Below are 144179 nucleotides of genomic sequence, written 5' to 3'. Positions count from 1 at the left end.
TCACATCTGAGAAAGATGTATTGGTTTTAATGCTAGAAGACATCACTCTGAGCTGACCACCTGCATAATTCAGAACCTCGACATCCCTGTATACCCTCATGTTTCAGGATCAAGGCAAGTACTTGTGACAGAGGCTGTCAGTTAGCAAGAAAAAAAATAAACTGCTCTTGATTAAGAAAGATCCACATAGTCCAAGACAATCTTTCTTAAGTTATTCAAATGTTGTCCAAGAAAAACGTCTTACACCTCTCACATGCTTGCTAACACCCATCTGATATATTTCCTCTAGCGTAAGACTCTGAGCCCATTACACATCCAATTAGGTTATAAGCACTCCAGGAGCGAGGCGGCTTCCCTGTCTGCACATGCATTGCCCGTGCACAGAATTCAAATATTGGTAAACAAAATATACATGTTTCATAACCGTAATTGCTCTTGTCACAAACTCAGCCTCAGATCATTTTGAATAATTTATTCCTGAAGCTGCTCACACAGGCTGGGAAGGGAAAAGGCAGATAGGTTTTCCAGTATACTGCTATGCAGAGAATGTGCTTCCATCTTTGAATAATATTCCTGGTCTGTATTGTTTATTTACATACAAGAGTTTAGTTCTCTGTGAGAGCTTCTTTTAAATGAAAATATATGATGTTGAAGTGGAAACCAGAGATGTATATGGGATAGAAACCTCTGATGAAATAAGAGGAGGTGGAATTTGTCCGTAATTAAACCAAAATGAAGGTATTCTGTCAGCCTTGGTTTTACTTTGTTGCTTTTTTAGCCGAGCCCGGAGTTGTCTATGTGCTTGCAGGGAAATCAATCTGTGCCTCGGGCAGCAGGATCTCTCCCTGGCCAGGGGAGACTGATTGATTGTTTCACATATTGAGACCATAGGTTTGATGGGAACTGTATAGGAATGGTGACAGTAGTGGAGATTTGAGGGTTTTGGGTTCTTTGCTAAAATATATACCGTACAACATATGCTCCTTTTTCAGATAAAAAGAAAAAGCCCTCTCTCTGCTGTGCAGTTCTCTCCTTCCTCTCCAAGCATTTCAGTATGGCTGGCTTTAAGCACAAAACACATTAATAAGTCATGCAAGATTACCACTATGGAAAAGCTTTTCCATATAGGCATATTTAGTGGCTTCGTAATGATTCAGAGATTTGATTATACTGGTATTAGGGTGGGGTTTTTTGTGGGGTTTTTTTCCTTTCTGTAGCACTGTTTCTCATGAAAAGACCAACCAAAGCCCCAGGACAAAATTTTCGTATGAAATGATCAAGAGTGAGTGTTGAATTTACTAAACCCAAGGACAAATGTTGCATTAGAATCAACGAGACCAAGATTATTCTTGTCCAGGTGCCTAAAATTTGTTCAGCAGTAAGCCAGGTTAGGCCTCTGAAAAATATGCTCCCCCGTCAGGTACTGCATGCTTCAAAATATGACTGATCTGTGCTCCCCCATTCTCTCTTCACGGAGAAAAGGCAGCAAGCTTCTTATCTTACTGTCTCTGATTAATAAATGATTATCAACAACAAAGTTATATAGCATGTCCCATGCTGTCCCTGCATCTGTGTAAATCAGCATGAAAAATAAAAGTTTAAATTGCTATCTTTAAGAAGATGTTCCTAACCCAGTTATTACCTGAATGAAAATAAATAATCTTATGCTACTGCATGGCCTTTCCTGCTCTATCATTACTGTGCTCGCGCTGTTTCTGTAGGGTACAAGATGTCCTCAAAGGTTTGGCTGTGTGTTTACTCACTCCTGTATGGATAAACACTAGCCTGGATTCACATGGGAGAAAAAGAGAGCCGTGTCACTAGAGCATCACTGTGCAATTACCCTGCTCAGGTTCCCCCCAGCTCCAAATAGTGTTCAGCTAATATGTAATAGACTTACAGCCACTGCATCGTTATTAACAATTACCAGGTGAAAGCATTTTTCCATTGTGGCCATTAAGCAGTATCATTACTTAACAGGAAAGGCAATCGCCATCCTTTGCTTAGGAAGAGTACTACAGCTCTGCAGTGCAGGCTGTGAAGAGACATTAAACAAGGGAGATGGTTTTTAAAGCAAAATTCAACTGCAGTTTCATGGAAGAGGCCGTTTTCATTAAAAGAAAAAAAAAAGGAGTTGGACACAGAGATTTATAGTAGCAGATCTTGAGAAAGAAGGAGGCAAAATACTTTTGTTGTGGCTTTGCTAGCAGTAAGTGATTAAATTGGTCACCCCACCTTGAAGAATTACAGCCTCAGAAGCAGGTTAGCTCTCTGTTTAAGTTGTATATCTGGTCTGACCCAAAACTCAGTGATCTAGCCTCAAATGGCTCTGTCTTGCCCACTAGAACATTTTTGATGGCGAGGAAGCCACATGCTGGAGATGGATGACAGTGTATTTTCTTCTCTGTGCTTCAGCCATCCCTAAAGGCAGGAGCTCCAAGGTGTAAAAGCAATTATACCAATGCCCAGAGGAGCTAGCAGGGACTTCAGAGGCCCATCTACATCAACAACTGTGGGCAGATTCTTCTGCTTGAGTGATGGTGCTGGTCTCTTCTCACAGGTAATTAACGACAGAACAAGAGGGAACTGCTTCAAGCTCCAACAGGGTAGGTTTAGACTGAAAATTAGGAAGGAATTTTTCACAGAAAGAGTGGTCAGGCATTGGAACAGGCTGCCCAGGGAGGTGGTTGAGTCACCATCTCTGGATATGTTTAAGGGACGTTTAGATGCGGTACTGAGGGATATGGTGTAGGGGAGGACTATGTAGAGTAGGGTAGATGGTTGGACTCGATGATCCCAAGGGTCTCTTCCAACCTGAATGATTCTATGATTCTATGGAGACCCAGCTTGATTTGAGAGGTCATGCAGCCCTATTATCACAGACAGAGCTGGGTGAGGTTCCATGCCGGGCTTTGGGATCAGAGCCCTGCAGTGTTCCCCTCTGCCACCCCCTGAACACAGCCCCAGGAGACCAAAGAAGTGGGGATGAATTGTCTGCCAGTCCAGGTGAGCCAAGCCCCAGGAGACCAAAGAAGTGGGGATGAAGTGTCTGCCAGTCCAGGTGAGCCGTTTCCGTACGACAGCGAGATGCAGGCATAGCAGCAGCAGACTGGGATTTAATCTTTCTGAGATAAATGAGATTCCCTAGGGCTCTTATGATGAAAAATACATGTGCGCATGAATACCTGCAGGATGGATGCCTAAGTGATCACAACAGGCAAAAAAAATAATCCTCCTCTCACATTTCCATGCCCCGCAGCCGTGGTACTACCCGGCTGGCACAGGCACCCTTTGAAGTCACTGTCATCCCCCCACAGCCAGCTGTGGGGAGATTAAAGATGCCACCGTCCCCTACTCAGCAGCAGCACGGAGAGACTGCAGAAAGTGCAATCTCCTGGAAACAAACCCAGCCGTGAGTCCGAAAGGTAATCCAGCATCAGAGGAGCAGAGGGACGGGCTCGCTGGTGAAGCTGGAGAGCACAGCTGTAGAAAGCAGAGCCAGGGAGAGCAGCCACAGAGCAGATCAAGAAAGGCGTAAGGTCACACTTGATAACGTTGGGAAGGCAAGTGAGGTTTCTGCTCCGATAACCTGAGAGTCCTGCTTCGAGCTGGGATGTGCCCCCCGTTATTATCAAGAATCCCAAAGGCATGTGTTCGACCCAAGGAGAGAGCAATCACCTGCCCTCCCCTGCCCATAACTTTGCTGTGTTTCCACCATTCCGGCAGACATTTTGCGTGCTGGGGGCCTGCCTCGGGCAGGCTGGTGGTGCTGCTGGAAATTTCAGCCTGTGTGATTCCTAACCTGCCTGAGAAGGCAGGCGGGGGATAGCAAGGTTGGTTTGTTTGTGCTAAAAAAGCCTGATAGGCTTCAGGCGATGTTCCAGCCCCTGCTCTTTGAACCCAGGGCTTCAAACTGGGGTGGTAGCAGCTGTCTGGGATGCCCTGCTTCTCCTTTCTCATGAAAATGCACCCACTTTGTCTCATTTCAAATGAAAAAAAAAAAAAAAAAAGGTTTTTAAAGCATAAGGTCAGTAGGCATGTGCTGTACCCCCACAGGTCTCTAAGGCTGATGTCCATGCCAATGAGGTTGCGGTGGAGATGTGCAGGGCTTGCCCTGCCGCCCAGGCTGTCATCTACTGCTGCAGGCTGCTGGGGCTGAGGGAGAATGAGGTGCAGGGAAGGAAACCTTGGATAGAGTTAACCTGTCACTGTCTCAAGCCCTTAGCTCTTCAGCAACCTAACTTGTTGTGCTAGTGACCCTCCCTGCTCCACTCTAGAGCATGTCCAAATTTAGCAGGCAAGTGAGTCATCGCCAAGGGGTCATGAAGATGCTGATTTGACCTGGAGGGGCCACTTTCAGGCATTGTTAAAACTTCAAACACAACACAGGAGAAAAGAGCGATGTGACCAGGTGTGCTCAGGTGGGGTGGGGCCAATGTGGACTCAGATGGCTCCTCTCTTCACGGTGATCTGCTCCTGAGCCAGCGCTTACTGAGCATTGCGTGACCCTGACCTTCAGCTATTCCTTGGAAAGGGTTAGACATACTGGCATGTGCTGTACCCCCACAGGTCTCTAAGGCTGATGTCCATGCCAATGAGGTTGCGGTGGAGATGTGCAGGGCTTGCCCTGCCGCCCAGGCTGTCATCTACTGCTGCAGGCTGCTGGGGCTGAGGGAGAATGAGGTGCAGGGAAGGAAACCTTGGATAGAGTTAACCTGTCACTGTCTCAAGCCCTTAGCTCTTCAGCAACCTAACTTGTTGTGCTAGTGACCCTCCCTGCTCCACTCTAGAGCATGTCCAAATTTAGCAGGCAAGTGAGTCATCGCCAAGGGGTCATGAAGATGCTGATTTGACCTGGAGGGGCCACTTTCAGGCATTGTTAAAACTTCAAACACAACACAGGAGAAAAGAGCGATGTGACCAGGTGTGCTCAGGTGGGGTGGGGCCAATGTGGACTCAGATGGCTCCTCTCTTCACGGTGATCTGCTCCTGAGCCAGCGCTTACTGAGCATTGCGTGACCCTGACCTTCAGCTATTCCTTGGAAAGGGTTAGACATACTACCCACTTCCAGCAAAGCAGAGAAATTCTGTTTCACCAGTTTCACCCCATTCCCTCTTCTGGCCATGCTCTCCCACCACCTTCTTACTTGGCCCTGACTCTTGGAAACCACCTGCCTGAGCCATCACAGCTCACCAGTCTTGAAGATAACTAACCCAGCAAAGATAAACTGGGTCTGCTGTTCCAGCAAACTGAATTGGCTCCAAAAAGTACTAGAGCCTGTGCTGGTCAGAGAGGGGAGAAAGAGGCAGCAGGGGGCAGAGAGACTTCCCCATCTGCCCCCTACCAAATTGTTAAGTTTAAGATTTTTAACACTTTACATTTACTGATCTTTGAGTAGTTGCAGCCTGATTGTTGGATAGGGTTTTTTATGTTGGTTTTTTTTTAATTTTTTTTAAAGAGTATGCATGCATTCTGGATGTGAATAATAAAACAGGGGAATGAAAACAAGTCAAAAATAGCTCAGAAATAAGATTCCAGGAAAAAAAGTTTTGAAGCATAAAAAGAGGGGTCCCGAGAGACAGCAGTAAAAGAGAGAATGATTCAAGTGAAATCAGGCTGTGGTAAAAAGAGATGTTGTAATGAACTACAGTCCCTCTCCATCTCCCTTCCTACTAGACCTGACTTCAAGGTTTATCCTAAAAATATACTGGAAGCAGTGGAAGAGAAAAAGGAGTAAGGTTTCTTCTTGCATCCCTCTGCGGAAAGGAAGCAGCCATGATCAGATAACGTTGGTAAACTGATCTGCTTCTCACTGTGCTTATCATGAGAGCAATAAGGTTAATTCTGTAGTGAGGGCAGCCAAGTATTGTCAGGCAGTGAAGGGAAGAAGATGGACAGACCAACAGACACCATTTCTTATCTGATAGAGTCAGTCAGGAGCTGTAAAAAAACATCAGCAGTAGCCAAGCAAAGGGGAAAACAAAGAAAGGCTGTATTTTAAGCTGTTTTCTATGGAAAATATAAACACTAATATTTATTAATAACATGGACCAAAGTAATGGTGCAACTAGTTGAGGTGCAATGGACGAAATGTGTCACAAACCATGCATTGAGGCCAATGAGACTCATAGCCTGCAAAAAATAAACTTCCCCTAAAGAAAGGTGTTTGTCCTGGGACTTGGGGCTGGTCCTGTCACTATCAGAAGGACCCCAGAACAATGAAAGAAATAGTATGAAACTCAAAATATTTTTGAAAGAACAGACTGATGACTTAAATGTTCTTCCTTCTGTTTGGAAGGAAAACACGACTCCTGCAGTTTTCTTGGAACGGGCTGCAGAAAATAATCTGAAGTGCCAAGTGCCTCCGTCCTAAAGCTAGTGACCAGGGCAACATGGCTGGGAGATTTTGTAAAATCCTCATTAACAGAATAAAATAATTTTCTGGGTGTTGGGAACACTGTTCAATGCTGCCATGTTCTTGATCAAATGGGTCGGTTCAGTGGGTCATTAAAATCTTCCTGGTGCTTCTTTGCAAAAGTTGAAGTGTCATCTCTGGCCATCCCCGGCCAATTTCCAACTTATCTATTTGCCTACTAAGTTAGTAAGCTGATGGCAGGTCTCAGTATTTTATCACACGTCTTGTTACATTTGCTGGGTTTTTACCTTGAAAACCCAGCTTTAGGAGTCCTTTGACTATATAAGCATTTAATCTACACTATATTCAAAAACATTATTGTGTTGAAATGCTTGAAAACATGAAGTTTAATAAAGGAAGAAGGAAAGAGACCAAGATCAATCTTTTTGACTTGATTTTTTGTGCTTTGAATTTCAGAATACACTTGAATGGTCATTACCAGGAGATGCTATCATCTCTTACATTTCAATGAATACAACACAGTTCTCTCAACAGCTACTGTGATGAGATGTAAAAGCAGAGGTGTCTCTCTGCTATACAGGAATCTCACTGTACTAATTTTAGGCAAAATGCATAATAATAATAAAGGAACTCAGACTCTTAAAAAATAAATGATGCTTTGGGGCTGAGATTTGTCCCCCAGTTTTGTTCAGATCAGTTAAGCCACCACGCACTACTCGAACTACCACTTTAGGTTTTAAATACCACTGGGCTTAAAACCACTACATGTAAAATCAGGGATCACTGGGGAAACAAGGTCACTTGTGTGGTCACCAAACACGCAGCAAGCCTCAGAACTGTCTAAAAAAATCAACTGGAATCTCAGGGATCACTGGGGAAACAAGGTCACTTGAGTGGTCACTAAACACGCAGCAAGCCGCAGAACTGTCAAAAAAAATCAACTGGAATTTACCTGCTTACCCCCAAAAATGCACACACAGTCCTGCAGGCTCTGAAGACAACGCTGGCTGGCAGTAGGCTCAGCGATCAGGACTTCTCCAGCTCCAGCAAGCTCCTTGCCTGGCTCCTGCCCATTGTCTCTCAAGGTCAGGCTCGGAGTGGCTTTCTGTTGGATTACTCCCAAATTTCTGGCTCAGCACGCAGGCTTGCAAGACCATAGCCCAGCCCCATGCTGGGGAAGTGGCGAAACCCGCCAGCTCCATCCTGTTACACTGCTGTGGGCATCCCTCCAATTAGCGGTCCTCGTTACGCTAAGGGGCATGACGGGGTTTTACATGGTGCGTGAAAGGGACTCTGCTCACCCCTCCTCATCCCGAAGCTGCCTGGGGAACAGTCTTGCTGACGATGTTAATTAGCATCTTTCAACAAAGTTTCGACACCAAGACTTTGCCGTTGTCACCTGTGGGGATGAAACACATTTGGGTGAATTTCACTGAATTTCACTGAATTTTTAGAGTTGGAAGGGACCATAGAGATCATCTAGTCCAACTCCCCTGCTAACGCAGGACCCCCCAGAGCTTGTCAGAGCATGTTACTCAGGACTGCATCCAGGCGGGTCTTGAAAATCTCCAAAGAAGGGGACTGATGGTGCCATTAGGGCAGACTTGCTTACCTAGAGCCCTTGGGGATACTGTGCAGCCTTGTCGGCAGAGACCTCCTAGCAGAGGCAAACCTAGCCCTAAGACAAGCCCTAAACTCCTCCGTGCTGGAGGAAGGGATGTTTTAAAGAGGGTGACATCACTGCTGAGAAAACCCAGGGAAACACCGCGGTACCCATTGTACCCACAGCAGCTGTGTTTTCACATGGCAAATCACAGAAAAATGTCAATTAACATAGATACTCATTTGAAGGTAAATGCTTCCAACAATGATGCAGTAGTTGCTGGCTTAACAGAAAAAAAAAATGCACCATACTACAACCCCAGGGCAACACTGCCTTAGTCCTTAAGACAACTTGGAACAGAAATAAAGATTGCTACTGGGAAAATACCAGTCACCTTTTGCCACTGCCTTTGAAAAGAAGTGGAGTTATATTTTTACACAACTTTTTTTCTAGATGTCAAAAACTTCTGTCACTTGAACTGAGAAAGTGACCTCTTCAGGGAAGATGCTGCACTCAGTTTAACCCTGAGCATTATATTCTTCTGTCAATCACTTCTTCCACCGCTAGAGCAATTATTTTCTACAATAACCTTGCACTTGAGTCAATCCATTCTGTGGGCTTCACCAGATAGCATTTCATCTCAGCAGTTTCTTGAGTCATCCTGATATATTTGGTACCTGTAGGAGGTTTTGTGCTTTGTATTCCCTTGCCCCTGAGGTACAAAGTACCTGAAGTTCTGCAGAGCCCCAGCTCCCACGCAAGGCTTGTTACAAACCCACCTGCTGAACAAAACACACTTTGCCATTACCAGTACAGGGGTGGACTGTAAATAGTCACAAGTTACTGCCCTGGTTTTCTAAATTATCTACATCATGGCTGTCTGATGTAGCCTTACATATGTACTCTTTGCTTCTGTCCCTGCTAGCTGTATTTCACAACAAGCTATCCCAAAAACCTCAGGTGGTTTTAGCCAAGAGGCTGTCAGTGTTAAGGCTCATGAAAGGGCACATTGATTCTAAAGAACTGGCGTTTGCTCCAACACACGGCGTTTAGGACTGCTGACACTTCAAACGTGGAGCTACAAGGAAAATAACACTCAAAAGCAGTGACAGAAAGGACGGATTTTGGCTCCCAGTTTCATGGGAGCTGAGCTGGGACACCAGTCTGCTATGGGAGTGCTTCCACCACAGAAGTCTGGAAGGTGCTGCTCCCTCCTGCCCTGCCCCACTGAAGCTGTGGCTGCTGCAGAGAGCAAGGGGTGTTTGGGCTGGAGCGACTGCAGCGCTTTTGCATCCTCTTGTCCCTGCCACTTCAACCGGGATGAGCAGAGGGGTCTCAGCATTAGCTTGAGGGTTCTGGGGGGGAAGGGAGGTGGGGGAAAGGCTTTGGATGCAGCTCCAAGTACTTTTTTTCACAAGGGGAGAGATGCGTGGGGCAATCGAGGTGGGGACATCCCCTGAAGCAACAATTCAGGCTGGGGAACCGCTGAGGGAGCAGCCCTGGCTGGTGCTGCTTCTGTGTTTTACAGCAAGAGGTAAAGCCAGCCACAGGGGCTTGTCCCACCCCTACAATGAGCTCTGCCTGAAATAGCATTGACGAGCTCCACATCTCATCTCAGGGAGCTGCCACACCACTGCACAGCTCCCTCACCACACACATGTGTGTGTATGTCTATATACACATATGTATTCAATAGACATATTTATACACAATTGCGATCTATGCAGTATACACAGTGTGTGTGTGTATATATTCAAGTTTCAGCTGCAACCATTCTGGAAACAATCCTTGGATCAGGGAGCCGAGGGCCCAGCCGCTTGCCAGGCTTCTCACCAGTAGGTTACAGAGCAAGCCCAGTTCTCCCTCACTCCCCCGAAGTCCCCCCATGCTCCTGGCCGTGCCCTGGCACAGCTCTGGCAGGAGGTGAGACACCCACAGCACTCTCCCGAGTGCCATAGCTCTCTGCTGAGAGGGAAGAGGGAGGTTTGTGTCCCAGGATGGGCAAAGATTTCACCCGGCTTCGCTTGGGGTGCTCCTGGCATTTGCAGGGGAAGGAGCTAAGAGAAGCTGCATTCACTGAGGGGACCTGAAGCTGAATTAGGAAAAGGCGGCGTAAGTTTAGGCACCATTACAGCTGTGATCCTGCTGAGCAAGGATTTTTAATTTGTGAGTTTGGCTTTTGGTCCCTCTGCTCTTACTATGAGCTAAACCTGTCTAAAAGTAGGAAAAGTAATCCAAATTATTTTTTAATGCCGATCAGTTTAAACACATTACGGTTTCCTGTGGACTCGGGGGGTGGGAGGAAGGGAGAGAGAAAAAAACCCCTGAACTAAGTCATCTTTAGTTGATTCCGATTTGCTTTTTCCACCAAGGCAATCTCTCCATTTCCATCTGCTGTTACAGGCAACAGACAAACTGGCTTTATAGGTAGAGAAATCTTAAATGACAGTCTACAGTTGTTTTATTTTTTAATTGCCCTGTAAGAAAAGCCCGTCTGAGTTGCTGAAAGGTCTTTGGTGCATTTGATTATGTGTAACCATTAGGAAAAAAAAAAGAAGAAGAAAAAAAAAAAAGAGCTGGGACCTGCCCCACTGTGCCACGCCAAACACGGGGGTGGACGCCTTGTCCTGCCGACAAAGCGCCTCAATCCACGTTCAAGCCCACGGAAGCCCACGGAAGGCTGCTCCCAGACCTGCCCTCGCTCCCCGGGCGCCTCCCCGCCCCTCACCGCGGCATCGGGCCGGAGCGGGGCGCGGCGTGGGGCGGGCGTTCGCTCCCCTTCCCTCCGCTCCGGCTCCGGCTCCGTCTTTATCTCCATCCTCTCCGTCTCCTCCTGCCCAGGTGGGTCTCCGTGCCGTCGCCATGCCGCCGCCGTGTCCCCGCGGGGCCCTGCCCGGCGCCGCCTTCCTCCTCCTCCTCCTCCTCCTCCTCCTCCCGCTGCTCTGCGCGGCCCCCGGTGAGTGAGCGACCGCGACCGGGACAGGGGACAGGGTGCGGGGAGGGAAAACCTCACCCCGAGGAGCGGGAAAAAGCCTTTCCCTGGCATCACGCGTGGCCGCGGACAGATCTTTCCCTTGGCATCCCGCGTGGGGGAACGTTTTTGGTCACTTGTGCAAGTTGAGCATCTTTCTTTTCTTTTGGAATGGGCTGCCCAGGGAGGTGGTTGAGGCACCATCCCTGGAGGTGTTCAAAAGACAGGTTGATGTAGTGCTGGGAGGTATGGTTTAGTGATGGTGATGCTTCTTGTTTGTTGTGCGGGTGTCTATTTTTGTCAGTTAGGTTGACGGTTGGACAAGATGATCTTTAAGGTCCCTTCCAACCTAGAAGATTCTGTGATTCTTAAAAAGTTTGCTTTCCAGCAAATAAAGCATTTTGGAATAGCCAAGCACTTGCAGGTCTCCTGTTGTGCTGCTCAGCCATGGGCTGAAGCCTTGGATCCCTTCTGGGAATGGGCTTCAGCAGGAGGACAGCCTCGACAGGCTTTGGGACGGGCTGGAGGATAAAACTGGAAGCAGTTGGTTGTTAACATGCCCCTCACTCAGGGTTTTCCAGGGTTATTGTGCCACCCTGGCTGCTGTGTCACAGGACTGGCACCAGCTGCAGTCTTCTGCTGCAAAATATTATAATTTAATTAGCAAAGGCGGCCAGTTTTGGGGTTCCCTTGCCAAGGAGGGCTGGGGAGAGGATGCTGGAGTGTCAAAAGTTTCCCTGCGGTGTGTGTTGCACTGGAGTGTGGAAACAGGAGCAAAGGGAGAAGGGGGGCACCGGTAGAAACTCGCTGCAGAGTTTGGCCTGGTGTTCCTGGAGCTCTGACAAAAGTCCTTTCAGTATTTTTCAAGATACGGTGGGGTTTTTGCTGTGGTTATTTTCTTCTTAGTAAACGCAGATATTTTATTTTTGCTTCTCTAGATGTCTCAAGGGGAAATAAGCTTAAACTCATGCTTCAGAAACGAGAAGGTAAGTAGAGAGACAGCAGAGTGCCTTCCCCTTGTTGTTTTTTTCCTTGGAGTCAGCCAAAGCTGCCGATGTGCTGTCCCTGTGTCTCCAGCCCAGCAGTGCAGCAGCACCCTGCCCAAAGCTGGTACCGACAGCCGCTCTCACTCCATACCCTACCAAAACCTCCTGTGCATACGGACCTTGCATCTCCACGTCCAGTTGGGACTTGGTACTGGCAAGGCTGGAGGTTCTCCTTGTCACAGCCCCCTCTACAAGCCAGGGTTCCCAGCCTCAGGCCATACCCTGCGTTTTGCCGCGAGCAGCCTAGAGCACCTACCTTTCCCAGTGCACACATGGCTAGACGTGGCATTTATCTGGTTTATTCTGGGAAGTCACAAGCTTTTCCAAGGGGTTATAACGCAGGGAAATACTGCTGGCTCAGGTGCAGAGGAGAAAAATGTGCAAACTGGGCTCGCTCGCAATGCCTTGACTTGTTCCCTTTGTCCTCTTGGCCCTCTGTGTGCTTCCTCCTTGGAAGACTGCTCTGTCTCCACGGGAGAGGTGATGGCTGAGGGCCCAGCAGGCAGATGCACAGACCGGCTCGCTGGTTGAGGGAAGGGGATGGAAATGGAGTTGGCCAGGGACAAGCAGCACTGCAGCGGATGAGGGGCAGGCTGAAACACCCCAGAAGTTTTGGTTGCCTCCCCTCAGCCTGCTCTGTGGCTGAGGGAAAGAATTTTACACCCTTCCCAGAGGGGACTCCCTCTTTCTGCAAGCCTGACTGATTTCTCACTGGGTTTTTCCTGCCATCACCCACCACCTCTCACCTGCCCTAAAATGTGGGGTCCATTCACAGCTGTTTGCCTTGTGTATGGATTCCCTACCTCACTGTTCTGCAGTGCTTGCACACACATAGGACTGACAGCCATCCTCCCAGGGCCACAGCAGCGGTTGGCTGGTTTGTTGAGGTCCCCTGATGAGAGGGACCACCCCAGGGGAGGCTTCTTGGGCGTGCAGACAACGTGGCTGAGCCCATAACTGTAGAGCCTTGAATCAATGATGCAGGGAATAGGCATCCCCTTAATTCCAGCCTCGATCCTGCACTGAAGTGAGCAGGCTGAGTACACAGCACTGATTCCCTCGCTGGCAGTGTCCCTTGTGCCAGGCTCATTCACGTGACACTTGCTCAGCTGTCCCACTTCCCAGTGATAACACCCATCCCAAGCACACAGTGAGTTATCACCTTCCAGCGCATCCCCACAGGGCACCCTGCTGTTTCCCACTCTTCCTGTGACAACTCAGCTTTTTTTTTTACCTCTCGAATCTCCTTCCCACCGCAGTCCTTTGCCTCCTCCTGAGACTCTGTCCAGCTCTTGCTTCGATGGCTTTCATACCTCCACCTGACTCCCTCTTCTGCCCCAGCCTCTTCCCTTGCATCCTCTGAAAATCCCCATCCACGCCCATATCCCTGGTCTCTCCCTCATTGCTATGGACCCTCTGAAGCCAAGACGTTCCTCCTACTCCCACACACGCTTCTTGTTTCACGGGAAGACCATACATCATACCACACTTTATCATTTCTGTGTGTGACATGGGGCGAGCCCTCATCCTTTGGGAGGGACGTCAGCTCCTGCAGCAGCCACAGCAAACTGCCTGCCCTGGGGCCATGGGGCAAGCCAGGTGGTGTGTCTGGGCTGGGGGCATTCCCACATGGTCTGCTACGAAACCCTTATTTTCAGGCATACAGGACATTTAGTAGCACTCATTATTTAAAAGTTACAGTTTTACACAACAGATTTTAAAAAAAAAAAGTGTGAGACCCCACCTGGAGTACTGTGTCCAGCTTTGGAGTCCTCAACACAGAAAGGACATGGATCTGCTGGAACAGGTGCCGCAGAGGGCCATGAAGATGATCAGAGGGATGGAGCACCTCTCCTATGAAGACAGGCTGGGGGAGCTGGGATTGTTCAGCCTGGAGAAGAGAAGGCTCCAGGGAGACCTTATAGCGGCCTTTTAATATCTGAAGGGAGCCTACAGGAGAGATGGAGAGGGACTCTTTGCCAGGAAGGGTAATGATAGGACAAGGGGGAACGGTTTTAAACTGGAAGAAAAAAGATTCAGATTAGATCTCAGGAAGGAATTTTTTACTATGAGGGTGGTGAGACACTGGAACAGGTTGCCCAGGGAAGTTGTGGGTGCCCCATCCCTGGAAGTGTTCAAGGCCAGGCTGGATGGGGCTTTGAGCAACCTGCTCTAGTGGGAGGTGTCCCTGCCCATGGCAGGGGGGTTGGAACTCCATGATCCTTGAGGTCCCTTCCAACCCAAACCATTCTGTGATTCTATGATTCTATGTGTGCCCCCCTTCACTCTAATAAGTTCACAGTGTTTCTCCAGCTTCTCCGGGCTCTTTAACTTCACCTCTCATCCTCTTTCTCATTACTGTAACAGCAACACGCAGAGGCCAGTCTCCTGCTCTCTCCTCAAAGCGCATCACAGCGTTTGCTCTCTCAGTTTGGGTTTGCTTATTTAAATTCCTTACTTAACTCGCGTCTTTGAGCTCAGAACAGCTTTTATCAAAGCCAGGAGAATGAGGGTGGCTGAGAAATCCTATTACATTGATGATTTCTGGGTTTATTACTGTTACTGCTGCGACAGGCATCGTGCCGCCCAGCACAAAGGTGATGGCACGATGCAAGAAGCCTTTTCTTAATGTGCTGCGAGCAGCACGCTTTCGGGCTGACTAAAAATTTCCTGGCATGCCTTTTTGGGGGCGGGGTGGGAATTAATTTCAGCCCCTGTTGCCACGAAGCCTGAGGTGTCGGTGAGAGAAGCGGCGGCCAAGGAGTTCCTAAGCAGCCTGAGACGGCAGAGGCGCCAGCTGTGGGACCGAAGCCAGCCCGACGTGCAGCAGTGGTACCAGCAGTTCCTCTACCTGGGATTCGATGAGGCGGTGAGTGCCAGGCTTTTGGGGGTGGGTAGGGCTTCAGAGGGGGGGATGCACACCCACAGGGGCACCCAGGGGGAAGCTGCCCCCCTTTCTGTCCAAAGACGCTGTGATTTTATTTCTTTTTTTTTTTAAATTTGCAAATATTGCACAGAAACACAAGCTCCATATTTGTTAGAGATTGCCACATTATTTTGTTAGTAGAGAAAAATGACATTAAAATCTGGCATGGAGTTCTTGCCCGCTACTGAACTTAAGCTGAACAAATTGCAACCGGGCAAAGTTGGCTTTGAGAAAAAGGTGGCCAGACCCTAAGGAATCAATTGTATTTTCAGGAAATTAAATTGGCAGCCTCAACCTAATCAATTTGCTTTTTTTCACGCTGAGAAATCCACACCAAGCTGGGCGTGACTGCCATTCCTCAATGAAATCTCACCAACATTACGTGCCCAACGCCTGCGTGTGCCTCCGTGGTGCAGGCGGCTCCTGTGCCCCAACTCCAAGTGTGAAAGGAAAACTGATAATGTGCAGCCAACTCCCCCTTCAAATACATTTTTTTGTATACATGGATACATAAAGTCTACATTACTTTTTAAAAAAACAGTTAATTTGCAGAAACACTGGGAGTGGAATCAAGAGTTCTGATTCCACAGTCAGAATTGTGGCTCCGCACAAAGCTCTGTATCTATAGGTGCTGAGAGAGGGTGAAAAATGTGCATTTAGTTGCAGTCCCACATGTAGAGTACTTTCTACTTTAATAAGAGGTAAAAATAGTTATAGATGTTGAATTCTTGGCTTCTGTCAGCTGCATGAATATGTTTAATGAGACTGCATTGGCACCGGCGAGCTGGAGCACATTTTGGACCCTCACGCTATGTGAATTGCTTAGAAGATGAATGCACTCATTTTCAAAGCTGGAACAATTAGAAAAATAATCCTTTGCTTGGACTGGAATAGTGAAGGATACTTTTTTTTTTTTATCCTCCTGGACATTATGCAGATAAAAGTGATTTTTTAACAGCATGGCTATATATACCCCTACCCCAATAGAAACAGGAAAAATAGGGTTTATGCATCAGAAACTGAAGACTGGGGTAAATATCAAGAAGTAAGTAATAAGGACAAACCATGCAGATAAGAAGAATTCTCCTCTGAGTTCCTGTGTGCATTTCAAAAATTGAAATGAGGACTGTTGTGGGATACAATGCATCCACTAAGTAGGTTTTCTTGAGTATTAAGACACAGTTTTAACAATGAAATAACTGTTTGCTCCAGCAAAGGACTTGGGCCATACTTACCCATTGTGTATTTTGCAAAACTTTTTTTTCAAATCTCAGCCAAAAATATTTCCAAAGAGTCATTCAGATGGAAAGGCTTTGGCTTGGCAAGTATTTGATATCCTTGCACACTGTTTTTCCCCTGCTGCTGTGAGCAGAATTGAACTGCTTATTGCATTTCCATAGCTAGAAGGCTGCACTGTACATTCATTTTCACCCAGGCAAAATGGGAGTGAAAGATCACCGGCATAAAGCGAAAGCCTGTTGCACCCACTTCGCAGTCAGGAACATTGTGACTAAAGGCACGGGGCATCAGAGAACCAAACCTTCAGATTTTTAAGTGGAAAACATTAAAATGCTTTTATAATCCACCACTGAAGAGGTAATATAAATATGAAAGGTGCTTGGTGCAGGTTGCAGTTGAAGGCGCCCTCAGTTAAAGCACTTTACGGAGTGGGCAGAGGGTGTGGGAGTCAGTCCCAGGTGGGGTTGGGCAGGACAAGTCCTGCACTTGGGACCCTGGCTAATCCCATAGAGAAGGTAGGTACAAGTCACAAAAGATCTAGAGATTGAGTTTTTATAAATGCGCAAAGGATGTTTTTATAAATGCGAAAAGAATTCCTGAAAGAGACAAAAAGGAACCTCTTGCATCACTTCTGTTTCACTCCCTTCATTGTAAAGCTTCAGGCTTAGAAAGCAAATGTTTTGTTGTTGTTTTTTTTTTTTGGCAGAAATTTGAAGACGACATGTCCTACTGGACAAACTTAGGGCGTGCTCGAAATGAATACTATGGTGGATACTACCAACACCACTACGATGAAGATGCACCAATCGGCCCACGAAACCCACACACCTTCAGGCATGGGGCAAGTGTCAACTACGACGATTACTAATGCCATGTGTCCTACTGGAGCTGATGCCTATAGGGATGCACCGGCTGAGGCAGAGTCCTCCCCAGTCAGAATGACCCCGCTTTCCTCCTATTCATGTATAACAGGAAGAGTAAAGTAACTGCCAGACTTCAAAGAAAGCAACGTGACTTTTTTTTTTTTAGCTATCATTACTTAGTAGTACATTACATATAAAGTGTTATAGAAATAAAGCTTTTTTGATAAAATAAACAGGTTGCCATTATTTAGTAACGCAACTGCAAGTTTCATTCCAATCGTATTACTCCAGATTCCTTTTTAAAAGGGCTTTTTCATTTGCTTTCCTGCAGTCAATTGCAAAATTACATTGTATCATCCAGTTTGGCATATAGAATGCATACTATAAGCCAATACATTTCAGATGTGCCCGCTCATTCAGATTTGTGTCAACAAATAACTCCAGTTATTCTCGAGGGGGAAGAAAAAAAAACATTCTGCTCAACTGAAGTGTTTCCTTGCTGCCTCCTCTGCTGTTTCCATACCTACCGTGCACAGCCCTCCCAACTCGCCTGACACGGCACCTTCAACAGCTCCTTCTGGAGCAAGGGCACGGATGATTCACAAAAGCTACATTCAGCCCAGAGGAGCTCGCCTACCTGTGAAAGGAAAGGATTCTCCAGGGAAAGAGCTCAAAGCTGGAACCTGACTTCAGAAGTAATTGCTGAGATGCAGAACATCTAACCCGAGCGGCCCCAGCCCCTCCCAGGCACAATAACCCAAAGGTTACCTTTGATGAGTACTCCCCTTTGAGTCCTTTCCACTTAGCTGCAAGCTTTCGGTCTAGCTTGAAACAGGGAAGAAAATAACAAAGTAAGCCATTTAGAAAGAAATTAGCATCACGTAGCATCCAACACAGTCCCCAGACATCATCTCCTACCGTGAAGTTGCGTCGTGCCTAGACACACGAGCATCAAAATTTATTGGAGACTGGGCATTTGTTAATGAAGCATAATGGGTTAAAGGGGGGTTGCTTAGTGGGGTTGTGTGTGTTAAGAACCTAGAAATACGACCAATATTGCTACCACAACATCAGCTACGTGACTGCTTCTCTCTTGCTACCGTAGAGAAAGTCCTGATGCAGACAGAAGCCTAGGAGATTTCAGCTGTCAGGGGCTTCAGGAGGAGCCTGGTTGGGGGAAAGCGCTGCTGGAGCTTGACAAGCGTAGAGGATTGGGAAGGGGCAGGTGAGGAAGGCTGGCTGTCTCCATGACTTCAGGAGCTGAAGAATCAGGATAAAGAGAGATGAAACGTGTGCTGCAAACTGTAGCAGTCAGAGAAGACAGCACGGATGCTTTAGCTGTCTGTCACCCACAGCTTACAACAAATTTCCAAAGCATGGATCAGGGTAACACCATTTTTTACACTTCACTTACACGCAGAGTTAAGAAAGAAGTATTTCCTAATCTCTCACTTCAAGCCCGCCGTTGCGTGAGGGCCTGGTGCCCAGGAGAGGCAGCTGAGGACTATCCCGCTCCCTGCAGGAACGCTTCCAGGGACACAGCTTTTTGCTGAGGGAGCCAAATCCAACAAACATCTTAGTCACCTCTCCTCTGCACGCACAGTTACACGCTGGCCTAGTAGGCTCCAAAAACTCAGCTTTCCCCTAGGCTTTGGAGCGCTCGCTCTTCAAATCCTTGCCAGTTTAATTGGTTTAAACTGGTGTGTTTCCTCATTAGAAGACCCTTTATTCCCCAAGCGGAATAATCATATTCTGAGTCAAGCACACACTCTTTGCACAGTTGGAAAACACCTATTCCTAGAAGAATACTTCCATTTTGCGTCCTATCAAAAACGTGCTCAGAATTTGGCAACATTTGAACCGCGCTGATAATTTCCATCATTTCCCAGAATTTACAACAACTGGGAATTCAGACCTGCTGAATAAGGAAGAATTAAAAAAAAGTGCTGTAAATAAATACCATCCCTCCCTGGGCCTTTGTGAGCCATGTCCATTCCTGCAGGCTGACTCAGCCCAGCAGCAATCTGTGCCTTGCAGGCTCACAACAAAGTCTACGCTCTCTCTCTTGTGGATTCTCTAAGATAAAAATAATTTAAAAAAACCCAACAAATTAAATCTTTTCTGTTATACTGTGCTGCATGCTGAAGTTTTCCATCGTGTACTGGGGGCTGGCTGGGATAGAGTTAATTTTCTTCATAACAACAAGTATGGTGCTGTGCTTTAGATTTGTGACTAAAACAGTGTCCATAACATCCCCGTGTCTTCACTGTCGCAGAACAGTGCTTGCACATCATCAAGGGCTTCTCTGTTGTTGCCCACACTACCCCAACAGCAGGTAGGCTGGGGGCAGGCAAGAACTTGGGAGGGGACACAGGTGGGACAGCTCACCTCAACTTACCAATATTCCATACCGTATAACGACTGGCTTAGCAATAAAAGCTGAGAGGAACAAGGGGGTGAGGGTTTTGTCTCCCAGGGTAGCCATTGCTCAGCAACTGGTGGGGCATCAGTCTTGCTTAGGGGAGACAGTGAGTAGCCTTTGCATCTCCTGGGGCTTTTTCCTTCACTTTTTAAAGTGCTCTTACCTCGGCCCTCAAGGTTTGCTCATTTTTACTTCTCTTATTCTCTGCCCTGTGTTGTTGGGGCAGGGGGAGTGAATGGCTGTGAGGGTACTTAGCTGCCAGCTGGGGCCAACCCCACCACAAGGCATTGGAATGGGCTGCCCAGGGAAGTGGTGGAATTGCCATCCCTGGATATATTTGAAAGACAGGTAGACGTGGGTGCTGAGGGACATGGCTTAATGGTGGTTTTGGCAGTGTTGGGTTAATGGTTGGACTAGATGAGCTTAAAGGTCCCTTCAAACCTAGATGATTCTGTGATTCTAAGGCAATAGCTCTAAGGGGAGGGCACCCTCCTTCTTGCAGAGAGGTCCCCCTGACTTGAAGTGCAACAGTTGCAAGAATGCAAAAATACAAGCAAGAAGGTACAAACCAAGCAGATATGAACCATCACACATTTGGACAAAAGGAAGACAACTATTAGAAAAAAATAGTTGGTCAAATATGCACAGAGTTAGTTAAACTTCAAGCCAACTACATTAACAAAGCTAATTTCCTTTGACTACTTTTGTCCCAAAACAGACAAAACTGTGCACACACCCCACCACCCCCACCCCCCAAAGCCCTTCCATTCTGCTGCGCAGACAGCACAGAGCGCTTCACATCATCATCATCATCCCCAGCCACCCCGGCATTGACATCATGTAACCTCTCCACCAAGAGAGAAGAGCAGCCATTGTTCATTGTGGCTCCCTGCAGAACAGCAACAGCTTGGCCGTGGTCCAGCACTTCATCTTTCGAGACCCGATGCTGCCACAAACAGCCCCTGGCTCGCGGGTGTCAGCCAGGCCAGTCCGTCGCTGAGAATACCTCTTGGGGTGGGATGAAGCCCAGATTGTGGTACTTAAGGCCACCCCACAGATCCCTGTGGCTTCATGTTTTGGACCTTCCAGCTGCTTCAGCCACAGCATTCAGAGGATCCCCCTCCTTGCTGAAGAGTGTGTCAGAAACTTGGCAAAATATTGCAAGAATGAACCGGTTGCTGTTTGTTCCAGGCTGTCCACCAACAAGGTGGACAAAAAGTTGTTGCCACATTCACTGTCAAAGAGTAAGCGAGTGAAGGAAATGGTCTGGTTTTTTTGCAAGAAATATAAATTGCTATTTTAGAAAAACACCTCCCTGTTGATACGGAATCGCGTTCAGGAACGTTCTGCCATATAGAAGGAGCCCTCCCTTTCTCCAGAGCTATCACTGCTGTTCCTGGCTGCTCCGGGGAGTCAGAGCTGCAAAGAAGGCATTCCTGTCTCCTACAGCTTGTGATCCAAGCACAGGGACACATTCACAACTACGGATTCGTGGTGGCCACATTGCCACCGATTTCAGGGGGAGGACATATGGATGTTAGGGCTAGCAATGTTGAGTACAGACTTCCCTTGCTATTAACAAAAGCATTTTCTTTCTGTGGACAGGTCCTCTCTGATTAACCTCTAGCAACCTTCAAGGACCTTCTTGGCCTCCAGTTGCATTAAACTCAATACTAATAAAAGCCTGGGGACTGGCTCAATCCATCACACTAATCAAAGCTCTGTTTTGCCCTCTGTAGCCTGTTCTCCAAGGCTAATGAATTTATGCAATTGTGTTTGTCTTCCTCCTCCTCCCTTGCCTCTTTCTCTCAACTTTGAAACTGAATTCCAGCCCCACCTGACAGAAGTGAAAGCTTTTTTTTCAAACACATTACATTTCTAAAAGTTTCTTGAAAAGAAAGAGATGACAAAGCCATTCACAAATGCCCAGAGGGTGAAGAGCTCACTGGCTACTGAATCTGCCAGAGTCTATCTAGGTTAAGAAAAGCTGCAAACACTGTAGACACAGGAAGGCTGTCAGATCATAATTTCCCCACGTTGCAAAAAACCTAACCTAAAGATAGACATGAACTTAAAATAAATCAGGTCTGTGAGTCTCTCTGTAGCTCGTCTGTAGATCAGCAATGTGGTTTACAAAGCTTCTGAACAGCCTACATACAGAAATAAAGCAAAAATACATAACGTTTAGAAAATAATAATAAATGCAACTGTGGACCTCACACTGTGACAACTTCCAGCAGCAAGAGTGGTCCTCCTTGTGAGGTTCAAGGAATCCACAGCAATGGATGCCCTGCACACCTCTCCTTCTAGAAAGCTGACCTCACTCTCCTGTACCAAGACGACCAGTTCCCCACAGCCAGCCTTCTGCCACGTTGCATATTCCCTACTGAGAGAGGAGGACTTGCACCTAGTGCTGGCTGAGCTGCCCATTTGTGCAGATCACTGGGACTAAACAGCAAAGGTCATGTCGGTTTTACCTTGTCTGCCTGACCAGGTGACAGGAGAAAACCCCAATTCTTAAATTTCCTAAAAAAAAGAATAATTAAAAATTAATACAATATGTTGTGTTTGGGCATGGAAAGGAGAACATTGCTTGGCTTCATTTACTCCAGAGTCCTACATTTCCAAGCTTTAAGTGATGTATTCCACCACTCACCATCAAAAGTGGCTCTCCTGGAGAGGCAGCAGATGTTTCTCACCTGTGGTTCCCCTCAAACTTGATGCCTTCTTTCACCTTCTGAGATGTGTAACCCCAGCTGGGGTGTAACACGCAAACCCTCATCTGCTCTCTTGAAGTCTCAGTTCAGTCCAGACCAAACTGGAAATTATCCTCGACTTTCAGTCTTAAACACCAGCAGACTGTTTTAACACCCATGACCCATGCCTTTCCAATCAGCTGGAAGGCCATTCAGCGGCTTCAAACACAAAAGGGCACAATAGCTGCCTCAGCTGCTGTTTCTGGAAGACACTATTTAGAAAGAATATGGGGACTGAACGAGGAACCTCTGAAACAAAACCAGTCCAAGGAAAGCAGCAAATCAATGCAGTCTGTCACTCAGGCCCAGCGGGAGGCCTGCCACACACTCGCAGATGGGCTGTATTGGTACCAGGCATTTGCCCTCTCTCCTGCTTGCTCCTTTCATGAAGGAGATCAGGCTGTGGAGTAACCTGAAAAGCCTTTAAATTCACATCTGTAGCACCCAAATGTTCAAACTTCCTGAGGGATTTTTCTTTTTTGGAAAATGCACTTTTTATGCCTGTCTCCAGAGGCGTGCTTCTTCCGGTACAGTTTACGTATTTTGCACTGAGGTAATTGGATTAAATGAAAACCAGTCCTGGAAGGAACAGCTGGTACCCACAGCTCCCATTTATTCTCAATGGCCACAGAGCTGAACTGGGGTTGCATCCTCATGTACCACCTCTTCATACGCGCTTTGGCATCCAATAAGCACAATTTGAATGAGAAGGAAATATAAGGAGAAAGAACACCTTCCCCCAAATATAATCTAGAGTTTAAGGATTAAGAACACCCTGCTGGGAGCTGATTAGCAGTTCTTGCCACAAGACTATTGAAGAAGTGGGCACTACCTTCACATACATCCAGCTGTGGTTTTGAGTAGGGGGAGAGGCTGTGCTTTGTGAGTGTATCAGTGATGACAGGTTACAGGCACATTTGGAGCACGCACAGCACGGTGTACTTTTCAGGCAGCTTAATGCAGAATAAATGTCCAGACCAAGTACCTAGAAAAAGGCTTCAAACAAAAAGCAGACCTCGAGATGCTCAGCTGTGAAAAGATGGAAGCAACATGTAATACCTCTGAGTCCAGACAGGAAAATCATAGAATCATTGAATCACAGAATGTTCCCTGGCTCGGTTGAGTGGCAGATTTCCACTGGAAGAAAATCTGCAGACATCAGCAGAAAAGAAACTGTTTTGTTTTAAAAGGTTCGTTGCAAACCTGGTCCAGACTGGCCACGCAAAGGAGCACGAGAGCCCCATCACTGCTGGAGTCCTAGGGTTCTTGGCCAGACAGAGTGGATGGGACCCCAAGCCTCGCAGGCACTGGGAGACTCTGATGGAGGGGGACTAAAAACCACACTGTTCCCAGAGTCCTCCCTGGATCCGGGTGTCAAGTCATGGCTACAGGTAACTCCCACTTTGACCATTAACCTAAAGATGAAAGCTAATGAAACTTCAAGCTTTAATGAGATCAAGTCAAGTCACTTTGCTTGAGGACACTTAGGATTTTCAATTTTGAGTGGCACTAGGCCAAAAATACCTTTTGAAAACTCCCTGCCAATCTTCCCTCCCCAGGTATCCAGTCTTAGGTACTGAAAATAAAGGGGAACTATTAAAAATAAGGGGAATTGGATTTTTTTTTTGTTTGCTTGGTTGGTTTTTATTTGTTAAGATGACAGGCATAGTTATCAAAGTTGAAAGCATTTACTGGCAATTCAATAATTGCTTAAAATAGAAACATTTCCTCAGTTAGGGAGGCTAAAGTTAGACTCTACAGTTTAAAGAAAATCTTATACTCCTGCATCACTATCAACTACCTGGAAAAAAATCATGATGTTTTTGTCTGATCTATTTCAACAGACAACCTGCAGCCTTCCTGTGTATCTGTTAAGAGATAACCAATGAAAAACCAACGTTATTAAATTTGAGCTAATTATTTACAGACTGTTACTTTCTAATTCATATACAATAAATGCACAGATGTCTAATGCCAGAGAAGTGCCCACAGTGAAACCCTGAAACTAGTCAATAGAAGTTTCAATATTTTATTAAAATAGCATATTCAACCACTGTAACCAATAATACATTAACTTTATTCCCAGAGTACGCACAACACAGTAGTGATTCAAAATATCCTTATCCATGGTAATCAATGAAAATATCTCAAATTCAAGTGTACAACTAAAACTAAACCTTTGAAAAAATCTCTCCTTTAAAGAATACATAAAGCTCTCATACACAATTCTTTAAAACTCCTTTAGACTTGACGTCAGTGTCTCTCACCTGACAATACCACTAGCTTTTTTCTTATGCATAGTAGAACATCTCATATTTTATAGTACCCATTTTATAAATAAATTGGCATTTTCCATCCCGTTTGTGTTTATCGTCAGCTTCACAAAGAAACCAGTAAATAAAACTGTCAAGGACAGTCACAACAAAATGATCTCACAGCAAGATATAAAACTTGAAGATACTAAAAGATGCTTCTACTCTATTTTACATAAAAAGACAGATTTAAAAAGTGCAAGGCAAGATTTGCAGGGGAAGGGGAATATTTGTTATTTTTTTAGGCACATCCACTTCTTTAAAGCAAGCTTCAGAATGAAATTCCAGTTTGTTCTTCATGATACCTGTTTCAAAGTCTCTCTCTCTCAAAAAAAAAAAAAAAAAAACCCAAGAAGAAAAAAAAATTACATCCGCCAAATGTCAAGCAGGGAATTTCCTGTCCAACCAACAGTCTTCAGTTATGTCTTGTTCTTCCTTTTTTCATCCTTGCGGGTTTTGGCTTGGGAATATACTGATTGTTCGCCTGATACTCAAGTTCTTTACGGAAGTAATGAATTGCTTTATTCAAACCTTCTTCCAATGGGACCTGTTCCCAAAAGTGAGGAAAGAATCATATCACTCTGAGTTCACATCAGCTCTTTTCACAACGGCATCTTTTTTAATACAGCTATCAAAAGACTGCTAGGAAGTCTCATTCTCAGCCAATATAAGCATTAACAGCACCACATGCTGGTTACATCTCCGTACTGCTAATGCATGTTAGCTTTTAAACATCAGATATATTTTCTGATGCAGCAAGTCAAAAAACCCAACAAATTTAAATCATATCAGATGGTTACGATTGGTCTGTTTAGTGTCAGAACAGCCTTACATAATTCTACTTTCAATTCATAATACATGGAAAGAGATAAGCACACAGAAATTTAAGCCCCTTCTGTTTTTAGTGATTAAAGATCCTCTTTCGCAGATTCTCACAAAATGGTATACACCACAGAAAGGTAGAAAGGTGGTGGCTTTTTTTTTTTTAGTTTTTATTTCTTCAGTGCTCCATTGATAGACAGAAAAAGGGATACCAGTGATGATCCAGTATCTCATTTGATAGTCTCAGATCCCATAGAAATAATTGTAATTCTTCATATTCTAGGCTTGCATTTAAACACTATGAACTGTAGACAAGAACAACAGAAACACTACCCACTTTTCTCAGGAGCCATATGCTCTGACATACTTGCTGATACTATCATTAATATAGGAGGATAAAATAGTGGCACAAAACCTACTTGCTTTGATGTACCAACACTGTACTGCTACTTCAGAGTAAGGTTTGGTACCAACTGTGCCAAATGCAGAGGGTTATAGGAGTATAAAAGTTAACTGTTTTAAACTTTTTGTGATTGTAACGCTTGCCATTGTCCTTGTGCTTTCAGGCATAGTCTATTAATATCTGGTGCCTCTGTGAATCCTTTCAGAAGGTTTGGAGATTTTTTTGACTGCAAATCCACAAAAGCCTACAAACCACTGTGCCAGCTACAATGGGGAGCTGGCTAAGAAAGTCACACCCTTTCTGGGGAATAAGTAGACCTTACCTCCCCAAACAAGCCAGCTCTTCTCATCAGCTATGCCTGGTTATACACTTGCACAGTTAAATTCACCAAAAAGGTTGAAAAAGGACAAAAAGCAGCAACCATGGGGATTTTGAGTTTCTTGCATATTAGCTGTGCAGAACAACCACAGCCTCAGATGGCTGGTAACTAAGCTTTAGAGGTGGACAGGCATTACTGTGGGTGGTGACATGTTTGACTAACCCTGAGCATGTTTCAAATTTACAAACACACAAAACAAGCCCAACATCTCATAGTCTAAAATGAGAGCTGCTTATTATGCCTTACTTCAGTCTACCAGAATAAAAAAAAAACCACAAACATGTCACCTCTCTCCAGCTAGCTTCTGTTTTGTACAAGTTTCACATATTTCCCTTTAAACAAACTAAAACCCAGAATGTTTTTCTGGTGCTCACATTTCTCCCTATTAATGTAACCAAACTTTTTGGTTACAATGATGTTACAGATAATCTTGAAAATAGCATTACTCCAAAGATTTTATAAAAATATTTTAATTAAATAAAGGCAATTTTTGTCCTTCCGTAATGCATGTTACCACAGCAAAACAGGAATGAGGATTGCAAACTGATTAGTTCCCTTAACTATGTACCATGTATTTCAAAGGATTCATTGGGCTTACAGAAAGGTAGGTAGACACTTCATAATATGCATGTGAAAAAGTTAAAATGCTTATCCTAAAAATGTTTTTTTTTTCTACTTAAGTCTATTACAATGTTAATGATAATGTGCTCTTCTGCATGGCACAGGCCATATAGTCTTTCCCAGAAGTTCTTGAATCATGAGCTAGGGCAACATAGAAGACAACCTTTTAAACAACTCTCCTGGAGATTGCGTTAAGCAGATATCCTGGTAACTGAAATTATCATGTGGTCCTCTCCCACCCACCTCTGCCTCCCTGTGTTTTTGCACACAACCACCATAATAAGGCTGTACGTACCACGGGTTCCCAGCCAAGCAATAACTTGGCTTTTCTGATGTCAGGTTTTCGCTTCTGAGGGTCATCCTGTGCTTCTGAAAGAAACTGGATTTCACTCCCACTGCCTGTTAAACAAGAGACCGTGCATTACCATCTGCAATTCACTATGCTTTGCATTTACATCTTTCCTACCTATTGAAGCATCAGGTCTTTCTGCAGTTTTCTGCTTCATAATTCTACCACTGAAACGCTTTCCGCAGACACAGCTGCACTGCACGCAACAGCTGGGTGAACCAGCTGTCCCACAGCAACACGGATTCACAAAGCTTTCAGCATGAATTCACAAAAAGGAAGTTATGCTGTCCCACAGCAACACGGATTCACAAAGCATTTCACAAAGCTTTCAGCATGGATTCACAAAAAGGAAGTTACGCTTGACCAGCCTAATAATCTTCTACAATGAAATGACTGCTTCAGTAGCCAAGGTCAGAGCACTTGATGTCATCTACCTTTACTTCAGTGAGGCTTTTGACACTGTCTCCCGTAACATCCTTATTCAGGGCTGAATGAACAGTAAGGTAGGTTGAAAATCGGCTGCATTGCTGGGCCTGAGGCTGGTGACCAGTGGCACAAAGTCTAGTTGGAGACCGGTAGCTAATGGTGTAACCCCAGGGGTCAATACTGGGTCAATACCGATACATCAGAAGGTTGTGCTGCCATACAGAGGGACCTCAAGAAAGGAGACTGGAGAAAAGGGCTGATGGGAACCTCATGAAGTTCAACAAGGAGAAGTGCAAAGTCCTGCACCTGAGGAGGAATAACCCCAAGGCACTAGTAGAGGCTCGGGACCAACCAGCTGTAAAGGTGCTTGGCAGGAAAGGACCTGGGGATCCTGGTGGACACCAAGTTGAATATGAGCCAACAATGTACCCTTGCCACAAAGAAGGCAAATAGTATCCTGGAGAGCGTGGGGATCCTGGTGGACACCAAGTTGAATATAAGCCAACAATGCACCCTTGCCACGAAGAAGGCAAATAGTACCTTGGACTGCTGTAGGAGGAGTGCTGCCAGCAGGTCAAAGGAGATGATCTTCCCCCTCTACTCAGCACTGATGAGATAGATCTGGAGAGCTGGGTCCAGTTCTGGGCTCCCCAGTAAAAGAGAGGCATGGACATACGGGAGACAGTGCAGCAAGTAGCTAGGCTCCCCAGTAAAAGAGAGGCATGGACATATGGGAGACAGCACAGCGAGTAGCTACTAAGACAATGGAGGGACTGGAGCATCTCTCCTATGAAGACAGGCTGAGAGAGCTAGGACTGTTGAGCCTGGAGAAGAGAAGGCTCAGGTGGAGAGAGAGCTAGGACTGTTGAGCCTGGAGAAGGCTCAGGTGATTTTTATCCATGTGTATAAAATACCTGATGGGGGAAGTAAAGAATATGGACACAGGCTCTTTTCCAGTGGAGCCCAGAGGCAGTGGGAACAAACTGAAACACAGGAGGCTCCCTCTGAACATCGGAAAATGCTATTTTACTGTGAGGGTGACCCAGCACTGGCACGGGTTGCCCAGTGAGGCTATGGAGTCTTCCATTCTTGGAGATACTAAAAAGCTCTCTGGGCATGTTCCTGAGCCACTGTTGGCTGTAGGTGGCTCTACCTGAGCAGAAGGATTGGACCAAATGGCCTCCAGAGGTGCATGCCAACCTAGACTATCCTGTGATTCTCTTAGAACTTTTGCATTGCAGAAGGACTTCACTTCCTCCTTGCCCATACTCTCCAGTCTGATTTAAATAGCCAATACAGTATTTGCCTTTCCTCATGCCAACAGACAGAAACAGGACAGCTTCTCAAACCAAATCTAGCAAATAGTTTACATGCCACGTTACTGTGGCATTTTATGGATATAGAACTAAACCACCTCTCTAGACAGACCGAAACACATCAAGTTGTTTGTGATGATACAGAAAAATGGAAGTAACAATTATTCTATGTGCCTGATGGGTTTGGTGCTCTGATTTTCAGTTTCCTTCCCTAATCTGTGGATTCATAGATGTTTTCCAGAGGGGAGAGTCCTCTATTAGATACATCACACGCATTGGCTTCTGCACTGTGTGTTTGAACTTGTCTTTTTCAGATCCCTCAGAAGCTCTGCTGGAATCTACAGACTACAAACCCTTGGCTAATGGCATCAGTACGTTTCATCTCATTAGGAAGCCGCACTAGAAGCCCAAGTGCAGCTCTTCGCTTCCATTCTTGAGGGGTCTGATTTGCTACAGGTATCAGAGGAGGAATGCAGAGAAAGCCACAGTGTTTCCTTCCCAGCCACACACAAGGGAGGCACTGACAGCCCTCGCAAGAGTCACTGGTAGATGAGTGAAAAGCAGAGAGACTGTCACCGCAGCATGAGGTTTTTAATGGCAGTTGAAGGAGCCTGTGTAATTACAGCCTGTGTAATTGTGAAGAACCACCTTGCTGAAGTATCTGTATTTCAGCTAAGCTGTTATGCTAGACATTTGCATTCATGTATTTTCCATTTCATTTATGAATTGTCCTGGTGCCAGAACAAAACTAAACAAATGCATAAACATTATCCAAAATAATTGGTATAGATTACACACATAAATAATGCATTCATTCTACTGGTTCATGCAATATTTTACATAGAACTGAGAAGATTTGGATTATCTTATTAATATTTAATTATATGATCAGGATACAATTAAATTCTTTGATAAAGTTATTAAGAAATCCAAAGACCAATTAAATTATCTGTATATTACACACACTAATCAAGTAATAATCATCTAACAACAATAAGTACTTCATTAGCTTTTCTAAGAATTACTTATCATACTCACCAACAAGTTTTTTAATTAACTGGGCAAATTCTAGGATAGTGTGCTCTTCTGGGTTTCCCTAGAAATAGAAAGGATATTCATTACAATAACAATTAAACACATTACAACATGTTAGGTTTCTGACATGAGACAATTCTAACAAGGTCATGTTAAACTCTGAAAAAGCTAAACATTATGCCTTACTCCTACTCTGATGGAAAAGATGTAACTTTGAGAAGCTCCACACTCATTAGAAAAGCTGCCCTCCATTACCTTTACCTTGGTAATTCAATGTACGCCCAAAATGGGCAAACGCACCTAAATCATATAAAAGCATGTGCCACTCAGCAGCCCACACAACCACATCACCAGTTTGAAATGTGGATTCAAGGACTTGGCTGAGTTGAAGACACATGATACAATGAAGCAGTATGCTAAATTCTCAGTTCATCCGAGGTTAGCAAGCTAACTAATTTAGCTGCAAACAATTGCTTCCACATTTACTACAGCTTACGTATCAACATGTGTAAGGGCTGCTTGGTTTCCTACACAATATTCCTTTTCTTAACTATTTTCTTTTTTTACCCAACTTGCATATGGACCCCGATCCAGATTTCAGAACAAAATGCTGAAAGCTTCCTGTTAGCATTAGCTCACTTTCACCAGTCTCAGTTCCCTCCATCCCCAGCTCTCCTTGTTGCAAAACTCTTCTTCAATACATCTTGTTTGACCTAAAGCTGAATGTTTAGGTATATATAGATTTAAACACTGAGTTTTCTGGAGGCAAAACATGTGATGTGGGTTTAAAAACACCAGCATTTGGCTAGAAACACAGACATGAATTCACGGCCACAGTAAAAAAGGAAAATCTAGTGAACAACTACCCTCCAGAGTTGAATGTATGATTTGGCAAAAGTCGGCATACACAGAAATGACCTGGCATATGCATCCTTCTTTTATTTTTACAGCCACTGCTGAGAATAAAGTGACAGCAACTGGCACAGAACAAAAATTTTATTAGAAAAGTTAAGTTCTAAGCAGCTTTAATCAATATCAGAAAATTATACAATCAAATGCTATCCAATTTCCCTCTAATCAAGGCTAGTATGAAGTGATTTCTAATTTTTTAGGGCTAAATATTCCTTCAGTGGTTTTTTTTTTTTCATTAAAACCAGACTGCAATCATTTCCTTGATGTATTTTGCACTCACCATTCATATTTCGTTCGGGCTTTTTTTCATATTCTAATTACATAAATCTTTTTGCTAAAACAAATGAAGAACTCTAGCAAATTTATGCTGTTCTTAGAACTGTAAGACCTCAACACCTATGGGCTTAATCTTCTTATTTATGAAGAGAATATGTGAATGAATACATTACTCATAATGGAAATAGCTTTTTTTGAAATTGAAAAAGCTCCATTTATTTCTTCTCAAAATCAACATCAGAGACAAGGAAGGAAACAGAAGTGATGTGGGCCACTGGACATTAAACACAGTAGAGTGGAGCTCTCATACTCACCAAGTTGACAGGACTGCTGACATTGCTGTTCATCAACGCCACCAACCCATTCACAAGATCACTATAACAAGGGAAGAACAGATTGAGGTAATTTTCACTTCCCTATAAATAATATTATTGTCCAAAAAGAGAGCTGCACCCTCAGTAAAGCAGATCAGGCAGCTGAGTGAGGAATGCTGAAATGAGATTTACAGTGTACACACTTCAACGGGTGCATGTTTTCTTGGCTGTTTGTTCCAGAATCCCTCTTGTACCATATACTGAGCTGGAGGTTAGTTTGAAAGGGTGATTATCTTTGGGATACACTGGCTATGGTTCACCTGAGCATATGAAAGAATATGTAACCATATCAAGTTACTAAAAAAACATTAATACTTCCTCTTCTTTCCAGTAGTCAAGCATATTTAGAGGCCCATTTCCAACACATTTTAAACAGAATAGAGTAAGTTGTAAGACAGAGGCACATGACACCACCACTTGCTTTGCAGTTTGTTGTTTGAATTGTCTTCAGTCTTTCAGAAATTCTTAAACCAAGTTTGCTAAAAACAGTATTTTGGTGTTACCTTCCCCCAGCAAAATAACTGAAAGTTATTTTGGGTTATCTGCAAGAAACTTATCCACTCATCACTGAACATACGAATCCAGATCTCTTTCATTATGACTTGTAATCAGGAAAGGAGTGGCTACTTTGAACTGATGGGGTTTTCGTAATGTCTATCTCTGCTACTCTTTAGTCTGGAGAAGAGAAGGCTGAGGGGAGACCTTATCAATGCCTACAAGTATCTCAAGGGTGGGCTGAGGGAGGAGGGAACCAGACTCTTTTCAGTAGTTGCCAGTGAGAGGACAAGGGGCAATGGGCACAAGTTGGAACATAAAGGGTTCCACTTGAATATGAGGAAGAACTTTTTCACGGTGAGGGTGACGGAGCCCTGGGACAGGCTGCCCAGGGAGGGTGTGAAGTCCCCTTCCTTGGAGATTTTCAAGACCTGCCTGGATGCTCCTGAATAACATGCTCTGACAAGCTCTGGGTGGTCCTGCTTCAGCAGGGGAGTTGGACTAGATGATCTCTATGGTCCCTTCCAACTCTAAAAATTCAGTGAAAATTCAGTGAAATACTATTACTTTCAGCAGAGGGAAAGAACATTTCCAAGCGGAGAATGACTAAAACAACCCAGAAGCCTGGCAGGGAAGTTCAGCTAGCACAACAGAACAAAAGATTCTGAGGAACAGATTCACTTTTTCATAATGAAAGTACATTCTGGCCTTGCTTACACTGCAAATATTAGCTACACGAATACCCCCTCAACTGGTTGCTTTCCCCAGGAGGGGAGATCTCCATGTGCAGCACACACGCTGACCACAGCACCCTCGAGGACACAAGGTGGCACTATTGCATTACGACGGAAGGACTCACAAATTAATCAGACTTCCAGCAGCACTGAAAACTTTCCTACCCGGCTACTTGCTGTCCCTTGAAGGGAGGAACACATTAATATTTTAATTCAAATTGCTAAACCCACTAACGTTTTGTTTCTTGGTATTTTCAAAAACTTCACTGGCTCCCTTCTGAAAGGAAAGCTCGCCTAAGAATGAACATAATTTTTTTGACTAAAATGCACATGCATACGAAGCTCGCCTAAGAATGAACATAATTTTTTTTGACTAAAATGCATGTGCATACAAAGCTGGCCAAGCTCAAAGAACCACTAAGGAAAGTAAATATCAGAAAGCACAAACAAGGCTTACCTGACATACTGGAAAGCTCTCGTCTGAGTTCCAGGTCCATAGACCTAAAACCACATGAAAATTAGAAAAGTTACATAAATGTGGAAGTCCTCTCTAGCCCAATTATCTTTTCCTCACCATTCTAGAAAAACATCGCAAGGAGAAACACCTAAAACACAAGCTCAATGTTGAAGGAATGGAAAAAAGATGTGCTTGCAGAACCTTTGGCAAAGAATCAGTTCTTTGAAGGCCTTTTTCCTCCTGGATGTGTCTCCATTAAACACACCCTTAAGCATTTTGTTAACCAGAACTCTGGATGTAGGAAACATTCTCAGGGATATAGGACAGAGTGATGCTTTGTCCTCTCCTGGATCACTGAAAGAGGCTGCAGCATGCACCCAGCCAGAAAAGAGCACCAAATATTTAAAGCAAGCCTCAGAATACCAAGATGACATGCAATTTTTATTTGCTCATTAACAACAGATAACATCAAAGAGACCACCAAATGTTAACGGTCTCTAAAGAAAATTGTCAAGAAAAATCGCACTGTAAATGTTTAAAGGAATCGGAACCAAAAAAAATTATCATATGACTCTTTAAATATTACTATTTGGGGAAACGGGAAGTAGAATAATTTCTAATGGCTAGAACTCTTGAACAAGCAAGTTATTTTAAGTTCAAAATAGATAATATTCCTACAGTGTACATAATGATATCAGATCCAAAAACATCCATTTTTTTCTCACAGTTTAAATGTGTGCAGTACTTAAAATCCCTAAAACACAAATACTTAAATTCTGAAAGTTATCAGCATATTTTAAGTGGAGAAGACACTTAACTGGAGAGATACATATCTTACCACCAACCTGCTACAACAGAAAAGCTTTTTGGAAGAACAGAATAGAAAGCATGTTTGTTTTCCTAGGAGATGAGAAAAACAATACAATTGGTACACACAGAATTATAGAATAGTTTGGGTTGGAAGGCACCTTTAAAGGCCACCTAGTCCAACCCCCCTGCAATGATCAGGGGCATCTTCAACAAGATCAGGTTGCTCAGAGCCCTGTCCAACCTGACTTTGTTCCCAGGGATGGGGCATCTGTCACCTCTTTGGGCAACCTGTCCCAGTTTTTCACCACTGTTATTGTAAAAAATTTCTTCCATAAATCTAGTCTGAATCTACCCCGTTTTGGTTTAAAACCATTAACCCTTGTTCTATTGCCACAGGCCCTACATGACATCATCTGTGATTTGGTAAGCCTGTTGCAGATTCAGAATCAAAAGAGTTCCTGTGATTTGGTAAGCCTGTTGCAGATTCAGATTCAGAATCAAAAGAGTTCACATTTCAGTAAGCATTGGGTAAGATCAGGGGTTTAAGAGTTTAAACTGAACCTGAGAGAAATGCGCCAGGAGAGCAGAGTGACAGCCTGATAGCCTCTCAAAGCAAACAGGAAGATAATTTTATGTATGTATTTATGTAAGCTTCCTGCTTGTCATCTGTTAGTTATGTAAAACTTATCCCACAAGCTAAGTCATTTGTGCATTCCTTGGTCTTGACTATTCAGTGTTCTGTCCAGTTTCAGATTTTGCTCTGCAAGAATCACAGCATTGCAAGTTGCCACAAAACTTTCACCTTTTTCCTCCTTGGGTTATATGCTCCCTCCTAGAGGAATTCCTGTCTCAACTCTTTTTACAGTCTCCAGTAGAAGGAACACTGTCTCTATCTCAAGATACCTGCTCCATGAAGGTACGTAGCAACATATTTACTAATTTAGCAGAAGCCTTTGAGTGATTTCCTGGCACTTCACTCTTCTAATCTAGGCAATATTTTCAAATATTTATACGAAATGTCTGTTGTATGTCACAAAAACTGTAAATGTTTCCATGAGCTCACAACTGATCTCAGATTTCAAACTACCTCCCCCTGTTTCAGGATGTCTCATTTATTTTACATATCCTCATTATTTTATAACTGTAAACAGGATCAGGGCACAGGTCAGGCACTGTCTGTGTTGCTAAATTACCAGCAGCATCTTTGGCAGAGTATTGGCCCGTGCCAACTTTTACTCTCAAATGTTGTGACACTACTTAAGCATTATCAAGAGCCAATGACCATTCGTAGCAGTCTGGATGTGGCAATTTGTTTTGGCAGGAAAATTTAGCTGCATAGATGTAGGTTACGCCACACCAGTTTGTCAATGGTAACAAAAAACAGTTCTTACCCACTTTATTTACTAACACATGATGTGTTAGTAAATAAAGGCCTGAAGACCTTTATTAGTTAGTTAAAGGTCTTTAACTTTATATTATACAAGGAAAATTTAGGCTGCTGTCCAAGCTTGCAAGAAGGCATTTATGTGTCTAACATCCAAAAAGGGCTCGGAGAAAGTTCTTCAACAGGAAGAAGTACCAAAATATGATTCCATAAACCTTGTCATGCCATGTTCCCATAGAAGGGTCGTGACAGAGATTCAGGTTCAGGATTACTAAAACACTTTCACAGATTGCAACCAGTAGCCTTGTTTCTCTCTGGCAGAACACCACCAATACCACCACAAGAGCTCATCTTTGCACACATAATTCTATACACTTGAGCTTGATACACTGGGAGACTTGATTCTGGGAGGGGGGAGAGGAAACTCAATGTTTCTAAAATCTAGCCTTTTTCATATCACGAGGCTAGGATATAAAGAAAAATGACTCTTTGCATCACTGAGGTCATTACTTACTGTTAGTGGTTCTCCCTGGAGAGCTTGTAGGATAAAATTACTGACAACTCTACCATCGTTCATATGCATTCGAGGACCAAAGGTGTTAAATATTCTGGCAACCCTCACTTCAACTCCTTCCTGTAGGCAAAGAAAAGAAGAATTGTTACTACCTTAGTAAGAGTGGTTTTCTTCCTAAAAATGCAAATTAACTCTCCCGTGTACAAAAGCTTTCTTAAGAATCCTTCTTACAGCTTTAACAAGCATTGCTTTCTCACCATGTAGTGCACAGGGCAAGGGAATTTATACTAGTTCTCAGTATTTGTAATGCAAACAGCTGATGATTTCAGCACATGTATTTTCTTCAAACAAGAACTTTTAAGATTTTCCAATAGTACCCTTCCAATAACTTATATCACCTGGGACTTACGTAAATTTTTTGCACGTAAGTGAAGTCTTACAATCACCAGATACAGTACCAAGATAGCATTTCCAAAGATTAGAAAAGTTGAACACTTCAGATAAGTATCTTTACCAATGTTACAAAGTAAGTTTCTTAGCTCTCTGCTACTTAATTAGGCTGTGTAAATGCATGCATTACAATCCAAGTCTCTTCAATGGCTTAGGTTTTTTTCCAAGAAATGTTTCTATCATTCCCAGAAGTCCTTTCTAGAGGATATTTTGCAAATCTTCAAAGCAAAATGCAACAAATGCGTGAAATTTGAAACTGTCTGGACAAGCTGACTGGGAGACTGCAGAACTGAAGTAATCTTTTTTCAGGTATCTTGGCACTTAGTTATGCAGACAAGCCAAATTTCATGATAAAGCCTACAAGAAGGACTTCAGAGCAGCGTGGTACACTAAAAACCTACGCTACCATGTGAGAGTGATAGCCACAAGGCAAGGAGGAAGGTATCAACTTCAGCCCAGGCCTATGCACCTTCCTCATACTCCCTGACCCTCACCCCTTGCAGATTAAAGCCGTTCCTGTATCCATCATAGGAAGCACTTTTGGTCTGAAGCTAACTATGTGCTCCTGATTCAACTGAAGTCACAAGGCACAATGTTCTGGAGTTGCAAACATTCAGTTATTCCTTCAGAGGATGCATAAAACATCTTGCATTTTCAATGCTTTTCACTAAGGCTTAGACCAATGCTTGCCACGTTCTTAGAAGACAAGAGTATGTGTGGAATAAATGTATTGTTGGAACATCTGTGGCTGAAGGCCTAGAAACACATTTTTCTTGGAAATAAATGTAACTTCAAGTACAAGTGAAACCTACAGGATAATCTCATCATCTCTCTCGAGTCTCCAAGGGATCCATAAACAAATGAATCCTCAAAGAAGTTTTAGGAAAGCAACACATTAGCTTTTTACTAAGAGAGAGAGGGGCAAAAGGCACATTTAATACCAGCTATTACTTTGTGTCGAGAAATAGGAAACACTCAGTGTTATAGGTAAAGCCCAATGCTTCGTGGTATGGAGAAGGCCAAACAACATCCAGTTCCATGTAACTGTAGGTAAGGTTTCAGTCACCATGATCAAACGTTTATATTGGCAACTAATTGTAAGCTAACAGTAACCAGGGAGGTAACTATTATGCCACAGGAAAAGCTACAGTCTTGGGTCTTCATTCCACAACAAGCTTGCATTCACAACAAAGCCAAAAAAATAACCTCACGACAGCCACTTGGCCTGCTGAGAGACCTTGGAAGGAGCAGAAGTCCCTTTCCATGCAAAATGCACCAGTTGAGAACACATTCTTCAATTCCTGTTAGCTAAAAAAACACGGCAGTGGAACATGTCAAGCATACACTTTCTGCAGCATATTACAGAGCCATTCTCAATGCCTTTACTGTATCTGGAAATACATACTCTATGACAGAAATTCTCATTCTTTCATTTTGCCCAGAACTCTACCTTAAAAAGGACACTGACTCCTTCAAGGAGGGATTATATTTCATGTGGGCTTTCCAGAGATTGCCATTAATAACAAGTACAGAAAATGAGGCACTTGGAAGCTCTTACTCCACGTAAAAATAACTCATTAAACAATGCTGACCAAAAAGCCTCTCTTGTACTGCACAAACTACAGCAGCAGCCTTGTTTTCCAGTATTGGTTGGAAACTAGCACGAGATCTAGAAAAGGAAAACAACACATTCTCTGTAGGCACTTACTCATAGCCATAGTGAATCCAGTATTTCTTCTCCTTTCTATTTATTCCCCTCCTCCCACTGTAATGTTGTCTTTTAAAATGAGTAACTTTTTATTAATAGTGTCATCTAGCAAAGCTTTTCTCTGCAGCCTACTGCTTTGAAAAATGTTTTCTGTGCAGCTGAATTTTCATTTGTGCCTCTATAACAGAAATTTATCTTCTCAAATGAAAACTTCCACAGACAAAGAGATTTTTGAGCCAGTAACTTAAAAATTGTGCTAAGTTTCCTTTCATCATTTCATTAACATCTCCTTTGAAGAGATCCTTTTTGAATGTTGAGTAACTCTGCTCCTTTCTGTATTAACTGCCTACAAATACTTATGGCACACTCTTACTTATGTCCTGTTGCTCTGAATATCAACAATAACATGTTAATTATGAGGACTACCTTCACCGTATTCCCACTAGCAAAGTAAATTACTTCCCCAGATTTGTGCCAGCAAGTCATGTACAGTATTTTATTATAAACTTCAGAGAGCAGAAAAACTTCTTCAGCCCACTTTTATCCTGCTAACAAAAGAGAGTTTGAGACTAATCCCTGACGCCAAGATCAGACGTGACCGACTGGCTTCTGTCCTCACGCTTTACCTATAGCAGATTAATCAGAAAGTTCCTTGAGCAATAAAAAGAGCCCGGGAGCAAGCTAATAAAATGCAGCATTGTGGGCTATCAAAACACGTCAGCTCACACTATTATTTACCAGCATGGACATGTTCACAGAGACCGTGCCTGTACAGAAAGAGAGGGAAGACAGAAAAGATGCAAGAAGATTGTTATGGCTTACAGAGGTACCTCCTCTGAATAAATACTACTATTCTGTAGCTGTCAGTCAAAAAATAGTGTTCGTTATCCAGTCTCCCCTGCAAAACAAACTTGTCCATGGTCTTCAGCATGAGTCTTTGCCACTTAGTTCTAAAGATCCCTAATCCAGAAGTATCAAAGTATCAAGGATGCTAAGATACCATCTTAATTTAAAAAGAAATATTTTAATTTTATAAGCCTTTTAAGAGAAGATACCTTCTTGTGTTGACTGTCTCAGAAAATAGATCAATACAGAATACAACTCAAATGTGAAGAGGTTCTTTTAACTGAAACAGCTTGAACATATGCTGTGGCCGTAATTCATACAGATATCAGGCAAGCTTCTCTTACTCATTAACACTGCTTCTTTCTTTTTAAAGTCTGTGTATCTATCTGAACAGTGAGCATGAATTAGACTTCCCTGCATACAAAATCAGGAAAGGGAAAGCTGCGACTGTCTGCTCTTCAGCAGACAACTGGATTAAAAAAATCTGCCAGGGAAAGCCCAGACAGTTGCATGGATATTACTGTGAACTGATACAAGTCTTTAACAATGTTTCCACTAAAATTACTAACATTGTTGCCTGCATCCCTTGCTTTATTAGTCACTTTCTTACAGATTCACATTTTTTCCCACGTGTTTCAGGGATCATTAACTAACTCTCAAAATTCTTCCCAAAACCCTGAACTGTAATCACAGCAGAATTACTAGCACAGTGTTCACCAGGATTCATCCGTGACATATTTAAGCTACAATACACTGATGATTGGTCCAAAAGTATTTTATATATATATTTTGCCTATTGTATAAGCAAAATGAGATTAATTCCTAGTTATTAATAGATTTTTAAAACTCTTTTGTAAAATTAGTGATGCTGAGATTCCCAAAGAAAGTTTACAGTTTCATGACTTCAAAATTCAATCTGTGCATCAATACCAAAACCAAAGAACTGAGTTCTCCAGTTATCTGCAGGAAATCAGAAGATGGGATGTCTTAGAGCACAGCAAGGAACTAAAAAACCCAAAACTAGAGCACAGAAACTACGGAAAGTATTCAGACTTTTCTTGGGAAACTGCCTGTATTTTTGTAGTCCACGACTTTGATAATCAAGGTTATTTTGCAGTTGTTAACAGCACAGACCATGTAGAAATAGTAAAGATACTAGAGCATTAGTGAAACCATTACGTCTAAATATGGGCCAGAAGCCCTGGCAGTTTTTTCCTCCTTTATTTTTATATAATTTGGAAAAAGTGTTGCTCCACTGACAGAAAAAAGCCTCCTATTATATCCACCCTATGTTTATATCAGGACGTTCTGACAACTCAGATAAAACAACACAATTTAGAAACAGTTATTTAAATAATGAAAGTCTCCACTTACAAAGCAGCTCCTGTTACTCATGTCTTGGTGAAACAACAGGTTGCGTTTTCATAACGCTGCCTCAGTTACTGCAGTGCTCTCCTCCCCTTTTCACCTCACTTCCTCTAACTGAATGTCAGCAACAGAGAGCTTTGGACAACTACATGCCACTTCTGCATTTGTATAAGACAAAACACAATGTTTTGGTACATGTGCAGAGCTCCTACACAGAAAAAATAACAACTACAGACAGCTCTAACAAGTCATTAGAAAACGTGCAGATCCATTAATAAAGTAGTGCAGAGAATACGTACCAGCAGGTTTTAGAAAATGGCAGGACTATCAAGACTGCACGAGGGTACCTGGCACAAGCCAGTTTCAAAAGCTTAGCATTATTTAATCTCTAAATTATTACAATCTGCAGGACTTAACTTTATTTAACTATGGGGCTGGATCTTTATCTGTGGTTTCTCTTTTCCCAAGTATAAAAGCCTGTTTGTGAACCACGCAGTTACAGCGGTTGAAAGCAGCACTGTTTCTTCTTTCAAAGTGGAGCCAGTAAACCAAGAAGATAAAAGCGACTGACAACAAACAGCACTTGAACTTTTCAACCCAACTGCCACACTATTGAGAATATCAATATAATTGTGAATGTGTGACCTCTCAGACTTTGCAGAGGAAAGGAACTGCAGATGATGTTTTTCTTTTCTTTCTGAATTCCACTGACTTGGTATGTAATAACTCAGATGGGACTCCAGTTGCTTTGTTGACACCTGCACTTGAGGGGTGCCCTCTTGGTCAGCAGGGAGAGGGCCTGCAGCATCTCAACTACTTTACAGCCAGTGCTCCAGATGGCTGTAGCATCTTACAACTGCCCCCTCGAACCTTTGCTTCACTAATATTCCTGGATGTAAAACTTCTCTGCATGCACGGCTTCTAAAAAGCTGAAGTGATCCATGATAGCTCTTATCACTACAATTTAGCTTTAGCCTGGTATACATCCAACCATCTGTGTCCATTTGACTATTGCCCTGAAGAAGTGCAGGACTTCCTCTTCTTCCCCTGTGCTGTCAGAACCACAAACAATTCAATTCCATTCTTCTCCAAAAAGCATCAACTCTGCTTCTTTTCTTCAGAAACTGCTAGCAAACTGCATGTGACAACACCAAAAAAGAATGCTGCATGTTTAATCTATATTGAATATCAAGGAAAGAAAATAATGAGCAATGATTAGAGAGTACAGGATAAGCTCCCAAAAGATATTAAAGCAAACTGCTTTATTTCAACACAGCTATTTGTTTTTTATCTAATTATTCAATAACCTGGTTATTCACTATTCAATGCCTTTTCAGTTGCAATTCAATCAACAGTTTTCATCAGCCCTACATTTTGCATCAAGACTTTTTATGATTACTGAAGCCAACTTAATTTGTGAATTAAAGATCAGGGGGAAAGTACAGCTCAATATAAAACAGAAAATCAGCCTTGCGTTGCAATTGCAATGCAATTCTATATTTAACTGATTTCAACATCAGTTTGCACATGTTATTCTCTCACATTAATATAATAAAATTCACCTCTAACATGTCTTTCCTCCTTCTGTTACCAATTAAATTTTTTTGGTACCTTGAGTCTTCACAGTTCTGGTTATAGAATATTCTGCGTTGCATAGCATAACACTTGTCTACTTAAGGTTATACTTAATATTTTATTAAGGTAACTCAATTCACTCCTATATGCTTAGAAAGGCATCCAATGGAATTCTTAAGTGGAAGATCTAAGCTATTCTACGTCAACTTGAAAACTATCACACCACATCATGTACAACTAAAACCTATTTGCTACCACTAGAGCTTGCAGAGTCACACAGCTGGTATGAAAAAAAGGATGAAGAATGTCGAAGGAGATGTAAAATTTCCCTGCAACATTCTACAGTGACCTGAAGTGAAGTGTTGCTTCAGCTCTGGAGAATTTCCTTACAGATCAATGGTACAAAAGGAGAAATTAAATCTAGTTCACAAAATACCCTGAATATGCTAAGCATTTAAAATGCTGTGTACTTGTATTTACAACATGCAAACATCACAAATTCCTGCCATGAAGGTAGTGTCAGATTCTGACTAGTATTTAAATTCAGCCAGAATTGGATTGTATACGAACATCTGGATTTCCAGGTAGCTCTGTAATTACAACTGCAATTTTTTAAAAAGTTAAATGCATACTGAAGGGCAACTCCTGAACAAAGCAAAAAATTCACATTGCAGTACTATGTGCTGAATTTCTCCTCCCACCTCTTTATACCCTCTGCCTATGTATGTCCAGGAAGACCTTACTTGCATTTGGAAAACGCGTTCATGGCTATAGCAAGTCCCACACCTGTATATGAAGTTTATGCAAAAAAGCACTTAGGAAGGACAGGAAGGATAGGCAGAATAGTGACAAAGAAAAAGAGTACAGAATGGAGAAAGCAAACAGATCAACAAACTGTTACTATAAGAGGGTTTCAAAACTCTGTCTTTCTTCTTGTTAAGGCAATCGAGTGAACTGAGAAAGGATTTCCAGGAGGGAGCAAACACTGAAAAAGAGCTGAAGAGGAGGCAATTCTGAAGAAGCCTAAATCAGAGAATGCAACTTAGTTCCCCGGCGACCAAGGCAAGGAACTCATAATTTATGGAGGGAGAGCTGCTCCCAGAAGCCTATGGCAAATACCCTCTCAAACCACACATTCGGGTGCCTCACATAGGATGAGATGAACTTGTGAACGTGCTTTGAATTTGTGAGCTCTGCATTTCTCCGGCAAATATTTCACTCCCCACCTCTTCTTTCAAGCAGATGCTTATATATTATGGAATGCTGCTGCTGCCCTTGGACCAGGACAGCAGTTGTAAAGAGGAGATAAAGTCAAGAAATGCTTAATTCATAGGACCAAAATAAATGAACAAAACAATGTTGCGAGCAGAAAATACTGCACCAAAAAGGTCTTGGTTCAGAGACAGGCTGCTGAGGAACTCTGACAACAGTGAATAAAATCATCTTTGACTAGATTCAAGAATTGTTCTGATTCAGACACCCTACCTGGAAGAATAATGTAACATTTATTTTTATATTTTTTGGAAACATGATTAGGTATTTAAGGTACCTAACAATGTGCATGATTACGGAAATGACAGGAAAAAAATGCAGAAAGAAGTTTGCTTGTTTCTTCTTTTTATTGCAGCTGAGAAGATTCTGGAAATACTTTAGCCTGAAATCCTGTAAATCCTAATGTTCTGGGCTAGGTCACTCCCATCTGAAAATGCTCTTAAAAGCACAATACTTATTTTCAGAGCAGAAGCCAGACCTTTCCACTAACAAAAGATAATGTTTCCTCCACTAAAAATAGCTTATCATCTCAACGCTGAAAAAAACCCACAGCTCAACAGTGTTTCAGAATATATGTCAACGTGGGACAAGCTTGGAGAGACTTCACTAGCCCACAATAAAGTACAATGAATATGTACTTTAAAGCACAGAGCTGCCCCTAGGACAGAGAATTCATTAGCATCATGAGTTTTCACTTAACGTATGCGTGCACCAGAGTTCCACCTTACAAACCTTTACTATCCTCTGTAAATCTTGCATAAAATTTATGGGATAGTATCATGACTCATCCTGTAGCTCTAAGATACAGCCCATGATTTTCAAAATTACCTACATTCTTGCCCTTCTAAAAGAATACTGCAGTGTGTACCACAAACTTGCAAAAAATTCAATACCCTACAGCACAAGAATTTCTCATCAAACCCACAATTTTCAACTGTGAATGGATTTCTAGACCCACAAGGAATATTTTGCTACAATGAAGTATAGAAGACATTATCCTGAACAAGAGCACTATCACCATATTGGACCTTAAATGACTTCAAAAAAGAACAAAGGAGACACAAACCTCAGCCTTCTCTGTCTGGCAGAAGAGATAAGAGAAAATTACTACAATTTCTGTAGTAAGTTTAATTCTGTTTTCAAGGTTTTTAAAATCACTTAGCATTTTATCATTTCAAGGTTTAAAATTCTACAGAATATATATCTGATTTGTATCTTTGTATATTAAGGCTGCAAACACCAACAAATAGTGATACAGTTTTCTTTAGTGTGCCATATTTTCTAATTAAATGGTTTCCCAGAGACCAGCTGAACAGCAATTAAATAAGATAAGATTGGCACACAGGTACAGAGTTGACAATGGGTTAGTTAATGATGAGTTTCTACTTGTTGATTATAAAACCCCCAGAAACTGGAATGTATCATTTCACAAACATATTTTTTTAAATTGCATTTTTGTCCTCCAGTTATTGTATGTGTCTGAAAAAGTGCATTACATAGCTGAGTCTTCATATCTTTCAATAAGGGCTGCATTTAAGACATTTCTGAAGTGATTTAAAATATATTGCTCATATATGGGTACTCATTGAACAACTTCCTCATTTTTACCTGTATATTCTGATTTCAGTTATGATCATTAAACTTTCCACATTTATCAGTAATGGCTCTATTCAGAAAAGCACTTCTCAGCACAATACCAACTTTAAACAACCCTTATCTGGCTCCCAAATTAGTAAGGTCATCTCAGTTTAATTTGTCTAAAAAAACTTATTTACACGAAAGATACAATATGTCTATCAAGAAGAATAAAGGACATTTTCTTGAAGAACACTGCTCATCTGAAAATCTCAACTGATGGGAGCAATAAAACTTTTGCATTAAGGAAAACAGATTTTGCAGCTATTGTATGTATGCTCCTACTCAAGGAGCATCTTTTGCCCTCCTACCCCAAAATTCACGTATTCCAGTTTTTACATACATTTGGCTTTCATAATAACAGAAAATGCATTGAATCTGATACAAATTTAATACCTGCTTCATGTATGCATAGCACATGGTCTCTGCAACCCGTTTTCCTTCATCATAGCAGGCTCTTGGACCTATTGGATTCACATGGCCCCAGTAATCCTCATTTTGAGGGTGAACTTCAGGATCTATGGGGAAAAAAAAACATCTTAAATTATCTTCTATCAAAAAGGTGAGTATATATAGCCAATCTTTCAGTAGACCGCTGGTTTAACAGCTTCTCTCTGAACTATATATTTACAAAATATTAAGTTTCAACACCTTTCCTTATATTCAACAGAGCCATGAAAATGACAGGTATGGAAGATATGAGAACCAAGTAAGATGAGTACAAGCAAAAACCAGCCATCATCTGCTTTCACCTAAAAGAGTGTGCAAACTGGGGGCTAAATTCAACTCTACTCTGCAAAGAGAGGCTACCTCAAGGGCACAAAAAAAGACTCTTACCTAAAGTAATTCAGAGGAAATATTATAGGTTATGTAGGCAGCACTTTTTAGCGTATTTGGAAAAAAAAAAAAGGAAAGCAAGGCATCTTTAAGTTTTATAAAATAAGAAACAAGGAAAGAATAATGGACAAAATGGAGAAGTACTGCGTTTCTTAAGAGTGATGTAGCACAATGTACTTGCTATGTTTCTTCTCTTTTATCCTAAGCACTTTTCTTAGCTATCACTAGGCACAGACAATTAGGTAAGACAAACCATTGATTTGATCCAGTACAGAAGTTCTTGATTACAGAAAAAACAACCAGTGCAAAATCTCCTGGGAAGCTCTGTGTGCGTGTGCTTTATATGCTTTAAACAATACTTTGTTAAACAATCACTTGGTTACATTTCCCCACTTCGCTATCTCTGCTGCCCTTCTGAGTTTGAAGTTTGCATAAGTTACTACTAAACTTTCAAGAGTTACAGGCTAATTTTTGAAACAACTTTCACAGTCAGTTCTGATTAACCCTTTTGGTTTTTACGCTGCTCACAGACATGATTACAGATTAATTCCTGCCATACGAGAGCCACAGAGCAATGGTAAATGCAGAGAGGCTTTACATTATTATAAAAGCCTGTAATATTCTTAAAAGCGCCCCAGAAGGTTCTGTGATCTGGAAGGTCACTCGGTTTCTGTCTCCTTTCTGGCAGAGGAAGCCCTATGAAGCACTTGGAAACTCTCGATACAACACTGCATTGAGAACTCCTGTGTAAACAGCTAACAGATATTTTCTGTCCTCTATTTTTCAGCAAAATGACTTTGTCTAGTCAGAGTATGACGTGAATAGATTCTCTCCACTGGCTTTAGTGACACAGCAAAGCCTGATAATAGGAGTTTCAAGTTTTCCACTTCAGCAGGCAGGCTGCAGCAGACCAAGGAGGCTCCAAAACTTGGGGTTTTTTTGCTTGTTGGTCTCCTGTTCCAGAAGGGAGTTTTTTTTTCTAATACAGAACAGTCCTTGGGGCTACCATTTCTTCTCTGAGGAGTCTGTACATGGATAATTAAAGGCCAGAGACACTCAAGTTGCTTATTTTGTTGCCTGATCATCTTAGTGGATGTCTGTCTTGGGTATTTAAGTCTTCTTAACTGAAGTCGTTCCACCAAAAGTGTACTCCTTGAGGTATGTTCTTTGTCCTTCCTCACTTTTCCCTCACAAAGCTTTGTAACTTATTATGGAGATGAGTATTTTTTGTTTGTTTTTTAAAGCCTAGACTCTCGCGACTACTACTGGTGAGCAGGTGACTGTGCCTGCATAACTCCATTAACTTTGCAACACTGTTATTATAAATTAGGCAAGAGTTTGCAACAGCAGGAAGTTTCTCTAGCAGGCTCATGGTCTGTCACACATCCCAAGGAAGTACTGAAGATTCTTGTTCTATCAGTCGTTCTCTCGCTACCTCACTTCTTAGTAACAGCAAAAGGAAGGAGGAAAGATATGGCACCATTGCTCAATATTACATTTTAAGAGACACCGCAATGGTGTGCATGCACAATCACTATTTTCTTAAGTTGGAGGTTATGTCCTTGTCTGTGTTACATGCATGAGGGTGATTGCTAAATTGTAACAATACAATTCATAAATACACTGGGAAGACAGAAGCAGATTTGCTACTGAAATGACTTTTCTTCACAGGATTTCATTATGACATCTGGATTTTCAGAGTTCAATACTCAAAACTCCCCCACAAGCCCTTTTGAAAAAAGGCCATTAAAGTAAGACATAGGAAAGTTATAAAGTCTGAGCCTCCTTCTACCACTCTGACTAGAGATTTAAAGCAACTACTAATGCCAACATTTTAAGCTATGAGAAGTGCATCTGATAAAGAAATCAGGCTATGACAGCAATGAAAAATCTATCCATCATCCAACAAAAAGTTTGTAAATAACTTTTTACACAGTCACATCTCAAGAGCTCTAAACACTGTTTTATCCTTCTTACCTCCATATACCTCTGATGTAGAGGCCAGCAGCAGCCGTGCTCCAACACGCTTGGCTAACCCTAAATTTTGGGCAGGGAAAGAATATCATAATTAGATCAAGGTCACGGATCTTTCAGTTACATTAACTGCTTTAGAGTGATGCAATTTTACATGTTTTTAAGAAGAATTATATTTCTCTCACTAGATAAACCTATCTGTAAATCACATCCATAGCTCCCACTCACACAAGCTAGAAGACTTGAGAAACAACAGAGTAGCACCTACATGTATGATATGTTTGCTTCTGGGATTAAAAGTTAAACTGAACCAAGAACTTCATATATTACACCCTAAATAAAGGCCAAGTAAGCATAAACCATTCCAGTTATGAAATCAGGATACTGAAGCAACACACCATATTATGATTACCAAAAGTTAAAGATAAGCTACATAAAGAAACTGATAAAGAATAACTTGTTATAGGACAAAATCAATCATTTTCCCTTTATTATGGCCCTTTAAGCAGTCTGCACTATCCTATCCATCACTCGAGATTATTCTGCCATTTCAGTGACTTTCTGGCATTCAAGTTGGCATGGTCAATCACAGAAATCTCTCATCTGTCCTGTACAACTGTCTGGTACCTCAATAGCTCCTGAATAACTTAATTCTCTGAATTGCACCCACTAGAGTATCACTCAAATGAGAAACTCAGCTGAACTAACGACCAGCAGGGCTTTTTTTGCCTCTTGATAACACTTAGGATCACTGACACCCAGTTCAAGATGAGGCATATGCCAAACTGATCAAAGATGGGAGGAAAAAAGCAGTGAAGGCTTGAGGCCTTCTTTTCATAGGCTCAATCCTAGCATCAAAACCAACAGACAAAGCTGAAAATGTTGCCTTGCAATTATCTACCATGAAGCTAGACATTAAATGTTGTTGCAGAATTTGCCAGCCAAGGCACGCACAAGAGGGTGTAGTTCTCTTGATATTCGGGGTTTGTAAACCAATGCAGTTCCACCCAGTTCAATGGTTGCTGTGGTGGAAAGGAAGAATCGCTCATGGCAAATGTGGGAATGTCCCACAGTCACCAAGGTGAGAAGTGCAGTCACGGACACAACTTTGCTATAAAAATTCCATGCTCTTAATTGTTCCTATGTCTTCTATAATTACCGCTCTGTTACTACTCCATAGCTAAGTTCTTGTGCTCTGATAGCTGAGCTTGAATCTTGTCAGCATTCATCTGCAAACATACTTAAAGCAAAAGTACAAAAAACTTTAAAGAGGGGAAAAAAAACCCCTTATTCTTCTCACAGAACCAACTTTTAAAAATTTTCAACTCATCTGTTCCTTCCTCTTCTCCCTCCATTAACTCTGTCCAGGTTATAGTGTATCTAACAGTCAAGTAGGAAAAAAAATTTCCACTTACCCAGCATGTTTAATGTCCCAATAGTGTTGGTCTTTAATGTTTTTATAGGATTGTACATGTAATTTGGAGGAGAAGCCGGAGATGCCAGATGATAGATCTGGTCCACTACAGAAAACCAGAGGGGAGGGGAAAGAAAGCATTATTATTTTCCTATGTAACATTAGTGTCAATAAACAAGTATTTCTTTCTGCATTTCCTCACTCTGGAACTCAGCACTTCTTGTATTGCTACCTACAGATAATATATACGTATGCAAACCTGCTGTAACCCAAAGGAAGACTTTTTAGTAAAACAACAACTAAAGCACAGTATTTATCAACACTACTGACACAGATACAGAAGTCTGTCTGGGTGATGACATTTTTCACTTGTAAAAATTTTAATTATGAGTACTTCAGAGATGTTCAGAAGCTGCAAAGGTATATGCATCATTCTATTATCCTCAAGTTTTAAAGTGACCATCAGCTTCAGAATATTTTTCTCAAAGTGGATCTCAAGCAAAGATGGCAGAAACATTTTTTTAATACCCGGAGGAACATTTTTTGAAAAATAAATATTGTATTTTTATTTGTAAGACACTTATCAATGAAATATTAATTGGGTTATTATCAAATTTATATTTTAAGTATATATGCCAAGATACGGGCATGCAACTTCTGTCCTTCTATGCTTTTGCTGCACTAGTGCTCTATGCTGCACTTCGGATAATGCAGCACTTTACCTTTATAAAGTAAACACACCAACCCTTCCCAATACAGAGATTCCAGTCTCCCCAGCTATGAAATATAATTAACCAACACACTAGACCATAACTTGCCACCAGTGAAGGTATACTGATGCCTAACCTAACTTAAAAGAAGGTAGTTTGCACACTGGCAACAGATTGTCCATGTAGTGCAAGTTTGAATTCTAATTAATTAAATTTACTGTATTTCTGTGATTGCAGTGCAAACAAACCTAAATGTATTGTGCTTTGCTGTCTATTCATCCTGTAGTCAGGCATTAATCTGTTTATTTTCAACTTTTTACCCATTTTCATAAAATGCTCTACTTCTAGAACAAGCATAGCAGTCATTTCTATCAAGGTAGTTCAGGAGACACATATAAGTATGATAAATGGTATTTGATACAAGGAAAACAAGCTCAACTTTGATTTCGTAACAGGCTATCAGGAAAATTGCTGTCTCAGTACTTCAAAACTTCACAGAGCTCAGCTCACCGCAGCAAATGCAAGGAATTGAAAAAAAAACTCAATAAGCTGTGCAGAACACCAAAATTAGTCTTAAATATGAACCCTCAAAGAATCCCAAGATATTATTTGTTTAATAATGGTAATCATGAATAGCTTAGGCAAATTTTAATTTGAGACCAGCTTCAGCATATCAGGGAAAAAAGATCTTTGTTAAATTAGAATTAAAAAAAAAACCAATAAAACCTGGACTCATTTTCACAAGCAGTATCAAATATTCAACAAAGCTTAACCTGCAAGCCTTTCATAACACATCTACTGTAAATATAAAAGGTCTTTCTGTCTTCTATGTAACACAGTTAGCCAGAACTACTTACAAGAACATGGATAAGCTGATGCCAAAAAAAATTTAAACTAAGATCAAATGAGAGATAGAGGTGCTGAAGAAAGAAGAAAGAAAAATTGCCTACCAAGGTCATCCAAGGAAAGTAGTCAAAAGATGATGTAAGAATTAGAATGGCAGGATGGAAGAAGGGAAAGTAATTCCTTCATTGTATTAAAAAAGGAAAGTTTTAGAAAGACTCAGCACTGAAACCTGAAAGAACCGGGAGAAGTCAAGGCTAGCTGCTATTCTGGCAGAAGACAATATTATTGCATGGTATAAGGCCATCTTGCCCTAGAACAGAACACTATTAGTCAAATGGTACACTCAAACATTGTTCTTTCAACTGCTTTCTCAGATGTTTTATAATTAACAAGCAGCAGCAAGTAACAGCAATATAAAATAAAGCTGTATTTGGACAATGTATTGATTACCGTTAGCCGTCTGTTGGGTTTAATTTTCACAGTATCTGTGACACAATGAATTTTTTTCTCCAGTTTTAAATTAATTCTACTGAAACCAGGGCAGAAGTGATTACCGTTAGCCGTCTGTTGGGTTTAATTTTCACAGTATCTGTGACACAATGAATTTTTTTCTCCAGTTTTAAATTAATTCTACTGAAACCAGGGAAGAAGCATCTTTGATTTTCAAATGAAAAAAAAAATAACTAAAAACTCCGAACTTGCCCCAGTTTTCCTTTTTCTCCATTTGAATATAACTATCTTTGCTTAAACAGCACAAGCTATATATAAGGTACAACTAGTAGGAAAAAAATATGATATATGAAGTTATCACTGACTCTCAACTAGCTGAGAATGCTCAAATGTTAGAGGAATGTGTTTCCTGTTGAAGACTTCCATTCTTCTCTGATTCCCAAACTTCATTTGATACAGAAAGCACACAATCCTTTGTTTCCTGACCTCTCTCTAATGCAGAAAAGCAGAGTGGTTAGGGTGACAGTGTATGTTAAGTGGCTTGATTTATCCATGTGGAATGTACCTATTACTTTTCAACAATCCTTCTAGCAATGAAAAACTTAAAAGTAGTTAAACGTCTTCAGAACACAAGCATATCTTCATATTAAAACATTACATCCTTTTTAAGGTAAGCACATATTCCGATAATAAAGCTTTAAAAATACTGGCAAAATTGTCAAGGTTAAATATTTAACCTGTTTTCTTTCCAAATCCTCAGTGAAATGTGCTTGCACATATACTCTATATTAACTGTTGTTTTAAAGTTAACTGGTCAAGCTCATAGCTCCTGTGAGTGCTTACTGGCTCAGCTGTAGGAGGCATGTCAAAGTTTACCCTGTGCTACATCTTTGCATTATAGCCCCAACACAAGAAAGCCTGCAAAATAATTCATGATTAAATTTTTAAGCTTGCAATGTCAATAGTGACCAAAATAAGGAGAAAATTATTTCACGTCAAACCTCATCACACAGAATAATTAACCATCAGCACAAACGCAACATCAGCTTCTAAGGCAATCTGCATGACTCCATCAGCTTCAAGTTTTACCGTCTTGACAGAGTAATGGTATTTGACAGTTAGTATGCTCAAGCAGATGCCACAATCCTCTTCTTACATCTTGCCATGGTTTCTTTGGTCTACAGCTCTTAATCTCTAGAGCAGAGATGTCCAGCTGCCTACAAGATGTCAAAACAACCTAGAAAGCTAGAGAGATACAATTTAGGCAGAAGTGTCGCATTGGTAAGGACTTACATGAAAAAACTGCAGAGAAATAGAGTTTCATTTAGCACACTGCTCTGCTATTTGCTCTCCTATCAACAGAAATTGATATTTTTATTCACTGTCTACTCAAGTGCAGAATCAAAAGAGAGCCTTTCACAGATGGCAACCTATAGATCCAAAGACATCCTGAATCAAGCCTGAGCTGGAAGAAATGAGCTCCCAGCTTAGGCTTGATTCAAAGCCCTGCCTGCATTGCTAATGCAACTGAAAACTTGTAGGATTCTGTCTGCAACATGAAAATAGTTAATTGTTCCATGTGATGAAGCACAACGTGGAATAATTTCTCCTTATTTTGGTCACTGTTGACATTGTAAGCTTCGGCAGTCAATAAAATCCTAACAAATTTCTTGCGCTGGGGCATTAATGCAAAGAAGTAGCACGAGGTAAGGTTTGATTGGTCTGTTGAACTGTGGCATGCCTCCTGCAGACGAGCCATGAATATCAATTAAATATATGACTGCCTCAAGTTATGCCTCTAAGCACCTCCTTCTCACAGTATGGTGCTGTGGTGAAACCACAGAGAAGGGGCAGACTGGAAGCTGGCGAAAGAAACGCTCAGAGAAGCCGCTGGCTGCTGCAGGGAATTTAAGTGCAGTGGCTCCGAAAAATGAACAAAGCAATAGCTAAAGCCAGCTGCAGCCAACGCAGACTTGAACTCTGACCCAAATTCCGTGCTGTTTCTTGCTACCTATTCTATCAAAACCCTTTCTAAATCAAGTTTTCAACTGGCTGCAGTGGAATTCTTGCAGAGTGAAAACATCACTTCAAAAGCACTGTGGTCAGTCAATAACTTACTGCCCAATCCCTGTCTGTCTAAGCAGAACCGACCGGTTTCCTGCCTCCCTACCTCCAGACACTTCATTTTTGTTATTTTTTAAATACCTGCTGAATTTCTGACACACAGCAGCTCCTATAGGAACAGTTCCTTCGAAAGCACGTGGCAATTCAGATGAACAAGGCCAAAGACAACTTTTCCTTTTGCTGCACCAGGGCACAGCTAACTCTGTGATTATCAAAGTGGCCATATAATTATTAGGTATATATAAATGCAAACCAAATACAAGATCCCAAAGGTTCCTTATAATCTTCAAATTTATTTACAAGAAGCTAAGTATAATGGACAGTGCTCAAAGAAAAAAAATAAAAAAAAAAAAGAGAAAGCACTCTTCTTCTTCTGGTCCTTCTTCCCCTCGCTTTCCCCCCACCCGCCCCGCCACAAACTGGCACTTGCTTTAAATGTGACAAAGAGAAGGAGCTGGGAGACAAACAAGGTTCTCCTTGCCAGAGACATGGTCTTGCCTGTCTGGGCAGTTTTTGCCTCAGCAGAGTATTGCCTCAGCGTACTTTCTCCCATATGCATAAAGGCAAAATATAACCCTGTGATGAAAAGGTTCATCAAGAGCAGAAGTAGCAGACGGACGGAAGATGGTGCATTTGGCAAGTGTCAGATAACCATCTTCTAGATCAAAGGGACAGGCAGTCAGGCAGCTCGAGGACCTTTTTCCCTTCCCTAGGAAGAAATCTTCAGAGTACTGAGCTTTAGACCAAATCAAAACATCGCTTGTTTTCCTAAACATTTAGAGAGCGTTGGACATTTCAGAAGAGTGGAAAGGCAAGTTTCCTCCCCAAACTGGTCACATTTGAGACATCAAGCTGAGGATCTTCAGACAAGTACAGCTGTTTCTCTTTCCACCTTCTCTCTTTTAACTGTCAGGTCTAAAAAACACATACTTTTTTGTCTTGGAAATCCATCAGGTCAGCCAGATATGCCAAAGCCATCTATCTGGTTTGGCTGGCATACAACCTCACGTGCTCCAGCATAAAGCTGGCAGTTATTTAACACAGCAGGCAATTTAAAATCTCCTCAAGCAAGAACTATGGAAAGCCATCCTAGAGGACTAACTGTTTGGGTGACTGGGACAACATCTACTGGAAGACAGGAACAAATGCATCTTGCAATTGACCTCCATGCCTCTTCCTTTTGTATGAGGTAAAGAATAAAAGTTTTCCATTTAATTTTGCCTGGCATGAAACCTTCAGCCAGCTTTGCAATTAGGCCATAGTGCAATTAATTAAAACTGTGTGAAAGATTGTGCAAAGCTTTATGTAGATAGGTAAAGATCACAAAAGAAGAACAAATGATAATAATAAAATTCTCCAAGTCTTGGATGTAACTCGTATCAGGGGACAGAATTCCGTAAACTACTGTGAATACAGCAGCAAGAAGTAGTTTACCAAGCACAGTATGGTAGACCAGTAATAAAACAAAGAAACATTAATCAAATTTCTCATGTTACAATTTTGCTGAGAAAAAAGCAAAAAAAAAATCCCTTTTAAAATAGCTCAGACATAGAAGCTGGCATACACATTCAAGCCATCAGGTATCAGTGACAAATATAGAAATCTATGATCAACATAAATAAAGTTTTAGTGACATATTGCAAGGTCAACAGCAACTAAAATTTGTCAGTTGTGCCCTTTTCTATGTGAAAAGCTCAAAAAACCCCTCTCGTTAAGCACACATGGACTCTGTAATACCGAAATCCAGGCACAAATGTTCAGCCTTGTTCTCCTTAATGCTAAACAAGTATGATCAATAGACCCACTCACTTTTACAAAATACTGCAATAAAACTACCTTCCTTCATATCATCTATCTTTATTTTCCAGTTATATCACTGCGTTCTCCACACTTCCTATGTGAATAATAAGGGTGGAATCTACTACCTTTCCTATGATAGGAAATGACATTTCTTCCTATGAAGAAGTGACTTTTACTTCAATTTCTGCCTTCAACATGTGTCATGGTGCTAGAAAGGACACAACGGGTCACTAACTCCACTGAGCACCTGCATTCATCGCTGTACTTGCTAGTCAGGAAGTACTAAGCAGAAAAGCTTTGATCAGAGGCATACAAACAAGTTCCTACAGCTTAAACATATGGACTGTTCTTGTAAAGAACAGCTATGCCAATTCCATTACTGTAGGTCAGGCCAGAGAAGCTGACACAGTGAAGCAAGACACTTCTATTGCATTCAACTAAAAAGGACTACAAATACAAATTTGTTTTCCTAATGTTAAAAATGTTGCTTGTAACTTAAGAAAAATTAGAATAACCTTTTAAAGGTTTACCACCATATTGCTTGTACTGAAGGAATTTTGGCAAGCTTCACCAGAGACCCAGGCACCACTGCACTTGACAAACAAAGAAGCATATGTTATCTTCTGCCTTGTCATTACTTTTCATAATCGTACAATTTAAAACCATCAAGTTGAATGTGTTAAGTATCTGGCAGAGGGAATGAATACTAAGGGGAGAAAAATGTGGAATGGAAGTGCTGAAGCAAAAAAAAAAGAAAGAAGCAAGGTACTGAAGGCACTCACATAAAAAATTAGAAGCTGTATTTGTATGTGTCTTAAATTACCTGTGAAATGATTTGGAGATAGAACAATTCTGGGAATCTGTAGAACAGCATTTAGTAAAATGTTATCATCTTAACTTCTAGAAGGCTGTTATTCACAAGAAGGCTACAGCCTATTCTTTTGACCATCTTATGACACCATCTTGAAAATGGCTTATATTTTTGTGTGTGTGTTTTGGCGGGGTTTTAGTAGGGTGTATGGTTTGGGTGTGTTTTAGGGTTTGTTTTAGGGAGTTGGTTTTTTGGTGCCTTTTAAATTTATTTTTTATTTTCTTTAACACACATTCAAGTGTAACAATAATTCACAGGACAAATGCAGACTTTGTTAGCTTAAAAGTGTTTAAAAACTTTTCTTTTTCTCCCTACAACCACACAGTCAACTGTAATGCAAAGGTCAGTATAAACAAGACAGCACAAATCCTACACAAACCAAGTACATTAGTTCTGTCCTACATTCATTTAATCTAAAAATTCTAAATTTGGTAGTTTTTAATGCAATTCTATTACAATGAAGTAGGGTAGATTCCGGTAACACCAGATCAAGCATTCATTCTCATTTGTTCTCCAACTAATAACTGTGTCTTTACACTAAGGTTTGCAGAAACACGAACCACAGTGCTCTCAAGTGACCACCTTAGAGCGCTTGCAATCTTAAAGAATGTAGAGAATGAGAGGCAGAAAATAAGCAAAGGTGGATTTCTATACTTTTTTACTGATAATACAGAAAGGAACAACAATAGATTCTTTTATTTATTCGCTACCCTACAGAAAACTGTTTTCCTGTACCAAGAAAAAAACCCATTTAATAGTGGATTAAAACTCAACATAAGCGTTAGGCTGAAATGAAAATATCTTTTAAAAATCACAAGTGTGTTAAGAACACAGAACTCAATCACAATAAAAAAATATATGCGAAGTTAGGAAAAATTTCTTTTCAGACTATTTTCTGTCTTTCAAGATTCCTAAACTACTTTCATTTCACTAAAGAATTCAGGGCCTTTGCTTTTCTGCTTGAAAGAAAGCAAAGGAAATCCTAGTGGAAGAGAAGAAAGTCATTCAGGACTATAAATAACTAATATAAATTAATAATAAATTATTATAAAATGAGAAATAAAATGTGTGTTTAGGTTTACTGCTGTTTCTGGCCAATCCAGATCAAGACGGAAGAATGCTGAGTGCCACTTTATGTTATGGATCAAAGATAATAACTCAGACAAGGCAGATTTTAGCTTCACAGTGATGCGCACACACACACACACACAAAACCCATCAAGAGATTTAGTGAAAGCTACACATCTTGAGACTAAACTCTTTCCATATCAAAAGCACAAACATTGTTCTTTCCAGATGAGAAATGAGGTCGTCTTCAGAAATAAAGTACTGATTACTCTCTCTGGAATTGGAGCATCAAACGTCCTTATACGACCTCGTTTAAAGAGGACAGCAAATAAACAGGTATTCTTTAGATACAAACCTTCTTTTGTCATGACTTCACAGTCATTCCAATTTCTATTTACAAGTAAAAAGGAGAAACTGGGACTAAGAAAAGAAGCATTGATTGAATATGTATTGAATATGCCAACTTGTTAATCTGCTACAATAACTATCCTTCATTGCCTCATCTTCTCTCCCACTCCTTTCCTATGTTGAAATATAAACTCTGCACTGAAATGGAATTTTCACGGTCATATACCAGTATATCAAAATTAATTTTATTTTAGCATTTTGCCATAACAGCTTTAATTTATGCTGCTGGAGGATGAGAAGACATTCAATGAACGGCCCACTGAATAACATGTTGTCAGTACGAAATGGGGAATTGGTGACTTAATTACATAGAATACAGGAGAGGTAGCTGAAGGATCTCAGAATTCTCATTCATTAGTGCCTAGTAACTGGGCAACAGTATTAGCAACAATGATAATTCTCTTAGAAGGTCTCAAGTGTAACCAGTCAGAAATAAGGTTCCAGCATCTGGAATCAATGAATAAGATCCTAGTCACATCATCCTGCCAGTGGAAGCAGAATTTTGAAGTAAAATAACAGGCAGGAATTGAATGAGCGTATTGTCAGAGCAGAGAAGCAGAATGTGTTTGCAGGACAGTTTCAGTAGCGTTGTCAGGAATTAAATCAGAAGCAATAATACAAGAGATGCAATTGCTAGAAATTTTCCCTGCGAAATTCCATCCATTAGAATTCAGCAAGAATAAAAAAATACAACCTTACATTCATTTTTTTTGTTTAAAAAAATTAAACAACTAAATTGTTACGAAGTTTTAAAGGGATGGAGCAAACCCACCAGAACTGCAGTGTAATTTGAGTAACATTTTTATTGATTCACTGTATGCTTACACTCTCTCAAAGATGTTCCACTTCAAAGCAGAATAGTTGTTTGTTTCTTTCTTTGTTTCAGGGTTCGGTTTTTTTGGTTTTTATACAAAAACTTGGGAAATTTGGTGCTGCCGTTTTCCTATTCTATGGGCCATGGAATACTTGTGCCTAAAGTAGGAGCAATGTTTTCCACAGATGACACATAAGGCAATTAGGGAAAGTGAGCTGACTTGCCCTCTGAAAGAGCTTATTCTCCTCTCAGCTGACCATACATAGTTGCAGGATGTATGCCATCCAGTGTAACTGCAGCCCTGAATGAAACTTCTCAGCTCATGACATATGGAGACCACAGACTCAGTGTGCATGCTAAGCCTGTGGAGACACACAGGGACGTGACACATCAGATGGGACAGACAGACTGACCCACTGCCACCTCGCCTTCTCACAACATCAGTCACAGTAGGAAGTTTTTATGATTTCCTTCCTCCTGCCCACCCAGAAAGGAAGAACTGATTTCAAAGACAAAAGTTCTCTGAACTTCTCAGTTCACCCCGGTCACAGAAATCAGACTAATAATAAACAAAGCATACGGGTATTAGACCAATCCAGATTTCGGTGCATAAATTTCATTTCTTTACAGACATACATACTTCAGAGAGTAAAGCACAACCAAGTACAGATGCCAAAGCAGAGACTACTCACCTTCAATGTACAGGGGCTCAACGACATCATGATTTATCAGTTCGAAGTTCTCATGACCAATCCAGTGCTCCACATTTCTTTTCCTGCCCGTAAAGAAGTTGTCCACAACTGTAACCTCATGGCCATCCATCATTAGTTTGTCAGTAAGATGAGAACCCACAAACCCTGCTCCTCCAGTTATCTGCGTTAGGACAGTTGGTATAAATTTCTTTTTCTTTTTACAGAAACACCAGACAAAGTCTACAAACATGAAGACAGAAGAACAGTAGCTTTCAGGTCTTTGCTTACCCCAGGGGAAACAACTCCATTTCCATGCTTAATTTTTTTTATCCAATATTTACAGCATTTAAAAATTCAAGAGAGATGCTTGACACGTTTCATCACGGTTAGGCTAGAAGTTCACCTAACCATCCTCATCAACAAAATCTCATATCAGAATTTTTTTCCTTTTTTCCTTTAAATTGGATTGTGCCCTTTTATGCGACTGCAAAGCCTAAAAAAACCCGAAAAGGTAAGAGGAGAATTCTCTGTGATTCCCATTTCTCAAAAAAGAGATGACAGAATGTCAGGTTATATTTGTGGAAGCCTTATAATATCAGAAATGTCAAATCCAGCGTTTGTCTGATTTAAATGGAAGACAGGTGTCCTGAGTAAGCACTACAAATTCTTTCACCCTTCATAGAAGGAAGGAAGCATATTCTTAGACGAAAGCAAGTCTTTGAGGATCTCTCATTTGAAATATCTGCTAAACCCAAGATTATTCCTTTTGTGTTTTAATGCATCCATAGCCCACATCCTATCGTTCTGTTTTCAGCCTCTCATACCATTAGCTCCGACATCCAGCATTTGCCTGTCTTGGAACTTTATGTTGTTTTACTGCAAAGAAATAAGCAGAAATAAAATATTTAAAAACTTGTACTGTTGTTCCATTGCAGATGTAGAAGCAAGGAAGTTCTTCATTTTTTTCCCTTTCTGCACCTCAGTCTTTTAACAGTAAACAAACAAACAGGAAAAAAAAAATATCACTAACTCAGTATTGAAGCAGTCAACACAGAAAGAAGTAGAACTGCAAGTTGTATGACACCTCCAGAGACATATCTACGGAAGCCATTATTTTCTCTGCGCTTCATAAGCTGTTTTCAAGAATACACAAAAACATGACAGATCACCACTCTCAAAGAACCAAGGGACTTGTAAAATCCCCATGTAGCAACAGCTATATTATATGACTGCATGATCAAATTCACATTTTGAAAGTGATTTAGCTGTTGATCTCAATTCTTCAGCTGCAGTGACAACTAACAAAACAACAAAAGGATGTGGTGAAATTGTCAAGCAGGCATCTAATGAATGGGTGATGTGCCCCAGTGACAAAGTGCTGTGTGGAGAACGATGTGGATACCTGAAGTTCTTTCCCTTTGGGCTATTCAAAGCCTAAACTTTTATCCTGCCCACTCCATCCCCATCCACTATTGAAACAAGCCAGACTAGCAAAAATGTTTTCTTTTTTTTTTAAAAAACAACCAACAAACAAAAAAACCCCGAAACCAGGAAAGACACAAAGGCAAATAGAAAGCTATCAAAAATTGAAAAGGAAAGAAGATAACTACATCTGGTCTCTTCTGTAAAAACTCGAATGTCCACTTCTTGTAGTTTCACACTTGTTTCTCTTCTTAAAAATTCAGGGCCATCAGTGTGTCAAAGACATTGTACCAGTTAATAAAATAATCATTTAGTTGGTCTATCAAGTATTCTTTTGAGTTTATCAGGGATTCCTCGTAGCAGATTCAATATGTGATTCAGTTCCTTGACAAAGCTGAAGAAGAAAGAGGATTTAGGAGAAGCCCTCTTTCCCAGAGGAGGGAAGAACAGGTCTCTGGCAGAATGCCGTGAACTAGGAAAGAATGGTAGTAACCAAGGGAGAACAGTGCTCTACCCGGTGCCACCACTTACCAAGAGAAAAATAATATGCACAGAAAACCTACTGTCATAAGTTTTTAACTTGGAAGTCAGCTGCAGCTGTGCTGAATGTTCCAAGGGTTCTGCTTTCTGTGGTGACCAGGACAAAAATTTTCTGCAGATGACCTGAACCTATTCATTCAACTTAGGTCCAAGGAAATTGCCTGCTGCTACTTCTATTTTCAGGATTCCAGAGGAGACAAACTAGATGCTCGCAATATGTCTTTGGTGCAGTAAAAGAAGGTGTCATCTTCCCCGTCTTCCTTTTGGAAAAAAACTGTAAACCAACCAAGCACTGCTTACAGCACTCTACTATGCTATATGCAAGCAAAAAAAAAAAAAGGAAAAAAAAAAGCACAAACCAATTTTGTCTGGAAAGAAGTCTCCAATTACTTTAAATCGGTAAGTAGTTTTTATGACAAAACTATGTTAGCTTTATTAACATATCACTTCCACAGCTATTAGATAAAGAACTACTTGGAAAAGGAGCTGAATTTCCCCTGGAAAAGTAAACAACTGTATAAATTTTTATCATTACTAGAGGCTATATTAAAAAAAGAAAAGAGGATTTATCACTGAAGCTCTCTGTATAACCTTCCTGTAATCACTCATAAAAGCAAGGTCAATATAATTCATTTCTAAATATGACTTCCTGCAAATCACAATGACACATTAATCTACAAAATTATATACTGCATGTGAATAATTTCCGTATCAGAAATGAAGCACCAGCCCCATGGGCTTAAATAGACATTCTTTAATAAGACATCATTAATAAAAACATTTAATTACTGAGTAGTGCCAATATGCTCAGTAACTTCAGCATCTACTAGAAAGCACAAATATTACTGATAATTTCTCGACTAGAGGCACTTAAGTTTTGTGTATTTGCTAGATAGGTTCATTTCTGCTGTCTGCAGGCAGATTCAAAACATCTATTGTCCCACATGGAAACTATATTTTTTTTTTCAGTTTTATGCTTTAATTGGTCTACCACATTTAATTGAGAAAAGAAACCACACAACAGACACAACAGGACGAAGACTTGAGCTCTTTTGAATGGAAATGCCAGAGTATCTAGTCTCAGCTGAAATACCACCCCTACTAGCAATCATCTCCAAATAGATGCAGCATAATACAAAAGTAACTGCTAGAACTCTTGTCTGATCAGGTCAGCACTGTGGAGACTGCATTCAGAGAAAAATCAGAATTTAGAATGGATTCCAGGAAAAGATGCAGCATCAACAAAATACGAATCAAATCATCTACCAAAAGTTCACTTGGCTCGCCGATTTTTATGTTTACTCCTGAGAAACTTCCAAGTGTCGTGTAAGGTCTACATGAGTTCTCAAGAAGCTGACTTCAGCTACTCAAATGAACACTTTTCCCTGTAGGAGTGTGACAGCAACATTCTAACAGAACAAAACTGCCCACGTGGGCAGGAGGCTTGTGAAATCCCTTCTGAGTTGCCACTGAACTAGTTCCCAACCACGAGAGAGAAGAAATGACTGAACAAGTCCCTGACCCTTTCAGCCAGCTTTCTATTTATTAATTTAAACACTACAAAATAGGTGGACACCAAAAAACTATTCACCTCCGACCCACCAGAAAACACTCCTATTCCAACTAGTTGCCATCACCATTGAAGCAAGAGACTTCATAAAAATATCCAATATCTTTAAGAGGCAAAGTTTACAAATTAACATTAAGAGCTCCATAGCCTAACAGCCTGCACTAATATTTTTCTTCAAGTACCTTCTTGCTTACACAAAAAACCCATGTCATTAAGTAACTTTATTATACTTGGACACATGAGCATGTGATTTAAGAATTTTCAGGATTAAGCCTCTGATGTTTTCCTCAATGTACCTTCCATATTCAACAAGGGAACAAGGAGCCTAAAGATCTATCTCCTTCAGACTGTCATAAAGACAGAGCAACACTGAAGAACTAAACTAATTCAGTAACACTTATTCTTTATGAAGTTTTGCAATAGCAGTGAGGACTGTAAAGCAGTAAAAACAAAAATTGTTTTTATTTATATCTTAGTGTTTTTCTTCAAAATTTTTAAGGATCAAAGCAAAGAAGAACTCCAGATAAGTCAGGCACCTTACCAGGGATTTGTCCCAGACACTGCTCTCTACTACAGAGGCAGACATTCATATTTCTATATTTATACATCTTAAGTAACTATAATTTCTCTGACTTTCTGTGGGGACATTTTTTTCCCCAGGACAGACAGAAACAAGAGAAAAAAAAACAGGATACAGCTAACTTCAAAAGTGTTTGTAGACAGAACAGGAAAGCTGATGTTGCAGCACATTTTATTAAGTTTAAGAATGCTTTGGATGACTACTTGTCCTGACTTAACCTGCCTTCCTCTTCCACCCTAAAACACCTGTGATGCTTCAAAATATCAGAAATAACACAGAAGGCAACAGAGAACAGTATTCCCTCAGTCTAATTAACTGGTCCTTCTTAACAGTGCTGCAGTGCAGCTACTTCTCGAGCCTAAAGACTAGAATTTGTCCAATTCAGTCACACAAGCTTTCTGTCAACATGTGCCTAAGAAGTTTCCCAGTCTCTGCAAGTTTAAGCCATCTGGGAGCACAAGATGAAAGACCCTTTGGCAATGCAGTCCTGAGATGTTACAAGCAGAAAACAACAGCTTAATTGGCAAGTCAAATCTCCAAACCAGAGCCCAAGTGTATTATCCATATGCTGAGTTTGAGAGCATCAACACAGAATACATGAAGTACTACTCTAAACCCTGTACATATGACATAAGAGGTAGTTTACTTTATCATTGCTCATGTCTTTGCATTCCACAGATTTATTTATTTATTTCCCCAAAACAACCCTTGAGTAAATAACAACTTACCAGGATTCTTTTACGATCCTTTTCTGATAAAAATTTCACCGGAGGATATTTCTGAGTGAAACTACAAAATATTTCAAAATAAAGAAGAAAAACTATGTAAGTTTCAGCCTTGCTTATTCTTTCACATATCAGCCTCTGAAATATGAAAAACTGCTCTGACAACCTCCCATTCTTAAAGTTCTGCTATGGATATGTTTAGTCCTTTTTTCTAAAGAAGGATCTAGGCCCACATGAGAAAATGCCTATGCTTTGTAAAAGTACCGGGAGAAACATCAAAATTGAACTGCAAAAAGTCCTTTTAATATTTCTGCTTATCTGATGTTCTAGAATTAATCACTTCTACCTTTTGAGAGCAGAACTGGTGCCAAGCATGACATCACAAGAGAATAAAACAATAGAACAAGAGTAGCGATTGGACTTTTTTTTCCTTTAATTTTTAAAAAGCAAACAACCTTCTTAAAAGTTCCAGAAAAACAAGCAAGCTGTTTTGACTTACCACAGTGACTACAAGCATTTCTTCCTCAAGTTTCAATGTGAAGTTTATATTACAAAGTTTTAATTCTCCCTAAAGTTTCACAGTAATCAATATATAGTTTACCATCAGTACATCGATGAAACTCTGTTTCAGATACTTCAATAATTTTTGTCAGAAAGCTAATCCTAATTTTCTTCTCAGAAATAGCTACCATTGCTTTGATAATCTTCAAGCTACTTTAATTTTTTTGCACCACCTCCTTTACAGGAACTTAATCAAAACTAAAATATCCTAAAAATAAAATTATGTGATGTATGACTCTTAGATGCTCTCTCAAGCTTAAAACTGACGGTCAGAACCTTGGACAACTTCATGGACATGCAACTGTATCACTTCTTTCTCCCCCTATTGGTGTTCATTCTGCATACAGCAACAAACTCCTCCAAAGGAAGGTGTGAGTTTTATTTTATTTATTTCAGTAATTAGCACTGTAGTCTCAGCAGTATTTTAATAGCGCTGGGTTTCCTTAACTGAGTATCAGTGGGATGCTGGAAAAAAATCAAAGTATGGTAACTCTTCTCCTCTGGTAAGTCCACATGCTAGAGATGCAATTGGATGTGGCACGCAGCAGGTGTACAGACACAAATAGACTGACTGAACTGACCCTACACCTCTGATCTGAAACACCTCCTTTGCTTCTAACCTGCAGTACTGGCTCAACAGGAATTCTTCAGCAGCGAAGCAAAGATGCTTCTGTACTTGTATCAACTTTTCATCCCAGAGCGAGAGCGATTTTCAGCTTCCTGGATAGGGGGAACATGGCAATGGAATCTTCCAATATTACTCATACAGGAAGACTGAAATAAGAAGTAACCTACACTTGCTTTGTATCACCACATGGGTCACTAATGGTAACCTTATTTCTTTGATTTAAGCTGAGAAGCAATGAGAAACAGCAATGTGTAAGTATAATGCGGACTTGTAAAACACAGCCCTCCTGTGACAGAAAGGCAAACGCACCAATAACAAGAAGGGGCTTATGGAGTTTAAAAAAAAGCATAGTGCCAAATAACTTGATGCAAGGTAAAAGACTGCCATTTTTAAGGTCACAGTAATCTAGCATGGAATAATACTGCTGCCAAAGGGACCCTCCCCACCACTGTTGCTCCTTCCATCACACCAGTACTGGGCTCACAGGCAGGCGGCAGGAATCTGGAACTGATCCAGTTGAATGTTTATCTTTAGCAACAATGTTCAGTTTATCTTGACCTAATACTTGGTTTGATGACTACACAGCAATGCTTTTGCTGTGCAAATTATTAATAAAAACGGTCCAACTTTAATGTCAGTTAAACAATCTCTTGTCATGAGACTAGCATTAAGGAATTCTTGTCTTTCCTGTTTCCCAAAAGCATGACGACGGTTTGACTTCAGGCTTTATAAGCTTATGAGGTAAAAAAACATTTACACTAGAGAGCAAGCTTTGCAAACAGGATCCGCCTTTAGGCACCTGACAGTGATTACTGTGTCACTTTACATAGATATAAAATTCAAAAATTAATTGCAAAAACCCACATGCAGCTAAACCAGCAGCGGTAAATGGCTACACTATTTGAAGAACCCAAAATAAGAACCCATATTTTGATATGGGCCATAAAAGACCCCAAGCCCACACTTTGTGAAAGTCTAATTCCCAGATTGGCTCATACAGAGGTAAAAAAATATATTTTGATTCTTTCTCCTCATTGTTAGACATTTGAAACAGGTCTCGTCAATACACTACAAACACTACTCAAGAAGAAAAGAGCATTTAGATGGCTCCTGGGAGAAGTTTTAAATTCATGGTTTCACCCAGCAACTCATCGCTCATTTGGAAAAATATAACAATTATTAAAAAAAAGAGCAATCAGGATACACTCCTACAAAGGTCCTCAGTGAATGGCAGAAGGAAATATCCAAATTGCCAACCGCTGAAACTGAAGATATACTGGGTTACCAATAAAGATTAAGTAAGTCATTTGAACAGAGGCAGGACATCAAAAATTTCTTCTGAACATAAAATCTCTATTATTTGACCATTATAATCGGTATGGTAGTATCACAGGCAACTACTACAGGTGACACAGTCTGCTATTTGTTTCATGTTGCGAATACATCACCTAGTTCAACCCGTGAAGTTCATGTGCATGTTAAGAGATGAGCAATCAGATCAGTATTCTCACTGAAATAAATTGCACATGGCAGGTCACTGAATCTTTCAAATCATTGTAAATTCATTGTAAAAAACAGAACTGACAACATTTTTTTAACAGACTAGGAGGGTTGGGAGGAGGAGGGTAACTGCTCATTGGCAAGACAAAACTCAAGACACTGCAGGTGCCAAGCATAGCACTGGCCAAGAGCAATGGGATTGTGTCCCCCTCTCCAGAGGAACAGCACACAACCACCGGTATGCCACACGTAACCATCCAGGCTCACTGGCACTGCTTGGGTAAGTCCGGACTTGGCCCTTTGTAACGCAGCATTCTCAGCTAGCTGTTTGCTTGGGACATCAAACAGTGCCACCCACCTATGAAACTACCAAAAGCAGCAGTGTCTTCGTTAGCACTGACAATTCCCACCCCTGTTCCAGACTCTAGTTTGTGATGAAAAGCACCTGCCCATGAGGACACCCAGGTGGAAGAACTGATGTGGCAGAAAGGCAATCAGGTTGGGGAGAGAGAGAGTTATTTGCAAAGGGAGACTGAAATGCCTGGTTTCCCCATCCAGCTTACTATCAGCACCCATCCAGCACTAATCATCAGTGCTTCTGCTGGCATTAAAGCGAGGAAACGATGTTGCAGGGTGGACACCAGCAGCCAGGGAGAAATGGATCAGGCTTGGATTATTTATTTCTTTTTTCAAACAACTATGTCAATTTATGGTGCTTGCAGAACTGCAGCACAAATTAAATATCTGCAGCTCATCAAAAAGCTTGTTTTTCCTCAATCACATGATGCAGTTTAATCCAAGATAACCACATTGCCTTGCAAATCCTGAGAGAAGTGAGTCAGTTGGGCTCACCCAAAACATGTGCACAGGCTAAGATTCACAAGCAAATTGCTGAACCATGGCAACTGATCATAAGCGTGGGAAATGTGTGGTCAAACCTCTTTTCATTTTCCTGAAGTTGAAACCAATATGCTTTAGCACACACCTAGGCTGGACTTACTAACCCATGGTAATCCATTCTAGATCCAGCTAGACTCAAACTAGCAAATTCCTCCACAGGATTTGGCCTTCACAGAAATTCAGCACTCCCAGTTTACGTAGTGGAATTAATTAAAAACATGAATACCTTAATCATTAATGTCTTCCAGCATTCGAGGCCCCATCCTCACTTATATATGATAAAAATCCAAAGATACTGAGGGTATATGCAAAACATTTCTCAAGCCTGCAACTACAGAATTGACTGCTACAGAACAGAAACTGTGCTTTCTAACTGCTTCCCAAATTTAGCAGACAAGGCTTACCTTTTTTCTAGATCTTTGATTTTCTCCCGTAGAGGTGCAATAGCCTAAAATAAAGGAATATTTAATATTTGAAGAATAGAACAAGATTCATATCACAAAACATAACATATAGGTTGTTACTTTAGAGTAAAAATTATGGCAAATACTCTCCTATGAAGACACTCCAAGAAACTTACATCTTAAAGCATCCTTCATGTCAAAAAATCTTTGAATCTCTTTCACCAAAAATCAAATCACCAAGTACAATGTGAAAACCCTTATCTTATCACTGAAAACAAAACACCTCAAGGCCAGGAGTGCCATAGCCTTGTTGATAAGAACGTCCAATGTTATGATTCCTATTTGGCAAAGTGAAGTCACAAGTGACTTGTCTGAGGTTGTTAAAGGCAATCTATATCGAGCAACAGCACAACAGAACAGTCGGTAAAACCTCAATTATTTAAATGGACAGCAGATACACATACTTAAAGAGTACACAGACACAGCAACAGGAGCATTGGCTCCAGTGCAAAGGCTATATACAATTCTCTCAGAAGACGGTATGTGGATTCAAAAAAACTTCATGTTTAAATACCTAAGACAGGTTTGACGCTATGATTCAAAGGTATATCTAGGCTTTTAAAAAATATTAAAAGGAAATTTGTCAGAAAACACAGTTCACCTATCAAGACTTCTGTTTGCATTTTCACCGCTTTGAAAGTGAGAATCAATTAAGTCAGCATTAGTTTCAGGTCCTTTATCACGTGACTCAAATTTCTAAGAGTCTTGCCAAATTACAAGTCCCTGAACTCATTTTTAAGTTTACTAAAACCTTGTCAAAAAAATTTACCATCTAAGGCCACATGTAAGTTGAAAGCTATCAGAGACTTATCACTTGAAATGGTACTATATAGCAATGGCATATATATAGGCACCAATGACTATTGATTAGGTTTATACAAATATTGATGGTTAGAGCTAGACAATTCAGGAACTTCATAAACTGGAATAAGCTGCATATTCATGTTAAGAGAAAATACAGTATTGTCATTTACATTCATTAAATATCTAGCTCCGTGGAACAACAAATAGTTCTTGAAACAGATGTACTTATATTGATGGTTCAAGATTCTGTATAATTAAAGCTTTAAAAACAAGATCCAGAAATGCTCAATTTATCAGATCTTGTAGTAACTATAATTTACCCATTGCATTTCAATCATTTAACCATTGTTAAACAACTGGGATTTTTAGAATCCTTCTTGCAATGTTTACCAGAAATTAAAAACAAAAAGAGAGAGGAATGCAAAAGACAAACTAATAACCTATTTTTCCATTGATTTTAAGCAAATTTAATGGGCTTCTCAGTGTGTCAAGAGGAACAACAGCTATATAAAGCTGTTGGAACACAAGACACCAGGCAGACCCACACAAGGGGTAGGGGATATTGACTTAAAAGACTTTTGTATTTATGAAATTATTTATTTTATTCTTATTAGATTGGAAGTCTAAAAACATCAGAGAAAGATCTGTTGCACGCATTCTTAACATTTCACAACATAGGTAGAAATGGAAATTCAGAGGTATTGGTACAGCAGTTCAGAACCACCGATGTGTTCAATACCCACTTCTATGCCAGAAATTGCCAGGACTTGTGCTTAAAGCATTGGTACCGCACACCATCCCTGGCCACAAACAACGCTCCCTTCGTTCAATAGTTAAGAACAAAACAAAGCATTTTTGGGAGGGCTTGAATCTCTAATCAAACATATATATATATATATTTAAAATTTTGTAGTAGTGGCAGAGGAAAGACTTTGTGTTTATCCTTCATTCAATAACAAAAAACAGTTCTCAGGAGCACTCTACCACAGTCTGCAGCAAATGAGACATAGAGCTATTACTTCAAGAAAGGTTTAGAGGGGGAAAAAAAAACCAACAACCAACCACAGATGAGTGTCGCGGATCTATGTTAGAAACTCCGCTACAGTGAAGAACAGTTCAAAAACTTACGTACAGACACAAATCCAATGGTTTAAATGGTTTTAGTTTCAATATGAAATGAGTCAAATGAACAAAACAGACTACAAATATTAGCAAACTAACCTCCTCTATTTTACTTTCCACCTTCTGATCCCCATTTTCTTGAAGAGACCTGTTGGCAAGAAAAGAAAAAAACATAATCCATATCTAAAGCCATAGTTGCTCCACTGCACTTGCATATACTTTTCCTATTAAAAGAGTATCTTCAAAGTACCCCTTCAAAGTTAGTATTATTTTAAAGACATACTCAGAGCAAATGAAAGAAGATGGTCCAATTCCCACTGAAATCAGCCAGTCCTGTCACCAAGTTTGGAAGAAACTGAACCAACCCCACAGAAAAACATAACAACAATAGATTACATTAATTTTACAGAGATAGTTAACTTCATTGTAGAAAACTGTCTAATCACTGCACTAAAGTAGGGTAAGCAGAAATATTTTTGAGTGTCGCTTTAGTACGCAAAAGCCTAAGATTTTTTTTGAGGGTCTGTTTACTGTATGCTGTATGCTAACAAAACATTTTCCTTTAAAGCCACAACTGTAACTGTAATTTCAATCAAAAAGAGAGAAGGGCAAATGTGTCTAGCTTTGACTTTGAACTTCTACAAAAACCAGGAAAAAAAAAAAACTATACCAAAACTTGTGTTAAGTGACCATATAACGGTCAATACTGACTTAGCACACAAATGTTACTTGTTCAAAATTAAGCCAAGCTTATATACTAAAGGAAGTCAAGGCAACTTGTGAAAACAAGAGTACTGTCAAGAAGTTGGTGTCTTGCACAAATATGTGTGGTCTTATTTAGTTTCTAATTGTGTAAAGTATCTCAATTAGTTGTGTTCATTCTTTGAGTAAACTTCTACAAGTGTAGAATATGTATTTTTAAATTTTACCTCTTGCATCTAGTCTATGTGATTTTCCTTATATTTGCAAAAATTTTTTTTTCAATTAAACCTTCTGAAAGGGGAATTATTTATCTTATAGTAGTAAATTTTTGCATACTAGAGGATTCGTGGGTATCCAACATAAAATGGAGTTCTTTCAAATAAAACAGAGCTCCTTTACTTGGGACCTGAAGTCATTACACCTACAGAAACAGAAGATCCTTTGTTAAGCAGATGTACATATGCCACACTCTTAGAAGTCAGAGCAATGATTCCCTTCATATCCCTCTGTAAAACTCTGTTACTAAAAAGTCTATTCGGTCTATTAATGAAGCAAAAACCTTATTGACCAGATTGGTTGTGTCATATCAGTAGACTAAATTCCTAGACTAAGACACACAGACCCTGAACCACCTTTTCAAAACAAATTGCAATTTATTGTAATTGTGGCAAATAAAAATTCTCCAGTTAACATAATATGAATTTACTATAAGGAATCAATATTAAGTAATTCCTGTGAATTTTTCAAACGTTTTCCCAAATTACATAATTCTACAAAAAGCTATACGAACAATCTGTGAAATACATAGCCTTTCCTCTCTGCTAAATGAGCAAGGAAAATTTGGGAAACCTTTCAGGTAGTAAAAAAAAAAATAAAAAAATCCCTCAAAAATAGTTCCTACTATTGTTTATTCACAAATCCTGGAACTCAAAGACTGGCACTCTGCAGTTTAGTTTTTAATCAGCTCTTCCTCCTAAGAAAGCCAATCTTATCGGCTGAGGACCAACATCAAACCTTCAGAAAAAGTTTCCCCCTTGATAGCTCTATAATGAACACCTCAAGTAAGAAGTCAGATGCAGCTAAGGGCAGAATTTGTAAGGACAGCTTATCAGGGAATGAGCACGCTGGATCCCACGCCCACGTGCCCTCCTCAAACCCCTCTCTGAGGTTCTTGTCCTTCCTCTGGAAATGCTCAGCTGCCGGTGTAACAGCTGCTAAACTGCCATAGTTTGCTGGTCACGATAACACTCTAATCTAAATGTCATCTCCATCTGCAAGCCGCAGCAGCTGTTTGCCTAACAGCTGAACACTTCATAGCCAGGGTGGGAAACTCCCAGAGAAGTGAAGTGCACGGCTTCAGACAGGAACAGATCCCACGGGAAGCTGTCCTGGGTCAATCAAAGCCCACAGGAAATTCATTAATTTTCTTACTTTGCCTCAAACTTTCTTCACTCTGTGCCGCTAAGCATGGCAACAGGGTACCAAAACACTTTACTGGCAAAACAACATGCTGAAATAGTTTTGCCCTCCAAGCACAAAGGCTTTGTTGTAGGGAACAGACTGTCCCCATATTCTCTTCACCTTTTTCTTCAGTTGTGTCTTCCTGGTGAATTTTCCCAGAGGACAAAGACGCACAGGCAAGCAGAAATGCTGTGAAAATCTGTGTGTTTTGCAGGCGTATGCTGTGCTTTTCTTTTTCTAAGGGCAAAGATTCCAGGGCACTGCACAGGATTTTTTTGCTTTTCAGCAGTTAAACAATCAGATTCTCTCCCAATGAGGAAAAACCCTGAAAATCACAGTTCTAATTCTAGGTACAGAAACATAATTACAGCAAGCCATGGAGGATCTGCTGGTCTTCAATGTTTAAGCCTGCACTGTCACTGAGATATGGCCAGATCTGCATTGAGGAAAAGCAGAATCTAAGCCCAAGTGTCCAGCTATGCCAACCAACTTGCCTGAAAATGTGTCCAAAACAGAAGATGAATTTGTGTAAAGAAAGGCAGATGATGAACTAAGAGTATGATCCTAAACAAGATTTGCAGCAGACATAACCCTGAGACTGAACACCTTGTATTTAAAAAGTGGGATCAGCTGCTTAGCAACTATACAAACAGCAAGTGTGAGCTACTGTTCTAGTTTCTCCCTACTTGATACACAGGGATACACATTGATGGGAAAGGTAAGTTAATTGTATTGCAGATAAGGACGTTCAATACAAAAGATATATACATTACCTCATATTGACAAAGTTTCCCCATACAGCTGGAAAATAAGAAAAGAGTGAACATTAGTGTCATATAACTGTACCTGAGGTCATTTTTTTCTTATTATCATGAGAAGGAATTTAAAAAGATATTACATGTTACACACAAATTATGTAAGTTACATACATAATATACACACACACACCCCCCAAGTGACTAGAACACAGTTTAAAAGTATAGGAAGAATTCTCATGAAATTACCTAAGACTATAAAAAAAGTAGAAAAATACAGTAATTCAATAAAAAAGGACTAGACTTGGATTCCAGTGCACACCTAGAATTATCTGACCAGTAAATCGGCAGATAAACATATCACACCATATTACATAAACAAAATGTACAAGAATTCTCTGAACTATAATTTGACACTACACATACATTAAACAAACTAGAGCTCCGGGCTTGTTATTAGGGATACTGAAAAAAAATGGCAAGAGCAAGAAAGGAGTGCTGTAGGCCTGAACCACCCCAACTGGAAACTGCAGACTGACAAGAGTAAAAAGACTGGACACTACACGTGATAGTTATACTGGTCCAAAGGGATGCCACAACAGTCCTGCATCAAAGGTAGCAAGTGCTTGTGCACATGTGAATTCTCTAATTATGTATATATTGTGATGGAGACACAAAAGGTACCTAAGCAACCTAACCAAATGACTCACTAAGCAAGCAAAGGTCATTTATTACACTCTTTGTATGGAAAAGTTTTAAAGACGACAAACCATGGTGTAAAATAGCCCAGCAAACATGTATCAGCTGTTTCTCCTTGTTCACAAAAGGATTCATCTGCCCAATTTATTTTCTACTGAAAAGAAAATTATCTTCTGAAGCTGTTCAGGGTTTATGTGATTACACAAAGACAAGAACACTGATTTTTCTTTTAACTTTCAACTAGGACACAGAACGTAGTTTAAAGTGAAAAAATGAGAAGCCATAAACCAGGCTATGCTAGAGCCGACAACTTCAGATTGTCAAGACAAACAAGGTTAATACAGAACAGTTACATAAGGGACTCTGCAGCAATAAGCAACACAGGAATTGTACCCAGAATATTGCCAGAACATCATTCTGCAATTGCTCTTTCAGAAACAAGGCTCAACCTAAGGATCTAAATTACACCTCTTAAGAAGGAGTAGCAGCCTATGTGCAGTATTAACATACATATAGAAAGCTTTTGAAGTGTCCTCAGTTTTTGTAAACTGTGCTTCAGGTCTCAAGTAGCAGCTAATGAAATATTTTTCTGAGATTCAGGCTTTGCACGTACATTTTCATGATTATTACTTATTGAATTCAAGCAGACAATGAGGTGTTACAGGAACAAGAAAACAAAATGCTGCTACAGTCACAGGCAGCTTCCATCCAAGAGAAGAAACATAGCCAGGAAAGAGGAGCTGAGAGGACGTGGGTGAGGATAAGAGTAATGCGGTGGCTATTCCACCTTTTAGGGGATGGCACAGCCACTGAACTGTTTTTACTTACTAAGTGCTGCTGAGTAATTCAAAGAGTAACTCAAATGAATCTGTGACTACCATACAAATTGTAGGAGGGCACTACAGTTGTGATATCTGTGGTGGTATCATAAAACGTCTGTCCTCTTCTGGGAAAAGACAAGGAAGCTTTATATTAGAACAGACGACCAATAAAATTCAACTGAATTTAATAAATACTGTGGATTTTATGTTAATTAGATAAAGTAAATTATCTGGGGGGAAGAAGGGATACAGTGTTGAGCAATAAATTAAATACAAGTCTGTATATCCTCTGTCTAGGATTTTAGAATTATTTATGATAACATTAATGGAAAAACGCCTTTTGTTTTGTTTGGTTTTTTCCCCAGTGAATGATGATCATCTGGCAACTACAGGTACAGAATTCTCAAGTTATGCATTACTCAGCCACACTTGCAATCAGTTATTTTTCCGGGCTACAGAAACCCATACAAATAACATATCGTATTGTTTACACGGTGTCAGGAAACATCTGAGCTTAGCTGGTGAAGCAGGAATTGATGAAAAAAAAAACAACCAGAGTCACCAGCTGCACCACAAATACCACCCTGCCAGTTTTGTTGCAAAGACAGTGCAGATACATTGCATACAAGAAACCGGCTTCCTAAAGAAAACGTGTTAATTGTGTGTGCTCAGTATCCACAGCAGAGAAGAGGAGCTCAGGAAAGCATTCATGTTCTTCCAGAAATATTGTGGTTGATATCCCAGTTTTATAGGAGTACATGACCTGCCATCAAGTTTCTAGGAAGCAAATTTTTGTACTGTTGCAAAAAAGAATGAAATGGCAAAATAAACCACATAGGAAATACCATACGGAGGGATATGAAGAACTCTGAAGTCTCTCTCACATGCAGACAGGTACTGCAGAAACTCACTTGAAAATACTGCCCCCACAAAGGCTTCTGAATGCACAATTCTAAGAAGAATCTCTTCAGGTACTGCGTGTTCACATACAGCTTACATCAAGGGTGAAGGGATGCGAGCTAAGGTTTTGCACTACAGTGAAATTAAGGTTTTTTGGGTTTTTTCTCAATGCATACCACAATTGTTTATATAACAGGCTTACACAGCTGCAGAACCAGCAGTATGACTATGGCGTACAGAAGATTTCCTTGATTTGTTGCTTCCTTGACCTAGAGGTTATGCCAAGGCCAGTTTGGCATTCAGGCAAGAATGATGGAAACATATTAAGGCAAGTGGGCCCAAATCCACAAGCAGAATGACCCAAAGTTATACGTCCAGGACAAAAACCCTCATAGGCACCATAAAACCCCTTGACAGGCCCACCAAGTTTAGGCACCAAAAGCTGCAGATATGGATGGTTAAAAAAGCTTCCATACCAGCAAGGTCATAAATCAGGCACTCCACATAAATCCAGTTTTCAAGAGCATCAGGCTCCTCATGGACCCAATATGAGTAAATGCTAGCATAGCTGAGTGCATCGATGTAAAAGTCAGTCTTAAAAAAAAAAAAATTCCAACTCTAAAACCAAATCATTTAGGCCAAGAGGTATTCATCCAGGACAACAGTCCTGTGCCAATTCTCAGACCTTAGAGATTTCATACCCTCACCCCCCCACAGCCACACACACAGCTCTAAGAAGAGCTTCCTATTCATCCAACCAGAGAGCTTTCATGGACAGAAAGTCTTCCTGCCATCTAGTGAAACTCTATTCAAGGGAAGAATTCATGATTAATTGGACTAGACAGACAGAAGCATGACTTGTCATCAAGCAATTAAGACACTCACCTACAAGAGAGAAGAAATAGAGGTTCTGCTTATTTGCTCAAAGACTATCTGTAAATCTCACCCAATGACTGATTAAGGTAATACTAAGTTGTCATTAGGGAAGAGATCAGAATATCTGGATTGTTCAGAGACAAGTGAGAGCCTGGTTTAATGGCCTGTAGGAGAAAGATGTAGTCCTGTTTTGACTCTATCTGTTCTGGGATGCTTTCTACCCACTGCATCCCTTCCATAAAGTGATGATAACAACCATTTTTATTGTAGCATTTTCGCAAGGATTAATTGCAAGTACCATGAAGATTAGAAATACATCAGAGGCATTAATCACTCCCACAGACATTACACTTTAAAGTGACAGCTTCCAGAGAAAAAAAAATGACATGCCTTAGATGAAGCAATAAAGAGCTGTTCTTTTAAAAAAGAGATTTGTTGCTTAAAGCCTTAATCACAGTATTGTTATTAAAGAGGTATTTACATTTTGCAAACTAAATATTAATCACTCATGGTTTTCCGAAAACCCCTATCTCTTCTTTGTTTGGTTTGTTGTTGTGTTTTTCTTTCCCCTCCAGTCTCTGAGAGATAAAGCTATAACTATTTGGCAAGCACAGCCTTATGGTAAAATGGTTGCAGATTTGCAAGACTTCTCAAAACTACATTACACAAAAGCCAGTCAGTCACAGATGAATACAGAACGTTTTTCTTTCTACTCGATAAATTTATATTCCTGGAAATTTCAACGTTTGTTTGGTTTTTCTAGAGAAGACCATTTCTGAAATTGTGCCGGATGCAGAGCAGTACAATGACTGGGCTACTTTCAGTAAAGTACTATTTCAAGAGGACTACTCCTTTGCATAAACGACTATTCCTTTGGATAAAAGCCAACCCTGCCTGCATGAAGTTAAAAAAAAACCAAAATAAAAAAAACCCACAAACCAAATCCAAACACAGAATCTGTTAAGTCACACTTGAAAAAGTACAACAGAAATCCCAAGCAATTTGCTGTTAAGTAGCCACTATTAAATGCACACTTCCTTATCTGTCATCGTCAGACTTTTAGCTCTGCCCCGCTGCATTTCATAGCAGGCAAGCTATTCTTCTAGATCCTCAGAATATAGGAACAGGATATATGCTTTCACATGAATGTCCTTTGAGCCTGTCATCTGCAATGATACTTACTGTATAGGTTTCTGTAGAACACAGATAACTGCTCTGGGAACCTTGTGTGCATTAACTCATCCACAATAGGCTAGGGAACCAGAAAAATAACACTATCACAGTCTGAAGGTGGGAAAACCAGAATCTCTAAGGAAGCCTGTGCCTTTGCCCCAGGATGACCCCTCTTCTCTGGGTCTCTTTAAAATGACATTAAAATCAAGTCATAGACTATCACAAGGCACTGACCAAAATAAACACTCATAATCCAAAATTATTAGTGACAATATCAGTTTCAGCATCATACACATTTTAAAACAGGTTTTTTAAAAAGCAAGACCATGATGCCCATAGAGATCCAACTGTACCAAAATCAGATGCAACTTCTCTTAAAACCATTTTCTTTCCCAATGGCTTTGGTGTTTGCACTTTCAAGACACTCAGTTAAAGAAACTTTTACACAAACTATTGTCTAAGATTTAGTTGAAAACAGAGGATTTTTCCCCTGTATTGTCCTCTCCATACAACCTCTGCTCCTCAGAAAAAAAAAAAAAAAAGAGCATAAGGTGATGTTCGTTGTTAACAGATCTCACCATCAACAGAAACAGCATTCAGAAACAATATGAACTGATATACATTCGTAAGCTGAATTTCTAGAGCAAAATCATAAGTTCTGAATGTCTGGAGTGGATTGCTTCAGCCAAACTTTTTATTTCAGAGAGATTTTTTTCCTTAAATCTGACTCTGCACAGTCCATCAGCAGCTTCAGTCTCCTGATAGAAATAAGCTTTTTGTCTCCAGAGGAAAATTTGACAAAAAGGTTAAGTAGGCAAAGGGAGTTCATAAAATGCAATAAAATGCTTATTATTTACAGACGTATTAAAGTCTTAATTTAATTCTTTTGCAGATCTCAATCAGGTATATCATAATGTAAAGAAAACTATTATTTTCTTTGGGAAACTATTATTTCTGAAACAACATCCTTGTTGCTAAATTGGAAAGATATGGGTTTGATGGATGGACTCTTAATGGATAAGGAATTGGCTGTGTGATCACACCCAAAGAGTTGCAGTCAATGGCTCAATGTCCAAAGGGACATCAGTAACAACTGGTGTCCCTCAGAGGTCTGTATTGTGTTCTGTGCTGTTCAGTACCTTTATTAATGACACAAACAGCAGGATTGAGCACAACCTTGACACATTTGCAGATAATACCAGGCTGAGTAGTGCCACTGAGGGAAAGGACACCATCCAGAAGGACCTTGACAGGCTTAAGGAGTGGGCAAATATGAACATCATGAAGGTCAATACAGCCAAGTGCAAGGTCCCACACTTGGGTCAGGGCAATCACCAGTATTAATACAGGCTGGGTTACAAATGGACTGAGAGCAGCCCTAAACTTGGGGATACTGGTGGAGGAAAAGTTGGACATGAGCCGGCAACGTGCACTGGCAGCCCAGCCTGGGTCAGGGCAATCACCAGTATTAATACAGGCTGGGTTACAAATGGACTGAGAGCAGCCCTAAACTTGGGGATACTGGTGGAGGAAAAGTTGGACATGAGCCGGCAACGTGCACTGGCAGCCCAGCCAGCCAACTGTATCCTGGGCTGTATCAAAAGAAGTGTGGCCAGCAGGTCAAGGGAGGTGATTCTGCCCCTCTGCTCCACTCTCGTGAGAACTCACTCGAAATACTGTGTCCAGCTCAGGGGTCCCCAGTACAAGAAAGACATGGACCTGTTGGAGTGAGTCCACAGGAGGGCCACAAAGATGATGAGAGGGCTGGAGCACCTCTCCTGTGAGGACAGGCTGAGAGAGTTTGGGTTGTTCAGCCTGGAGAAGAGAAGGCTCTGGGGAGACACTATAGCAGCCTTCCAGTACTTAAAGGGAGCTTATAAGAATAACAAAGAGAAACTTTTTACCAGGGACTGCAGTGATACGACAAGCAGCAATAGCATTAACGTGAAAGAGAGCAGGTTTAAATTAGGAAGGAAGAAATTCTTTACTCTGAGAGTGGTAAAACATTGAAGCAGGTTGCCCAGAGAATTTGTGGATGCCTGGAGGCATTCAAGGTCAGGCTGGATGGGACCTTCCAGTACTTAAAGGGAGCTTATAAGAATAACAAAGAGAAACTTTTTACCAGGGACTGCAGTGATACGACAAGCAGCAATAGCATTAACGTGAAAGAGAGCAGGTTTAAATTAGGAAGGAAGAAATTCTTTACTCTGAGAGTGGTAAAACATTGAAGCAGGTTGCCCAGAGAATTTGTGGATGCCTGGAGGCATTCAAGGTCAGGCTGGATGGGACTCTGAGGAACCTAGTCTAGTGAAAGATGTCCCTGCCCATGGCAAGAGGGCTGGATTAGACGATCTTTAAAGTTCCCTTCCAAGAGAAACCATTCTATGATTTGCATTTCAAACTGCATTTTATAGTCTAGATTCCATAACAAAAAAAAAAAATCCTCAGCTGGATTCTATCTGTAATTCCAGTAGGCTGTTAATTTGCTTTAGAAAATTATTATACTGATGAGAATACATTGCAATATTTGTGGAGGTAACAACATACAATTACTAATCATAACTTTGTATTACAGAATGTCACCTTCCTGGGTGAAGTTTATGATTATGCCTTTGGGGAATGCACAACAACTTGAATATTCAGTTAAAAAAAAAAAAAATCTACTCCTCTGATATGTCTATACAGATGTTTATACAGCACTTAGTTCTTCCTGTTATACTTCCTGAACTGACGCCTTGTTCAACAGTAAAGTTCCTGCCCCAAATCAAACACAGCAGGTAGGAACTGTGGCTTTTCCACACGGGAAGTACTCTAGACACCAGGATACAGGGTTTTCTGAAGGGAAGATACTCTCTCTAACTTGGATAACATCACCTCTCTTTGTCAATCCTTCAACTAGTCATCACCTAGCAAAATAAAGGCAACATAGTCACCAGGATAACGTTTCTGTACCTCAAGACCGAGCTTTAGCAAACTGATAGACTCCTACAGCTGTGAGATATAACATTATGCAAATTTTCTTTCTTTACAAGAGTTAATGGAGCTTCATACTGGATAAGAAGCTAACCATGAATACTTGTTCTATCATTTTACTTAGCATCATCACTTTATGACTGAATGCTATTTTTCATTTCCCAGATGGCAAATTCTTTCCAGCTCTTCTGTTAAGTCTTTTTCTCAGTTCTCTGTTCAGTGTTTCTGTTCCTTCCTATGTCATATCTTTAGCATACCATTCTTTACCACTACTCATCCATTTTTGTCTATCCTTTGTATTTTGCCACAAGTAACGTAAGGCACTCCAATCGTTAGTCACTACAAACAGAGAAAAAAAAAATAAATTCATTATTTACAAAAAAAACCCCAAACAGAATGCATATAACTCATCACCATTATGAAATTCCAAACAGGATCCTTGATTTCCATCACTACATATACTTGAGTGTGCCTGGACATTATAAAACTTTCTAGCTTTGAATTTACTGGCTTGAAACAGCAAAGTGGTTTGCAAATATGTTGACTGCCTATAAAAGGTTTGAATTCCCAAGGGAAACAACAGAAGGACTTTGACCTATATCTAACTGGAGTACTATGTAATAATTACATTCTGATTCGGGTCAAAATTATTTCAGCAATGGGAAAGCTAAGCAATCTAAATTACGAACATCCCTGTATCCCCTTTTCACTTAAAAATAGAGAAAGAACTGAAAACCCTAAGTGTATTTCCTTAAACAGCAGAAGATGATGAATAAAAACTATGAAATGACATCTATCACCAGATAAATCCGATCTACATAATTCAAATGCACAAAATGTATTGAGAAAAGCCATTTCCCCTTTGCTTTAAAGCAACATGGCAGGTTAAAGAAACCAAGAGCAACTTTCTAAGCCAACAGACCTGTACACGCTGCTGTTATGGCCACGCATCTCCCTATTTCAAGTGAAGGAAAAATAAAGCAGCAGAACTGTTATCTCAACAACTGGACTATATCATATGCAATTTTACACAAAACATGCTTTCCCCAATCTAGCTGGCAGCCCTGATTTTTCAAATGCCTTTGAAAACAAACAAACAAAAAAAAAGGGAAACTGACATCTTTAACTTAGTCCTTGACCTTCCCTTAGTTTCCCTTGGTTTCTCAGACATGGCTAGCAGAACTGTGGGACATTTCTCAAGGAACTCAAAGAGGCAGAGAATATTCCATTTTCCTAAGATAACAATGATGCATCAGCATGCATGTCAAACCCCAGGCACCCAAGGTAACATGACTCAAAATTAGGGTGACACTCAAACGAAGGGTCTCGACTCATTATTTTCAGCACTTCAAGTTTGTTGAGTGCAAGGAGTGTTTTCAGTGGACTTATGCCATGCTCCTATGGTCAGCACTGTAACTGAAACAAACTCACTTTTCCCAGTTATCTTTTACAAACCCCTTTAGGTAACTTGGTGCAGTAATCCCCACCTCTCCCTCCCTAGGGTCCACAAACAAGAAGTTGAAAACTACTAGTTTCAACTAAACTCTGCTTTGGTCAACCAAACTCATAGAACTGAAATAAGCAATGTAAATGACATGGAAACACTGCCCCTTTGCAAAAGCACAAAGGAGAAAGAAGATGAAAGCTCCTTAGAGTGTTTGTCCTTGATTAGAATGATGGCAGCACCACCTCCTGCACATGCAACAGAACAGACAAATACTAAGTCAGGATAAAGTATTCAAGACAGATACTAGAGAGAATTATTAAATGGAGATAAGCTGGGAACCATACAAGTTCATTTCTCCAGGATACCAAAAAATTGGCTTAAAACATAGTGGCTAGCAAAGCAGAGTTGGAGTCCATTTATCTCAACTGAAGCATGAAAAAATTTTCATAAGCTACATGGCTACGGCTAGTTGGAAGGAAGCCTGGTGAGCAGGGAAGTGTAAACTGTTGAAGACAGTAAACTTATTTGCATAAACCCACAGATGAAATGCAGCTCTGCAGGACATGAAGCCAGCAAGCAAATGTTTTTGGTTTGGGTTTTTTTGGTGGAGAATCCATGGCATGCTGACACAAAAAGCAGGCGGGCCTGATGTCATATCAGACCATTTCTAACTCTTCCGTACCCAGTCAATCCTGCTGTCTAGTTGTAAAACACCTGGGGAAGAAATATTTCTGGTATTCTCCACAGCAGTGCTGAATAACTAGCCTGAAGCAACAGGACAGGACCAAATTCACAGCTACTTTTCTATTACGAAAAGTGAAAGTAAAAGCTTATCAGAACACAACATTAAGCAGTATTTAACCTTTGTTTTGAACACATGAAAGACAAGCAACATCCAAGGGGCTGGCAAGACTCAAACCACAAAGCTTAACTCACACCTTGATATTCTGAGAAAATCACACTATGTTCTTCCTAGCTGATGGAAATCTGACAAAAAACAAACGGCTAACCTTGTAAAACAAAGAGTAACAACCATGGAAACCAAGGTTGCTGGGAGAAGTCAAGCCACTATACTGCAGGATGTACTTCCCTCACATTATTTTGACATTTTGTTTGTAAGTTGTTTCAGTAGCTGTGCTGTAATTTATCTTATAAAGGTAACAAGGTCTTAAGCTTCGATCTCATGACAGCACCCTTCCTTCTTTTTTTCCCTTGGAAATGAAACAAGGCTACTGACACACTTCCTGAGAACTATTTGATCTACAAATACGCAAAGAGAGCTGTTCTACTTTACCAGAAATAGAGCTCTTAACTTTATTTTCATTAAGAACATGCAACTCCCTTGTTATACCAAGACATCAGTAGATTATTTACAGTAGCATCAAGATTAAGGGAAACCATGCAGATTTATCAGCTCTGATCTTTAAATCCTGGCTACAAAATTTTACACGGTATTTCCAACAACTTAAATAAGGTCCTGATCCTACAAAGACAGCCTCACTGAAGCATCTCAGTATGCCCATATAAAGCTGAATAAACATTTAAAACTCTAAAAGGAACAAGTTTAAGGTGTCTATGTATTGACATAACCCCAAAACAGGTGGGCTTCTCAAAAATAAAACTCTCAACCTGCATATAAGTTCCTAATGTTGTGGTGACACCGGATTTTTTTTAACAATACCCATTTAATTTGTTGCTAGTTTATTATCTGTCTACATTTCTCATTACAGACAACAAAAATGTATTAAATCCACTTCATTTGTGTTTATAATCACCTTGTGTTCTTAAGCTGTGGTTTCACAACAGTTTCAAGATGATGCACATGTAACCCATGACTGAAAGGATTTGCTTCAGTTCACTTCCACATGCCTCCCCCTCCTTTGGCTGGCACTAGCACTCCTGCAGTATCTTGCTGGGGTTTAAATCAGAGACAAGCTGTAGTGGAAGGCTTTGTCCCTTTAAAAGGGCAATGAAAAGTCAACCTTTGGGCAAGGCTTCCCATTATACGTAGCACAGTATAGCCATGCAATGTTCACAGAAGAAAACAGCACTGCAAGTGAGTCAACTAAGCTAATTCTGAAAAATACTTGTGAGTAAAAAAAAAAAAAAGTGAGTAACATTCTACCAGATTACAGAGTGATTTTGACAGCTCACTAGCTGCACCATCTCCAGATTGATCACTTGGGCAATCAGGAACAAAATCATCCCTTTCACCTAGGGCCTACAGGTAAGGTAAATGTAATTTGGTTAAATTCTGTTCTCTTCAGTTTTGCCATGGAACAATCACTTAAGTCACAACAGTTTTTAACTGCCTGCTGCATGGAAATGCTCCACTGGGGTTCTATTTTTATATACACAAACTATGTCTAGCACACTGTTTCAAGTTAATAACTATTAATAGAGATTAGCTTTCATAGAATCAAAGAATGGTTTGGATTGAAAGGGACCTTAAAGATAATCTTGTCTCATTTCTGTAAATGAGACATCAAATATTACTTTAATTCAAACCCAGATATAAAGTAAGGATCCTTCTCACTCTAAGTGCCACTAGGGAAATCAGTCAAGCCCATAAAGAGTTCAGGGTATCTTTAATGTGAGCCTGACAGAATCACAGAATGATATAGGGTTGGAAGAGACCTCTGGAGATCATCTAGTCCAACCCCCCTGCCAAAGCAGGTCCACCCAGAGCAGGTTGCACAGGAACGTGTCCAGACAGGTTTTGAACATCTCCAGAGATGGAGACTCCACCACCTCTCTGGGCAGCCTGTTCCAGTGCTCTGTCACCCTCAAAATAAAAAAGTTCCTCCTCATGTTTAGATGGAACTTATGTACAAGTTTGTGCCCATTTCCTCTTGTTCTGTTACTGGGCACCACTGAAAAAAGACTGGCCTCGTCCTCTTGACATCCACCCTGTAAGTATTTATAAGCATTGATCAGTTCCCCCCTCAGTCTTCTCTAGACTAAAAAGACACAAGTCCCCCAGCCTTTCCTCATAAGAGAGATGTTCTAGTCCCCTAATCATCTTTGCAGCCCTCTGCTGTACCTTCTCCAGCAATTCCCTGTCCTTGGACTAGGGAGCCCACAACTGGACACAGTACTCCAGACGTGACCTTACCAGGGCAGAGCAGAGTAGTGCACGGACTGTGCACCTCATGTCACAGTGGCACTTTAAGTAACATCAACAAGTCTCCTTAGATGAGACACTAACTGTAGATCTGCAAAGCATGTGACAGCAACATTGCCAACAGCACTGCCAGCTGCCCATTTCACCACTGCACAGCCTCCTCGGTTGGGCCAAAACAGCTGTCTGAATACCCACACTGCCCACCCTGAAAAGGTGATTTTAGTCCAGACCACCTCCTGGTGCACAGCACAGAAATTTAAGTCCTTGTATGTGACGGATGCTGGTGGGATACGGGAGATGTGGAGCTGGCATACCTAAGGCAGCTTGGCCATCCAGCACCTTGAGCTGTGGAACTACCAAGAGAGCCACTCAATGATTCTTGAGAGTGAGATACAGGCCTTTCAACCGCCTGTACTAAGCTCTTCCTCTAGTTTGCAAACTCTCACAGAGAAGTTCTTTGGGCATGTTTGTAACAAATCTGCATTAAAAGGCAGAAGCTTTTTATGAAATAAGACACTTTTAGAAGAGATGCTCCCTAAATGCTCTCTCGGGGTTTCACACACAAACTGAACAAATGGCACTATCAAAAAAGTCCTATCTCCTAGTTCATAAAAAAATAATGCACTTGCTAAGTATTTCATTCCCTGTAACATAATGTGCTCCAAATTTGATTCCCCGTGTACTAACTCTGAATGGATATGCATGGAAAGGAGGTGCACAGCCTGAAAACACTTAGTCATTTGGAGAGCACTTGAGAAAGGAGGAGTGTAAGAAGTGCCAGCACATACACCTACACCAGCAGCTCAGTTTTCTCAGATTCTATGCTATTTTAGTCTGGCATTATCTGACTGCAAGCAGAGCACAGTGATGATTCAGTAATATTGCAAGGAGTGCACTTTTAGGATAGGAGGATGGGATCATAATCACTTCCATAGAAAAGGAAACAAAAAATAGTCTCTCTAGACTCTATTAGATCAGTGGCATCTGCTAGTATATCATACTATTGAAAAGACACCAGAGCCATAACTAATGATTCCACTACTTTTGACCAGTAGTGAAAAAACTGAGAAAGACAGCAACTTGACACATTAGATTTCCAAAAAAACATACTCTCATCAGGCATCAGCCTTTGTAAACTCTTTGCCACATTGACCTGCAGACCCTCTCCTCCACCATTTTTTCTGAATCCCAAAGAACAACCAGAGACAAGCGGTGAGAAGACTTCTATGACTTAACAGCCTAGGCTGCAGAAATCATATGGCAGTTTTTCCCTTCCTTAAGGCTAACTTTCACCCACAAAGCTAGACAGTAAACACTAACTACTGTCCACAGAATCTAACCAATAACCAGGTCCCAATCACCATGTCAATTGCCACTCAATTCCAGTATTTTCACAGCAGCCTATTAACTTTGTTTTCAAAATTAAGTACCATTTGTGGCAAAACATCAAGCCCTTTCAAAATGAGAACCAACACTAAGCTGTCCCTGCTTCAGTATGCATGGAACCTGAAGGCACTTGGGCAAACAAGCTCTCCTGAAAGTCAGAGCTGGCATGTAACTGCAACGTTAACAGCAGTATCTAAATAACGAGATCCTGCAAACACAGTAACATATGGCAGACAAGGAATTCCTACATTGTGTTTCTGGGGTAGGAAACACCACCCCTTCTGCCAAATTCCTTGAGTTGTACCTCTCCACCCTCCCAAAGGCAAAGGGAGGATCCTAAATCTGATACACACACCCATCCCCAAAGCTACCTCACCTATGCGTGTTTTGAAGCATCATGAGAATCACTCGTCCCTAGCTAAGCTGACAAGGCTTCAAAGATCCTTCCTCGTGATGTGTCATCTACGTAAAATCTACCTGAGTCTGAAAACACAACAGGCTAACATTAAACAAACTGCATATGAAAAATGCAACAAAAAGATCTGGACAAGAAAGAGAAAAGAGCTGACAGGACAACGTTATAAATCCGAGACTCCCTTTGACTCACGCCTAATAACTGAAGTCATAAACATGCCTGTCAGTGGTTATTCTAAGACTTTCCCAAATACCTTTGTGCCTCTCTTCAGGCTCTTAAGACTCCAGCTACGTCCTGAGCTCGTAAACAAACAAGCAAACATTTATTTACTGAGCCCCCAAAAGGGCACCAGAGGATTTCACAAAACCCAGACCCGGGGTTGCCCTGGAGAACTTCCCCGCAGGCTGGGTTCCCCTCACGCAGCTCCCAGCTTAAGATCCAGGCGGACGAAGCGCGGACCCGCCGAGCGGCTGCGGAAATACAGGCTCCTTGAGCCACGTCGGGCTCCCGCCGCTCCCCCCTCGGCCTCCACCGGCCCGCCCCACCTCACCTCACCCCACGCCCGGGGCTCGGCCCCTAGCAAGCCTCCGGCTGCCCCTTCCCCACGGGCACCGAGAGGAAGCGCGGCCGCCTGGCCCCCAGAGCACGAAGGGGAGATGGGGGGGATTCCTCACCGCCCAGCCCTCCCGGCGGGGCACGGGGGGAAACACCCGACAGGCCCCCCCGGCACGGCGCGGCCCGCCCGCCCGGTAGCCCCGCCGGCGCCCTCCGCCACGGCCTAGCCGGCTGCCCGCCGGACTCGGGAAAGTTTCAGCGGGGCGGGAAGGCGGGGAAAGTGGGGGAAAAGAGGAAATCCCCCCCGACCCCGCCGCCCAGAGGCGCGGGGGGCTGCCCGGAGCCCCCTTCCCTGGCGGGGCCGGAGCAGCCGCGCTGCCGCGCCTCGCAAACGGGCGGCGCGGGAAGGAGCCGCCGTCTCCTTCCTCCCCCCTCCGGCGGCGAGGGGCTGGGGGGCGCCCAGGCCAGCGGGCAATGAACGGCCGTGCCAGACCCGCCCCGCCACCCCCGCTCGCTCTCTCGCTCACTCACTCACAGGCGACATAGGCGAGGAAGGCGAGCCCCATGAGCAGCTTCATCCTCCTCCGGTTGATGGCGGTCAACAGGCGTAGCAGCGGCCCCTTGCTCACCATGCCCAGCGGCAGCCGCACGCAGCGCCGGCCGCCCGCCTGCCCGCACGGCCGGCCACGCCGCCACCCGCCGCTCCGCTCCCTCCGCCCGGGAACAGCCCGCGCAAGCGCAGCAGCAGCGGCGCCCGCCCGTTCTCCCCCCTTCTTCCCCCCCCTACCGCCGCGGATGCGGTCGGCGGCTCAACGGCGACCGGAGCGGTGGCGGCCTAGCGCGGCGCATGCGCGGGGCCGTGCTTCTAGCCGGTGTTGAGGCGGGGACGGCCCGTCTGTCCGTCCTGCCCGAGAAGCGGCGGGCTCTCGGCCTGCCTGGAGGGCGGCCGCCTGCGGCAGAGCGTCCCTGAGGGAGAAGGGAGGGCGCCCACGGCCGCTCCGTGCCCCTGGCCTGGCCTGGCTTCAGCCGCGCTGGTCTCGGTCGCCTTGCCCGCTGTGGTGGCCCTCGGGTGGCGGCCTGCTGGCGTGGAGGGAGGGAGGGACACGGGGATGCAGGTGGACAGAACCTGTGCCACGCTGTGCCTTTCAACACCCAGCAGCTTGAAGGCACCGTTTGCCTCATCCCAAACACGCTTTCCATAACCGCACGTGTCACTTTGCTACGGGAAGTGAAAAATGTCGTGATTCTTCCTTTTTTTGCCCCGAAGTAACAGTTCATGAATTTGCCTCTGCTTAGGCAAATTCATAACTCTGCCATTGCAGTTACTTTGAAGTGTTTTGCATTTCTTCCTCAGGTTCCGTCCACAGTCCTCGTGGCCTGTTGCAAACAACGTACCCCTGATTGCCTGGAACAGTCAGCACCTTCCTCACGTGTCAAAACGTGTTCTCCTGCCTGTCAAATACACCCAACCCGGAGAGAAATCTCCCACTACAACCTAACCTTCCCCTGCCATCACACGGGTTCTAGGGAGTGCTCTTCCTCACATTCATCTCCTGCAGGAGAAGATCGCAAGAACTTGGAATTAAATGACTAGTTTCAATCATTTAAATTCAGTGTAGAAATACGGCTGTTTACACTGAAGAAACTATGGCCTTTGTAAAGACCCATGGAGATAACAAGAGTTAACTCCTCCTTCTTAGGAGGAGTAATGTCAGCCAAATGGAAGGGTCAGTGCAGTAAGATGACATTCTGGGTGACAAAGAATATCCCCCAGCAGCCCAGAGAGGCGAGGTGACTTTATTCAGGAAGCCTTGAGAATTGAAATTTCCTAACTCCTGACCCTGTGCTTTGATTATAGGGCCACTCCTTTCCTCCTGACTTTTGTTTCCTTTGATTTGTATGTGATATACTTTACTTGCCCGTTAATCCTACTGCTTGTAGCTATGTGGAGAAAAGGGAATAAAAATGTCACCATTTAAAACACAATCTAGCACCAAATTTGTCTGCATAGTAATCACTCAAATAGTAACAGAATTTTATACCAGGAGTAAATCTGGCCATCCAAAAGCTGTAGGTGAACGGTGCTGCATGAAAGCTAGAGAGTATTACAGGAGTGTGCTCCCTCCCTGCACTTCAAACTCCTGTTGTTTTCAATCAGGATTTTCCATAATGGTATCCACATGCACAGCACTGATTCCACAAGCCTCTGCGGGTAGGCAAGACACTTTTAACAGTTGCCCTGCCCAACGCTGAGCTGCACAACCCATGACTCCATCAAGCTGCCTGCATAAGGCACCTTGTTTGGCACCATGCTCAGTGTTCTGGCCAATTTTGCTGCAGAAACACGTTGAGGCAGGTTGCAATCCATGAAGGAAGGAAAAGGAGAGCAAAGGAGGAGTAGGCTGCTTTATGGAACTTCATGGTGGAGGAGACTTAAACCCTGTGGGAAGCAGTCTGACCCTGCTGTCTACAGGTCCAACTGTGTGTCATGTGTGACAGCGGGGCCAGCAGCATCCACATCACTCTCCAAGTGAACCAGAAGATTTCTAAACTGCAGGAGGGTGAGTGTAAGTCCATCGTATCTCAACTACAACTATAGGCATGCATAAGTACTATTAAGTTCTCCAGGCTCTCATGGCCAAGAGCAGGGATACTTATTTCAGGATACAGCTGGTCACATTCACAACCTTGTGCCAAGGACTGGCACCAATAGCAGAGGTTCTGGTATGTAGTGGCTGCTGAATGAGCCAAGAGAAAGACTGAGGGATGATAAGATTTTGCATCCTCTCCTCTTTGGAGTGTGCCATAGATCAGGAAACAGGCATCTTTCTGCCTTCAGGTCATTATCTTAATCAGGCTGATAGCATGACCTCAGCTAATGGCAATCCTTTCTGGGCTAGTTTGCAGGCAATGTACCCTGTCTGCCATACTGCAGTTTTCAACTTTAGTTCTCAAAGTGCTTTATGAGAGCATTTTGATTTTTATTTTTTTTCCGCTAAACCACAGCCAGTAAAATGATGGGGGTTGTTAGATGTTGGATTCTTTTAATAACTTTTTTGATGATTAAAAATGTGAATGTGCAGGTGTATCTACCTGAAAGACCAGTATGAACTTTGAATTCACGGCACTCCTGCAACATACCTTTCCTTGATTCCAGATCAGAATGGTGCAATTACCATTTACCATTACCAGTGCATTACCAATTACCATTAGCTATCGTTCCAGAATCGGGGGAAAAAAACCCAACAAACTCAACTGCCACAATTTGCATGATTTCCACATGATGCCGTGTGAGGGAGACTCTTCTGCTATGTGGAAATACAAGGAAGATCTTGTCTTAATTGCCCTAGTAATGTTTCTGCAGGAGATGAAATTCACCGTATGATCTGGGAGGCAGAATTGGACACTGGGCACTGACACCCAAGCAGAGAGAACTGCTGCATGTGAGATAAGGAAATGAGTTGCAAAGCACTGAAAAAAAACCAAAAAACAAAAATTGTCCCCAAAACCCAAGCCATTTCAAGAAGGTACCGCAGAGTTGCACAGCTGCGCGTGCCTTTCCTCACCATTTGGCTGCATCCTACAGCTAGTGATACTTAACCTGGTAGGAAATGTTCTGGTACCCTTCTCCTCCTCCTGTAAATTTACAGATGATTCTGTGGAGTAACACTCTTGTACTGCCTAGGCTCAACAATGCAGTCATACAAAGCCCTGGGTAATCTTGAAAAACTAATGGCATTCATGTGTGCACAGATAGTAAAAATGTGGTAGGTTTTTTTTCAAAAAAGATTGGAATGTGAGTTTTTTGGGGGTTAATTCTGCTCTTAGAATCACAGAATCATGGGCATGGGCCATGGGCAGGGACACCTCCCACTCAGGTTGCTCAAAGCCCCATCTAGCCTGGCCTTGAACACCTCCAGGGATGGGGCATCCAAAACTTCTCTGGGCAACCTGTTCCAGTGTCTCACCACCCTCACAGTAAAGAATTTCTTCCTAAGATCTAATCTAAATCTCCCCTCTTTCAATTTAAATCCATTGCCCCTCATCCTGTTGCTTCACTCCCTGTTAAGGAGTCCCTCCCATCTCTCCTGTAGGCCCCCTTTAGGTACTGGAAGGCTGCTATAAGGTCTCCCTAGAGCCTTCTCCATGAGCAACCCCAACTCCCTCAGCCTGTCCTCATAGCAGAGGTGCTCCAGCCTTCTGATGATCTTTGTGGCCCTCACCTAGACGTATATAGTGGGGAGGGGAACTCACACAAAAATTAGTTAAAACTAGCAGCATTTCTTTTCAGGGAAAGTTAGAAGTTTGAGGGTTTGTGTGGTTTTTATAAGACTAATGAAAAGAGAACATGCAGTCCTGGGAACAGAGTCAATGCTTTTAATATTAACATCTCAAAAGAAAAAGAAAGCTGCTAAGTGCTTCAGACAGTTATTATTTACGATTTGGATGGTCATGGCAATAAACAGTTTCAAATACAACTGGATCACAACTGTCCTAAGTATTACATGAATGCAGAATTGAGACAATCCCAGACCTTGAAAACATAGCAATTAAGAGACAGATCAGCCAGTGAATGCCAACAAATAAACAACGTGTCAAAGCCTAATTTGAAAATGACTACTTAGATACAGATCTGCCAAAATTAGGTGAATCATTTAATGACTGAGACAGCTATTTGCAAAGAATAAATTATAAAATATAAGGAAATAATTGTATTTCACACTACAGCACAGCCCATCTATTTTATTAACCAGTTTTGGCAGGTATCATGTGAGAGTAATCCCAAGATTTCATTCTGTAGAAGTTGAGGCTCTTTTTTACATCAAGCAAGTAGAAACCCATACACAATGCTACTCAGAAAAGTTGCTTCAGGCTCCAGGCTAGAAATTGATATACTGACTAGATTAAAAAAAAAGTCAAACAACATTCCTAAATTGACTGGTAGCATTACCTACATAAAGTACTTGTTCTTCATGACACTTTTTCCCCCTGAAGACAGCCCTGTATATTTTCAAAGTTGGCAAAAGATTTTAAAGTGCTATGTCTGTTCCGAAAGTGCAGAAGGCCACATGCAAGATTTTCTGGTAATTGGGTCAGAATGAAATGGCAGAGATAGTGTCTAAATTACTGATTATAAAAATTTGTGAGCAGTTAAAACCACTGTTCCTCCAAGTTCTTTTATCATCCATCAAAGCAGCTAGTTTATTAGGCTAGGTCAGCAAGTAAGTTACTCGTTCGCTGCTGTTTTACATTTCATAATTTCCCCAAGCCCTTTGGAGCTTCTTAATTGGCATCATTCTACCCTACAGCACTTGGGAAGTAGTGACTTTGAATTGATCTATTCTGGGTTGGATTCGGTCCAGATCATGCTGGAATTAGTACCAAAGGAGCCCATGGCGTCTTTGTATGATGGTACAGAGAAATCATACCTCTGTTCCCTGGTACATTGCTACCCCAGAAAGTGAACAAGAATAAACCTATCTTGGGATGGGCCAGGGGTGTATATGCCTGTAATATGCATGTGTTGCAGTGGCTGAGGACTGCTCGTTGTTAAGAAAGCCCACTTGGGGATTATCCTGGAAGTCTCTGCTGGCCACTGCAGCACTAGAAACAGGGAAGCATCTTTATTTGCAGTAGTGCTAGCTGGATGTGACTTTAGCCATTTTAGCAGTATGCTATATATAAGGTCTACTTCTCCTTTCCTCATGCAACCCTCAGGCAGATGGTTCACAAACAACATCAGTGATAATGTTTCTGTGTTACACCAATGTGAAGATTATCAGCTTAATTGGAATAAGGGCCTGGTGCTCTGAGTAACCGGAGAAGCAGGACTGTGAGGTGCTGGAAGGCACATCTGCTTGGCAGATACATCTATTGGCATTTTGTCCTCTGAGGCAGAAAAGACTTAGTGCTGTTCAACTACTCTAATGCTGTCAATAAAGCAGAAAGTAAACAAGGTCATTAAAGGTGTTAGAGAACTTCTGCAGTTGAATTTATAGAAAGACATTACTGAGAAGTGTCTGTAACACAGCCCAGTTCAAACGTATCTGAAGTGCACAAATTCCTACTGATATTTGATATTATTACTCTTCCACTAATTTCCCTAGCTATAGTGTCAGAGAAGTTAGGTGGATGACAGAGAGAACACGTACACTCACATATTTCTGGAAATGTAATACAAAAGCATTGTTAAGTTTTGTGGTCCGTAGCTATGACAGTCGGTGGCCTTATGAAGAAGGATATAAGACAGCTGCAAACAGAAAAACCTTGTGTAGCAGGCTCATCTGAAAGATGGGGCAGAGTGTACTCTCAGCAGAATTGCAGATGGCACCAAACTGGGAGGAGTGGCTGATATGCCGAGGGTTGGGCTGCCATCCAGAGACACCTCAACAGGCTGTAGAAATGAACTGACAGGAATCTCATGAAGTTCAACAAGAGGTGCAAAGTCTGCATCTGAGGAGGAACAACCTCCTGCACCAGTACAGGCTGGGGGCCAACCAGCTGGAAAGGACTTGGAGGTCCTGGACACCAAGCTGAACAAAAACCAGCCATGTGAACAGCTACTAAGATGATTGAGGTACTGGAACATCTCTGCTATGAGGACAGGCTGAGAGAGCTGGGACTGTCCTCCCTGGAGAAGAGAAGGCTCAGGAGGGATCTCATCCATGTATATAAATACTTGAAGGGAGGGTGTGGAGAAGATGAAGCCGGGCTCTTTTCAGTGGTGTCCAGTGACAGGACCAGAGGCAGTGGGCACAAACTGAAACATAGGAGGTTGCCTCTGAATATTGGGAAACACTTTTTTCCCCGTGAGGGTGACGCAGAACTGGCACAGGTTGCTCAGTGAAGCTGTGGAGTCTCCATCCCGGGACATATTCAAAGGCTGTCTGGACATGGTCCTGGGCAACTGGCTGCAGGTGGTCCTGCTTGAGCAGGAGGATTGGACCAAACGACCTCCAGAGGTGCCTGCCAACCTAAAATATTTTGTGATTCTGTGTTTACAAAGCAAACAAAAGCACAGATCCACATATATAACTAAGCTTTGTTCTTTTTCTGGATGCAGCTGAATAGATACAGAACCAGGCGAATGCAAGTACCTTTGTATAAATTGGCTTTAGTTATCTCAATAGAAATATTCATGTGAGTAAAGACACTAATGAACAGCCTTACTCTCTTTTGCAATTACAGGCTTTAGAATTATAGCCCATGGTCAAGTATCAAATTTCTGTTCTGAAGTAAGGAGGATTAGGAATTTTCAGATAAGTTTTCCAGTAGCTAATGAGATTTAACCAAATAAACTTTCATTGCTGCCTTCCAAAGTTAAATTATGGTCTTATATAAACAGTAAATTCCCCCAGTGAATACCTGTTAAATGAATTTGGAAATTGTGTTACAGCCCAACAACCAACCAAACAAACCTAACAAAGGAACCCTTGAATTTTCTTGTTATACAGAGTCTAAATTCATTGCCAGTGAAAGCAATACCCCGCAGACTTCCAAATCATGTAAAAGCAGTGTGAACTTTTGCGTTTGAAACTTACTTGCTGAAAAAATTGTGTCAGTTCTTATGGGCACCTTTTACCCTGTGCTTCTCGTTGGCACTGAAGATTTATTGCTGCAGTGCTTATTAAAAGCAACCAACAAAAGACGGTGAAGGCCTAATGTGTACAGAAGTTGCATTATTAGATCAAAAATAATTATCAGAAATTTATATTTTTGTGTTACGCCAGTGGTTCTCTGGGAAGATTTTATAAGTAAGCAAGTTTACATTTATCATGGGCTTCACACTAGGCAGTAAAGCTAAGTTGATTAGGCCAGGCCTGGACAATACCGTATGACCTTACTGACACATGCAACCTCATCTTTTTAGCCATGGAGATGATATTGCTAGATGGATGGTGAATTGAGGAAGGAATGCTATGAAGATAAAGCTGGAACATACACATGAAACTACATCTGGGAAGTATTGCTAGGTCCCAAAGTTTCAACAGGTGGACTGCTTTTTGAAGCATTCAGCAAAAGGTTCTGGAAAAAAAAAGAAAAGTAATCACATTATCAGGAGACTTACATCTGAAGTCTGGGGGAGGCTGTAGATCAAAATGGTTTGGAAACCTTTCTTCTATGCACATGTGACAGGCTGACTAGGTTGGAACAGAGTCTCAAACTCTAGTGCCTGTTACAAGGAAAATCACTGTTGATTCAAGTTATTGGTAATTTCTACAAAAACATGGCTCAGGAGCTTGTCAACTGTACATTAAGAAGTATTTCTCAACCTAGTTGTTCTGGATTTGCTTCCAGGTAGTAGAAATGTGCCCACATAGATTATATTGGAAAAATTGGATAGCTTCAACTAGTACCCTGAAAAGGCTTTTTGAAGCATTCAGCAAAAGGTTCTGGAAAAAAAAAGAAAAGTAATCACATTATCAGGAGACTTACATCTGAAGTCTGGGGGAGGCTGTAGATCAAAATGGTTTGGAAACCTTTCTTCTATGCACATGTGACAGGCTGACTAGGTAGGAACAGGGTCTCAAACTCTAGTGCCTGTTACAAGGAAAATCACTGTTGATTCAAGTTATTGGTAATTTCTACAAAAACATGGCTCAGGAGCTTGTCAACTGTACATTAAGAAGTATTTCTCAACCTAGTTGTTCTGGATTTGCTTCCAGGTAGTAGAAATGTGCCCACATAGATTATATTGGAAAAATTGGATAGCTTCAACTAGTACCCTGAAAAGAATCAAGCAGTATCAGTAAGATAAGATTTTACTAGACATTTTGCCCTAGTGTCTGTGCTAGTGATGGCTGTGATTATTTTTTGCCTAAGTACATACCAGTGTAAATGTATGAATTGAGGAAGGAATGCTATGAAGATAAAGCTGGAACATACACATGAACTACATCTGGAAAGTATTGCTAGGTCCCAAAGTTTCAACAGGTGGACTGCTTTTTGAAGCATTCAGCAAAAGGTTCTGGCAAAAAAAAAAAAAAGTAATCATATTATCAGGAAACTTACATCTGAAGTCTGGGGGAGGCTGTAGATCAAAATGGTTTGGAAACCTTTCTTCTATGCACATGTGACAGGCTGACTAGGTTGGAACAGAGTCTCAAACTCTAGTGCCTGTTACAAGGAAAATCACTGTTGATTCAAGTTATTGGTAATTTCTACAAAAACATGGCTCAGGAGCTTGTCTACTGTTCATTAAGAAGTATTTCTCAACCTAGTTGTTCTGGATTTACTTCCAGGTAGTAGAAATGTGCCCACGTAGATCATATTGGAAAAATTGGATAGCTTCAACTAGTACCCTGAAAAGAATCAAGCAGTATCAGTAAGATAAGATTTACTAGACATTTTGCCCTAGTGTCTGTGCTAGTGATGGCTGTGATTATTTTTTGCCTGAGTACATACCTGCGTAAATGTATGTACATATTACCATGTTTCTTTATGTCTCTCTCCCCACTCTCCTGTCTCTCTGATCCCTCAGTAATTTTTTAATCACCAGCTTGTTTCAACTGAAATTGCATAGGTCTCAGAGATGTTAATTTCCCTATGCATTTATTGGTGGTAGGCAGATGGAAAATATATAGGTTATGCTTAAGTCTTATTAAGCAGCAAAGAGTCCATGCAGGAGAAAGACGTATGAATACTGTGACTATGAGAGTTTCAATCAGAGCTCACAATTTATTAGATATGAAACAATCCAACCACAAGGCACAAATTTTTTGGAAACAAGGCTTAGTTAGCTCTTCCATTCCTGGAGTTGCTAATTGTTGTAGCAAAACTTAAGAGCAAAGCCTGCAGTGCCAGCTTCCTGGCAGAAAAGAATGGGGCCCCAGGAGCACAAAAATCTGCAGGAGAAGATGGAAAGCAGTATGGAAAAGGAAAAGGAAAAGAAAACAATCTGTTGAAATAAAGAAGCTGTGCCCAAATGTCTTGAAGCACAAGCTTTAATTATCCATGTTTCTCTCAAGGAGTTTGAGAACAATGCCAGGTGATAACAACCTAAAGTAGATTTCTGATCCCTTTTTCTCCCCACACCCAGTAATCTATGGCATTTAAAAAAATAAGAGGTTGTTTGTATGAGGAGAGAAGAAGAAAGGGTGTCATCCACATGAATGGCACTTGGATAATGTGCCTTGGCTCAGCCCACCCACTCTCACCCAAAATGAACTTGGCTGTAGAGAGTCCAATTCCTTATGCATCTCACGCAGCCTTCATTTGCTAAATCCAGCCAACTGGAGAGCAAGTGCAAGTAAGACCAGTTTTGTGCTCCATCTGTCAAGCCATTCATTGTCTTCTTTATGGTTTTGTCACATGTCAATGGAGATTTTGAAAGGAAATGTGTTTGAAAGGCATTGTTTTCCATTTTCATTTTTTTAAGAAAATGACCATACTGAAAGACTACATCAACAAGCTTTGTCTAGAGATTTGTGTGCTCTTCTACAGAAGTTTCAACATGACATTCTTGACTACCTTTGCTATTTATTTCAGTGTTTACAACCATGCAGACTTACAGCTTATAACACCTAAATTAATCTTGTGAGACTATAAAATCTGTAATACTCTTACAGGTGGCACCCTTTGTATTCATCTAGCTTTAGTAAAGACTATACTCATACGTTTATAGACATACTTTGTGTGGTCTCTGAATCGAAATGGGTATGCCTGGACAAAAACTGTATTAAAACCCCAGCTATTAAGGACTTCTGATGCCCTTCAACATGGCCATGCACTTTGGAAAATAGTTACAGTTTATTACCAGGGACAAAAAAAGGTCTCTTTTTAGCAGTAGTTGCTATCTATATTGCATCCTGAAATTAGTTAAGATGCTATCTATGGGACCGCTGTCCTTCACTGGGAGCTGAAGGACACGCTAATACCAGATTCCTCATGTTCCTCACTGGTTTGGTCTCAGACCACACATAAAAGCTCCATTACAGTGCAACAGCTGGTAGAAAAGTACAAAAGTCTTTGTATTTCCCAGCTTTCATGTGCCATAAAGTACATCCCACTGCCAGTCTTGATGACTCCTACAGGAGTCACAGCTCCATCTGGGGCTGTCAAGTGCAGATCCTGGGGACACCATAATCAAGCAGTAGGGAATGAGAAGAGTCCAGAGATGTGGACACCTGGCCTAAATTTTCATCTTCCCCACATACAGCTAAGCTAAGATGTTCATCAAAGTGAGTAAAAAGAAAGGCTCTTTATGTAAGAGAGAGATACAGAGCTGGTGGTGGTGTGGGTTAACCGCAGCGGGCAGCTCAGCCCCATCCAGCCGCTTGCTCACTCCCTCCTGGTGGGAAGGGGGAGAGATTCAGAAAGGTAAAAGTGGGAAAACATGTAGATTGAGATAAAGACACTTTAACAGGCAAAGGAAAAGCTGCACATAAGCAAAGTGAAACAAGGAATTAATTCACTACTTCCCATGAGCAGGCAGGCAGGTGTTCAGCCATCGCCAGGAAAGCAGGGTTTCATCATGTGTAATGTCTACCTGGGAAGATAAACACCATAACTCCAAATGTCCCCTGGTTCCTCCTTCTTCCCCCACTTTTATTGCTGAATATGGCATCGTATGGCATGAAATATCCATCTGGTCAGTTAGGATCAGCTGTTGTGGCTGTGTCCCCCCCCAGCTTCCTATGCGCCCCCAGCCTGCTCACTGGTGGGATGGGATGAGGAGGAGAAAAGGCCTTGACTGTGCAAGTATGGCCCAGCAGTACCTAAAACACGAGGTGTGTTATCAACATTGTTTTGGTCACAAATCCGAAACACAGCACTGCATGAACCACTATGAAGAAAATTAACTCTGTTCCAGCCAAAACCAGTACATGTGTGCAAACAAGTGAGAGGAGAAGGGCCCTGGAAAGGTATGGAATATTGATTTGTCTTGCAGTGCAGGCATCATGACCCAGCACATTCCATAATGTGTGTAGAGGTGACTAGACACCAAGAGGAGGGAGCTGCACAAACACACTCTGTAGTCTTGAATGGGACTTTCCAGCTGGGGCTTGTACACAGACATGCACTGCAGACATGGGTACAATGTCCGGCTAGAGGCACGGGTCTGGCTTTCCCTACACTACATTGAAATGGCTCACTGTTCTCACAAATGCTTCCTTCCCATCTGTTGGTCCACTTGGCTTGGAAACTCAGAATGCCACTGATAGTCATTATCAAATAGGAAAAAGGCAGGTTGGAAGGAGAGGGAAAGGGTGCTAGGAGGCGTTTTGTTGTCATGGTGTTTATACTTTCTAATTTGTACTTTCAATGACTTTGCAAAATACTACTTTCAGCAGGGACTACCATCCCCGGGTATTGCTTCTGCTTGAGATGATTTTTATTTTGTTAATCTTCAGCTTTTCAAGAGTTAATTTTCCCCCAAGCACACAGGTACTGCCTTTCTCAAATGTCTTTCTTTTTTATGCTACTGAACAGTATGGAAAGGTAGAGGTCTGAATATAGTGAAGTAACCAGTGCAGAATTTATATACCACTGCAGTAAAGCCACAGCAAGCAAGCACTCTACAGCTCAGTTCTTCAATTTATTCATTGAAACACTTTGCCTTGAGCCTATTCAGGTTTATTATTTGAAATCAATCACTAGAAGTGATATAGGGGAATTTTTTCATCCTTTTGTTATATATAGCATCATGCTTTCATTAGCATCATGCAAAAGATCTGCCCAGTTTATAGATTGGACAATCTCAAGAAGGTAAGTAAAGCCTTTAGAACAATTAATGCAAGTCACCGAAAAAGTGTTCATGCCTGCATTTTTTTAGACTTCAGTAGTTTAATTGCCTCTTGAGCCTGATGAGGTGTTGATCTCTGCTAGATTGCAATAGCTGAGCTTCTTCTGGCTGTAACTTAGAAATGGAAATAGGGTAATTATCATCTGACCATACAGTTTTCCAAATAAGACCTGGAGAAATATTATTTAAAATATCTTCTATCAGCAGAAGTGATCATATAGTTCATATAATTCTGCTTCAATCTGATAAAATTAAGAAAAGTCTATTTATAATCTACCTACTCACTGCCTGGTTTGGATAGCGGAATCATTTTTTGTTTATGTTAGCTTTGTCTCCCTCCAATCCTGCAGGATCAAGCTAACTCAGAGAGAGGGAAGACAGGAGCTAAGGGGCTGGTATTCAGATAAACGCTTCAATATTTAATATGTTGCCCCTCTTCCAGAATACAATTTTTAACAGTCTTTCTGCTTCCTGTGAATTTAATGGGAGTTGTACCTACAAAACTTGCCTTTTATGAATATGGATCCCTGCCAAGTCAGTAAAGAGCCTCATACAAGAAATCAGGTGAATTCCTTGAGGTACAAGTTAAAAGCAAAAAAAGTAAGGAAAGTAAATTTCGAAAGAGTGAATCACTAAGAGTGATTTATTGTAAACACAGTGTTAAACCACATGTTTAATGACCAGATCACAGAATCATAGAATCATTTAGGTTGGAAAAGACTCCTAAGATCATCAGGTCCAATCGTTAACCTAACACTGCAAAGTCCACCACTAAACCACATCCCTAAGTGCCACATCTGCACATCTTTTAAATACCTCCAGGGATGGTGACTCAACCACTTCCTGGGCAGCCAGTTCCAATGCTTGACAACCTTTTGGTGAAGAATGTTTTCCTAATATCCAATCTAAACCAACAACCTGCTATCCTGTTTCCTAAAAGTTGTATTTGCAATTGGTATGTAAACATGTCTTGAAACTGTTATGTTCTTTGTGACACCACTTTAGCTATAACTGTTTGTGTTACAGGATCGAATGGCATCTAATAAACTGAAAAACGTGAGTGGAATCTTCCCCCACCCACCATTATAGCAAAACAATAAGTGGGATACACAGGAACTCCTTGAAAGTCCTGAGTCTACTGGGAACAATACTTACTCAATGCTAGGACCACAGAAGATGCCTTATAGTTCATTGTTCAGATGATTTTATCCTGAGCTAGCTGATTCTTCTCATATATTATGCAAAGAACTCAAGGCACAGGGGTATAGCTTCAACTTTGGCATCAGATATCTAAGTATTAGACTCTGTGGGGTTCAGTTTTTAGGTGTTTAAGTCCTTCATCAGCTCTAGCTCAAAATGCCTACCAGGTTCCCACAAGAACATCCTTCATTCTGGATAGCCCCCTCTCACACCAGTTATCATCGTGGGGATAGATCAAAACTATCTTCCCCCTTGTTTCATGAAAACAAGGAAAGCAATGGAGCAACCTAGAATACCCTGGGGCTGCAGGTTGGAATGCTTGCACAACTAGCAAAAACAGTATTGCATGATTTAAATAACAAAGGTGGTCTTTGTAAGCTTGGAGGAATGACTACTTTCTAGGTTCATGGAGATTTTATAAAAAAAAATCATAACAAGGTGCTTATTTCAGTCTTTCACTAATTTTTCCATGTAAATTATTTTGATAGTTCAGCTGTTATTCTATATTTCCACAAAACATGCTCAGTGAGCTAGTTGGCTAACTATATAGTTAGCTGGCTACTATATTTTGATTCAACGTTTTTCATTGACAAGGCATCTGTTTGGTTTCAACACTAAGGGTGTGGGTTTGATTATGTGAATGGATATTCTTTTTCCATCTGTCACTGAGAAATAGGAGGGATGTCACCTAGACTGCAACAATCTCTATCCATTTTTAAACACGATCAGATGGCAGTTTATTTTCCTATTTTTCTTAGAGGGAATATCCTGTGTGGTTTAAAATATTCTTTACGGCCTCATGCCTTTTTTGACCATAGAGCAAAGGAAACACTCAGATTCATCATTGCTCTTAAATTACATTACAGCCTTCCTGAAAATACATAATTCCACTTATAAGCACTGTTCCCATTTCTTCCAAGAGCTCATCGTCGTTTAGAAAAAGAACCAATGTTGAGTGCTGATGTTGGAAGTCCAGAGGGTATCAGCACATCTCCCCGCTCCTCCAGGGAGTTTGCCTGCCTGGGCAAACCAGGAGCTTATATGGCTGCATTCAAGGCCAACTCATTGAGAAGAGCCCTTGTGAAGAAAGAGCTGGAAGATGCCTTGGCTAAGGGTCCTTACTCCTTCCCTTCAGAGTTGCTTTTAAGCTGAGGCTCTTGCCTTTGTCCCCATCTGTGCTACCTTGCAGTTGTGCCACAGTCATGCCCATCCCTGGCCATGGACACTGTTGATCCAGACACTGATCCTGACTTGTTGGCTTGACTCCATGACTTGGTCAGTCCTGCTTTGTCTCTATGGTCTTGTCTGGTGATCCGTACTAAGCTGAGTACTGTCACTGGACCTTCTCTGGTGACCTCACTCAGGTACTGCGGGACTCAGCCTTTGCTGGCACAGCCCCTCTGTCTGTCAGCTACTTCATCATGCTTGGCTCCCCACTGCCTTTTCCTTTTGGTGCAGCTGGACCTTGCTGCTCCCTGACAGGGAGATTCATGGCAGCAGGCATGGTTTGTTAGCAGTAGCCTGAGTATCATACTGTGCAATGACAGCCTGAAGAAAGAAAAGCCGTTTGAGAGGTGAAGAGGGCCCTCTTGCAGGATAAAGAATAGTCATGCTAAGACCTTGTCTATACCTGACGATTTTTCCTTCTGTACTTGTGCCAGAAATTAAGTTTCTATCTTCCCCCATCACCTGTCCACTAAGATATACTCACAGTGGTACAGTGATGTTATTATTGGTCTTATGAAAAGCTGAGAGATGTATTCTGCACTGTATGAAATACATGGCACATATAACTAGCTGACCCAGCAAAAAATTCATATGCCTTCTCACCACCATACTCAAAAATGGTAGGATTTAAAATGTACTTTAGACTCCAATTTGTAATTCTGATGCTGGTATTTCAATTACCAAACCAATGTTACTGTACTCCTTTCCAGTAAAGTGAAATCCAGGTAGGTGTGAAGGTTTGTCCTATATACACTATACAAAGATGTTTGGAGGTACGTACAGGATCTCTTATTTTCATCCGTCTCTCTCTTTAAGCCATTTTCAGTCATGCCTGTCTTTGAACTGTATGAACACAACTACCTAACATTCAGGTCATACAATCACACTGGAGCCAATGTGCCAACCAGGGGGCCAAGTATGGGTTATGTAGCTGAGGATAAGCGAATAGTTGTGCCTTTACTTCAGCTGCCTCTTTTCTACCTCTTTGCACAAATTCCGTATGACCTTGACAACTGCATGTCGGGATTGACATTTCCTCCTTGTAGAGGTTTATAAGCTTCTCCTATAGCTTTTCTCCCCTTTAAAATCTCATTACCGCTACATGTTTTTTTTCCACTTTTTAAAACTTGTTCTTGGTAGTACCTTGTTAAAGCTGAGAAGGACTCTAACACATGCTATGTACTGCTCACTCTGAAAAGTCTAGATTGCAGTTTTCAAAAACAATTTAGCTGCCTAGAGCTATATCTGCGTCAGACCTTATCTGGAAAAGACATATTAGTGATCCATCAACAGTTACTGGGTAACACTTACACACAGGATTCTTCACAAAGAGAGAGTTTTACTGATAGCAACTTCCTGGTAATATCCAGAACTCACACAGACCACACTATCACAGTAACAAATGCTGCAAGCAAATCAGCTCAACAGCGGAAATTTCACTCTCAGATATTCACTCTAAATTACATATTCTTTATATGTTCTGCATACAGAGCCAGTTTCGAGCAGGGGGAAATGAAAGCATCAGTATATTTGAGGCAAAAGCAGAAAGATAGAAACTGCAGTGTGTGGAAGGAGAGAGACATGTTTCTTTGGTTTATTTGTTCTAGAACCAGTGTAATTTTTGCAGGATTTTACAAGACTACCCAGAAAGCTCACTTACGTGTCGCAACCCTTCTCCATCTGCCAAGAGGCTTCTACCTCTGGGACCATATTACACGAGGGCATTGGCTTGCTCAGTGTGTTTATTTTTGTCTGAAGGGTCTCCCATGACTAACTCAGCTCATTGCTCTTGTAACTACTGCTAATAGCCTCTCTTCACAGCGGAGTTAACTCAGCTGCGAACATATGAAAGTGTGATACCAGACCACTCAGATGAAGAGTACATTAGGTCTAGAGGTCTTCGTCATTGAGGTGCTGTAGGCCAGACCAATGAGATTGTGTTCACAGAAATTCTGTCCCAGCCTAAGTGCTTTAAAAAGGACTGTTCGATGAACTTGTTCACAAGGTGCTCTCTCATCTACCCAGAGGTGCTGTCTATGGCAGTGACATGAATCAATGCTTTATGTAAGTAGCTTCCAGGCAGTTACTCATTATTAATGTAGATAGTGCTGACAGCAAAAGCAAACAGCATTTGGCAGCAAGAACTTAGTGAGAATGTCATTAAGGAATTCAGTTTGCCAACCAGCAAGTGCTTTGTAGTGCAGTGAGCTGATTTGCCTGCCTTTCTGTCTCTTTTTTTTTGGCTGCTAAACATAAAAATGTCATTAAGTGTTCAAGACCAGGCTGGATGGGACTTTGAGCAACCTGGTCTAGTAGGAGGTGTCCACCCTGCAGGGGTGTTGGAACTCAATGATCTTTAAGGTCCCTTCCAACTCTAACCATTCTATGATTCTATGAAAAAGCTGAAAAGAATTGATGCATCAATCGCTTTAGAAAGGTTAATCAACAAAATTGGCATGTGGCTCTTGGTCTTGGCATGCCAAATATGATCCTGTGTGGCTGTACAGAGAGAAAATAATGTAGTGCTCTGGTCTTGGTCCAGATTCAGCTGGCATTGGGTCAGCAAGTCAGCATGTACCTATGATTTCACTACAGGTGATCTGCAAAGGAGAATAATGTTTATCAGTTCTCTTTAAAAAAGAAACAAGAGAACAAAGTGCAGAACCATAAAAGGCCTGCCTCATGTTTGGAGAATGAGCAACACTTCCAAGACTTTTCTTCTGCTTTGCTTTCTAATGTTAGAAATATCAGGAACAGAAATCTTGTCTGTTATACCTTTGCTGAAAGATTTATTCAATATCCAGTTGGAAGAGCAGAAGTGTCGAGTGATTCACACAGATAGTATTTCTTGCAGATAATTTAATTAAATGAATGTAAACTAACTCTAATCAAACAACAACAAATTACACAACTGAGATGTTTCAAACAGTCTGAATAATGTTCTCATTTGCTTTACCTGATCAGTCAGAGTTCCTCGGTATGTGTGGTATTATAGCACTGCCATTTCTCTGGCTCTCCACTGAGATTCTAGGGGAAGACAAGCCCTGAAAGTGTGTTTGTTTTTGTTTTTTTAACAACCCAAGTATTTAAAACTAAAATACTTTCAGACCATCAACCTCACTATAATTTAATTCCCCTCCAGAAATTTTGCCAACTTGTGTTCATAGGATCATCAGCAACTACCTCTATTTGAAGTACAGAAATATAATACACAAGAGCAGAAGTTGGTAGCTTTTTTTCACAACCAGCCTGTTTGGTCAATACATATGCAATCAAGGTAAAAGAGTTGGGTTGAGTAAATGTGGCATACGGAACAACTAGGGAGCCACTGCTTCCAGAGCTCAAGTGTCTCTGAGAGTATTCTTGAACACTGAATAGGTAATTGCTGCTGTTATATTATGTATTCTCCTGGGAGTGAGGGTTTTTTTCATAGTTACAGAAACAAAAAATGGTAATAGTTTGACCCTGAGAGAATTTTGTGTTTGGTGATGGTGATGGATACGATTCTGCATTTTACTAGATGGAGTATTCGACTCTGTTCGTTGCCATTCTTATACCACAGGATATATGTTTTGGAATGTGACCTGTCCTGGCTAAACATGTTTTTAAATAAGCACAAAGTCTGCATTTTTTTCAGGCAGTCACTAGCTGTAAAGTTCCCTACCTAGACCAAGATTGCACAGAAATCAACATTAGTAGCCATCTCTCTTTTGAGCTGATTGTGGTGTAGCAGAGTTCCTCTTACAACAATATCCAAATGTCACTTCAGGTTTGTCCTGCAGGCTTCCTTTTATCGACCCATGAGCCTTGGCTACACACATTTTGCACTGGTGCTAATGATTTTACAAGCTGCTTCAGACGCTGAATACCCCATAGACACTGGCAACCTACAGTAAACCCCACAGAATAGGGAACTGCTCTTATTCCAATTTCACGAGTAGGAGACTGAAGCATAAAGGACAAAGAAGGCTGTAGCCTACTTCTCTGTGCAGGTTACTGAGTACTTCCTTCAGCAATGGCCCTCCCTGACTGCTCACCAGATGCTCAGCTCAAGTGAGGGAGGCAGAGCATGGCTGTCAGTGGCCTGTCTACCTTTGGAGACCTGACACCATACCTGTGCTGAAATAAGCAATCCTGCCTTACATACAGCTGCACTGAGCCAGTCTGGGGACTGATCTGGTGAAAGTGCACTTTTCTTTTAGCGGGTTAAAAGTCTGAGGATTGGCAGGCAGCAGGGGTGATGGTTTTGCTGGAGGGGCTGCCTTATGCAGGCTTCACCAGTTAAACTATGGCTTCAGTTTCGGGACACTGTTGTATCTTCCAGGGATAGCCACAAATTATTAATCTGCTTTCTATTCTTAATCTTCTATACAGCATTTCAGCAAGCAGTCTATATTTATAAAAATGCCTTGTTTAAAACCTATGAGTGCATCAGAATCGTGAACAATTGAACAATTAGAATTAATAAATTACCAGCTGACCATGGCAAACCTCAGTTTAGATGTCCTATGTCCAGTTGGTCCAGAGAAGAGACATATTTTCTTCTGGATTATTTTGCCTATGCTGCTGCTTTTGATGTTTTAATTGAGCTAACTAGATTATTTTGCACTTCTTTCAAGGATTCCTTATGCTCAATTGAATTCTAGCAAAGCTAATTAGAAGCTTCGGAAGTGATCCCTACCAGTAGCTTTCACACTTTGCAGATTTACACATCTCTGAGGTAGCTTTCACACTTTGCAGATTTACACATCTTCTCTGAGTTTTTTTTGCCTATTGCTGAGAAAGTAAGGTATGTATTATTAAAATCTCTATTATTTTTTTTGTTTGTCTATAGTCCTTCCTTCACTGAATTTCTCATCTTTGGAATTAATGTAGTTTAAAGAATTGTCATTTACTAACCCAGTTCCAATCCCACCAAAGGGCAAACTCTGTAGGAAAGCAGTGCTATTTGTACTAATAAGCATTGGTGACACTCAGGAAAACTGGGTCTTCTGAGTAGACTCTGCATGTTGCCAGTTCTCTCTGCCATTCAACACTAATGAAAGAGTTGATGACCTTGCTGCAGCTAACAGCTGCTGCAGGAAAGGTTGCAAGGTTATTAAATTAGGAATGCAAGTACAGTACATTAAGACTAATTGAGCGTGCTGGTTCCTGTTGTGATTGTGATGTTGCTGGTTGGATAATGACACCTCTGCTGAGAGTTTCTGAAGCATTCCAGAGTTCTGGCGTAGGAACAGATGAAAATTTTGGAATAGCAGCAATTTCTGAAGTAATGTTAATGGCGGCGCCAACAGTTCTGGTGACAATCAAATAGGGAAGAACAGTCAGCTAAAGACTACCAAAATCTCCAGGTCTTCTCTGCTATAGAGAATGCTGGATTGCTGTCAGAGTAGCATGGCAAAGTGGGTTGGAAGGAGCCTTCAGGATTCACCTACCCACTTCCCTTACCCTGCATTCCTGGGAATTATTTCCTGAGCAAATAATGGGGACTCTTGTAGCTATTAGCCAATTGCCTGAAGTGCCCATTCCTCCAATGGAAAGGGAAAACTACATCTCCAGTACATTTGGTTCTTCAAAACACTTTTTATTTCTAAATAATATTGTGTCAGCTGCTTGAAACAGCTGCTTTCCGTCCAAGATTTCTTTCTGGGGAGGAAGGATTGATTCAGAAGCTTCAGGAATGGCAGAGGTTCCACCAGCAGAGAATGAGCCACACTACAGCAGCATAGCTAAGCTCACAGCATCTTGTGGTCTTATGCTTTTGGAAAGAAGAAGCAAAAATAACAAACCATACAAGTCTCCAGTGGCAAGAATTTCAGAGAGGGGGAACTGTTCTCTTTGAAACCTATTTGAATTCTGCTGCAGAGAAAGGACTGAAAGCTGTTGCTGGGCTCTCTCTTCAGACTCTTATGGGCAAGTTAGAAATACCCAATTGCTGAGAAGTACTCAGTTGCTGAGATGCCCAGCAAGGTGGACACAGATATCCACAGGACCATGGAAAAAATGACTCAGCACACCATGACTTCTCTCTGCCCTCACCTGAGCCCCCTCTCTAAGACATCCAGAACATAAGCAGCTGTTGCATATAATTGCAGCTTGACAATCTTTTTTTTTATCCAGTGATTTTGTCCAGGCATTGCAGTCTGGAGAAAGACTCGCAGCTGGATGGTACCTGAGTAAGCCTTGCCTTTTTCAGAATGAGGTGATGTACAGAGATTTTTTTATCAGTTTGATATTTAAATTTCTCTACCAGAGGCATTTACTGCTTCTTTAAAAAGTGAACAAAGGTTATTTTTTAATAAATTTTACTGGCATAGGGAAGTATACCTCTGTTTCACAGTTTGCAGCTCTGTATTTCTCAGAACTTCTCAAATTTTATCATGAGTGAATGGACAAGGTCATTCAAAAATGATGGAGTAATTAACATTAAAGTGTTGAAAAGCCACATCTTTGTACAGATTGTCCACTGCCTCTTTTCCACCACAAGACACTTCTCACAGCAGACATCTTCTCCTTCCTGGCCGTAGCTGACAGGAAATATAGTATATGTGTCAACATATGCAGGTCTTGTTGCATTTGATTTCAAGGTTCTGGTATTTACCAGAATCTAGGATACTACCCTCAAAACAGCTAGGAAGGGAATATTTGTCAAGGAAAATTGTTCTCATACTGCAGAACATCCACATTGTTCATTTGCTGTATACATTGGGTTTTGATGTGTCTTTAATAAACTCCATTATGAAACTACACCATTGAAAACTAAAAAACATGATAGATTAGATTAATTTCTGTGGAATTGGTATATGTCTACTTGATACTGTGAAGTGAATGACTTCTTGAGAACCTTCAACGTTGTTTTCTATTATTACTCGTCAATGTTTTTTGTTTTTTTGTTTTTTGTTTTTTTTTTTTTTTACCTATAGAGAAATTAGAAGTCAATTCTGAAATTAAAAAAATACTGAAATAAAATATCTAAGATTACTTCAGAGGTACCACAGGAACTGTTGTTTGGATTCCTCATGGCATACTTTCTTGTATAAGTGAGGCTTCTTGATTCAAATAAAGCCCCAGCTGAGTTTTATGCTTTCCCATCCTGATGAATCATTTAAAGTTACACTGGGAGTACTCACATGAAATCCATACTGGGAAATGGAATCATGTTTTCGGTTCTGACCCAAGGAAAACAAGAACACTTGAGACAATGAATTCTCATGAGGTTTTACATTAGGGCTTCTTAAATAAGATCATTTGATTACTGAATTATTTAATTTCTCCAAAAATAAATTCTTTTTTTTTTTTTTTACTTTTCAGGATTTAATTTCTTTACAGAAACAAATGTGAGATATTCTGCTGTTCATGTCTGTGACTGAAAAGTTTGAATTGAAAATTTTCTAAATTGCTTTAATTCAAAATTTTCACACAGTTTTATTAGCCAGCAGGAAGTATCTATTATGATTAGAGCACTGACTTCTTAATGTTTCCTAGAATATTGTCTTCCCAGCTTTTATGCTCTTAATACAGGAGTGCGGTAGCAAGTGATACTGAGTCTGTGTAGCCTGTTCATTAAACTGAAAGATTCTCTTGCATTCATAGACAGATAGTTGGAGAACATGTTGACCAAGAATAACATCCAATTTTTCACATGGTAAGTGATAAGAAAAAATTAATACTGAAGCAAAGACTTGCTGCTTAGTCATTATTTTCCACTTTCCACCTTGGCCTTGTTTGATTTGGCATCAGTTGCTCAGCGCATTTGGCCATGCTGAATCAGAGAGGAAACAGCAAGCAATGAATTCCACTTGCTGATGCATCCTTCTTATTCTGCCCAGTTTTCCAGGCAGTGCTCAATCTGCTGCTTACAAAGCATTTTTATTCTCGATCTTTGCAGATAATGATGAAGAAAGTTTGAATACATATTTTAAACAGTAGTTATGTGGGACTGACTATTCAAATTGAAACAGAAGTTATGAAGCCAGGTATGTATGTGTTTAAATCCAGTACTGTAGTCTGGTTAAAACCAAAATTAATGGATTTCTTAGTATAACCAAAAAAACCTCCAAAAGCCATATATTGAATATGAAGAACAGTGTGAGTCCAGAAGTCTAATAATACACTCTCATCCCAAACTCATACAAAAAGAACAAGCACCTCAAATTTAGACCTTGAAATGCTGTCTCCAACAAGGAAACTGAAATTCTGCAAGTTCTACTTAGAATTTGAGTTTTTTGTATTTTTATTCATTTGTTGTCTTAACAATGCACTTCAGGGGTTAAACAAGTTAAACAAGAACCTGCTTTGTGGAATCAGTAGCAGAAGGAGTGGATCACATTTTGGGTTTTCTTTCCAAGCTGAGAACATGTTGTGCAGACAGAAAGTTGAGCCTAGAAAAAGTTCTCTTGTGGCTGAAAAGTGGTTTATTTGTTTTTTAATGTGACAGACAAAATTGATGACACGCACAGTGAATAACCTCTAAATCTTTTCAGCCAAGGAGAGCAATGACTGAAGAATTATTCAGTTCCTCACAGATTCTGTTTATTCTGCAATTTTCAGGCAAGTTGAGTTTTTGTCTAACATGACTTACATATGATTTGATGTCTGTCCAAATATCAGTATGAAATCACAAAGTTGTATGGGTTTTTTTGGTGATTTTTAATTGAAAAGGAATTAATCTCTGTGATCCTCTCCTCCCCACAAAGCTCCTCATCTTCATGAATATTTTACATTCCTACCAAATATGAAAAGACTAATGTTTACATCAAAAAGTTATGTTTCAATCTCAAATTTTTCAACGGTTCCATACTAATACTCCTGATTTAAAGACAAGCAGGTCATACAAGATCTTACTGATATTTGCTGGAGCATGTTATGGGAATCTGTAGCTGCATCTACATTATGCTTTGCTTTGATACAGTATTGAAGCTTTGTGGTGAATTCCTCCAACTGTCCCTAGCTGTGTGTTGATTGATTTGGCTTGTAGAACAGTTGGATGTATGCAAACCCAATACTCTTTTGATGACTATTAAACCAGAAGCTGTGCTCCTGCTGTGCATCAAGTGCGCCCCAAGCCCTAACAGACCTAAGGGTCTGAATTGATGACAGCCCTTTGGACAACTTCAGTCCACAGCCAGGGGGGCAGATAAAATCTGATCTGAAGTAAAACCACTGTACCATCTTGTATAGCTAGATGAGACAAACATTGATTGCTTCCATGCTGAGCCACTTCTCTTACATACAAGTACTTGCTAAAGTAGACATCATCTCTGATTCTTCACTTTCTATGAAGTGATCGAATCTCTTTATTTTCATTTCTTACATGCCTCTTTGTTTCCCTTTTTTTTTTTTTAATACATACACTCACTCTCTGCCATAATAGCATTTATTTTTTCTGGTTTGTTCTTGCCTGAACAAATTCTCCAGTTTCCAGTTTACATATACTGTCTAAACATAATTTATCATTTTCCATTTTTAATTTTATTCCTTCCTGAAAGGTTTTGCTTATTACTTTTGTGTCTTTGAAATACCCATTTCCTTGTTAAGCAGAGTGGCACAAAATGATGAAGCCGCTTGCTTATAAATTACCTTCTACCTTTCTAACACATTTTGCAATGGCTGATGTTCAAAAATTCTTTGGGAACATTATTACAAGGGATTCTCAGTGATTTACTCACAGAGCTTAACACATTACATATTACAGTATAGCAAAAGCATAACAAAGGCATCATTCAGAAAATGTTATTAAATGTTAATATGCTTGAAGTAAAACAGCAGCAAGCCTTCATCTCTACTCCTGACTGTATTTTGTTGATATGTCACTCATACATGGCTATAGTTTGTGTAATAAGTTTGTTCTTAGACCATTTGTACTGGATTTCTTCAATCACCTTCCTACGCTACCTTTTTAGATTATCGGGAAGCGTAATTAGGTGTTAAAACTTCACATGGGTTCATGAGAGGGCAGGAAAAATTGCCAGAAGACAAATCCAAAATGCAGGATGTGGAGTGAAAGTTGGGAGAGGTATTGTACCTCCTCAGCTTGCTCTTACCCACCCTCAGGAATCTGCTTCTCCTCACCTAGGACCACTTCAGGCATCTTTGCCATCCTGTGGATAGCCTGGTTTCCTTGACAGCAGTAGGCTCTGCCAGTGGTTACCAGCTGCAGCTCCAGGTCTCTAAGCTTATGCTTCCTTGGAGTGAGCCAGTGACTTTTTTACTCCCTTTCCATCCTTCAGAGTACCTCTAGTATCTTCTACCCTTTCCCCCACATCTTTAGAAGCAGATAAACAAAATCCCTTTAGGGAAGAGATGTTCCTTGGGCAGGAGGAGGTGGCCTACGTTTGGCAGTGGATGCCAGATTCTTTAGTTTTGTGCTGTGCCGCTACTTTTTGATTTCTCATCACTATTTTTCCCTCTGGTGCTCTGGAGCTTTTGTATTTTGTAAATAGGTAGAAGTTGTGGTTTTGTATATAGTGCTACCATCTGCAGTACATTCAGGTACAGCCCAATGACAGACAGGTGGCACCTAATATTGTTGAAGTTGCAAGTTTTAGATTGCTCTTGTAGCAATAGCTGTAAAGAGAGGAGTGTATTTTCAGAGACGCTGGGGCTTTCTTGCTCTAGGAATTTAGAAATGTGCTGAAGTTACAAGAAAACTCTTCCCTCCTGCTGTGTTGGAATGCAGAAAAAAACCAACCAAACAACAAACAAACCTAAGAAAACTGAAGCCCTCACTATTTTTAGCGCAGGAGCAAGCTAATAATGCTGGCTACAAATACATGGAGAGTACGTGCAGGGGTTTTTGAAGGAGAGCTTGTGTCCTTCCCACTGTTTGCTCCTTGAGGCTTTTCTTGTGGGGAAAATGAGAACGCGCAGCCCTAAATGCAGATGTTGGGATGGCAGTGGCAGCCAGTCATTTGCTTTACTAAGTGGCTGCTGTCCTCCTGAGCACCAGCAAGGAGCAATAGGAACTCCAGAGAACATTGCATGGCTTCACCAAGTATGCTGATCTGACACCACTCTGCTCATAATATGAATTAGAGGAATTGCATTAGGCCCAGTTAGACGCACAGGGCGATAATCTTCTCAGTTAACTTTAGCAATCCACAGGTGAAATGTCTAGTATTTTTTTTTCAGGTTCCCCTGGTAATCGAGGGGATGAGATCATCACCTCCATCTGGAGATGCCTTCCGGCTGCAAGGGTCTCTTTTCCTCTCCTTGCACAGAGGGAACCTGAAGGACTACCTTCCATGCTTAAGAAAAACCCACCAACCCCAGCGATGGGAGAAATGCTCACCATCATTAAGGTGGGGAGAGGGGCACAATACTTTAAATCAACCTTATTATAGAGGCGTCTAGGACAATCATGATCTTATTGGGGTGGCAGCTGTGTAGCCACAGTCGGATCCCCTCATTCTGGGTGCTCAGTTTAGACACAGCAGCTACTACGGTGCCAGTTCAAGAGCCTGAGACCCGTTAAATCCCAGCTGCCTGGCACTGCCAGGCCCTGCCTCCCTGTGAAGAGAATCAGCTGCTAATGTGAATATTTGGAAACAACAATTTCTGTCAGCGCAGCAGCACCAGGCATAATTTCAGGATTTCTTTGAACAAATATTGTTGAGTTCAATGATACAACATCCACACCCAAATTAAATACTGTTCAAGAGTTTTGGGGTTCAGCTCTGGCACCAGATTGAGTAACTTGTCCTCATGGAAGAAAAACACCTCAGAAAGAACTGGAAATCCATGGGATTTCCCAACCTAGCAAGCGCTTTGCTAAATCAGTGCAATACTTTAATATATTGACAGTGTTTTCAGATGTTTAGTATTCCAATTATCTAGCATTACCACAATCTTTGGGACAGAAACAGATAATTTCATCATAGTGTTTTAAAAACCTACCTTCAATAACCAGGCTGATTTAGAGTGAGCGCAATAATTTAGAATTTACTTAGTGGGCTAATGCTGAGCCAAGTGAATGTGACATATTTGTTCCCTTTAATCACATCTGTGTTATGTTGACAATTAACCTTTGACGATTCAAAAGCTTTTTGAAATAACTAGTGGCACTATAATGCTATATTTAGATCTAATTAAAACTTTTGTTCTGAACATGATTTTCCCTTTAATGCCAACTGCATTACTATATGTGTTACAAATGCAATCATATAATTGAATGGATTTGAAGTAGTAGCTTAAAAAGAACAAATGGACAATCTGAGTGGGGAAACACTTCAGCAAAAAATGAAATGGTAATTAGCTGGCTAGCACAGCATTTTTTTTATTATTTTATAAAAAGTAGAATGTTGCCACTTTTTGTATTTTATTATCGTGATGTCACCCGTGGCATTTCCTATTTATACACCTTTTCTTTATGGAGTAATCTAGATCTAAGGTTTTTTGGGTTTGGGTTTTTTGTTGTTGTTTGGTTGGGTTTTTTTGTTTTTAAATAAGTTTTTTTTATGTGTATGTCTACTAATCTCCTTGGAGTGCAAGTGACTGGTGGGTTGGAGCCAGTTCTAATTGAAAGCAATCAAATGCTCACTCTGGCATCAGTGTTTTCAAGATATGCAGAAGGCTTAGCTATTATTCTGAATAGTCACCATTGTTAATTGTTCCCTGTGTTATAATCTTATCAACCCCTTCTTTTTTTTTTAATGAGCCCAATTCAATTCAATGATTAAATTGGACAATGTGGTTAATTTAGATATTATATTTACTTACATGCATGTAAAAACCACAAGCATACCAATATATACACCTTCCCCATGTAATCTACATCATGAACAAATGAATGCTTTATCTGGTAGCCACAAATTGATACTGGCTGTAGGATATTTTTTGAAAGTACATTTGTTAGCAAGTATCAGCACCCATATTTCATTTAATGGAGCTGGGTCAACAAGAAATTACTGGATCAGTCACTTCAAGTTAACTGCTTCCCTCTCTCACGCTCTGGTCTGACCAGAGAGATCATAGAAGGTTGGAGTCTAGGTTGGAAGGGACCTCTAAGAGTCCAACCATCAACCTAACAGTGCTAAAACCACCACTAACCCATGTCCCTAAGCTCCACACCTACCCGTCTTTTAAATATCTCCAGGGATGGTGATTGCAACACTTCCCTGGGCAGCCTGTTCCAATGTTTGATTACCCTTTTGGTGATGGCAAACAAGCCATGTGTTCCTTATAATGCAATATATGTCACTAGATGTGTCATTCCCTCTGCCAGCTGCCCCCGCCGGTGGGGCTGCTGCAATGGGGCTGGGCAGGGCTGGTGGCGTGATTTGTGTGCCTTCCTCTACCAAAACTAATGGCACCCTCGTCAAAAGGGCAGACAAGAGAGGGAGAAAATGGGGCCGAGTGGTGATGTGCTGAAAGGATGTTCCATTGCAAAGGGCAAGGGACTGAGTCAAAGATGAGAGCACCATAAAGATGAGAGCACCATTTATCGCTTCTTTGTAGGTAGTATCTGACTTTTCTCATACTGATGCTGTCCCATTTGCCTTTCTGTGTCTTCTGTACAGATTTGGTATTTTGCAGGCAGGGAATTACTGCCTGGGAACGGTACCCCGAAGATGGATGGAGTAATTCCCATGGGTTTGAGTGGGGTTGGGGTTTGCAAGAGCTGCTATGCAACAGGAAGCTGGCAAGTGTTCCTGGCACTGTCAGGAAGGCTGCCCAGCTGTGTTTCTAAGTGGACTACAATGAGTTTGTTTCATTGGTAGCTGTTTTTCTGAGGGAAGCAGAGTGCTCGTAGAGCAGGAGGAATGAGGAGAGCTACTTTTGAGTCACGATCTTAAGAAACCAGCTTTCTCCTTCACTCGAAGACACTAATTTTGTTGGTCCCTTGTGGACTAAAAACATCCTTTTGCAGGCCTCCCGGATTTTTTCTCTAACAAGACACTGCTGTGTCTGCTCAGGAGACGGGGAGCACCCCTGGTGGATGGTGCCATGTGAGGGGACAGATCTAAGTACCCACTGACCAGCTGTGTGTGGCATGCCAGGTGACAGCAGGAGAGCCTGCAGCACTGCATTGCCCACCATAGCAGGCCTGTCTCTCTGTGGGGCAGAGGAGGGAAAAGCCTCACTGGCCCCTGCTCAGCAGGAGATTTGACAGGAATGATGTGCCTGGGAGCCCCTCTTCAAACTGTTTGGAGCGTGCCATGAGGGTATTTGTGGTGTGATGGATGTCCTGCTCGGTGCCCAACAGCTCAGGGGTCCCCTTGCTGGGAATGAATGGGGTGCAGTCATGCAAGCAGCTGGTGCTTTTAAATTAAGTACCTTTGTGTCTCACTCAGAGGAGCAGTTGCAAAAGTGAGAAATACAGGCTGCTCTCAGATGACAATGCTGTTGTAACGGTGGTTTAGGCAGTGAGAACTGTCATGCAAGCCAGCAAGGAATAAACCTCTCTACACTGCTTCACGGTGAAATAAGTATTTGCTCCTGGAGTGTGGTCTTTCTGCCAGTGACTGGCAGCAGCAAAGCTGCTGTGAATAAAGCACCGCTGTGAACAGAGAGCCCTGGCATATCAGTGATAAACATTATAAAAAGGTGTTACTGCTAGGGACTGTGCTAAGTACACTTTTACGACACAAGGACAGATAAGCATAGGTTGTGAGGCGGCACATAGCACAGTTGTCACATAGTATTTTAAGGAAACCCCAGAGGGCTTGGACCATGAAAGATGATAAGAGAGGATTAAAGAGTGTGTCTTTCTTCAGTGAACTATACTTTGCATAAAACTAGTGACTGCTTGAATAAACAAGCTGTGTAAAAAGATGAGTACGCAAATGCAACATGAAGGTTGAATAACTCTCTTATGGGAGGTTCAAGGTTTCATAGGATATCAACCATTCCAGGCAAATTCTGGGGACATGGCCTGATAGAAAGGTAGCCACTTGTCCCCCAGATTGCACATAACAGTTTGTTTCCTTGAGGTGCCAGAAATCAACTTAGGGGACTAGACAGTCATTCTTTGGCTTGGGCTGTGGTGACTCTTGCTTCTCCTCAGCTTGTAATTTCTGGAGAACATAGCAGCTTCAGGATGATTTGGAGATGTAGAAAACCTCAGGGAGAGAAGCCCAGGGACATGGTCCAAAGGCAGCCTTAGTCGCTAAGTTTCTGAAGGGGTACAGGAAAATGTGGTTTTCAGTGGTGTAGTTCTAATTAACTCTTCAAATGCACAAGTCTTACAGTCATGTCATTCAAGATGAAAACTGTGTGTAGTGAGATCATCTGTTAATGAAAACATCAGAAGCAAGTAATTTTGTGCACAGAACTGAAGTGTCCCAGTTTCTAGTGTCTGTTTCTCCTCGTCTCTTTCTTGTTTCCTCACCCTTACTAGGGGAAATTTTGGTTTCTAAAGGAGAGCAAAACTGCCTTTTAGTGGGAGCACCAAACACATGAGTCCACAAGCTTTATTTCCTTAGACAAGCACACTAAAAATCAGCCCCTTCCTAGTTTAAACAGTTGATTACATGCTATTACCAAGGGGAGCAGTGGGGGAGGAAGAAATACTGCAGAAACATTAATCTTTGTGTATATACGTCAGTGGAAGACTAGCATTGCGCTTGTATCTGAAGGGACCTTCAGATGGGAGTTTACCTGCCTAAAGACCTTACAGTTCATCTCATTGTACATTTAATTTTGTTTTTATTCCTGATCTTGCTGAGACTGGATAATTAGGTACCAAACCCAGTGCCCACAGGGAGCCTAAAATCAACAGAGCTCTCCCACATGGCCTTAGTTACAAAATTCAAACCCTCTAATGCAATAAGGCATCTCAGAGCCATGTCACAGCAATCTGTCCTGGCTTTATGTACGCTTACAATACAAAATTTAAACTCTTAAAATATGCAGTTTCAGTATTTCTTTCCCTCTGTGAAAAACTTTATGTACGGTGGGGAACCGTAAACAGATCTAAATGTGAAGACAAATATTATTTGCAATTCAATGTTTCTTAGCATCAGTCAGGAAGGAAATGTATGAACCCATCAGTGTGCTGAAAGAATTTATTTTAATTTGTTTTCCATTTGATCCACTTCACATAGTTTGGTAATGTCAAAATTCTGTTGCTTCACTGCAGTTGTAGTTTTAGCATGATCTTTGTACAGCATCTTGTATTGGAAGCTTTGCTTAGTGTCTACTGCTAAACAAGGGTCCAAAGGGAAAAGAGATCATTTTCTACAAGACCAGAGACAGGATGTTTGTGGTTATGCCTTACGAGATTTATTCTTTCACCTCACTTAACATTTCCAGTGTTAGTGCTCTGGTATTTTGCTGTGCATTACTGTATTTCTTAACATGAGACTTTTGCAGACATTGCGTCTTGTAAATTCACTGCTCATGCTGTTATCCTGACTAAATCCTGACGAGGGGAAAGCTGTATTATTTCATTCAAAAGCATAAGTCCAAAAAACACCTTTCAGGGAAGCCTAAGGTTCAGCATCCATTTCCTATCCAGTCCCTATTGCCAATGGAGAGAATGCAGATCAGAGTGGCTAGGGAGGTGGCAGAAATTTTGTGCCAGACTTGGGCTAGAATTTGCATTATGTGTATGGAAGTGCAGAGTGAATGAAAAGTAGCACGTGCTCTTAAGCCAGAATGTGCCAATGAGGATGGGGAATAAAAGCCCTGTACCAGCTATTCCCAAGATACTGTTCAGCCTTGAGCATCAGCCACCAAAATTTGCCTGATACATATAGTACTTCACACTGCACTAAAGTTATTTAAATCAGTCTTACGAAATTCTGTTGCATCAGAAGTGCCAGAGTGAATTCTGTCTAAAGATTTTGGTTTTCTCCTAATGACAATTTATTTTTTTTCCCAATGAATCAGCTTAATTATCTGTAGGGTGAAACTTAAAAATTGCTTGAGAATTTATGGTTGATTTGGCTGTATATTATTCTAAGGTATTTGCACAGCATCCTGAAATCTGTGAAAAGTACTTTATAACTCAGCAACATATTATCGATCTATTTTCGACTGAGCTCTTGAGAGCATTTTCGAAATCCCTACCTGAGTCAATCAGTTGCAATCAACTAGAGCACACATGAATGATTGATTTTGACATCTGGAATGGTAAGATTATTATAATACAGAATAAGCACCTGTGCCATTTCTGCCTTGAATAGCTGTTAAGGTAATAACATAAAGCAATGATCTGTCTAGCACAAATGGTTAATGAGAGCAGTTAAGCTTTCACAGTCAAAACAATGCTTTGTGAGGAGCAAGATTTATAAAAAGCTTGTCTCACAATGCATAGCATCATCATCCCATATAAAGACCTACGTAATCATGATTTTCAGTTTCAGCTCACAATACCCAGTACTGTATTTTGCATAATTAAGGTAGCATAGGCTGGTATTTAATGTTGCTCAGCTGGCATATGTAGTAGTTACAGAAAGGCTTGCTATAGTAAGGGTTCCAATGCTTGATATTTTTTGAAAATAACAAGAAGTAAATAGTCCAAATCTTTGAGCATAAATAGTTGTGGTCAAGTCAGTGGAGCTGTATCAGCTCAGCATTTAGCCCATCACTTTAGTACTCCTGATAAATACTACTGAATAAAATAACAATGAAGTTTTTCTGACAAGTACGTCAGTCTTTTTGGCAAGTGAATTGAGCAATTTCAGAGTTGTTTTTATTTTTCTTGGCTTACTTAGAAACTGGATGTATTTCTTTCTGGTTTCGTAAGTCTCTATCTTATAGTTAGGGAAAATAACTCCTAGCTTTTATAATGGTTGTGCCTGTTCATTTATAGTTCCCCAAATTTCCAGATTAAATCTGGAAATACAAAAGCACCTATTCTATATCAGATTAATTCCACTTTTGTTCCCCTTGCTTTTCATGATGAGGCATTTCAATAGCAAAATGTCAGTAACACTAACAATGTTCTATAAAGTGCAGCCAAAAGGGTATTTTAAAAACAACGGTATTCACCTGGGAGAAAGTCCCAACATTGCAGTCAAAAACATCACAGTACTGTGGGCCTGAAGAAGTGGATGGTCTCTGAATCAGATTGTGGTTTTCTTGCTGTTTCAGGCAGTTTTGCCTGTTGCAAGTTGTGTTCTTCAGAATGGCTAAAGCATTGGATATTTTCAGTTAAACCATTTTGCTAGCTGCACCACAATCTTCAGGCTGTACCTAGACATTTCAGAGAGGAACAAATATTAAAATGTTTCATGCTACTGCTCAAAAAGAAGAAGCTTCTCATGTATAACAGAAAACATGACATCCCAGGTACCGTTAGGCATGATGAAAGGTAATTCATAGTCTGGTGACAGGAAGATTCTGGGAGTACCTATACTTCTAAACTGGCTTTAGTTATGAGAACAGTATCTACCAAGGCAGACTGCTGGCACTGTTGTGCACAATTGTTGTCACATACAAGGCTTAGCACAAGAAGGTTCTGCCAACCTATAAACAAATTGCCTCTGTAAACATTATTTTTTCCCAAGCTTTCTTTTTCCTGCACCACACAACTCTGCTGTGACTGAAAAATATACAAAGATTGCATAAGCCAGAGTGGACTAATCTCCATGATGGCTGGAAATGAATATGTGGAATATTAACTATAGATTAAGCAAAAAAAACCACAGGGTTTTTTTTGTTTGGTTGGTTGGGTTGGTTTGGCTTTTTTGCTATTGTCTTTCAGTGCTTCAGCTATTAATTTCCTATGAATAATTTTCATTTGAAATTACTTTGATTATTTCTTCTCTGTTTCTAGCATCTCTGGCCAATGGGCATTTATTGAAGCATCACTGAGACCTGGGCCACTTTTATGGTAGTTATCCTAAACCTTGCCTCTAATTCAGTTTTCCACAAAAGATATACAACTTCTAAAATATCAGGCTGGGATTTTCAGGAGTTCCTATGGGATTTGCATGCTGAATAATCTAAAATGTGGTGGAAGCTGGACATCTAGCTTCTGTAACAATTGCAGGTCACTGTCCTATCACTTGGGAAGTGGTAAAGAGCAGGTACTGCAGGAAGAACATCCATTCTGCTCTATTAGGTAACATTCTTTTAAATTTGCCTACATATAATTATGCATTTATCTTTGTTCAGAGGTGTACAGGAGAGTTATGACCTACTTCATGATAGAGTACTAAAAGATGATAAGCAAAATAATTTCATCATTCATCTGAAAGGAAATGGAATGTTGTATTTCAATATAATGTTTTTAAAACAGGATGACTGAATTGATTTTGTCAGCAACAGTGTAATAAAAGGCTGTCAAATTTGTGCTGCTGCCACTTCATAAATATTAGTATGTCTACCTTTTTATTTACTGAAAAGTGATCTTTTAGAGAAGTGACAGGTATGTGATATTAAACTAATTTTTACTGGTTATGCTTTGCAAAAAATATGCTGCTAGCTGAAAGTTGCAGAACTCAGTTGTGCTATGCTACAAAACAATGTGAGGTCATTTGTAAATAAGTTTTCTTTAAAAAAATACATGTATCTCAAAAGGAGCACATCTTCGACCAATTTTTGATGAGAACTAATTTTAGTTATGACTAGAAACCTTATTTATTATATTTCTCATGTAGTAGGTTTCTATTTCCATTTTCAATCACTAAAAAATTTGTTTTGTTTCCATCTTATGCATTAGCATTTGAAGTATCCCTATTCCTAGTTTTCTATTATAGTATTTTATTTTTATTTTATTTTATTTCATTTTAAAAACGTGAAAAGTTGTTATGTCTAGTACTGGGACAGAAGCTGGATAAATTCTTGGCAAATATTGTGTGTCTGGTACTAGACTCTGCCATTGATCCTATCTCTACCTGCACAAGAGTTAAATAGTAGCTTCCTTCCTTTTTTCCCCCTCAAAAAAGAAGAAAGGGTTCTTGGAAAGAAAGATGGGGATGAATGGATTAAGAAGAAAGGGCTCTGTGGCTAGCTGTTGGGGGAGAGGCAAGTCTAATACAGTGGGGCATTCCATCTGCTATGTCTGCTTTTACTTCTGCCGGCTTGCTTTGATTTAAATTTTTGAAATAATGAGAATTTGATCCTGCTCAGATGTTTCTTTCTCTGCTTTCTTTCTCCAGAGGCACCATATCCAGTGTTACACTGTCCTGACAGCTGACTGGTCTGTACAACAGAAGACTACATGACACATATTGGTGTGTGATAAGTAAATCCTGAAGAAACAAGACAAAGGGGTAGGAAATATTACAGGACCATTCCAGCCCAATGTACTGAGCTGGACATTTCTGGTGGAGAAGAGAGCAGGTCCCTTATGGTAACACATTTTGCTATACTGTGGTTTGATGTGGCACAGAGGACATTTTGCTTGAAAAAAACCCTTCAGAGGTGCGTGACAATTTGCCAGTCAAGTTTGCCCTGAGAGCACAAAGTATTTACCTAAGGATTCAAGCCAGGAGGCACCGCAGTCATCATGCTCTGGGTAGCAGCGGTTGCAGTGCAGGTTTTTTTGTAACTTCCTCCTATTCATGCAAGAAAGATACAAACTCTTACCAGTTTAAAAATTTATCCAGCAGACAACTGCAGAGCCCTCCCAGGCCTCTCCCGTACCCCCCCTCAAGCATGCCACCACCCCCCTGATTACACCCTGTAACCAGGAGCCAGGCACAACTGCTGTCACATACTCATGGGTGCCTCCTGTGCTGCGTTACTTGGTCGTGTAGGTTGTAGCCCTGCGGGTACATAAAAAAAATATTGCAGTTTTGCTTTAATGCATCTAAATTAGAGTTGCCTCTGGCCAGTATCTTCATAAACTCGTGCTTGTGTACTACTGCTTTCTATTTCTACCCAGATTGCTTTTTCACTGCTAAAACTACATGCATAATAAATTGCATATGACGGAGGCTTGGCTTTTCCTACCAACACCCTATGATTACTTAATGGATTAGGAAAAATACATGAGCAATCTTTGTCATGAAACTACACGTGGTGAGAATGGAGGAGCAGTACATAGCCTGTGGGATGAGGTGACCGATGGGTGCCTTCCACAGAGGTAGTGATTTCTTAAAGCTCATCTTAAAATTCATCTGTTTGGTGTATACAAAGCTACATATAATTACACAAATGGTATGTTGGTAAACTCTACATGCCTGGATTTTTTCCAACCACAACATGGGATTTCCTGCTTGACTCTAAAATCTTTTTCTATTTAATAGCTGGTGCAACAAAAAGAGTCACCAGGTTAAACTTTGTATTTTCATTTGCAGTAATCTTATTAACTTTGTTCTGAGTTGCTGTCCACGGGTTTTTTTCTTACCTGTTTAAATTGTGCTGGAGAAAATGCTGAGAGAACATCTGGCATACCCAATGTGGTCCCATTCTGAAAGAAATCACTCCAAGCTACTTTAGAATGGAGCTTATAGGACTTTTAAATCTCTATTATTTGTAAAACCGTACTAGCATAGGGCTTTATAAAGCTCTGGTTTGGATTCTGAAAACAAAATTGGACTGCAAACTCCTTTTAGGTTTTAAAGTGTTAAAAAACCTCTTGCTGCTCACTTCATTGCTGCAAACAGATAAAACCAAGACCAATCCCTTGGCAGCTAACAGAGATTGTAGGCAAAGGTTGTAGGTTTCCTTTGATATTTGCTCTAGACTCCTGATTGCAGCTATGCTCAGCTACTCTCCTTCAAGTTAAAAGTCAAATTACACAAAGTTTGTTAACCTGTTCTTTCACAGAAGAATTACTGTTCTTGACTATATGGCTTGTAGTAGTAAATCCAAAGTGAAGCCAAGCTATCAGTGGGGCACAGTTCTCCCTAGAATTGGTGAGTGCATGGTGCCCACATAAGAGAAGATCAGACATTCCTAGATTCAGCTTTTGTCCTGTTTAATAGGTTCTTTGAGCACTATGATGAAAATTCATTCTGATAGGCTTAACTATATTTTTCAGAGATAAAATTTTTCTATTGCTTATAATAGGTGGATCGATATAGCAGAGATGACATATTATTTGGGCTACTGCTACACATATAATTCACTGTATATATATATTTTTTTTTTATATTTAAAAATATGTAGATCATTAATACTGATGCTTTTTGAAACAAGTTGCGAAACAGCAGATCAGAAACTAACTTGTTTGGTTTCATCTTATCCACAGTGACTCTGTGTCCTAGATTCTTGTTCCTCATCCTGCTGTTCTCTTTTCACTGATGAAAACTATTCATGATCAGCTTCCCTACGGAGCAGTAATGCCAGGTACAGTGAGAAGCAGAGCAGCTGAATGCCATAAAGAACATAGTTCTTGAGCTGTTTCTTAGCTGGGCTGGTAGCCCCTTAATTTTATTAAAGGTTTTGCTTTTGAAAGTGCAGGGGGTGAATTTATCAGAGGATAGAATCCTGTACTCGTAGCTGCATTTAATTCAACCCGTATGTGTTCACCCGCCATAGTTCATCTGGATTTTTAAAAATGTTTGGGCACCTCTTGGGATTGGCAGAGTGTCTATTTGGGCTGTATTAGCCACTGATGTGCTTTTGCCTATCTGTGCCTGAGAGGCATGGAATATGAAATAAAAGAGGTGGGCCAGCAGAACTCCCCTCTTACCCAAGTGCCAGAAGAACTGAGCTGAAAAAGAACACGGCACAGTCCTAAAAACAGTAACTGTCTACCTGGGGGTTCCCAAAGCTGCTAGCAGAGATGAAGAGCAGTAACAACAAAGAGCAACTTTTAGCCCATTTCTCCCCAGGGTGAGCAAGGTCACTGTGAGAACTCATCAAAAACAAACATAAAAGCCATGCTTGGGCTTTTCTATCTGACACTTTGTACCAGGAAGGTCACACAGGCTGAGCACCGCTTCAGCACAGGGAACATAATTAAAATGTAAAATGACAGCAGACGGTGTTATTGTGAGTGGAAGGTTCATTCGACTGCTGCCTGCAAGTTGCTCTGAATCACTTCAGAAACGGTGGCATCAATGCGAATGCTCCCAGAAGCAAGTGGCACTGTGGAAAATATTTATATCTTTGCTTAATTTCTGACAGTTAATGAGACCTATAGGGATTATTTGCAGAGCAAAAAGCACCTTGTTTTGGTTTGTTTGCTTTCTATTGCAGAATATTTATTGGTCTCCAGTTGCTCCCTGATGACACTTTCCTTTTTCAGTCTTTGGCCTCTGCCATTCCAGATATAAATAAATCAGGAGAGGCTTTGCAACCTGCTCTTAAAAACTGCTTCTTTGCATTTCCCCTGTGGGGCCTGTTTGCTCCTGTTTGTTAAGTATTTGGAGCTGTTCACCTTCCTGATCTCTGGCATGGGGAAGCTGGGGGCTTGGGTCCTGAGCCAGCTTTTCCAGTTTCCATGCAGGAAAGGCCTTAGGTCTGTGGACTCACTGGTACATCCTGACACGTACATGGACTGTTGTACCAAGGCAGCATCGTGGGGCAGGATGTCAGGGTTTTGGCTCTGCTTTGTAAACTTATTTGAAAGAAAGACTGTGTTCAATGAAAGATGATACGGAGAACCCTCCATGCCAAGCCCCCTGTGCAAACACAGATTAAGGAGGAAGATTTTGTTCTGTAAGTAAGTTTGCCCTCTTTTACTAGCTTATTGGGACAGACATCCTTCTCAGGCTATGACATATACACACAGGCACTGCCTGTGGCATAAACACTGACACACAAATGGCTACCAAACAAACCGGGTGTCTCACAGCGCAGCATGACCACCCACATGCTCAGAAATAAGGAAAATGGCTTCAAAGAGGTGTGCAAGGCTGAATCTCTCTGTGCTCAGCAAGAAATGGACAAGAGCAGAGCAACAGTTGTTGTCTACCTGGACTTATGCAAAGCATTTGACACTGTCCCTCATGACATCCTGGTCTCAAAATTAGAAACTAATGGATTCGATGGATGGTGGATAAGGAACTGGCTGGATGGCCGCACTCAAAGGGTTGTGGTCAATGGCTCAATGTTCAATTGGTGGCCAGTGATGAGTGGTGTTCCTCAGGGGTCTGTACTGGGACCAGTGCTGTTCAACATCTTTGTTGGAGACACAGACAGTGGGATAGAGTGCACCCTCAGCAAGTTTGCTGATGACACCAAACTCAGTGCGGTCAACATGCTGGAGGGAAGAGATGCCATCCAGAGGGACCTGGACAGGCTGGAGAGGTGGGCTTGTGCAAATCGCATGAAGTTTAACCAAGCCAAGTGCAGGGTCCTGCACCTGGGACGTGGCAACCCCAGGCACAAATACAGATTGGGCAGGGAACGACTAGAAAGCAACCCTGAGGAGAAGGACTTGGGGGTGTTGGTGGATGAGAAGCTTAACATGAGCCGGCAATGTGCACTGGCAGCCCAGAAAGCCAACCACATCCTGGGCTGCATCCAGAGAAATGTGGCCAGCAGGTCATGGGAGGTGATTCTGCCCCTCTACTCTGCACTCATGAGACCCCACCTGGAGTGCTGTGTCCAGCTTTGGAGTCCTCAACACAGGAAGGACGTGGATCTGTTGGAACGGGTCCAGCAGAGGGCCACAAAGATAATCAGAGGGATGGAGCACCTCCCCTGTGAGGACAGGCTGAGAGAGCTGGGGTTGTTCAGCCTGGAGAAGAGAAGGCTCCGGGGAGACCTTATAGCGGCCTTTCAATATCTGAAGGGAGCCTATAGGAGAGCCAGAGAGGGACTCTTTGTCAGGAAGTGTAGTGATAGGACAAGGGGGAACGGTTTTAAACTGGAAGAGGGGAGATTTAGATTAGATACTAGGAAGAAATTCTTTACAGTGAGGGTGGTGAGACACTGGAACAGGTTGCCCAGGGAAGCTGTGGCTGCCCCATCCCTGGAGGGGTTCAAGGCCAGGCTGGATGGGGCTTTGAGCAACCTGCTCCAGTGGGAGGTGTCCCTGCCCATGGCAGGGGGTTGGAACTCGATGATCTTTAAGGTCCCTTCCAACCCAAACCTTTCTATGATTCTATGATTCTATGATAAATGAGTGTGGTAGAAGCCATTTCACTTAGATGTTGCATCATTTCCCTTGGTCAGAGGCCTGATAATGACATGCCAGGAGGTAAATGTACTTTGTCTGGCACTGTCTGTCCACAGATAAACCTGTCAAAAGGCAAAGTGGTACATGTGATGTTCTTCTGTGTGCCTACAGTACTGCAGCTGGTGAGCACTGGTGCTCAGTGTCACTGCCATTGCTTCAGACTAAGAGGAGAGGAACCACTCCATTGTAATGAAGATCATAAATGCTAATCTAGATTATTGGCTTGAACAGTGGAAACATATACAGGGTTTAATGTGGCTGTGCCTGATCACTACTAACTTCAGTTCACAGCTGATTGTGAAGGTTTGAGCATATAAAAATGCACTGGTATAGCATTAATTGGCTTTTATAATAGGTCTAGTTAAGCTGCTGAAAAAGGACCATGTGGACACAGCCTAATTTAGATGAGAAAGCAAATGGTTACTTCAATTGGTAAGGATTGTGGGAGAATGGTTGGGAAGTGAGGTAAATAGGAGTTGCAAGGTTTGGCTTGGGGGTGTCTGCAGGGGGAAAGAGTATAAGAGGAGAATGAAGACAGTTGTGGAGCTGGAGGTTATAGCAGAAGGTCAGTACTATCTGTGTGAAGGCACAGCAACGGGAAAACTAAATCCTTCAACTTTCCCCATTTGTTTGAATTTTTTGTTGCTACCAAATTAAGAGTTTTGGACTTCCTTTTTAGTTAGCTCTGCTATGTCTAAATTCACTCCTTAAAGTATATTCATGTGATTCACTATTTTGCTTATTCTGCAGACAAGATACTTAGAAAATCTTAAAGAAAACAATACTCTAGGGATGCTAGGTCAATATGCCTTTCCACACAAAACTGTGTGAAGTTTAGCAGTTTTGGCTAGCTATATTTTATTGAATCCCTTTTCTTCCTTATCTATTTTTTTTAAAATTACCTTATTTCTTAATGAAGAATTTCAGTGGAAAGTTATTTGCAAATTTCACTTTTGGCGGATTTAGTCAAAAAGTTGATTAAAACAGTGATAGTATTTTGATAACAAACGGAAGTCCTGGAATTTTTATCATAAGGTTACTCTGTACTAAACTTATTTTTCTGTTTGTGAAGCTCTGCAAAACACTTGGGAGGAAAGACTGAAGTAAAGTTTGAAGTGAAGTAGATGTTGTTTGGATTTGGATTGCATTATAAAAGCTTTTGTTATCCTGTAACACCTTCTTCTCCGTAGAGAATAGCTTCCTACTCCTCCCAATTGTTAAAAGCTTTTCAGTTATGTTTGCTTCATAAAATCTTTAGTACAAATGGGAAATTCTGCATTCCGTTTTTGTGAAATTACTATCCAAAAAGCATGCATATTCAAGGAATCACATGTGTTTCAAACTAAACCTCTTTTTCTGGAGCTATTCCATACCTAAATTACTTTGGGACGTGCAGGGGAAGATGAACCTAAATCTTTAAGTACCAAAGGCTGCGGAGAATCAATGGGAATAGGACTAACTCTGTGACACACAGAGGACATGCAGATCCTATAGGGTAAGGCTCTGATACATTTTCCTATCTCCCATTTTGGCAGGTTGCAAAAACTGAAAATCTCCTGGCATGGTCATACTAGAGCTTATTCTTCTTTTGTTGACACTCTTGAGGAAAAGGAGAAATTATAATATAAATAACATCAGTGAGTTTTCTAAGTGCATTTCCACTTTCAAATGAAGACACTTCTTGCTCCTTTGGATGCAGCAGAGTTTCAGATAAAGTAAGAAATGCACCACAACAAAGCCACAGAAAATAACTTCTTTTCAGAATGGGAATGCATAGCCTTTCAGGTCTCCAAACAATGTATATATCACAAGAGAAGAAATCTAATCATCTGAACCATCGAATCATGGAGTTATTCAGGTTGCAAGAAAGCTTGGGGGGTTATTAGTCCACCCACTTGCTCAGTCAGCTACCTGACAAGACCAGTTTTGTTAGGACTTCATTCAGTCAGGTCTTGAAAATCTCCAAGGACAGAATTTTACAGCCTCTGCCACTCTTTAAGGTATTTCTCCATTGCAAATTGCAATAGAAATACCCAAGAAAGCATACAGAAAGCATTGCCATATATCACGGGAAGTCATTATTCCCTTTTACTTAGTGCATGTTGCACCATATCAGTATCCAGTTTTGGGCCCTTGGTGAAAAACAAAGATGTTTCTGATCATATTTACAGGTTTATTGTTTTATTTAAACTAATTAAATTTATTTATTTTATCTAGATCAAACAACTTCAGAAACACACTGGGGAAACCGAGCAGAGTTTTGCTTTTTGATGACTGACGCTTTTCAGTTGTATAATCTTATGAACTAAAAATAGCCTGAACTATCAGGCTTGATTTTTATGAGATACTGTTCTCTAAAGATAAGTGGAGCTTGTGGGGGTTCACAGTTGCTCCAAGACAAAGAATGTACATTCTTGAGCAGAGGTCTTCTTCAGATTCTGTTACATACATACAACTGTTGTGTATGTAAACACTTGGTTTTCCTGTATAAGTCAAATGCATGTGAAGACACTGACTTTTTGAACTGCTTCTGTGTGATGTTAATACTGTAAATAGTAGAAAATTGCACAATAGTTCCATCATCACAGGCTGCATTGAGAAGTGCATTACGAGAAGTTTTAGGGAGGTGATTCTTCCCCTCTTCTCAATACTGGTGAAACACATCTGGAGTTCTGGGTCCAGTTCTGGCCTCCCTAGTTAAAGAAAGACATTGACTTACTGAACTGAGTCCATTGAGGGGCCACTAAGATGGTTAATGTACTGGAGTATCTCTCATATGAGAAGAGACTGAGACAGCTGGGATTGTTCAGTCTAGAGAAGTGAAGGCTCATTGAGATCTTATTCGAGTGTATAAAAATCTCATGGGGAGACTAGAGCAGTCAGAACCAGACTCTTCTTAGTGATGTCCAGCGACAGGACAAGAGGCAATGGTCAAAAATTGAAATACAGTAAATGCCATTTAAACATAAGAAAAACATTTTTCTGTGGAGATTATCAAACACTGGCACAATTTGCTCTAAAAGGTTCTGGAGTCTTCTCCTTGGAGATATTAAAACCTTTCCTGGTAGGGTTCAGAGCAACTTGCTTTAGTTGACCCTGCTTTGAGCAGAGGGTTGGACTAGACAGTCTCCAGCCTCAACAATTCTGTGATTCTGTATACAGATTCTTTAACCTAACCCATTATTATAAATTACTACATTTCATAATTGCTATAAAAGAGGCATTTCCTGTGACTGGATTATACTTCTAAGCATTGCTCTATCTATGAATGTTTAGCATATCTATGGACATGGACCTATGGAAGTGCTAAACAAGATAAAGCAATGGTGGCATAAAGCCATAAAACTACTTCTGCTCAGCAGAACATTTCAGAACAAGTCTATCTTCAAGTGTTGTTCAACATGTTGAGTTGAACTGGGCTCAAAGAACATCATTTTGAGTAAGGGCATGGAACTTTCACTGACACCCTTGTGGTGGTGTAAACTCCCTGGTTTTCCCCCTCTTTCCCCCACCCCTGGCTCCTGCTCAAGCCATAACCATCAGCAGGGGCTGTGATGAGTTGCACCCGGACTTTGGGGGATGGCTGGCAACACAGCCAAAACACTGTCTGGGCTGGGGACCTAGATATTTTGTTCCCATGAGAATATGACTATAGGTCAATTATCTTGCTCTATAAACAGTGGACAGCCCAAGATCCCTATGAGCTCTCCTCTATGGCAGCGGGGTACACGCCAGGATCTCCCCTTTGGTGAGGATGGTCACTTAATGTTCTGCTCCTTGAGGCTGAGAGATTCTTTACCGGAACAGATTCCTGGTAAGTGACTAATAGCCTGCTAAACTTTGAAATCTTAGCTAAGTAATAAAAAGGATTGATAGCGCATATGTAATTCTTTAGACATAAACCATTTCCCTGGCTCCTGCTCAAGCCATAACCATCAGCAGGGGCTGTGATGAGTTGCACCCGGACTTTGGGGGATGGCTGGCAACACAGCCAAAACACTGTCTGGGCTGGGGACCTAGATATTTTGTTCCCATGAGAATATGACTATAGGTCAATTATCTTGCTCTATAAACAGTGGACAGCCCAAGATCCCTATGAGCTCTCCTCTATGGCAGCGGGGTACACGCCAGGATCTCCCCTTTGGTGAGGATGGTCACTTAATGTTCTGCTCCTTGAGGCTGAGAGATTCTTTACCGGAACAGATTCCTGGTAAGTGACTAATAGCCTGCTAAACTTTGAAATCTTAGCTAAGTAATAAAAAGGATTGATAGCGCATATGTAATTCTTTAGACATAAACCATTTACCAAGTCTGGAACTAGGATTGGATCCAGCCTCACCAAGACTCCTCTCTGAGAAGGGGTTTACAAAGCAAGGGGGTCCTTTCTGAACCTTGTGACTGAACGGGAGGGTCTCCCTGACAGCTTGTCTGACCCTGTCCCCTATGCAGTAAATAATCAAGTATTAATTAAAATAATAATACTTTGCCATAGAATCTCGAAAAACACTGTCACATTTACTACTAATTTTGTTAAATCACTGTTTCACCTTAATAAATATTTCACTACTTCTCTCTTATGAGTGAAATTAATCACTCTGCCCACGACACCCCTAGATTATCAGATGGCTGCTTTTCAGTTTATGGCACTCTGTCTTGGTTTCAGTCCAACAATAGATTGCGTTAGAAAAACATGACTAACCCTCAATTTATTTTTTTTAATGAAGAGGGGGGTGGAAAAATTAATTTCCCCCTCTAGCATAACAATATTGCTTTCACTGTCTTTTGGCAGCCATAAATGAAAGACAGCCAAATTTTGGAGATGAAACTTGCTATATCACTTCCCTGTTGACCTGAGTAAAATTCTTTGAATCGTGGGAAACAAGATTGTGAAATGAATCCACATACATGCCAGTGAGCTTGTCCAAGAGAAAATTTCTATCTCCTTTTATATGATATGGGAACTTGTACCTTATTTCATTAGCTCTTGTAGCTGAACAAAACATCCTCTTAATGAAGTCTACAAAACAAGACAGTTTGAAATTCTTTCTTTAATATCCTTAGGAGTACACTCATGGTGAGATCAGTAATCATGAGATCTACCACAGCTGCAAAATCATAAATCACTCTGTAACTTTTGCATGAATTCTTGGTTTTCTCCTGACTGATTGATTCTTGGTATAGTTTAAAGTTTCTGTTCCCTTTTAATATTGCAGCTTTTGATATTTGTAGGTGGGAACATATGACTGGGGAGTATCTGGACCATTGTGCAGACAAATCTGAATATGACTTATTTATAGCTTTTCACTTTCCAGAAATGAGCTCTGGGCTGTGAGGAAGACTAAGTATTTCCTGGTGGCTGCTTGTACTGAGATCAGTGTAAGCTCCATGCTTGGGTCGGGGGAAATGAAAGAAACAAATGCCTACTTCCTTGGGTTAAAAACTATAAATCCTGGAATTGCAGCTGAACGTTCATCCTGAGTGTGCCATACATGTCCTCCAGCTCTGCTCAGAACAGCTTAGAGCCAGGCATCTAGGGCAGTTCCACAAGTGACACTGAAGTACAATGTTAGAAATGGACTCTCAGGCTGGTTTTTTGGGCACTACCAGTACAGAAAAGAAGGTCCTGAAATTCTGTGAAAGGATGACCATGCCTTCTTTCAAACAGTCTGGCACACAGACCAGGAATCCTGTTCTTGCACATGTGTCTGCCTGCAGCCTGGCCTTGAGTGTGTGCATGAGAGTGTAAAACCGAGATTTCAGACAGGGTTTCCTATTCTCTAGCTGCGGTAGTTCCTGGCTCTGTATCCCACTGATGTGATACCATGTGACACCCAGGACCTGGCTTAGAGCCACCTAGAGCCGGTAGCCAGAGGTTCACTATTAATCTATTCATCACAGTAATGATGGCATAAGAAATCACAAGTCCTTTTTGAGAATCTTGTCTTTATTTTTATTTTGGATTTCTCTTGGGTTCCTCCTTTCATTATATTGAGATTCTACCTCAAGCCTTGACTACATCTTGAGACTGGGTGGATGCTGCCAAGCTCAGGTCACCAAGCTGCTCGTTTAAGAAATCTTCAACCAATAAGGGACCTGTCTGCCTCCTTATTTTTTTGTATGCATGTATGTTTATATGTATCTACAGACCTACATATATATAAAATACATGTAACTATAATTGCCTTTAATATTCTAATAAAATTCTGGATACCTAATTAGTGTGTGCTACTGATATACAAGTGGAAATTGCTGACCCCAAAGTTTCCAAGGTTTAATTCTTCTATTAACGACCAGATATTCTACAGTCCGAGAATGTAGTGCATAAATATTATTAGTGTATAAATAGTTTATAAACATTATTTGTCTTTTATGTCGTGATTTACGCATATGTTTAAATATACCCTCAAGTCTGATACCTTAAATGAGAATTGCAATGTTGACCTGAATGGAAATGCTTCCCCGAATTGGTACAGCAACAATTTAAATTATGACCACATTTATATGATAAATTATTTTTTCATGGAGTTTATAGAAGCAAATAAAAAATAACATACTTTGCAAGTTCATTCTTATCTCAAAGCATGTATCAACAAAGATGGAAACATCCATCACATTTGGGTCAACCTACAAATGTTAACGGTAAGTCCCCCTCTTCTAGGAAACAAAGCTTTTGAGTACATCCATACAATTTTTGTGAGCTGAAAGCCCTGCACCTTCAGGCAAATTAATGAGATCTGGCTCACACCTTTTAAGCTGGGGCTGAATCCTCAGGGGGAGCAAGTGGAGCTTGGTGGGAGTTTGGTGTTCGAGAGCTCTTATGAACACAGTATGGGCAGGGAGGGTACCAAGATTTAGGACTGAAATAGGGATCAAGCCAATCTGATGGTGTATATGCACCCTCTGATGGTTGTTTCAATGCACCTTTTAATTTCTATTTTTTAGAGAGAAAGGATAATAAGATAGCTGTGGTAGAGAATACTTATGTCTCTTTATTATATCCTTGAAAATCGAACTAAAATGTTTTCCAAGCACAGTTTTGCTCGAAATGTAATCTAAATTAACCTTTTTCTTTCATGGGTGAATTCAATGTACTGCAGTTATTGCTGATTAGCTGTACGTGCAGACATACTTTCCCAGAGTCGTATGCCTGTTTGTGTTTATCTTAATTCATTCTGAAAAGAAAAGGTCAGAAAAGGAGGGAATCCAGTGTAGAGGAGTGGAATTGATTTGGAATGGCAATATGAAATGTTGTGATACGAAAAGTGCTAAAACCAGCAAAAAACAGCTAAAAGGATTGAGGCATTTGTAAAAGCATAATGTGGAAAGTGTGAAAAGAGACAAAAGAAACCATGGCTGCCTGATTTCTGTCACAGTGCTTTTATGATCACCTGTGTACATGTTGTACGCTGGTTGTGACTCCGCCACAGCATCACGTGGGAGAACTCAGATTTCTGTCACAGTGCTTTTATGATCACCTGTGTACATGTTGTACGCTGGTTGTGACTCCGCCACAGCCTCATGTGGGAGAACTCAGAGCAGCATCCCTTGTGGTGGGGTAGGGTTTTGTCCAGATGACCTCAGCTGTTACTTTCTTTCTGCCCACTAATACACATCATTTTTACATGTGCTTTTATTCTTCTGGGGTATTCTAGATTAGAACAATAATTTCTTTGGCAAAAAAAAAAAATTAAAATAAGGAAATTAATGTTTCCTCTATAAACTCTCTCTATAAAATGAATCTACTCTTACCTGGTCACCAAGCCACACCTGTCCTGAGTTCAACTTCCCTATTAGTTTTGATAAAAAATAAACAAATTTTACTTACCTGTATTTGTTGACTAAAATATTTAAGAACTTCAGTGCTAAAAGTTACACTGAAGATAGTCATTAATAATCATGGCCTGCAAGCCTACAAATCTGCAAAATATTTGCCTCTGTGTTAAAGACAAAGAAATACTTACTCTGCAAATAGTGTGTCAGAATAGTAATCAATAGCTGGTTAAACATGCAATCAAATACAAATGCTATAATACTTCTAAGACCCTTAGCTTGTCACTAAAAAACAGCGATTTCCAGGCATACATTTCCATACGTGTATATCCATTATAAAAATCGTTCTCCACAGCCACCTTTCTGAAGAGTCCATTTTGTTTGTAGAAGGCACATGTTCGATGTCCACAGATTTAAAATGCAGATGCAGAAGTGGAGAAACACACGAGAAGTAAATCAAAACGATCTCTCCATCTCTCTGAGTGGAGGGCTAGCTCTATTTTGACTGCAACTCGCTGCATCCAAATTGCTACTCCAGCTGGTGGGACTCACCTGAGGAGTGCTGTCTTTGACAAGTGTATTTATTATACGCTAGCAGGAATAAATAGCAAAATCACAGATAGTCTGTTGGAACATTCTCTGTTCTGTGTCCCCTAAGTTTTACTTGGCTTCAAGCAGATGTGGAGCGTGAGTTATACCATGGCATACTATTGACTGCAGTGTGATCCGTTTGGGAAGTAGGGGTGAGTTTTGGACCGTGCTCAACTCTGTGTCACTGAAGTCTGAACTTGTTGTGGCCAGCAGTAGTGCTAAAGCTGTTGGGAAACTCCAGTAACCTTGTCACAGATTGACACTTACACATTACCTTCATGTGTTGCTTCAGACATTCCTGTACAGCAGCTTGGATGCCAACCTGTGTTAATCACAGTCACTGGGGACAGAAGATGAGCTCTCCAGGCATTGGGCTTAGATGCACAAGGAGGTAGGTTGTCAGCACGCCGTACATCACAGGAGAGTTTGGCTCTTGGGGACATATATGAGACACACTACATCAGGACAAGTCTAGAGCAGAGATGGGCTGCCAGAGGCTTTTCTCTTGTCTTCATAGAATGCAGTTGTCAATTAACATTTTTAATTAATAATTTTTACTCCTTTGTGTTTTCTGTTTTCTGTTCCACACTGGCACGATCTTTTGTTTATTCTTTCTATGGCTACTGTTACTATTTAATTTATGCCGTTTACTGATTCAATCACAGCATGGCATTCATTGCAAACAAAAACCTCTTTTCTTTTCACTTTTTATTATCAATTATTTCCTGCCAGCAGGGGTCACACAACGACCGCAGCTTCCCAGCGCCGCGGCTGGGCAAGTCTCTGATGCCAGCACATTACTTCTGGGCAAGGGACACTTGGAAACCCTGCTCAGAGATAGAGGAAGGAGAGCTGAGGAGGATCATCTTATTACATAAATATTTTCTGGGAAAGACTCCATCAAATCTTATATTTTTTGGAAGCTCAGAATTTTTTTTAATGGTCATCATATTAAGTGTTGTAATAGTTCAGATAAAAATACCCATTCTGCACTTCACTGTGCTTGCAGGCTGTTATTGCTCTCCCACTGTTAAACATGACTCACCAATCTCTGCTACAAATAAGTAGGAAAGTAAAAAAGAGGCAGTCGACTGTTGGAACCCTAGTAGGAAAAGCAAATTGACAGTCAGAATTGAAATTAAAAAAAAATATTATGATTAATATTTTATGATTTCATATCTGATATGCCTGTTAGAATTGTCTCCTTAGTGAATTTAGCTTCAAGGAAAACAGGTCATCAATGAAGACAGAGCGGCTAAAGACTGAATTTGAAAAAAAAGACTAGTGGGATGTAGTCGCTTATTCATAGTACTGGTATTTCAACTGCAAAAAAATTAAGGATTCCACCAAGGAGCCAGCACTCCTTTGCACTAGGCACTGAGCACACAAATACTAGAGGGACATTTTTTTCCCAAGACAACAATAATCCTGGATGGATTGATAAAAGCAGTGATTAAAAAATCTTTTTTTCCCGTCACTGTTAGCTATTTGAGAGATTCGTAGCTGCCTCTCTTACAAAGATACCTGAATGTGGGTACCCTTGGATGTTTCCTGCAGGTTGACTAACAATGCATGGGCTTCTGAGGACACAAAGTGCTGCTTTCATCTCCCTCTGTACCCTGCATCATGAAATCTATGAGAACAGCACATTTGACAACAGTGCTGAAGTTTGGGTTTAAATTTGTGGGGAGAGAAGCTCTAACCCATGGATGAGGCAATACTACAGAGGAGGGCAAGGCTTGCAGTAAGGCCATTGTCCCACCCTTCCAGGAGAGCTCCATGGCTCCATTCTCCAGTTTCAGTCAGGAATCTGGACTCACATGCAAGTCTGAGCCACAGGTGGCTTGGTGGCATTGGGAATGGCCTGTGCACTGTCACCACACTTCTGCAGGCTGCAGGATGTGTCTGCAGCCGATTTCAAGCCCTTAGCCGCATGAGAACTCACTTAGATCTAGTTTCAAATAAGCAGCATAGAAATATCTTACAAAGGAAAAGGGAGAGAAGAAAAAAGATTCAAGCCTATGACTGTGAAGATACTCTAAACTGTAATTTCTACTACTTGACTGCCCATTAGTGATTGTTCATATTATTTTTTGTAGTGAACTGAAATGATTAAGATCAAAAAGTGCCAGGAGAAGAAAATTCAGAATTGTCAAAGGGTCACAGTCTTTTAGCCAACTTTGAAAAGAGGCAAGAAATGAGAGGATGAGTCGGTATACCTGAAAGGAAAGAACAGAAGAAGGGTCAGTAGCACAGTGAGATAGACATACTCAGTAATTACTATAATGACAGTACTAAGTAGAGATGCAGCAACCTGTCTATAATGGAGAGAATGGGCTCACTAAATGAAGTTAAGGCTAATACCTGACTTACTTTATCTGCATTTAACCCTGCTTCTTCAAAAGAATTACAAATGAGTAAATCATTACCCTACTAGACCAAGAGGTTTAAATGAGATATTAAAATTCACAATGTAGTCATAGTTTGTTCATTTCTGTGAAAGTTTTCATAACCTTCAATTATTCTCATGCAAATGCCCTGAGAGCTATTAAAAGAGATATAGAGATGCACTCAGCATCTTCCATTTTAAGACTCTGAAGTTCTATGCATTATCTTTTACAAACACTGAGACACTGAAGTGAGACCAACTGGTGAGCTTTAAACAGACTAGGAATTGTAAGATGAGTGTAGCTCGAGAGCTCATTATCTAACTTCCTAGGATATTATTGATGTTGTTAATTTCCTTCTGTCAAATAGGCAAAGATAATGTGAGACACTGTATGACCAGGTCATTCCAAGACGAAATAATCAAACATTTCCATCTGCAAATGCTTTTTCATTATGTGACAAATGATGGCCTTTTCATGGTACAAAATTACACTACAAATCATGATATTAATATATGAGATGTGTTCTAATTCTATCCTAAGCTGCAGGATACCTGTGGTGGAAGAATTATCCATTCACCCAGAAAGATTATGCAGTGCGTAGCCAAAAATATTAGTTAAACACCCTCCCAAGGGAGGTGGGCATTAGCGTTGTGAATCCTCCTCTACTTGATGAGAAGTCTCAAGCAGGAGGTCTGTCAAGATCAGATTGTGAGAAAAACCTCATGAACACCCTAAGTGTAGTACGTCAGAAGACATTAGGAAGAAAAGATGTAAGTAATGCAAAGTAAGCTGGGTGGCAAGTCTCAGTGAAACATTTTCTACCAGTTGTGCTCTTACTCCAATTCAGACAGAGATAAAACAAAATGAGGCTTCTTGCAGGAAGCCCCATTGTGGCAACAACTCAGAGATGCTGAGCGACAGAAAGTGAACAAGGAGGACAAATGGTGTCATGCCTTCACCAGTACTAATAAGGCAGGACCCTTAAAACTAAAAGGACTTTTGCAAAAAAACTGTAAATAGGAATCAAAATGGTTTGGTTCTTTAAATGCTCTGAAAGAAGCTATGCCACCATTTCTGGAGATGAGCTCAAACTGGTGATATGGCACTGTTCAGCACAGCGTAGCAGCAGGAGTGATAACCTAACATCAACCAGTATCACGCCTTCGTTCATAAAACCAGCTTCTCAGACTCTGGTTCTCAAGCTGTCTATTGGACCCTCTGCATCTACTGCGTTACACCATGAAGATCTGCCTTCACTTTCCTGTGCTCTTTTGGCCCTCTAATAAGACTTCTAGAGATGCTGTTATGAAGTTAGGTACGTGACAGACATCCTCAAATACCACCCAGATCCCTGAAAGATTTTGCAGCCACTTCACCCCTGTGAAATTTCCGAATTCCTTCTTCCTGTAGAGCTGTGAAAGCAGTGACTAACAAACACCCTATGCCCCAGAAATTTGGAGTGAGTTTTCCTCTTTCCTCGCTTTGGAATATCTCTTCTGGACACAGTGAATCTTGAGTACTACTTAACATCTTTTAAAGGCTAAGTGTGTGGTGATAGCGATCTGTAAAGGTTTTGTCAGTGAATATTTTCAACAGACTGCTAGTGTTTAACCACCACTTGAGGGAATGCTTTATGTGTCTGTGAACATCACCCTCTCTAGAAGATACTGAGAAGTTGGTACTTCCAGGCAAATTCTTTGAAAATGTGCCTGGGGAATTGTGTTTTGGCACAAAGATGTTAATTCTACTGGGCACAATACTGTCTTCACTGCTCATGTGTCATTTTGCAAAAGGAGGTCTTCAGAGCTCTCTTTTTTTTTTTTTTTTTTAACCACTCTACTTTTTCTATTCTGAGAAGGAAAATAATCTCAAGCCCTTGTCTTGAATAGAGCTTCTTAACTGGCATGAATGCTGACCCAGACTGACAATGTTCAGTACAAAGTTCAAAAACTGATTATTTTCTTCTTTTGCCGCTGTAAAAGTAGTCAGATTTACAACCCAGTCTTTTAAACATCTGACAGGCAAATGCTCTGCAAGCCTTCCACAATAGCAACATTTTTTTGCAAGATTCATTGGCTGCCAATGGGAAAAAGACAGAGCCTGTGTTGACTACCAAAATGCACCATGCAGCTGCAAGTTTATAGCCTAAAGAAGGTAATGGAAAGATGTACCACTCATAATGTAGGTCCACGATCAAGCATCTTGACTAATTTACAGTATAGAGCAGGGCAGAATTACAATTCCTTTATCACCATGACAGTAATTCAGTGAAATGCAAGGCGTTTCTTTTGCATAACAAATATACATTTTTATAATTCTTTTAAATGTTTACAGAAAACAGGATTGTGAAAACAGCGCAGAGATATAAGATTCAGAATACAGTGTACACCTTTTAGTGCTGCTGTGTTTTACAAACCACCAGGAAAAATCAGAACATTACAGTGGGTACAGCTTGGCCTTTTGTGCTTGTTTATAGGTATTAACAGCATGTTTTTAAGAAACTTAATAGCATCAGTTCTCATTTTGTTGAGAGAAATGAACAATTGGTAATTACCAAGAAGGATCTCTCCTAATTTCTGGAAAGTTCATTATATTCCAGAAAAAACCACAAAATCCCAACCACCTAACATTAGGTCATCCCCTCCTCAGGTTTGAAATACCAGCTTTCACAGATATACATGCTCTGGCAAAAAGAAAACATTAACTGCAGATGATGAAGAAAAAAAACAGCAGGTGGGAACAAGTTATATGACATTACAGGTAAATTAGATGTGTGGTAGTTCATGGACTAGTAGTACAGGAAGTAAGCGAGCTATGGCTGAAAAAATCCCTGTAAGTATCTAAAATGGCACCAAAGTTTTATCTGCATAAACAAAGGTAACACCACTGTTTTAGGAAAACGAATATATTTATATGTACTTAACATATATGTACACCTGACATTACTAGCACCAGAAGGTTGGGCACTTTTGAAGGGTGCCCATTATTTGGAATTTTTTCTGTCTTCCTGAATGGAAGAAAGACATGCCTTAATATTCAGTGTTAGACAAAAGCTATTTCAACATATAACATTCTTCCAGGTCTTTTGATCTTTTATAAGTTTCATTTAGTATTGAAAGTTAGAGCATCTTGAGAGGGTGACTGAACCTTTTCAGTTTAGACACTCAGTGTGAGATTAATATCTCTTGGAAGTATTCATCTGTTAGTATTGATTCTAGGCAGGTACTTCAGTTCACATGTGCAATTTTAAAGTGTTTAAAGTCATCAGAGGGGAAACTTAGCCATCAGTATAATTTGGTAAAGAATTAAGGGATGCTATAACTCAAACACTTGGAAGTCTTTTGAAACAAACATCCATCTTTAGCTGTCTCCTGACCTTGAATGCGAGTGATTCAGAAGAGGTCCTTCTTGTTTCCTTTTTTCATTCAGATTTTCTATTGGAAAACACATCTGTTGGTCACTCAGAAAGTTAGACTTTCTAATAGCAAATATATAACAAGCAAAACACAATTATTTCCCTACTTTGCTAAAACTTAATGGTGTATCAGGAGAAGAATATGTTAGACTAAGCAACTGGAGAGAAAGACAAGAGACCATTATTATTTCACTGTTTGTGGTGGCACCCAAAGTCACCTGTGAGTAAAAACATACATGCATGGAAGAAGCCAAGCCAAAAGATAAAAACAAAAAGACAAGTGAAAGATGTCTCCTAAGAATACAGAGTTATCTGAAAGATGTTTGTTCAACTAAGGTAAAAAGAGAGAGAAGAAAGAAGGACCCCAAAATGTTATGAAGAGGCTCCCCAGAGCAGTAGATCAGGTAGACCTGTTTTCAGTCACAGGAAGAACTATAAGTCATAAATTCTTCAGGGCAAACCCATCTAAAAAGTTCATGCTCCAGTTTCTGTATGGAGAGATTATTTTCTCACTTTAAAAATCGGACACTTCAGATGAGAGAGGCAGGGGAACACAGGGGTAGAAGGGCAAAGTTAGAGTTCAGCAGTAGCAACGCTTTGAAAGTATTATTCATAAGAGGGTAGATGGTAGACTAAGACAGAAATGTGAATGCTTTTCTCGCCTCTTTCCTTCAAAAGGTAGCTTTTGTGCAAACAAATGAATGACAGCTACAGTGATTCATGTTAATCAGACCCCCTGAATATCAGGGTATATTGGCACCTTGTGGGCTTATAGGGTGGTTGGACTAGATGATCTTCGAAGGTCACTTCTAACCCTTACCATCATGTGATTCTGTGATTCAATGTTTTTCTGGCTAATTAGCATATATTTTCAGTTATCATTATTGCTGGATAAATTCAGCCTTAGTGTAACTTATTTTAACTTAAAGGGATTTTTCCCAGGAATATGTTTAACCCTATATGTCTCTACTGTGGCTGAGGTTTGCTGCAGAAAGCTTGACATTGATTCAGGGATGACATCTATGAACATATTGTGTTTGCATCCAAAGGAAGCTGTTTGGGAGAAGAACAGATGGATGGGAAAAGAAGGGGAAGACTGGAACAAATGAGAGGACTAATGGAATTTAGGAAGGTAGTGGAGAAAAAATGAGATGATAGGTCTTTTCCTGCTAGAGATTTCCTTGATGATAAATTACTGCAGTGCCCTTAAATCAAGAGACAACTTTCAGGATGACCTGCTTCGTAATATGGCAGCCTGACTGAAGAGCAAAGTGTCTCAGCAGGAGCATGTGAGACTCACATTTTCTGCCAGATAGGAGCTGAAATTCAGAATATCACCCTTTCAAGTCTGAAGAAAATGTTTATGTTTTGGATAGTGCTCCTGCCATCTTGTAAACCCACTGCCAGATTAAGCATTCATCTGAAGTGCCCAACCTCAGCACAAGCAGAAGTAGCAGGTAGACGGATGCTTGCAGGCAGGAGTTTCTGGAATATATTCTGCATTGTGGTTCAGGATCTTCAGCTTTTATTTATTGTCCTATGCCGAGTTTTGGAGCATGGAAATTCCATCACCTACAGATTTAATTATCATCTCTCCATTTATTGTATACTCAGATGTATTTACGCCCATTACATAGACATCTGTAAGAAGGCCCCCATCTCTGTAGTTTGTATTCATTATATATTCCCAGGTAAACCTGTTTCCTCCTGTTGACAATTCACAACTCATTTTCTAATCTTCCCTTAAGGTAACCCTCACTCTTTTCCATTCACTTATCAGTAAGAGACGCACAGGAAAACTAACCCACAGTTATAAATCCTGAAAATGGTGATTTTGTGAAGCTCTGAATTAAAAATATTGAATTTTGTGCTTCCCCTGTGGATATATGTTTTTCCCCACATTTCCTTATAATACCTAGAGTTGCATTCAGTTGAATTACGATTGTGTTCAGAAAGCTATAATGAAGGCATCGGAACTGCGTGGCAATTCATCAACATTTTCTTTAAAAGAGCAAAGACTTTCTGCCTTGAAAAAGCTGTAAACTCTTCACACAGCTCCTGGTATTCAGGAAGAGAGGATCTCTCCCCTGGGTTTCTCACTGATGTTGGTTCAATCTCCTTTTCCTTTTCTGTCTCCGCTAGTGGGACAGAGAGGATGGTTTGAACAATGCACCCAGCATGACAGTAGGTTGTAAGCCACATACAGAGATATCATTATGACTTCTCTGAATTTTATCATTGATGCTGTGAGGTGGAAAAATGGAGCTTTTGTCCAGAAACACAGTTCCTTTCCTCAGCTCTTGTCCCAGTTTTCGGGGGAGCTGTGGTTCAGCTACTCTTGGTGTTTTCAAACTGACCACTGGGTCAGCTGTGACGGGAAATAGCCATGGAAGGGATGGGGAGTCTGGCACTGAGTGTGGTGATGAGGTGGGCAGGGTCGGAGCTCACCACTTAGGAAGCTACAATCACTTCTGCTGGCACGGTGCGTTCTTTACAGCTGTGTGCCTGATGTGCCCAAAAGCTGGGCTCTGGGCACTCTGCCAGGGAGTGTGTGTGAGGGGAGGTCATAACCAAGTGAGAAGGGGGAGCTTTGTTACCACTTGTCCAAATCTTATGCACTGGTAATGTCTTGCTTATCCTTGAGAGAGGGGAAACAGCTAGTATGCATATTCAGTGATTACACTGAGTTACTGATGGCATTGATAAACAGTATGGTCAATGATTAGACAACTGTGTGGCATATGTGCAGCTTATGTGCCACTGTTTTTGAGTGGAATTCATTGTTTGTTACACTCTTTTGTGAGGAGAAAAACAAACCTCCAGCTTTCCTGAAATCTTTTAGATCACAATTGTAAATGTGGATGCGAAATCCATTTACAAACGTATATTGATAAATGAAGTGTTATTTAGGAATAAATTTACCTTCATGTTTATGTTACTCTGTGTATGAATTATAGTACTATAACAAAATCACTGAAAAAATATGTAGTCCTAATTATGAATAATATAGCAGCATCTGCAAAGCTTGGGTGGGTGCCAACATGAAAGCCAATGTTATTTTGGTTTAAAGGCTGGAACAGTGGTTTC

General features: G+C 41.0%; 2 protein-coding genes across 3 annotated transcripts in view; one reads left to right on the top strand and one right to left on the bottom strand.

Annotated features, from left to right (window-relative positions):
- The window catches only part of LOC106896591 (chromosome unknown open reading frame, human C2orf40), a 19858-nt gene extending 2600 nt beyond the window's left edge, over nucleotides 1–17258 (top strand). For both annotated transcript variants that reach the window (XM_014956688.1, XM_014956689.1), the window contains exons 2-5: nucleotides 10822–10936; nucleotides 11890–11937; nucleotides 14709–14866; nucleotides 16869–17258. In XM_014956688.1, the coding sequence (XP_014812174.1) occupies nucleotides 10843–10936; nucleotides 11890–11937; nucleotides 14709–14866; nucleotides 16869–17030 (462 nt within the window). In that variant the 5' untranslated portion in view covers nucleotides 10822–10842 and the 3' untranslated portion in view covers nucleotides 17031–17258. The remainder of the gene's footprint in view (nucleotides 1–10821; nucleotides 10937–11889; nucleotides 11938–14708; nucleotides 14867–16868) is intronic.
- Nucleotides 17259–24214: 6956 nt separating this feature from the next.
- On the bottom strand, nucleotides 24215–87504 carry UXS1 (UDP-glucuronate decarboxylase 1). The gene is made up of 15 exons (XM_014956717.1): nucleotides 87323–87504; nucleotides 72437–72464; nucleotides 69600–69648; nucleotides 67515–67558; nucleotides 63525–63585; nucleotides 58685–58865; nucleotides 48903–49007; nucleotides 47491–47550; nucleotides 45073–45194; nucleotides 35823–35942; nucleotides 33115–33158; nucleotides 31369–31429; nucleotides 29870–29927; nucleotides 27036–27139; nucleotides 24215–25062 (listed from the first exon to the last, which is right to left on the bottom strand). Exons 1-15 carry the CDS (start codon nucleotides 87417–87419, stop codon nucleotides 24931–24933), a joined length of 1266 nt encoding a protein of 421 aa, XP_014812203.1. The 5' UTR covers nucleotides 87420–87504; the 3' UTR covers nucleotides 24215–24930.
- Nucleotides 87505–144179: the final 56675 nt, after the last annotated feature.

This window comes from Calidris pugnax, unplaced genomic scaffold (assembly GCF_001431845.1).
Source record: "Calidris pugnax isolate Ruff unplaced genomic scaffold, ASM143184v1 scaffold318, whole genome shotgun sequence".
In the NCBI taxonomy this organism is placed as follows: Eukaryota; Metazoa; Chordata; class Aves; order Charadriiformes; family Scolopacidae; genus Calidris; species Calidris pugnax.
This window is presented reverse-complemented; position numbering and strand designations above follow the sequence as displayed.

Coding starts and splice junctions, on each gene's coding strand:
- UXS1 (XM_014956717.1), bottom strand. CDS start 87,419: ATGGTGAGCAAGGGGCCGCTGCTACGCCTGTTGACCGCCATCAACCGG. Junction 35,943..45,072: donor GCTATGCATACATGAAGCAG/GTATTAAATTTG, acceptor CTTTGCCTACAG/GAAGGAGTTGAAGTGAGGGT. Junction 27,140..29,869: donor GTTAATTAAAAAACTTGTTG/GTGAGTATGATA, acceptor CTTGTTTAACAG/GCAGTGGGAGTGAAATCCAG.